Genomic DNA, 142,747 nt, shown 5'->3' with positions numbered 1-142,747 from the left:
TCTATCTGGAAAGTTCCGACAGCTGAAGAATGGGGGGACACTGGCAGCTGTGATTCTACTGTCTTGAAACCTGGGGTCACACTGGTCCTGCTGAGCCACTGTGTCTGTCAGAAACCCTCCAACATAATCAGAGAGCCAACAATGTTTGTTAAATTAACCACAAAAACTAAAGCACTGCTTTACTAAGCAAACATAGGCCCAGATGAAATTCTGGAAGTTGCAGTAGGGGAAAAGTGGGAACTCTGCTTCTATTTGGCAGATTAATCATCTGGGACTTTCAGGCAAATCCTCAGCAGCACCCTTAGAGGAACCAACCGCATTTGGGGTGTCAGGTAATCTCAAGTCCTGAGACCTCTCCTGCCATTCAAAAGTAGGATGTTTCCAACACCTCAAAACATGCTCAGAAAGTTTTATCAGCCAGGAATCATGCCGTATGCCTGTAATCCCAGTACTGAGAGAGGCAGAGGCAGGTGGATCTCTGTGAGTTTGAGGCCAAAAGCGAGTCAGGACAGCCAGGCCTTCACAGAGAAAACCTGTCTGGAAAAAGGAAAGTAAGTTAGCTTTATTAACACCTCCACAAATGAGTAACAGACTCCCAACCTCATGACAGTGCCCCAAGATAATGTTATGGAGGCAGTGCCTTCTCAACTCTAAAGGGAGTGACCCTACCTCACGTGAAGCGGCTCTTGCTTTCCAAGGGTTACAATCTACCTCTGCAGTTGCAAGGGTTTCCCTACTGAGATTTGAGCGTGCGTAGCTCTGTGGAGGTTTGCACAGTAAGTCAGAAAGCAAATAAACCGTCACTCTCTTGACAGCACTGACATTCTGCTTTTGTTTTCCAAGGCCGAGAAAGCCGAGAGCCTGCCAAATGCTGAACCTACTTCAGATGAGGGCAACTCAAGGGACCCCAGCGCTGGTGAGTGGACACTATGCAAGCTGAGACTGGTCCAGGGAGGCAGGGAATCTGCTGTTTGGGCCAGCACCTCTCTTTCATCATGATCAGGAAATCCACATCCCCAGCCTCCCCAGGGAAACACCCCACAAAGTGTTGGTATTTCTTGTCTGTGTTTGATAAACTGTGGGCCAGTGTGCTTACAAGCTGAAAGTCCTGTTGAGACTTTCTTTATCTGCAGTTTATTCTCAAATCTGTCCTTCCCCAACCACAAGCCTCTTTAATTTCAACAAAATTAAATTCTCCTGGCTTAACTTCTGACCTCTTTTGCACATTGTTTTCTATACTGAACATTCTGACTGTCTCAGGCAGGCCAGGAAAAGCTGTCATACTTGTCCAGGCCCAGGCCAGTCTGAGGTAAGAAGACACTTAGCTCCCATGCAGAAGCCTGACGCCAGAAAGCCCCTCTGCAGACCAGCACGCCGGTGAAGGCGGTTTACAGCAGCTGCTTTCATGTTTTCAGAAATCTGATGTTCCTGTCATATTCATTAAAATGAAGCTAACCACCTGGATGACTCCGTGTGTAATGCACAACTTCTCTGTGTCTGTGTTCCCTTTCCAATCTTTCCCCGTTAGATTCTTGCACAAACTTCCAGTGTAAAAGGGGACACACTTGCCAAACAGATCAGCAAGGGAAGCCCCATTGTGTTTGCCAAGAGCCAGAGACTTGTCCCCCAGCAAAAATCCTCGACCAAGTAAGTATTCTACAGAATTGTCCCCAAGTACACCAAAGCCCTCATTTGGTGCGCGGAAACAGCTTGCAATTGGCTCTGTTTTTATAAGTAGGAGCACAGGGTGTCTAATATTCGAAGCAGTGTTGGATGGGAACAGATATCAGAAAAATCAAACTATTTCACTTGTGCCATAAAAAAAAATTAATAGTGGAGCTGAGGAGATGACCCAGTGGGAAAGCCTTCTCTGCAGCTCTAACGGTGGGAGTTTTGGATCCCAGCACCTGCATAGCTGCTGGGTTGCCAGGGTACTTGTAACTGTAGGACACTAAGGAGCAGAAATGGGAGTTGCTAGAGCAAGCTGCCTAGCAGGAACTGGTGTATAGATGAGCTCTGGGCTCAATTGAGAGAGTCTGCCTCAGCAAATAAGGTGAGGAGGAGAGATCACAGGAGACTCTGAGCTCTGGGCTCAATTGAGAGAGTCTGCCTCAGCAAATAAGGTGAGAAGGAGAGATCACAGGAGACTCCCAACACCAGCCTGAGCGCCCCCCCCCCAGCCCCCACGCACCCACGCACGCGCGCGCTCACACACCCACACACACCCATACATGTTTGTGCATCAGCTGTGCACACACATGGAAACAGAGGGTAGTATGTACGCTACACCCATTGCACATTAAGTATTTCCACTTAAAAGTTTAAAGATAGTGCCAACATTTGAGCAGGAGAACTTTTGAATTCATTCCATCCTTGGAATGTTCGCAATTACAGGTCTGTGGCGATCTATCTGGAGCTAAATTGTCATCACTGGTTTAAGTTAGATTTAGGGGGGGTTGTTTGTTTGTTTGTTTGTTTGTTTGGGCCAAATTGGAGAATTGCTATTTTAGTCAACTCTACCAAGGCACATCTTTGGCACAGCGAGTCTACCAGGTGTTCTCTGGGTTCCAGGGATATCTTCTCCACAGAGTATTTGGTTCCATTGCTGCTCTCTGTTTCCCTTGCCTAGGTTTGTGGCACTGACAACCAGACCTACACCAGCTCCTGTCACCTGTTTGCTACCAAGTGCAGGCTGGAAGGGACCAAAAAGGGACACCAACTGCAGTTGGATTATTTTGGAGCTTGCAAATGTAAGACACTGGCCACTGCTGCCAAACATCACTGGCACGTGGATTTGGGGTGACTCTGTGCCTCTCTGAATTCTATGTACACTTAGAACAAAGTTTATATAGTTATGAGATCAGTCTGAAGTTGAAACTGACTCAGGAATTCCCAGGCCTTAATCGTAGGCGATTCTGATTCCATGAGATCATGTTGGGAGCACGGCTTTGTTTCATTATTTGTTTTGTTTGTTTGTTTGTTGGGTTTGGTTTTGGTTTTGTTTTTTTCATGAAACCTAGACAACTGCAATTCTCCCCCACTGAGTTCAGAGGCACCACTGTAATGTGCGCTTAATGTAGGCTTGAAAGACTCTCCTCAGCTCTTCCACACTAGTGGAGCCCTCTCATGTTCTCCTCGGTTTCTGCACACACAGGATTAAACCTGTTGGGCCCCTTCATGATACGTGTTAGCCTCTGACTTGCTCTGTCCATTGATGTGGGCAAAGCCATCCATGTGTGTTCTGGGCAGAAGCCCACAGAGGCTGGGGTGGTACTCTGTGTTCTCTCAGTTTGTCACCACAAACTCTGGAGCCTTGAATCGAGGCAGTAGCAACAGAGTTGAGGCCCGTGACAAAATGAGCCCTCTTGGCAGCCGGTGCAGACTCGGGCTGGGCTGGAAACAGGTGTGGGCCTCTTGCAGTGCAGAGATTGTAGCATTATTTGCTGCCGAACAGGGAGCTCAGCTCGGCTTTTTTCTCTGTGGCTCATCAACAGGCCGAATGCCTGCCATGTCTAAATTCATGGTCCTTGATTTTACGGCACTGGCTCTCGGTCCTTCACTGCGTGCCAAAATTATTTGGGGAATCTCTTAAAACCTCTTGATGCCCAGGCCCCACCACGAAGTCATCAAGGTTTTCTTTGGACAGAAACTGTCCTTTATCAGGCATAGTAATGTCACCCTATCATTTGAGTGCTTGGGGGCTGAGGGAGGGGTATCACAACAACAACAACATCCAGCAGCTTTGAAGCACGTGAGGTGTTTCCTGTGACCTGTAATCTTCAGTATGGTTACATGCTTTCTGCTTACACCAGCTATCCCTGCTTGCACGGACTTCGAAGTGGCTCAGTTTCCCCTGCGGATGAGAGACTGGCTCAAAAACATCCTCATTCAGCTCTATGAATCGAATCCCAAACACGACGGCTATCTGAACGAAAAGCAAAGAAGCAAAGTAAGCTACTCACGGTCCTGCTACCTAAGTGTCCATCTGCAGGACCCGAGAGGGGAGAGGCATGGTAGGACCATCCTGCCTTGCACAGCAAAGGAAGGAAGCCTGCCCTGCTGTTCCACGTGTGATTCGCCTGCACGCACTAACACACTGTAGTGCTCTTCGACATCACAACCTGTGTGACACAGCCAAACCGCCCGTGTTCTACTCAAGGGCCAGTGGTCTGGAAAGTGCCCCCTAAATTGTGTCTACAGAAAGCTACAATGGAGCAAAGTTAACAAATTGAGCATTTATGTGATTAGCTTTCCATGACTGTAACAAACGCTAGAGATAACTTAAGGGAGAAAGGTCTCTTGGCTCACAGTCTTGGATGCTCCATTCCGTGACTGGTGTTGGTTGTGTCGCTTTGGGCCTGTGATGAGGCAGTACAGTGTTGAGGGGAACATGTATTCACTTCACGGTAGACCAGAGAACAAAGAAAAAAAGAGGTGTTGGGCTCCCCACATCTCCTTCAAGAGCATGCCCCCATATAACCAAGAAATGCCCAACTAGGCCCTACCTCTGAAGGGTTCCACCACCTCCCATTAGTGCCATGTCTGAGGACTAAACCTTGGGGGCTTAGTCATGGGCCTTTGAGGGACATTGTTTTCTTATGAAAGTAGTCCCAACATGTTTAAATCTGTCATCATAGACCAGACACAAATTCTGCTATAAGAAAATTTAATCATTCATGATGTCAGCAATATGTTAAGAACATTGATCTCAAAAGTTTCAAGAGAAGATTGATTCATCAGGTAGTTGCTGAATATATCCCAGGTGCCAGAACTGACCTAAGTTTTAGATCTCTAGCAATGGACACATAAAATTTTCTCCTTGAAAAGTTTCTATTCAAGGCAAGGAAACAGACTGTTACACAAAAATAAGTTTGTGTGTGTGCCGTGTCTGGCAATAAACTGGAATTTTATTTTCCTGAGTTGTTCCAAAACAAACTTTTTTTAAAAAAGAAAGGAAGGAAAGAAGGAAGGGAGGGAGGGAAGGAGGAAGGAAGGAAGGAATGGAGGGAGGGAGGAAAAAAGGAAAAAAATAAAGAAAAGAAGGAAAGCTGTATTGATTAGAATCCATTTTACTTGAACCAGGCTTCACGTCCTGGGCAGGTTTCCCTGTCATATTATTTTTGCCTTTCAAGTAAAATTTAACAAGTGACAATTTCAAGACAGTTCCCTGGTCCTCTCCCTTCTTAATCTCAGGTCAAGAAAATTTACCTGGATGAAAAGAGACTCTTGGCTGGAGATCACCCCATTGAGCTGCTCCTGAGGGACTTCAAGAAGAACTACCACATGTACGTGTTCCCTGTGCACTGGCAATTTAACGAACTGGACCAACATCCCGCAGACAGGTAAACGGCCCTCACCACCCACCCTAGAGCACTTCCCACTGAGGTGACATCTCTGTGAAACAGACCTTGAGACACACAGTTGGGAACCTTTCCAGCTTAATTTTCGAATTCTAAATATAAACTATCACAGTTAGGCATCTAATTAAAAATCAGTTAGGAAACAATTGAAGATGGCTACGGCACGGCTCCGAAATTACCACCCTGAGTTTACTTATTAAATCCCTGAGTGTCCAACAGAGAGGCCTTCGGGTCCCATCCCTGAACTACATCCCCAAAGTAATCTATTGGCTCAACGTGGCCCAAGTGCCTCCTCTGCGGCAATCCAGGCTGGCCCGTGAGTGAGAGCCAGCTCACGTAAGCACGACTTCCAGGTGCGCATTCGGAGACCGGGATCGGAGGAGGTGCAACGCCCAGCAAAGAGGCATCATGCCTTGGGCACCAGAACCCGTTCTCCCCGGCAGCATCTTACTGCGTCGGCACGCACAGCGACCTTGTAGAAGGAACTGCCCTTGGTGACCAAGACTCCGGTTAACAGACTGTCGCTGTCCTCTTGCAGGATCCTGACACATTCTGAACTTGCCCCTCTGCGAGCGTCGCTGGTACCCATGGAGCACTGCATAACGCGTTTCTTCGAGGAGTGTGACCCCAACAAAGATAAGCACATCACCTTGAAGGAGTGGGGCCACTGCTTTGGAATTAAAGAAGGTAGATTCATCATCAAAGACCAATGCCGCCGCCTTCCTCCTCCTCCTCCTCCTCCTTCTCCTCCTCCTCCTCTTCCTCTTCCTCCTCCTCTTCAGATACACACTGAGTCCTGTGGCCTAATAGCAAGATCGTGTGTGTGTGTGTGTGTGTGTGTGTGTGTGTGTGTGTGTGTGTGTGTGTTCGTATATGGGGGTGCACATGTGTACACTTGGAGGCAGAAGACAACCTCAGTTATTTTTCCTCAGTCACTGTCTCTCCCTGGCCTGGAGTAGCTGCCCAGTAAGGCCCAGGGATTCCACACTTCCTGCCTAGTGCTGGTGCAAACAGGCGGCACCACGCGGGCTTTTTCCTGTGGGTCCTGGATATCAAAGTCAGACCTTCATGCTGGCAAGGCAAGCACCTTCCCAGCTAAGCTAGGTAACCAGATTCTGCCATAGGTTCTGCTAGAAACCGAGAGGCAGTGTGGTGGCGTCATGGACAAGCGGACACTGCTAGGGCCTTTCTCACTTGCCTTCCATGCACGCAAGAGCGAGATGTGCTGGCAAGTCGGCAGTTAGACCATAGAAAGCACTTGAAGCCGGAGATCTGTGCTGAATCTCAGGACAGACTACGCCTCTCCCTTAACCCGAGGACAGGTCAAACCTTTCAAAGTCACATGAGAACAATGTTGTTCTGCATTTTATCTTTGTCTACTTCTTTTTCTTTTCTTTTTTAAGATTTATTTATCATATATACACAATGTTCTGCAAGCCAGAAGAGGGCACCAGATCTCATTATAGATGGCTGTGAGCCACCATGTGGTTGCTGGGAATTGAACTCAGGACCTCTGGAAGAGCAGTCAGTGCTCTTAACCTCTGAGCCATCTCTCCAGCCCCTACTTCCTTTTCTTAAGTAAGAGTTGGCTTTCCAGAGTGAAAATACTTTTAGGAATCAGTTACGAGATATGCCTCGACTCTAAGCTTTGAAACTTCATAGAAATGTAAAGCAACAGTGACTATCAGAGAGAAAAAGACACAGACAGGCAGGAAGACAGACACAGAAAGAGAAATTATTGGACCAAGAAGATGGTTCATTCCCACACTATCCTGTGAGCATAACAATTTGAGATCAATTTCCAGGACTCTCATTTTAAAAGCCAGGGTCTGCAGCCATAGTGCTGTCGGGCTCTCTGGGGCTCTCTGGATAGCCAGCCAGTCTAGAGTCCCAGGCAAGTCCCAGTCCACTGAGAGGCCGCATCTCAAGATGAGTAAAGGGGCCGAGAAACAGCTCAGCAGTTAGAAGAACTTGCTACTCTGGAAAAGGACTCAGGTTCAACTCCCAGAACTCAAGTAAAGGCTCACATCTGCCTGAAATGGCAGTTCTTAGGGACCTGCACACATTTACACTCAGGAATACACAGACACATACACGTAAAAAATAAAATAATATTTATTCTCTTTGTGTGTGTGTGTGTGTGTGTGTGTGTGTGTGTGTGTGTGTGTGTGTGTGCCTTTGATCTCAGAACTCAGGAGGCAGAGGCAGGGGGATCTCTGTGTGTTCCATGTCAGCCTGGTCCACATAGTGAGTTCCAGGACAGCCAGAGCTACATAGAAAAACCTTGTCTCAAAACAACAACAACAACAACAATAATGTAGGAAAAGCCTGAGTAACAACACTGAGGTTGTCTTCTGGCCTCCATGCACATATATGCATGTGTATCCAAGTACACATGTGTGTACCTGCATGCACATGCACACACACACACGCACATGCACACACGCACATGCACACATGCACACACACACACGCACATGCACACACGCACATGCACACACGCACACACACACACGCACATGCACACACGCACATACACACACACACATGCACACACGCACATGCACACATGCACACACGCACATGCACACATGCACATGCACACATGCACACACACACACACACAGATGCTTTATGGATACATTTAAAAACATGTATGGATGAACATACAGTCAAACAGTAAGATCATCAGAGGTCAGAATTTCCCTCAAGGAGGTCATCTGCATGAGGAATGAATATTTCTAATAGCTTATTAGACCCAGACTGAAACAAATATATATAGGCAGTGTAAGCTGCTCCTGTTAGCATGAGGAACCCAGCTGGGCCAGGGCAATTTTGTCTTCTTACAGGACTGGGGATTTTGAAGACCTGATAAAAAGGCAAATTTGAGTAAAGGCCATTTACTTAGGGGAAAGGAGTTGTGCTTCTCTGTTTCCTTTGCAAAAATGTCTGGCAGTTCCTGCACATGTCAGCCTGCCCAGGCCCTGCTCTGGAAGGTTGTCTGGGAGGACCAAGAAAGGTCAAAGCCCAGTGACTTGCGAAGCTGCTAATTGTCTTGTTTGTCACTGTGGTCTGGCGCTGTGCTATTTCGACCTTGGGAGAGAATTATCCCATACTAAGCCAGTAAGGCTGTCATTAAATGTTCAGTTAGAATAAGTAAACAAGTTGCCTTGCCTTGGGATACCGCGAGGCGAGGCAGAGAAAGAAAGGCATCTCTCTCTGACTGCGCTTTCTTCCTTGAGGAAGCCATTAAGAGCACAGGAGAGGCTAAACGTTCACCAGTGTTTTCCTGAATTTCAGCTGCCTGTGAGCTAAACTAGCTATGTCCAAGCTGACACGGCTCCACCATTAGCCAGCTGTGTGTATCAGGGTATGCTGCTTGCCTTCAGTCAGTCTTGTCTTTAGAGGTAAAAAAATGAAGTTCAGAAAAGCTGTGGGAGGGTCTTCATTTATTCAGCACTGATGACAACATACCATGCGTATCAGTTGGGGTTTCTTTCTTTTCTTTTTTCTTTTTTTTTTTTTTGTTTGTTTGTTTTTGGTTTTTTTTTGTTTTTTCCAGACAGGGTTTCTCTGTGTTAGTCTTGGCTGGCCTAGACTTGGCTGGCCTCGAACTCACAGTGATCAGCCTGCCTCTGCCTCCCAAGTGCTGGGATTAAAGGTGTGCGCTACCACGCCCAGCTCAGTTGGGGTTTCTATTGATGCGATTGACAGCATGACCAGAATAACGTGGGGAGAAAAGTGTTTATTTCTCCTCACAATGCTCAGTCACCCTCTATCACGGACGGAAGTCAGGGCAGGAACTCAAGGCAGAAACCTGGAGGCAGGAGCTGATGCAGAGGCCATGAGGGTGCTGCTTACTGGCTTGCTCCCCACGGCTTGCTCAGTCGCTTTCTTATACAACCCAGGACCATCTGCGTCAGGGGAGCAGGAGTGGGGCACCACCCACTGTGGGCTGAATCCCTTGGCATCACCATCAGTTAAGAAAATGCCCCCACAGGCTTGTCAACAGGCCAATCTGATGGGAACATTTTCTGGACTGACGGGCCCTCTTATGGAGGAGTGCCTTGAGTGGATGTAGCAGTTGTCAATAAAGCTCTGTTTAGCCAATCAGCTGGGCAGAAGGACAGGAAGAGGAAGGTGGGGCTTCGAAGGGAGGTTGGAAGAACTGGGGCAGTTGACAATTGTTGGAGAGAAGCCACCTGAGGAGCATTAGATTGGCAAGTGATTGGGATGTATGTGGGTTATCAGGGCATAGGATTAGAGGAGTTTATTTTAGTTTACTGGTCGATTAGTAGCGATTTAAACTCTGCCCAATGTAGTACTTGCAGCTTTAAAATACACTACAGTCTCATTGTATCAGTTATTGGCTTCCTAAGCCAAACAGATAAGATAATTGCAACACCCTTTTCCCAGGCTACTCCAGCCCGTGTGGCGTTGACAGAAACCCAACTGACCCTCCACCTAGTGACATCTACTCAACACCACTCTTAGAAAACACCTTCCAAGTGAAACTACTAGGGCAGTGAGTCAGAGCACAAGCGTCTCCTAAGCCCCTTGGAGACTTGATTGTATGCACGTTGGGGCATCATCAAACGGGAGGGCCCTGTAGTTACACTGTAGAGAGAGGAAGGAACAGCTAAGTGTGTCATAGTAAATCCAAGAGCGGATAAGAACATGACTCAGAGGTGGTTGTGGGGATGCAAGTAATGCAGTCAAGGCATCTTAAAATAGAAGTCTACTCCACCTTGGGGTATAAGGAAGCTGGTAGGAAGCGGCAAGCAGGAAGCAGACAGCTGAGAGAGTGCAGAGTTCTCTGGACATGTGCGGTGCAGTGGCCCCATTCCTGTTGAGCCTGGCCAGAGAGATGAAGGCACTTTGGGGGCAGTGACAAACTCCATTTGGACATGCTGAAAGTGTATTTACTTACAGGACAAGCACAACCCATAGCTCAATATTGAGTCTGGGTCTCAAGAGAGAGTCTAGACGTTGAAATACCCGTTTGGGGAGTTACGGGTATAACTCAGTGGTGGTATTCTTTCCACTTGGGGTCATCCCCAAGAAGAGAACAAGAGATCTGGGCATACATGGAGGGTCTACACTAAGGAAGGGAATTGTTAGGCCAAAGGACCTTTATTAAGCTATCAGACAAAGGTCTATGACCGAACACCAAGGAACAAAATATAGATAACAGATGCTGGAGAAGGGGTTCGGAAAGGAGAATGAGAGTCACCCTAAAATGACGCAACGCAGGGGAGTTCCATGTCAAAGAAGGTATTGTGAGGGGGAGGAGGAGACTATACTGACTGTAAGGCAAACCAACGGCAGACAATGTTCACAGTCCATTGATGCCCGTGGCCAGCCTTGCCACGACTGCCTGGGCACGCCTGGGACAGAGTACTCTTATGTCCACTGAGGGGAGCGGGAGCTGTGTCTGCCATCCCAGCAGCAACAGGCTTTTCTGCAAATGAGGGCCACTTAGAATTTCACCTTTTCTATGGCACTTCAGCCACTCTTCGTGCTTGGCCCTCCTTGGCCTGATGCTCCCAGCCGCCTGCCCCTCCCTCCTCCAGGGGTTCTCGGTTGTCCATAGAAGTTCAGAAGAACTTCCTGAGTAGCCACGTGACAGCTGTCTGTCTACCCAGGTAGCCACGTGACGGCTGTCTGTCTACCCGGGTAGCCACGTGACGGCTGTCTGTCTACCCGGGTAGCCACGTGACGGCTGTCTGTCTACACGGGTAGCCACATGACGGCTGTCTGTCTTCCCGCAGGGATTCGGGTTCCATAAGCCAGGAGTGAAGGCCAGGAACATTTTCAAAAGTTCGAACTATATTGAGAGTCAGTGCCATACAGCTTTCCTTGATGGCTTTGCTCACCCGCAGCTCCGACCTTCGTTGGTTTTGTAGCTTCTCAGATGACTTTCTCAAACCTTGTCTGTCTGTTTGTTTGTTTTTCCAGAAGACATAGATGAAAACCTCCTGTTTTGAATTAAGATTTGAAAACTCGAAACTTTGCATCGGCCTCTCCTGCCTGCTTTAACCACTTCGGAATATGAGCAGCCGTGACACTGTAGATTCATACTTAGCAAAGCGTGTGTTTGCATGTAAGCGAAGACGATGGTGGTAGTTGCTTCTTGGCGATGTATATATGCACTAGGCATTTTTACATTAACTTAGGAAATAAAGTTTTAACATTAAGTATAGTCGATGGCTGCAGCAGACTGTGCTGTCTGGGGACAGTTTCGCTGATAACAGCATCATTTCTGCGTCTTATAATTGATAATTATGAGCCACAGAAACTGTGTTCGTATTGTCCATAACACCTTATGCATGCTAAGGATGTGGGATATTGCTGCTCTTTTGTGGTTACATGCCTCGTTCTCAGTATCTTAATGTCCTAATAAAGAGTCTGTAAAACCTCAAATGCCGGCTCAAGTTTATTCCCAGTTATTTAAACAATCAAAAGTAAAAGACCAACCCAGGGCTTACATTAGGGAACAAAATGAAATTGTACTTGCTTACTACTCGAAATAAAAAGTGCTTTTAAAGAAAAGATTGAGATGTGTTCTATGGCAAATTGTTACAAACTAATTGTGAATTGCCTTTTTTATTGCATAGGTTTTAATGAGAAGGGAGAGGAGAGTGAGTTGAATTTAATTGCTTTTTAGCCAAGCTCAGTTTAAAATGGGGGTGCTTGATCCAACCAATTAAAACTTATGTGCAGTAGAGAGTACGTGCATCAGAGAGAGGGTAGGGGAGGTCTGAAAGGTCTCTACGTGTTTCATTTCTCAAAATAAAGTGAAATGGACAGACAAAGAGCTGTGGGGTGCCAGTGATGGCCAGGGGTGCCAGTGATGGCCAGGGGTGCCAGTGATGCCCAGGGGTGCCGGTGATGGCCAGGGGTGCCAGTGATGCCCAGGGGTGCCGGTGATGGCCAGGGGTGCCAGTGATGGCCAGGGGTGCCAGTGATGCCCAGGGGTGCCAATGATGGCCAGGGGTGCCAGTGATGCCCAGGGGTGCCGGTGATGGCCAGGGGTGCCAATGATGGCCAGGGGTGCCAGTGATTCCCAGGGGTGCCAATGATGGCCAATGCTGTGAGAGATCAACAGTACTCCTGTGGCCTGATTGTGTCTCAGAGAATTTGTGTTTCTAGTGGGGCTTTTCTGTTATGCTAAAACCTGGGGCATAAAAGTATAGTTATATACTTATAACTTTATACCTATATGGCATTCATTTATGTGTGTGTATTATACACAATACAGTATACACTCACATATATGCAATTATATACTTATAATTATGTATGTTTAATTATTAAAACACCACATAGTTTTCCAATGTCTAAAGTGAGGTGCCGAAAGTTCCTGGCATCCATTTATTCCACTTTTTAATATTTGAAAGAAAGTGGGAGGTTATGTAGTTTTCTATTGAACTAGAAACTATCAATACAATTATCTCCATTTGTTTTTATCTTTTATGAGATCAGTGGGTTACTTGTTCTTTAACCGGAACCACATTAAGCCATATCCTTTCTAGCTAATTAGGTCCACTTTGACCAACCAAAATCTCATTGTTTATTTTTACCAAATAGGAAATTAATTTTAGAAATTATTCTAAACTTCAGAGCATGTTTATGTATATCCAAAAATGTCTTAATTAGAAGCCAATTCTTAGAAGCTAAGTTTTAGAAACCCCATCTTATCAACTAGACCTAAATTTAATTTTATTCTCAGGTAACTTTTTAAAAACACTATAAAAAATAAGAAAAACTGATTTTAATATTAAATATGCATCTAAACATTTACAAAAAAAATATATTTGAAAAATCTTTCACTCTGAAATGAAAAATCTTTCATTCTGAAATGGAAATCTCCAGAGCTTACACCTAGAAGATTACTCACACGCCCTTGGCGGTTGCCTTTTAATGAGCACTTGGCTGTGACAAAGCCTTGCTCTGATCCCGGCCGAGGAGATGGAGCTGTCTTCTGGGCAATCAATCATCTGTAATTGTGATCTTTTAGAAACCGAGTTGCTGGCCTGAAGCCAATTGCTCAGTTGAGCATGGGCTCTGTGAGTCATGGTGCCCATGACCCTGAAGGCATTAGTAATACAGCTTAAATACCAGCCAGGCATAGGGATGTCAGTTCACACGGCTTCTGGAATCTGTCGCTCTGAGGACCATTCGAAGCACAGGTAACTTTTCTTCCCCCTGGTTTTTCAAGACAGGGTTTCTCTGTGTAGCCTTGGCTGTCCTGGACTTGCTTTGTAGACCTCGAACTCACAGATACCTGTCTGCCTCTGCCTTCTGAGTGCTGGGACTAAAGGCGTGTGCCACCGTGCCCACTAGCCCCACTACCCCCCCCCCCCCAGCCCCCAGCCAAAGCACAGGTAGCTAAAGCTATATACTTTATACTGCTCAAAGTATGTGGGATATGCTGGGTTGAGTAGTTCAGTGACGTCTACCATGTCCACGTAGAACTTTCAGAGTTTGAATCCTGCAGATACACAAAGGAAAAACATGAAAAAGGAAGGATGAAGTGAAAGCAATACAAACTCAGCCAGCACTGAATTTTTAGATCGCAGTGGCTGGCAGATGATTCACAGATAGATAGACTGTGCCCTCAAATGCTGGGGACAAGTCTTCGTGAAAAAATGGTGACGTCGTTCTCTCATAACCAAACTCCATAGTATGATGATTTAGTTGAAAATGCAGACAGGAAGTTAATTCTAAATAAATGTGGTTTTACAAACATGAAGGCTTACTTCAGAACCACTGGGCAGACTAGACCTTCTGGGTTGTTTTTACTGAATTTACTCACATTCTTATCAACCCAGGGCACCTTGCAAATTGCCCTCATATAATTCCCTTTCTAAGGAACTGTAGTTGTCAACAGCAGCAGCCAGAGCACATGGACCAGTCAGTCTCACGCAGGCACAAGCTTTATCTGTGCATTCCTGTAAAACTCATCTCTCCTGTTAGCCTGCAATGATCACTTCCTCACTGTGACATTAAAGACAAGGGCAGAACAGCTGGGTGTAGGCAGAATAAGATATAAGGGGGAAGTGGGAGCTGGCAGGTAATGCAACAAACCAGAGAGTGTCTAATCTAAAGGCATTTGAAGCTTTTCCACAGTTTCCCAAGCTTAAGAATAAAACAATGTGAGTCTGGAGGCAGGATTTCGGCTGACTAGTGTCAGTCTACCTGGACCATCTGTTCACTCTGGAAGTCCTCCTTCTTCCGATTCCAGAGTCTCCCCCTTCAGAATGAAGCGCCTCCTCCTGGCCGCCCTGCTGAGTGCTGCTGCCGCTCTGCCAATCCCTGTGAGTACTGAGCTGTTATCTTAACGGCCATCTCGGCCATCTCGAGTCTTCATAATCCTGGGCTAGAAAGGCGCAGAAGAGGAAAGCGGGGGTCCTGGAGTGCAACGGGCCCTCTGATCTCACTGGGTCTGAGGCTCCATGTGGCACTAAGCTCAGCCCTGCAGTTGCTAGATGGGTGGCCTTGGACAGGAACTAACTCTCGCTTCCCCTGCCAAATCAGTGAGAATGACTCCAGAGTGTTATAAATGATTTTTTAAAATGGCTCTAAAACACGCGGGGTCCTACTTGCAACAGAAAGCTCTTGGCAAACTTAGCAAGATAGAACAAGTACTGTGCAGGGACCCAGGTGGAAATTTAGCAGTTTGGCTCAGCTATGTTTATGATACTGCCCTACATCACCTAGGGCTTTCTTAAAAAGCCATCCCTCGAAGATGCTCTAATGCCAAGACCACTGCCCGGTAGCCTTGACTTTACAGAGAGCAGTGTTTAAGACTACCCACACTAGTCCTAAGCTAATATTTTTTTTAAAAAAAACTTATGTCTGAAATATAGAGCCCAGGGCCGTGACAAATCATTAAATTGTTATGCATGGATGGCTTTATGGTACCGTTTGGATAACAATCTTTGCCCATGTGTAACACACCCGGATAACAAACCAGTCTGTTGTATCTGGTCAGAGCCTCTCTCCTTGCAACAACTAACAAGAACTGCTGATGTAATGCAATCTTGGTAGTGCTGGGGCTCGAACCCAGGGTGCTGTACGTAGAAGCAAAGGCTCCTGCATCCAGTTGCATCCCCAGCCTGGACAAGTGCCACTGTCTGACGTTCCGAATGGGACACACCGCTCATTCCTGTAGGGACATTGTGGAAAAAAAAAGAAAGAAAAGAAAAGAAAGAAAAACTGTTTCACCACACGTTTTCACTAATTTTATATGTGCTTTTTTTTTTTTTAATCTGTCAGCATCTCGAAAATGAGCTTGTGTTTCAGCCAGGGTGTGCTAATGCACCGTGTCCGTTAACCTATGAAATGATGATGTATCTTATGCCATCACCTTAGAATACATAAGACACAGTGACAGCACCAGCAGCAGCGGCTTAGCCTTTGCTGTGCACTGACTACAGCCACACTTCCCACATCTGTAATAAGTAAGCTCTGTAGGACGTTTATATTTATTGTAGACGGTGCCCAGCACCAGTTAAGCCTGAAACTCTCTCCTGTGCACGTTTTGCAGCAAGGGGATCATCAAAGGGATGAAAGAGAGATCACTCTGCGGGGAGATTTCAGAATTTAAGTTGACAGCTATGCTCCCTTTACTTTGAAGTTCTACATTCTGAAAACAAACCTAGGGCAGCATTGTTGCCGAATACACCAATATAAGGCACGGAGTGTTTAATCTTAAGAAAGGAAATAAGAACACTTTCTGGATATAACTTTAAAACCAAAAGACGCTTGGTGCTCTCAATCATTGGACAGAATTATCCCTGTTAAATACATAATTTATTTCAGAGGTGGAGACGTATGACTGGCAGGCATAATGCTCATGGCAAGTGTTTTAGCTATTCTCATGCAAAATAAAATGTCCTGGTAGATAAGGTACGGCCATCAACTGCTTCACACATGTGGCTTTTCTTGTTTTCAAGCTGGGACAATCCGGAGGAAGCTCCAGTGAACAGGTATACATATTCCACTTTCACGTGGCCCGCCCACCACTTAAACGCTGTCGAGTTCGTAGTCGGGAATGATTCACACTGTGTTTCTGTTTACAGAGATTTAACTTTTACCCGCCACAAATCCTGCCGTTCTTTCCTCAGTTTCCCTTTCCGCAGGCTCCTCTGGTAAGCACGGTGTGGGAAGTCTCAAGTGTACCCGTCGTCAGGTGGTGGTTATCAAACTTTCCAAATGTTGATCTAGAAAAACGATGTGTGAAAAAGAAAGCTGCCGGCTCTTCCGGGCCCTCTCCCAGCACAGCTGGCCCTAGAGTGACAGCCGCTGTAGACTCGCCTCCAGCGCTGTGACTCCCTTCCCATATCAATACTTTGGTGTCTCCTAATAGTTGGATTTTTATAGCCAGCTGGATGAGGGCTGGAGAAATACTAAGCACACGACAGGGTCCTTTTGATTCCTTTAATACATGCTCCCAGATGCGAAGGCAACATATGGCTAGGCTGCGAGTCAAACGCTTCCCAAAGAACACAGGCAGCAAAAAGAAATGCACAGTGTGCGGTGGACGCTCTTCCCACCAGCAGGGGGCAGCCTTATGCAAAAGCGGAGAGTGGCCTCTGTGGTAGGGAAATTCATGGGTTGGGTTTCCAAGGAGACGTTGAGACACAAGGCAGATCCCTGGGCATTTTGTTTAACTAATTAAGCAAAATAATTATAGCTCCTAAAAGGAAAACAGTATATCAAACCCAGAGCTCCGTAAGGACAGTGGTCTTGTTTGTTGCCACCCCTGTCCTAGAGGCAGAAAAGAATCAAGGATGAACGAAGAACAGGAAACAGGCGTGGCTTGTTTCACCACAACTGATCTTTTTCTCTTTGTAGATACCGATTCCTTTTCCCTTCCCTTTTGGTCCAAACCAGGTAAATATACTTAGACGACTAACAGTGAAAACTTGGACTCACCGTACAGCTCCCACCTGTCTCTGTGAAGACATGGCGGGGGGCGGGTAGGGGGGGGACCCAGCAGAAGCAAGGAGGAAAGCAAACGCTGGGGACGCAGACGCAGCTTTGCAGGGCCACCTCCTTCCCCCCCCCCCTCACATCAGGGCAGTGAGGGCGCTCTAACGCTCGCTTACATTTCTGGGAATACGATTTTAATGAAGTGTAGCTTGTCCTGGACAGTTTGGAGCCCGGTTTAAGGTTATGGTCATGGTTCAAACGGCGTATTTTCCTTGTGTTTCTAACGAGGCTTTCCTGAAGTGTGATAACTGTTATGAGGTGGTAGATTCCGCTGGGAACTAAAACACAAAGCTGTGTGTTTGTTATAGCATTCTAATCCAATCTTAAATACTACTGAAATTGTGAGAGTGACCATTGGCTTTCTGTCAGGATGAGCTTCCCCTAAGTACAATGTAGTGAGTGTGTGAGTGATCTTCTCAAGGTGTCCTTACTGTGCTGAGAGCCCACAAAGCAAGCCGTGGAGCGCACATTTCCAGAGACCGTATTTAAAAAGGGGAGGGGGGACGGGAGCAGTGGGTAAACTATCAGTGATACCAGGGTAACTCAAAGTTGTAACTCAAAGGTGAAATGCTAAATTATAACACTCTGATTATTCTGTCTCTTTTATTCAAGGTTCTGACACCTAATCAACTTTTAGCGGTAAATATATTTTTGCTCTGTCAATATACATGGTCTAAGAGTAGGACACCTAATAGCATTTAAAAAAAAAAAAATGAGCCAGTTCCTTCTGAAAGCCGCTGCACTGATCTGGTGCATTCACAAAACCAGTGCACTCCTTCACTTCACTCAGAAAACTGCTGCACTCCTTCGGTTCATGCCAACACCAAGTAAGGACACCCATCAAACCCAAAGGCCAACTCCAACCCAACACTTGAGCAGAGAGAGCCTTTCCCGTTCCCTCAGTTCACCCAGCTATAAAGTGACAAGACGATGTCGCCTGCTATTGATGAAGTGAGTGACGGACAAAGAGTCAGAAAACCTAGAGGAACAGAACAAAGTGCTTTAGGAAGATAAGACAGGCTTGCTGCCAAGCAACCGCACAAGCATGTAGTGCATGCAGCGTCACCCAGATCTACACCCCAAAGGAGGCTTGCTTGTTGGCTTCTGAAACAGGGTCCATGTAGTCCTTGGTGGCCTAGAACTCGCTCTGTAGACCAGGCTGGCCTCAAATTCTTAGAGACCTGCCTGCCTCCACCTCCACGGAGCTGGTTAATGAGCTGTTTATTGGTTAGTAAACTCCTTAGAGTATCACTTTATGAAAATGTCAGAGGAATACTTTGAATATGATTATAAAAGATAAAACTTGAGATTTCCATTTCTATCTAAAACACACAAACGTTTCTGAAATAGGAACATATTTCACAATGAATAAAATCTATTTTATTCTTCTGAGTGCTATTATTAAAACAAAGCATTGTCATAGTTAATGGTGTCTTAGAAACATGGACGTGCAATATTCTTTTAAAGGTCAGAAAGCTGAGCCATAATTGTTTATGGGCATGAGATAAAATTTTCCAGGATTTTAAAATACAGACTGGTTGAAGTCATCTCGAAGGATATTTAAATGTACCCATAGGCCTATAGTCACTATCAGTTGAAGCCACTGGTGCCCTTCCCACCACCCACCCTGTTTAAGCATTATAGTCCATTTCCAAACCGGATCACGAAACCCCAAGGACGATTACAAAGTCAGTCAGTGAGCCTTTCTGTCCGACTGACCCTGGCTGCAGGAGCATTGAGCCCCTGGGAAACTAGGGCCTGATCTCATCTATAGAGTTGAACCAGCTTTGTGGCTTTGCTGCATCCTCCAGCATGGAAAATGGCGACCTACTAGAGCTCTGAAGATATTCTCTTCAGAGACTCTGGCCCATTCAAGCTACCGGAGGCCTCCTCAGAGAGCCTGGCAATACCTACAGAACTGCCCATCTGGTGGCTGGTGACAGTTCTTGTTACCCTCTCTTCTCCTCCCTCCCTCCCACAATCTCCCTCTACCTCTCTCTCGCCCTCCCCCCAACACTCAATACCCAGAGCACGTTGGCCTTCAGCCAATGCTCACTATCCGTACATGTCCTGGGACAAGCAGCCTCACACACAGAGGGATCCCCACACTTAGGCCAAGCCAATTTCTTGAAGAGGCTGCTGAGCTCTGAAGGAAGCTACAGAGCAACACGTTTCCAGGGAAGCAGCTGTGTAAGCAAATTCACAAGACAAAGTTCGCATTCATAGTTGTGCTGCGATAAATCATTAGGCCAGGCATTGCCATCCACGACCAAAGCTCTTGCTCGCAGGGGCCAGACATTCCTCAACTTTCTAACTTTCAAATACTCTAAGTACAGTTAGAAGGTAGAGAAAAGTATTTCTGTAAATCAAAGAAATTTAAGTTATCTTCATTTTTAAAATCTTATAGAAGTAAAATAGAATTTCAATGACCCATTTATGTACAGAACATTTTAACTGATCTATGCACTAAGGTAAATATAAATGAGCAGACAACCCTATTGAAAATTCTTATTGTTTTCTTCTTTCACAGTTAATCACTTCCATTTTGAACCAGTTGCAGGTAAATTTTTTTTTTTTCCCATAAACTACAGAATCACTGAATGAACTGTGGCTAGTATTTAACTTTTTTTTTTTTCTTGTTCTTAGGGCTTCCTTGGGGTAAGATTTTATTTCTCATTATCTTAATGGAAGTGACGCCCAGTAGACGGTAAGAATAGCTCCCCTAGCCTACAAAACATAAGACAAAAATCAACCCAAGAGATTCCGCCAATTACCACCCGTGGCGCTATGAATTCAGTCCCAGAGTCTAGACCTAAGTTTCCGCATCTGTAGCAGCAAGTGTCCTTTCATCGTTTAACAAAATTTGAGATTGTAGATATGAACACAGTGTTGGGTCATGAACTTTCCCTCGCTTGAGCTTGCTTCTGTCTAAGGGACTGGTCAGTCACAGGAAGATTACCAAATGTAGCCATGTCCTGACCTCAGGGCAACTTCCAATCCCAATTTTGAGGGAAAGAAACTGCTTTTTGACACCTCCCCCCCCCACAGTCATACTTTCACTGCCCTGGAATATTAGCAGTGCTTTTTAGCACCGTGAAGACTCCCCCCGCCCCTCCCCTCAGGCCAACACACACCATCTCATTACAGACAAGATCGTTAAGGAGTCAGTTTTCCAGCGTTTACAGAAAACCAAAGCATATCAATTCTGTGCCAATGCCCCAGTCACCCCAATATTAACACATCAACAACAAAATCACCATCAAGTGGGATAGGCTGGTGGAGGTGGAAGAGGAATTCTAAAATGTCAGGTCTGACTGTAACTCTGCTATTTCCACAGAAATAACAGTGACATCAGAAGGCACACACGGTGAGTGAGGCCTCCAGGACCCTTTCATGAACTAATTTGTCTTTTCAGTCCTAAGAGTTTTCTACCCCAGAAGGTGTCTGTGTTGACGCCATGGTCACTACATAAGGTGTGCTTCTCAAAGGCTGTTTGTATCCTCAGCGTATCTAAGTGGCTGGGGTGGGTGTGGCTCAGCGGGGAGAGCGGTTGCCCAGCATGGGTAAAGGCCCTGGGCTCCGCCAGCAACACCACACTATAATAAAACTTAAGTTTATTTAGTAAAACTCCAGAAACACCTTAGAATATGTATCACAGAAGTTCTGAATATTGAAAACATCATCTTAAGCCATAGTAGCCTCAAAAAAAAAAAAAAAAAAAAAAAAAAAAAGCCAGACAAGTTCCCTCTGTATCTATCACACTTTTAACTTTTAAGATAATTATGACATTAAGTAAAATGAGGAAATAATATTTATGTCTGAAAGGTTTTCAATAGCTCGCGTGCCTGTGTCAGACAGATCCTGACTGTTGCCCTTATCCTTAGATTAAGAAATTATGAAATAAACTGTCTTTGGCTCAAAATTAGGCGTAATTTGAACATCACTAGCCAGTCAGACAGAGTCTTTAAATTCTGGGATGTCACAGACTGGGTTAGTCTAGCTTACATCACAGGATTTACGTCACAACAGCTATAACAGCCTTGTTTGAGAAGCAATTCATGAAACAATGGAGTCAGAACCTCAGTACAGAATACAGCAGACAGAGCACACTCTGACACTAGGAAGCCTGGGACCAAATCCAGCTGTTCCCTGGGGGAGAAGGCCTTGAGCTACCAGTCCGTCCAAACACCAGCTGCTTCACCTGTGGGATATCTGAGGCAGGAGGATAGCCAAGTTAAGTTTACACAGATCTAGTGTTGTCCCTCCTGGTTCTACCGGTGCCTCTCAGAGAAGAAAACATTCCTTACACCGAACATCGGCAGGTGGAGCTTAGTGCACAACAACACACACACACACACACACACACACACTCACTGGACGGGGCGACTACCAGTAACTGGGAGTGGATACTCCTGATAGGATGGCCAAAAGCTAAGGGTTTGAATGTTTTCTATTGCAGGTGGTGCTGGCATTGCCCAGGTTGTCTGCTGTGCCATCTGCAGCTTGGCATGGCCTTACCATCTTGTTTTATGAAATCTATTCTCTACGACCATTTGCTCTAAATAAAATTCTCACTAAAACATCTGTGTGGATTCCAGTTCAAGTGTTTCAGTGGCTGCATGAAGTCTTTGAAGGTAACTTGGCCTCGGTGTGGGAAGTGGCCTTCTCTCCAAGCTGGCTTCACCCAGCCCTCCTCAGCAGCCATCCTCATCAAGTCCAAGTTCCTGTTACATACCTCGGGGCTGTGCATTTCTGCACATTTAAAGCACTTGGGAGGCAGAGGCAAGTGGATCGCTGTGAGTTCGAGGCCAGGTTGGTCTACAAAGTGAGTCCAGGACAGCCAAGGCCACACAGAGAAACCCTGTCTCAAAAAACAAAAAAAAAAAAAAAAAAAAAAGTAAGCTGTCAAGAGAGTTCCCCTTGAAATCAAACATCTCAAAGCTTGTCAGCAGACACCATGGGCACGCTACGAAAGGCTCTTACCAGCACAGCTCAGCTCCAGTTTACCAAAGGGTACACGCACGCACGCACACACGCAGGCACACACTGTCTTACCCTCTAGCTACAGAGTAATTGTTATTCTCTAGTCCCCAGAAAACAAAAATATCATGTCCCTTTTCCCCACCCCACGTCTCCAGAGGTCCCACTGGAATCCAGATGGGATAAGCAAGTGTGAGCCTCTAAGTGAGGCTGACTGGACTGGCCAAGGACAGCCCTGAGCAGCCTGTGACACCTGGGCTCACTGTGTGAGACAGCATTGCTTCCCTTTCTTCTTTCGGGAGGCCCCACCAGCGCATTCTCTCCTTCATCTGAGGTTTATAGTATTAGCCACGCACCAGTCTCTAACACTAGCTAGCTTCCATCAAAAGCACCTGAGATCACCGGCTCCCTGCTGGCCCCCACTAGCCCACTGTGGGCCTACTCTTTGTCAGACATAGGCACAATAAAGTGAAATCTCTGTAAGTTACTAATTTACCTGGCATATTTATAAGTTGTAGATGTTCTAGATACGGAAATATAAGTTTTATTGATTTTTATCTTTTACTACAAGAAAAACTGAGAGACAGTGAGACTCTACCTCAAAATAAATAGACAGACAGACATATATAGATAATGGGATATCGAATTCCATTCTAAAATTGGTAATTTGGGCTGGAGAAATGGCTGAGCAGCTGTTCTTCCAGGACAGGGTTTGATTCCCAGCACCATGTGGAGGGTTAGGGTTGGGGTTGGGGTTAGGGTTAGGGTTGGGGTTATGCTTAGGGTTAGGGTTAGGGTTAGGGTTGGGGTTGGGGTTAGGGTTAGAGTTGGGGTTGAGATTAGGGTTAGGATTAGGGTTGGGTTTGGGGTTAGCGTTAGGGTTGGGGTTAGGGTTGGAGTTAGGGTTGGGGTTAGGGTTAGGGTTAGGGTTGGGGTTAGGATTAGTGTTGGGGTTGGGGTTAGGGTTAGGGTTGGGGTTGGGGTTAGGGTTAGGGTTAGGGTTGGGATTGGGGTTGGGGTTAGGGTTAGGGTTGGGATTGGGGTTGGGGTTAGGGTTGGGGTTGGGGTTAGGGTTGGGATTGGGTTGGGGTTAGGGTTAGGGTTGGGATTGGGGTTGGGGTTGGGGTTGGGTTAGGGTTGGGCATTGGCTGCACATGTGAGGTGACACCCTCCAAAAGATGTCCACATCAGCAGGACACCTCTACTCAGAAGGGCAGTAGGGAAAGCTAACAGGAAGAACCAGAAACACAAGTCCCCACCTATTGGCTTCATTTTTATTGTAACTACAATTCTTCAAAGAACATTAGTATTTAAATTTGTTCAAACATGCTTAAATACATACAAAATCTGACAGTCTCTTATCCCTTTGAGAAGAACGCTGGAAATTCAGTGTTCTTCATAATAGTCAGTCATTTTACACTGTTGCAAATGTTTCTGAGTGGCCTTTGTGAGTTCTGGGACACTGTTTGTCTGCAGGGCAGGCTGCTGGCCTCTGGCCTCAGGGACAGGCTATAGCCCGTGGTTGTCAGCAGCACAGTTCTCACTCCAGTGCGCATCCCGTTTCTCTGCCACGAGCTGGATGAACTGCGCATGGCTGGCGTAGAGCTTGAGCTGGTCGCTTATGTCAACCCACTTGACCTTCCCGGCGTCATCTCCAGCCTCCAGGGTGAGATTGTCCATGGTCTCCCCTGTTTCCAAAGACAAGCACCAAAGAAGGGGGCGTGTTTACTCCAGTCTCTCAATGCAATTCTATATCTTAATAAAGATGAGATTAAAATCATTGTAATGACAATTTTAGAATTTTGGTTTCTTTAAAAACACCGCAACAGTCTAAGAACATGTTTTCATTTTAATCCAGGTATGGGATGTGGGGTATGGGGTGTGAGGTGCGGAGTGGGGGGTGGGGGGTGTGAGGTGTGGGGTGCAGGGTGTGGGATGCGAGGTGTGGGTGTGGGGCTGCTTCCCAGCAGCTGACTATGATTTGCCTCCTGCTCTGGCAGAGGTGTGGTTTTGCCAGCTTCGGATAGTTTCTGTGATTGTGTGATGTTTGAATTCTGGGAACGTTTCCAAGGGTGTATAAGTGCTAGGACACGAGAGGTGTGGGGGATTGGTGGTTGGTTGTTGTTGTCGGTCATGGTTTGTTAAGTAGTCATACGCAAAGGACAAATAAGAAAGTAGCCAATCTGACGGCCAAGGTCGAACTCGCCCCAAGGAATTCGACACAGCTAATCAGCAGGAAGTGGTCTGACAATAATGTCTCCCCTTTTCTTTTCTTTCCTCTCTACTTTTTTTCCTCTCTTATCTGGTGTTAGGGGTTGACAGGGTGGAAGAACAGAAGGATGGAAGAAAGAAGAAGCCACACCGCAGTAAAAGACAAACTACAAATCATCACTGTTATTAGGTGGCCAAAGAATTAAAAACCAGAATATTCCAAAATGCCTAAACTTTAGTTGATTAAATATTAGATGAAATAGTAGATTAAATATCAATAAGAAAGCTTTTCTCAGATGGGTGGTGGCGCACGCCTTTAACTCTAGCACTTGGAAGGCAGAGACAGGTGGATCTCTGAATTCAAGGCCAGTCTCGTCTATAGAGTGAGTTCCAGGACAGTCAAGGCTACACAGAGAAACCCTGTATTGAAAAACAAAAAACAAAAAACAAAAAAAAAGAAAGGAAGGAACAAAGCTTTTCTTTTTAAAGACTATTTTCCTTTAGACAGAGAGACAGAGACAAAGAGAAAAAGAGATATTATGTTATATAAAATCCTTTATAAAACTAAATTCCAGAAGGATTACAGAATTAAATATAAGACACCCAAAAAGCATATTTATAACTCGTTTTATAGTTTTAAGTTATACAATTGGATGCCAAACCAGAAACTATAATACAATATGTCTATAATTAAATTTATACATTTATAAATGTCATTAGGCTATTTCTATAGGACAAATTGACAGTGTTTACCCACTTTTTGGAAAATGAATTCTCTCTGTGAGCATTAATCAATAGCAGTCAGAAAGGCTTATGTACCAGACTGTGTTCCAAGCACTGCAGATTCAAGTAGTTTACAGGGCTGCAGTTCAGCTCGGCAGTCAGTGCCTGCCCAGCAAACTTGAAGCTCTGGGTAAAATCCTAACTGCTAAAAATAAAAGTTACAGTGAACAAGGTGTGATGGCCTACAGCAGCAACCCCAGAGTCCCAGAGGACTGAGGGGGATCTACTGTCCTTAGCTCAGAGCCAGCCTGGGCTACATAAATAAGACTCTGTCTCAAAAAAAAAAAAAAAAAAAAAAATCCAAAGGAAAAAGAGAATAAACTATTTAAGGCAACGTATGTTTTATGTATGTATATAAACATTTAATATTTAAACTATGTTCTTTAACTTTTATTTATTTTTATGTGTATAGGTGTTTTGTCTGCATGTATGTATGTGTACCACGCGTGTGGCGGGTGCAGGAAGGGGTCAGAGGACGGCCCTAGATCCCCCGGAACTGCAGTTATAGACACTGGGTCCCCCGGAACTGCAGTTATAGACACTGGGTCCCCCGGAGCTGCAGTTATAGACACTGGGTTCCCCGGAGCTGCAGTTATAGACACTGGGTCCCCTGGAGCTGCAGTTATAGACACTGGGTCCCCTGGAGCTGCAGTTATAGACACTGGGTCCCCTGGAGCTGCAGTTATAGACACTGGGTTCCCTGGAGCTGCAGTTATAGACACTGGGTCCCCCGGAGCTGCAGTTATAGACACTGGGTCCCCCGGAGCTGCAGTTATAGACACTGGGTTCCCGGAACTGCAGTTATAGACACTGGGTCCCCCGGAGCTGCAGTTATAGACACTGGGTCCCCTGGAGCTGCAGTTATAGACACTGGGTCCCCTGGAGCTGCAGTTATAGACACTGGGTCCCCCGGAGCTGCAGTTATAGACACTGGGTTCCCAGAACTGCAGTTATAGACAACACTCACGAGCCACAGTACGGGTGCTGGGAGCTGAAACTGGGTCCTTAGGACAAGCGGACAGTGCTCTTAACTGCTGCACCACTGCACCTGTATCTCGTCTTAAAAATGGACAGAACCAAACCTTTCCCCTTTATGACACAGGTTAAAGAATGACAGTGTTACACAATAGAGTGACACAGTCATTAAACATGGAGCTGACTGAGCCTGACATGGCCGGCCATAGCTGTAACCTTAGTGTTTGGGAGTCAAAGGCAGGAGTTCATGGACAGCCTGGGCTATACAGTGAGTCAGTACAGCCCGGGCTATACAGTGAGTCAGTACAGCCCGGGCTATACAGTGAGTCAGTACAGCCCGGGCTATACAGTGAGTCAGTACAGCCTGGGCTATACAGTGAGTCAGTACAGCCTGGGCTATGAGGCAAGCTTATCTAAAAACCAACCAAACAAACAATAACCAAAGCTGATGGATGCCACCATCAAACAGTGCCCAGAATATCTTTTTAAGTGAAATACCAAGCAACAGAACAGAGCCTGCAGCTTAAGCATCTCTCATCTGTTTGTGAAGCTCACAGTTTGGAAGAAGCCAAGGCAAGACGTTAATTAAAGGTTGTGGTTTTATATTTCTTTTTTACGTCATCTCCTTTCTCAGTAAGTTTCCATTGCTTTACCTATGTAGAAATCACCACTACAGTAAGCCAACGAAAGTCCTTCTCAGAAGATAATGTTTTGACAACAGGGACTAAGTGCCAGGGGCAGCTAACATGCCTGCTCTACATCCACCACACACTGCACAGCCTGAGAGACACACAGCTGGCAGGACCTAAAGGGTCCGTCCCCTGGTGCCCATGTTTTATATGAATGACATCTAGACTTCCTTTGATCACTTGATATATCACACAAAACAAAACTGTTTAGTATTTAAAAATACAGGGTTCAACAGCCACCTCTCTCACTTTAATATGAAGAAAGCTGAACTGAAAACAAACAGTTCTCAGATCCAGCAAAGAACACGGGGACACACGTGGGCCACCTGTTGGGTAGAAAACCCATTACATCAGGGAACGGGGAACAGCAACTAGTCTGAAACACACCACTTACTACCCTCGCGTACAAGTATGCTATGAAGAAGGGCACACCTTAGGTCTTACCAAAAGTCTCTAAGAGACACACAGAGGTGTGGGGAAGGCAAGTCGGTAAGACCAGGGGAGCAGAGGTCTGACACCCACAGCTACCACAGGGAGTAAATGCAGCCACACCTTCCCAGACAGACATAAAGCCTTTACAGCTCTGCTTGCCTTAGTTTTTTTGTTTGTTTGTTTTGTTTTCAGGGTTTTTGTTGTTGTTGTTGTTGTTAGATAAACCATGGCCAATCTATACAGGCAAAGCAAAACACATTAGGATTTATGAGCAAATAATTTTCTTTTTACAGAGAAAGAAAGATCAACCACCCACTGGGTAGATAATACACCTTTGCTCTTTGGAGAATAGGTCATTTGTTTTTCATCTCACAGTTAGGCTGTAGAAACCCATTCTAAACTCCATTTGCGTTTCTAAGTTCCTGCACTAGGAGATGCACTGAGCGTCTTGTTGGAACTACCCTAACCCTAACCCTAACCCTGAGAGACCCGACACAGACTTGCTGGAGTCCCCCCAGGCCTCAATGGACACAGACTTGCTGGAGTCCCCAAGGCCTCAGAAAGACAGGAAGGGGAAGACCCAAGTCCTGGGAGCTCAGGAAAGGAGCGGCTGGTCCAGGACACCTGATTAGCATAAGAGTAGGCAGCTCAACAAAGAGCCAGAACAGGAAGTTCTCAGAAAGATGGCGTCTGTCCACCACTACAGGTGACTGCCAAACGCTTGAGACCCCACCCAGCTAATAAGAAAGGGCGTTCTGAGGAGAGAGCTGACTGTTCTGAAGACAGCAGGGTCCCTCCTCCTCTGTGGGAAGAGACTGTCTCTAAAACCTCAGGGAAAGACGTGCTCCACCGCACACACTGATTACAGACGTGGCAGGCCCACGGCTGAGCCGAGATGACCATACGTCATACAACAGGATGGCTGTAAACGCCGTTTCCTACCTCACGTGCTTTTGCTCTTGTTCACACAGCTGCTCACAGTTTAGTAACTGTACTAAAGAACACTGGCTTTAAATTGCACTATTTTACCCTATAAATCTAGACCTCATGTACCATCAGCAAAGTAAAGACATTTAGTCACTACTGATAAACGTCACAGGCTTTGTTCTAAATACTCTTGTAATCCTAACACCTTCAGGTGTAGATAAGCACAGCCAGCTGGTCTGCAGCGCTGCACTCCAGAGCTGATGAGACTCAGACAGACACCTGGGCTTCAGCTGGTCCTACGGCTCTAGGCAGCGCGACACGCTAAGTGCAAAGCTACCTGTGTCATCATGGTAGTTGACGGCCTCGGTCTCCATCCACGCGTTGTCAGTGTTCCGAGGGTCATCCACGTAACCCTTATATATCTAATTGCAAAAGAGGAGAGAAAAACACCAGGCTAGGGTGAGACCAGAGCAAGCAGAAGGCGAGCTTCCTTCGCTTCCTTAATTCATGCTAACGCTTCCTGCTACACTTAACACTACTGACCTGGACACTTTAAAAGGTTAAGATTTTGTGGTATTACTTGTGTTTACCCCACCCCAAATGCTTGCAAAGAAATGTAAATAGCATAGACCTTAACCGAGCTTCACAGGCTTGTTTTATATCTCTCAGGCGACAGTATTCTCTTTTGAGGCAGCTTTAACATTCACAAAATCCTGAGTCCCAGGGGGCTGGGAGCATAGGTTACTGAAGGGACACGCTTAGTGTGCTGGTGCCCCAAGCTCAACAGCACCGAGGGGAAACTGAGAAAGTCAGCTGGAGATGTGCTTTTTACAAAGGTTCTATAACACAAACATTTCTTACATTTAGTATGTGCTGTGTTTATAATTTCACATATTGAAGGGCTTATTATTCTAGATAAACCTAAGAAATACATAAGTAAATCTAGTTGAAATGTAAAGCTTACTAACAGCAGAAGGAACCAAGTTCTAGTCACCCAGTACAAACGTGAGACGGTGAGACAGCAGAGATAGCACAAAGGCTCAGCAAGCAATCAGGAGACCCAGCCTGGGGCTGGACAGAGCTCGGTCAGCAAGGAGAATGCTAGGCACACACAGGAGACCCATGGATCCCTGAGGCTTACTGACCTGTCAGCCAACCCTACACATACACACACACACACACACACACACACACACACACACACACACAGAGAGACACAGACACACAGATACACACACACACACAGACACACAGACACACACACCCCTGAGGACAGCCCAGGTTACATAGCAAATATTTAACCAGTCTGTGCTGTGTTACAACCCTTAAGAAAACAAATGTAAAAGATCCCAATTCTGGAGCAAAAAGCACCCAAATGACAGTCAAAGAGAAAGAAAATCTGTCATTTCATTATTGACGCTCTCATGCTTCCTGTGGTCTGTAGACAAGACAGGCACACAGGCATAAACCTTAAGTGGCTAGCAATTAAAAAAAAAAAAAAGACGTAAAAAAATCTAAAGCGTGCAGGGCCTGTCACAGCAAGTTGAATGTATGTCAATAAAGCGATCTCTTTAATGGACTCTCAATATGTAAAAAAGCAGCTTGTTTGTCGTGAGTCCAGACCTCAGCTAAAGAAAACTCACGTGGGAAGTAGTATATGATCCGTGAGCTGAAGCAAGGCTAGAAAACCCTAAGCAATAGTGCTTTGGGGCCAGTCCCAAGTCCCTGCGGACAGGCCAAGCCCCACCAGGACCGAGCCTCCGGGAGCTCCTCACCACCAGATGCTCCTGGCTGAAGAGCGCGTGCAGCTTCTCCTCGATCTCCCTCTTCTCAGCACTGGACTTCTGTAAGGAGTTGAGGGCTTCCTCGCCAAACTCCCTCTTGAGCGTGGCGCTGATCTTCTCCCCGGGGTCCACCATGCCCTAGTCACATTGTTAAGAGTGGTCAGCTTTCGCACACTCCACACACACTGACTGAGTAGCACAAGACACACGGATGACTGGATGTGCCCACAACAGCGATCCCACCCCTGTGAGAAGCCCTTCTTAACCCACTGGTTTCCAGCACAGGCAGCCGAGAAAGACAGCGCGTACAGTAATCAGTACAGGGTTAGGCCATGGCAAACTGGAGCAGGCAAAGCCATTTCTTAATCCTTTCCAAACTCAAACACAAGGCCTGAAGGCCAGGAAACAGCACACAGGTCTCAATGCTCTCCCCGCATCGTTCACTTCATTGCAGCCACGACTTCTTCTGTTTGCAGAATGCACCAGCACAAGCGCGTCCCTCTGAGAGCTGCTGCCCCCGCTGTTCGTTTTGTCCAAAACCCCAGCGTCCATGGGTTTCTCCACAGAAACTACTCACTCAGTTCCTTCACAACGGCATTTAAATGTCACCTTCCCCAAAGGCCCTCTCCAGCTAAGACTGCAACTCTCAGCCACTTTTCACTTTCTGTCTCCCTTTAGGTTTTCATTTATCATCTATTAGCATAAAATGCATTTAACTTGGCCAGCTATTACACTGCCTGCCTTTCCAGGGAGGTAACAGAAGACAGGGCTGTCGGGTCATGCAGCTCGGTCACACCTCAACATCTGCAATGCTAACTGACAAAGGTACATAGTCAACTGAGGAGATCAACAGCTCCAAAAATGTATCCATGACAATAGCTGCGTCATTGGTCAGAACTTTGAGTGACAATAAAACGGCAGGAGGCATTACTGTGTCACTGCACTTGGCATGAGAGAAGCTGGGTGCGCTGTCTCACACTAGCAGCCTAGGCCTGGGCCAGCTACAGCGTTTCCCTCCGTCCTGTCTTACACCACAGCTGTACACTTGTAAAGAGTCATCTTCACATCAAACACCCCACCTCCCAATAGGCAGAAACTGCAAAACCTCATATATCAATGGCACTCTTGCTGGTGGTGACATGGAATTTCAAGGAAAAGTCTGTAGCAAGTGGTATCTTTTTATTACCTTAAAAAACTATACGGATTCAATAAATAATACTACAAACATATCATTGAGTTTAGAGTAGGGTACTGAGATGGGCCTTACATAGCAAGTGCCAACTGTGTGCCAAACATTCTCAGGCTACCTCTCTGAGGTAAATATGGCTGAGGGAAATATTGTTTTCAAGATGAGAGCCTGGACTCCATCAGCCAGCAGCAAGTGCACAGGGCAGAGCATGAGCCTCGACCTTGCCAAAAGCTCTTTTCCAAAGATGTTAGAATTGTACTTGAATTCTGAAAGCCTTACATCAGCCTAAACTTGGTGACAATGAAACTGCATGGTGGGGCATGAAGGAGCAGCCCCGTCACAGGAGCCTCACAGCAAGGGAGTCACTGAGCAGTGACAGCAGTCAGCAGATGGCAGCCATGCTTACCCCTGGGATGGCCCATTCTCCACAGTCTTTCCTTTTTATTGCAACAAACTGTAAGATGTATTTCCCAGAGACAGGATGTATGATTTTATTCCCACTCTCATCTCTTTTCCACCTGGGAGCAGGGACAGAAAACAGCAACGGTTCCAGTTTACACCTGTGACAAAGTCCTCACTTACCTAAAATCATTCAATTTAAAAACAGGGTTTTGTTTTGTTTTTCCCCCATTTATTTATTCAATCACTTTATAGCCTGATCACAGGCCCCACCCTCTCCTCTCCCCAGTCCCACCCACATGCTCTCTGCCCCCACATCTCCCTCCCCTTCTCCTCAGAGAACATTATCCCAGCTGCCTCATGTGTCTTGAAGTCTCTTGCATCAGTAGGCCTGCGTCTTCTCGGCTTGTCTAAGAACACGGTGTGGCAAGCACACAGTGAGGAAATACCTGGTGATGCATTTCCGTGGGCATGACTCCAGTGCTGAGCAAGGCATGACTGCACTTACTTATATTTTGTGGTTTTTATTTCATGTTTCCAACCTTGCTCTTCAATGACCAAAACCTTAATTCTTATACTTTTTTATACCCTCTAAAGTACCTCCTCAGTGCCAGAAAAAAGTTTTCATAAATATCTGCCAGGTGTCTCCAAACTTCTGACACTGCAATGTGACTGTCATTTACAAAGTCTAGCTTGAGAAAAGGGCTCTCCAGTCCCCACCCCTGAAAGTCATCTCATACTTTAAGTCAGGGTGTCATGTGCTGGCCATCCTGCATGCAGCCTGTGGGCAGTAGGTTGGATGCCTGGCAGATATGCTTGGCACACAGCCACAACATAAAACCACAGCTTGGTTAACTGACTGACTGATTTTGAGGTTTTGAGACCAGGCTCAAATTCATAGCAATCCTCCTATCTCAGTCTCCCAAGTATGAGGGCTACAAATATAGGCCACAATGCCTAGCTAAAACCACAGCTTTGTACTTTTATATGCACAAGCATGTGGTTTTATACCTACACACACACACACACACACACACACGCACACGCACACACACACACACACACACACGCACATACACACGCACATACACACACACATGCACATACACATGCACATACACACACACATACACACACATGCACACACACGCGCACACACGCACATACACACACATGCACACACACACATGCAAATACACACACACGCACATACACACACACGCACATACACACACGCACATACACACACACGCACATGCACACACACACATGCGCACACACACACACACACACACACGTGTGCGCACAGCTAACATTTGCATTTTTCTGATCACTTAGCTCTCTGCTACTGAAGCACCTTACTGAGTTTTCACCTGGTGATAATGGGGTCTGCAGCATGGTTTGGGCCCCATCTCCCCAAAAGACCCCGACCAACCAGTCCTGTCCTCCCTGCAGGATTCCTAAGGAACAAAGAAAAAAGATCACCAATTACATACAATCAATTGGATGTGTTCATTTTTTTTTTAATCTAGCTTGATACAACGTGCACGCACACATTGGGATATGTGCAGGCAGGTACACGTGTACATTTGGAGGAACGAGGTGTCTCCATCAGCAGCCTCCAGCTTACTGAGGGAGGCCGACCAGCCAGTCTGAGGTAGCCCAGCTAGCCAGCTTGCCCCTGGGATACCCTAACATCAGGCCAAGGCAGCCACCATGCCTGCCCGGCCCTCGTATGGGCTCTGGAGGTCCAAGCTGCTGTCTTTAAGCCCGTACAAGAGCTTTATCCTCCAAGCCACCTTCCCAGCCCCTAACTGACTTCTTAATATACAACCAGAAAAAACTGTGGGTGGCATGCATCTACACTCATGCCCTATGCCTGCTGCTGCTGTTGAAACTGAGTGACTTCTCATAATATTTGTACTAAATTCACAAGCGTCTTTTTAAAGAGTCACCTGGCCAACTGACAAGGTTTTGTTTTTTTTTTTTTCTCAAATTCACAGAAAGACAGGAATGGGAGATAAACAAAAAGAGCCTTGATATTAACACTGCTGGGTTTGACTTGTCTTTTCAATCACATTTAGTGTGTGTGTGTGTGTGTGTGTGTGTGTGTGTGTGTGTGTGTATGTGTGTACCTGCATGTGTGCATGTGAGAGTGTGGGTGTGTCAGAGAACTACCTACAGGAGTCAATCTCTCCTTCCCCTACGTGAGTCCCAGGGATCCCAGGCAGGTGGGGCTCAGCCTGGGAGCGATCTTACCCAATGAGCAATCTTATTCCCAGCAAAGTTTTATTTTCAGTCTTACATGTCTGACGTGTTTGGATAAATTCTCACTTTAAGCCATTAGCTCATTTGGTAAATAACCATTGAAAACATAAATTTTAACCCTTCTTATAATTGATTCAATTATATCAACCTTCCAGATAAAATTATGAAGCGATACATTTCAGTCCTGTCTCACTTAGCAGTTGTTTCAAATTGCTAACCTTCTTCCTTATTCTCTGTTAAATGAAACATAAAATACGTGTACAGACAAGCATGCACACGCACACACCGGGTTCTGTGACAAGTTAAGAACTTCACATGTGTAAATTCCGCACTACATCGGGCACTCACAATCACACTAAGAGTGCCACACCTGTCCTTCCCTCTGAGCCTTTGTGCTCCTTCTTCCCAGCACCTACCTGGGTCTTCCATTTTCGATCTCGTACAGGCCGTTCTGGCTCTTTCTCTCAACATGCCCATCCTTTTCATTAAATTTGGGAGAAAAGTTTCTTTCACTGCAATTAGAATGACAATGCAAATGAAATAATAATTAAATATCACCTACAGCCGAACAATATAACTCACTGTTATTCAAAATAAACAGTATCTTTGAAACAGTACAAATTTAAGAGTGAGTTCTGGTTTACAAATCCTCTTATTCAATGAAAGCAGGCTCTGGGAGGAAAGAGCAGAACACAGAGACATGGCAGCAGGGAGGAGCCCTCCTGCAAGCGACCACCATCTGCACTGCACCAGCAACCAGAGGTGTCACGGCCACGCCAAGCAGCTGCTGCCTCCCGCAAGATTCCATACCTAAGATTCCTTCTGAACACTGAAATCTCTAGTTTCAAAGGAACTTTAATTTAATGCACATTGGTTAATACTGTCAAATATTCACATTATCAAAGTTCACAAAGGATGAGTTCATCCCATCAACTACACACTAAAACCCAGCGCTGCAGACCCTGACCTGACCTGCACTTCTTTACCGCGCTTCACGGCACAAAATGAGTCTATGCCTCAACAGAACACTTTGTAATAAACAGTATTTTAAAATTTGCAAATAGGCCAGGTGTTGTTATGCACACCTTTAATCCCAGCACTTGTGAGGCAGAGGCAGGAGGATCTCTAAGGTCGAGGCCAGCCTGATATACAAAGTGAGTTCCAGGACAGCCAGGAATATACAGAGAAACCCTGCCTCAAAAAAACAAAACAAAAAAAAAAGAAAGAAAAAGAAAAAAACTTGTAAATAAATTAAAACAAGACCAAAATTAACCAGACCCAGAGGCCACACCATGTGTTGAACTTGGACAGTTTGCACACACATCCAGAACAGAGCCTGTGAGGTTTTACATTATGTTTTACACTTTCTGTATCAAATATATTTTTACACACCTATTCACCACCAAAACCAAAAACCCATGAGAACTAGAACTAGAAAAACAACTAGCAAATACCCTCTGTCCTAGGCCATGGCTATAGCCTACACTCAGTCCCTCAGCCCGAAGTGCTGTCCCCCTTGTTCCCCTCAGGCCACACTGCACAGGTGGCACTTGCTGGTTCTGCTAAGGAGGGAGGCCCGGGCTCTTTTCCTTCTGAGACTGTGTGACAGCACTAAGAGTGAAGAGGGTAGACTCGGGGTCAGGCGAGCTAAGCCTACGTTATACACTGCTTTCTTTTCTGTCTTTTCTCTCCAGCCTGACATGGCAGACTTTCTGTATTTTTGTATACAACTATGTCTGCTTCCTAGTTTATAAGAAAAAAAAAATAATAAAGACGCTTATAAGATGTTAGGTGGCAATGAGCTGGTAGGTGAAACAGGAAAGAAGAACTCATCATGGCACAGTCTCAGTACTGCAGAAGTTAGAAAACGGTGCTCTCATGGAGGCTGAGGGCGGCAGGGCAGTTCCCAGAGTCTGAAAATAGAACAAGGCATGGGGGTGGGGGGGCAGCCTACACAGCGGGCAGTGACGTGACAGGGGGGTGGGGGGATGGGGGCAGCCTATGCAGCGGGCAGTGAGGTGACGGGGGCGGGGGGCAGCCTACACAGGGGGCAGTGAGGTGACGGGGGTGAGGGGCAGCATATGCAGTGGGCAGTGAGGTGACGGGGGGGGGGGGCAGCCTACGCAGCGGGCAGTGAGGTGATGTGGGGGGAGGGACAGCCTACACAGCAGGCAGTGAGGTGATGGGGGGCAGCCTACGCAGTGGGCAGTGAGGTGACGGGGGGGAGGGGGAGGGACAGCCTACACAGCAGGCAGTGAGGTGACAGGGGGCAGCCTACACAGTGGGCAGTGAGGTGACGGGGGGGGGGGCAGCCTACACAGTGGGCAGTGAGGTGATGGGGGCAGCCTACGCAGCAGGCAGTGAGGTGACGGGGGCGGGGGGCAGCCTACGCAGCGGGCAGTGAGGTGATGGGGGGCAGCCTACGTAGTGGGCAGTGAGGTGACGGGGGGCCAGCCTACACAGTGGGCAGTGAGGTGACAGGGGGCAGCCTACACAGTGGGCAGTGAGGTGATGGGGGCAGCCTACGTAGTGGGCAGTGAGGTGATGGGGGGGGCAGCCTACACAGTGGGCAGTGAGGTGACAGGGGGGCAGCCTACACAGTGGGCAGTGAGGTGACAGGGGGGGCAGCCTACACAGTGGGCAGTGAGGTGATGGGGGGCAGCCTACGTAGTGGGCAGTGAGGTGACGGGGGGGCAGCCTACACAGTGGGCAGTGAGGTGACAGGGGGGCAGCCTACACAGTGGGCAGTGAGGTGACGGGGGGGGCAGCCTACACAGTGGGCAGTGAGGTGACAGGGGGGCAGCCTACGCAGTGGGCAGTGAGGTGATGGGGGGCAGCCTACGTAGTGGGCAGTGAGGTGACGGGGGGGCAGCCTACACAGTGGGCAGTGAGGTGACAGGGGGGCAGCCTACACAGTGGGCAGTGAGGTGATGGGGGGCAGCCTACGTAGTGGGCAGTGAGGTGACGGGGGCGGGGGGCAGCCTACGCAGCGGGCAGTGAGGTGATGGGGGGCAGCCTACGTAGTGGGCAGTGAGGTGACGGGGGGGGCAGCCTACACAGTGGGCAGTGAGGTGACAGGGGGGCAGCCTACGCAGTGGGCAGTGAGGTGATGGGGGGCAGCCTACGTAGTGGGCAGTGAGGTGATGGGGGGCAGCCTACGCAGTGGGCAGTGAGGTGATGGGGGGCAGCCTACGCAGCGGGCAGTGAGGTGACGGGGGGGGGGGGGGGCAGCCTACACAGTGGGCAGTGAGGTGACAGGGGGGCAGCCTACACAGTGGGCAGTGAGGCGGACTTACACAGGACTAAGACTCCTGGTGCTACTGCACACTTCAGAGACTTTCTAGGCTATTTCGAAAGGCTGGAAGAAATGATTTGGAATGTTTTCATCTAAAAGAAAGGATGTTTGAGGACACGGCTATGTTTAAGCTCATTCAAATGTATATGTGCATCAAAACCTGAGTATGTGCGGTCTTATGCTTTATACATGAGCTGGAATATAAACGTAGGCTGACAATGTCCCTTAGTGATAGGCCACTTTGACACTTAGCAATGCCCACCACCAAAAAAAAAAAAAAGTAAATAAAATAAATAAATAAAATGGATAAATAACTTTAAAAATAGTTTTTTAGGTCAACTGTATGTGTATTGAGTGCTTTGCCTGCATTTATTGCAGGTGCCATGTGGGTACCTGGTGGCCCGGGGATAAGATCAGTGAGATCCCTGGCACTGCAGGCAGGAATGGCTGAGCACTGCCACGGACCCGGGTTCAGGTCCTCCACTAGCGCAGCAGGTGCCTGAGCTGCTCCAGCTCCTGACCGTCATTAAAGAGAAGACACTCTACTACAGCAAGATCGCTGCCATTAGCAGGACATAAGGCAGGGAAACGGGACAATGTCGCCGCAGAGACACGAGGCTCTCATTACGCAGGATTGATTCTGTAGAGAGACCACGGCTGACAGTGTGCTACATGCCTGAAGCTCGCTCAGCAGACCGCAAATAATCTCTCCACAGGAAAAGCTGTCTAAGATAGTGACAGCATGTAAGGTAGTGACGGCTCTGTGTGTAAGGTGGTGACGGCTCTGTGTGTAAGGTAGTGACGGCTCTGTGTGTAAGGTGGTGACGGCTCTGTGTGTAAGGTGGTGACGGCTCTGTGCGTAAGGTGGTGACAGCTCTGTGTGTAAGGTGGTGACAGCTCTGTGCGTAAGGTGGTGACGGCTCTGTGTGTAAGGTAGTGACGGCTCTGTATGTAAGGTGGTGACGGCTCTGTGCGTAAGGTAGTGACGGCTCTGTATGTAAGGTAGTGACGGCTCTGTATGTAAGGTAGTGACGGCTCTGTGTGTAAGGTAGTGACGGCTCTGTATGTAAGGTAGTGACGGCTCTGTATGTAAGGTGGTGACGGCTCTGTGTGTAAGGTAGTGACGGCTCTGTATGTAAGGTGGTGACGGCTCTGTGTGTAAGGTAGTGACGGCTCTGTGTGTAAGGTGGTGACGGCTCTGTGCGTAAGGTGGTGACAGCTCTGTGTGTAAGGTGGTGACAGCTCTGTGCGTAAGGTGGTGACGGCTCTGTGTGTAAGGTAGTGACGGCTCTGTATGTAAGGTGGTGACGGCTCTGTGCGTAAGGTAGTGACGGCTCTGTATGTAAGGTAGTGACGGCTCTGTATGTAAGGTAGTGACGGCTCTGTGTGTAAGGTAGTGACGGCTCTGTGTGTAAGGTGGTGACGGCTCTGTGCGTAAGGTGGTGGCGGCTCTGTGTGTAAGGTGGTGACGGCTCTGTGTGTAAGGTAGTGACGGCTCTGTGTGTAAGGTGGTGACGGCTCTGTGTGTAAGGTAGTGACGGCTCTGTGTGTAAGGTGGTGACGGCTCTGTGTGTAAGGTGGTGGCGGCTCTGTGTGTAAGGTGGTGACGGCTCTGTGTGTAAGGTAGTGACGGCTCTGTGTGTAAGGTGGTGACGGCTCTGTGTGTAAGGTGGTGGCGGCTCTGTGTGTAAGGTAGTGACGGCTCTGTGCGTAAGGTGGTGACGGCTCTGTGCGTAAGGTGGTGACGGCTCTGTATGTAAGGTGGTGACAGCTCTGTGTGTAAGGTGGTGACGGCTCTGTGTGTAAGGTGGTGACAGCTCTGTGTGTAAGGTAGTGACGGCTCTGTGTGTAAGGTGGTGACGGCTCTGTGTGTAAGGTAGTGACGGCTCTGTGTGTAAGGTGGTGACGGCTCTGTGTGTAAGGTGGTGACGGCTCTGTGTGTAAGGTGGTGACGGCTCTGTGTGTAAGGTAGTGACGGCTCTGTGTGTAAGGTAGTGACGGCTCTGTGTGTAAGGTAGTGACGGCTCTGTGTGTAAGGTAGTGACGGCTCTGTGTGTTAAGGTGGTGACGGCTCTGTGTGTAAGTGGTGACGGCTCTGTGTGTAAGGTAGTGACGGCTCGTGTGTAAGGTGGTGACGGCTCTGTGTGTAAGGTAGTGACGGCTCTGTGTGTAGGTCGGTGACGGCTCTGTGTGTAAGGTGGTGACGGCTCTGTGTGTAAGGTGGTGACGGCTCTGTGTGTAAGGTGGTGACGGCTCTGTGTGTAAGGTGGTGACGGCTCTGTATGTAAGGTGGTGACGGCTCTGTGTGTAAGGTAGTGACGGCTCTGTGTGTAAGGTGGTGACGGCTCTGTGTGTAAGGTGGTGACGGCTCTGTGTGTAAGGTGGTGACGGCTCTGTGTGTAAGGTGGTGACGGCTCTGTGTGTAAGGTGGTGACGGCTCTGTGTGTAAGGTGGTGACGGCTCTGTGTGTAAGGTGGTGACGGCTCTGTGTGTAAGGTGGTGACGGCTCTGTGTGTAAGGTGGTGACGGCTCTGTGTGTAAGGTGGTGACGGCTCTGTGTGTAAGGTGGTGACGGCTCTGTGTGTAAGGTGGTGACGGCTCTGTGTGTAAGGTGGTGACGGCTCTGTATGTAAGGTGGTGACGGCTCTGTATGTAAGGTAGTGATGACTATTTAGCTGTTTTTACTGTGGTGATGACTTCATAGTGCACATGTGAGTCAAACTTCTTAAATACATATAATTTGTGTAGATTATTGCTTGGCAAAGCTAGAAAGAGAATAAAAGGGAATATAATCATAAAATATGAACCAATTCATCACTTCCAGGAACATAATCAAAGCACGTTCCCTTCTTACGCCTCCAACCCCAACTTTCCTCTCTCTCTCTCTCTCTGTCTCTCTCTCTCTCCTTACCGCCCCCCCCGCACCCCCCCTCCCGTGTCTTCACAATCTCACACAGCTGCCCACCTCTGCCGGAAACAGCAGAGGTGCACAATGGGTAACCCAACTAGAACATGCAAAAACAGATGTCACCAGATGCTTATATTTAAAATCAAACAACAGCGATCTCAACCAGAATAGAGCTGCCTCTTCAGGGAGATGCTCACAAATAAACAAGCAAGGACTGTTTCGTTTGGGTAAATTCAAGCAAACATATAAACTGACATGTAACAACACCCAGCATGGAATAAAATGATTTTTCAAGTGTCAATTGGAAATTTAAGAATACTGACCTCTGCAAGCCTTAGACCCAGGTCCCACCGCTTTTCTGCTCACCTGATCTGAGGATCCGCCCACCTGGGGCCTGCCAACACAGAGACTGCTGTATACTCCACGGGGTTGTAGTCCTGCCACTCAACCAGCCAGCCCACCTTCTCATTAGGAACCTGACTTCGCTCAACTTTTGAGCCTGGGTAAGGAGATGTCCGGGCCTTGTTGTGGGAATTCTCTTTGCCACCATTGGAACCAGACATGATGTTGGCGCTCAGGTGAAACCCACAGGATGGAAATGGGTTTCTGAGGAGATAAAAAGAAAAGCATCTCAAAACACTCCAAAAGTATGTGAATCAAAGAGCCTAGCTCAGAGAGCCCAGAACACTTTTCAACCTCAAAACTTTTAAAAATCAGAAAATTAGGGCTGAGGAGATTAATACCGATGGTTACATGTGTGCGATGGTTACAGGTGTGCGGTGGTTACATGTGTGCGATGGTTGTATATGCGCAGTGGTTACATGTGTGTGGTGGTTACATGTGTGCAATGGTTACAGGCGTGCGGTGGTTACAGGTGTGCGGTGGTTACATGTGTGCGATGGTTACATGTGTGAGATGGTTACAGGCGTGCGGTGGTTACATGTGTGAGGTGGTTACATGTGTGCGGTGGTTACATGTGTGAGATGGTTGTATATGCGCAGTGGTTACAGGTGTGTGGTGGTTACATGTGTGCAATGGTTACAGGCGTGCGGTGGTTACAGGTGTGCGGTGGTTACATGTGTGCGATGGTTACATGTGTGAGATGGTTACAGGCGTGCGGTGGTTACATGTGTGAGGTGGTTACATGTGTGCGGTGGTTACATGTGTGAGGTGGTTACATGTGTGCGGTGGTTACATGTGTGAGATGGTTACATGTGTGCGATGGTTACATGTGTGCGGTGGTTACAGGTGTGCGGTGGTTACATGTGTGCGATGGTTACATGTGTGCGATGGTTACATGTGTGCGGTGGTTACATGTGTGCGGTGGTTACATGTGTGCGGTGGTTACATGTGTGCGAGTGGATGGTTACAGGTGTGCGATGGTTACAGGTGTGCCGTGGTTACAGGTGTGCGGTGGTTACAGGTGTGCGGTGGTTACATGTGTGCGGTGGTTACATGTGTGCCGTGGTTACATGTGTGCGGTGGTTACATGTGTGCGGTGGTTACATGTGTGCGATGGTTACAGGTGTGCCGTGGTTACATGTGTGCGGTGGTTACATGTGTGCGGTGGTTACATGTGTGCGGTGGTTACATGTGTGCGATGGTTACAGGTGTGCCGTGGTTACATGTGTGCGATGGTTACATGTGTGCGGTGGTTACATGTGTGCGATGGTTACAGGTGTGCCGTGGTTACATGTGTGCGATGGTTACATGTGTGCGGTGGTTACATGTGTGCGATGGTTACAGGTGTGCGGTGGTTACATGTGTGCGGTGGTTACATGTGTGCGGTGGTTACATGTGTGCGGTGGTTACATGTGTGCGGTGGTTACATGTGTGCGGTGGTTACATGTGTGCGGTGGTTACATGTGTGCGATGGTTACATGTGTGCGGTGGTTACATGTATGAGATGGTTACAGGTGTGCGGTGGTTACAGGTGTGCGGTGGTTACATGTGTGTGGTGGTTACATGTGTGCGATGGTTACATGTGTGCGATGGTTGCATGTGTGCCACGGTTACATGTGTGTGATGGTTACATGTGTGCGATGGTTGCATGTGTGCCACGGTTACATGTGTGTGATGGTTGCATGTGTGCGATGGTTGCATGTGTGCCACGGTTACATGTGTGTGATGGTTGCATGTGTGCGATGGTTGCATGTGTGCCGTGGTTACATGTGTGTGATGGTTGCATGTGTGCGATGGTTGCATGTGTGCCACGGTTACATGTGTGTGATAGTTACATGTGTGCATTGCTCATCCAGAGGACTCAGTTTGATCCCCAACACCTAAGTCAGACAGCTCACAACCATCTACAACTCCAGCTCCAGGGTCTCCAGCCTCGGACCTCCAAGGGCACCCCACCCATATGTACATCCAGGTCCACACGCAAGCATTAAAAATAAAAAACAGTTTTTAATTAAAGATCCAAGTTAAGAACGTGTAACATCCACAAGAGGTTTTTCAAATATGAAGATTTTGAAAAATAGCCAAATCTGGACTGGTGAGATTACTCAGTCAGAAAATGCTTGCCACATAAGTATGGGACCCGAGGTTAGAGCCCCAGCCCCGGCATAAAAGCTGGGCATGCAAGCACATGCCTGTCACCCCACCACTGGAAGTGAAGAAAAGCTCAGTAACCAACCCGCCCAACCCACAGAGGAGCGCTCCAGGTTCAGAAAAAGGCCCCATCTCAAACAATAAAGTGATGCCAAGGAAGACATCCAAGTCAACCTCTGGCTGCTGTATGTGTACACACACACACACACACACACACACACACACACACACACACACACTAGTTAATTTTATTAACTGTTGCCCATGTTTTTGTAAGAAACTCCACGCTGTTTGTGCTGCCTGCCTTCTGTGGGTTCACTCCACGCTGTTTGCGCTGCCTGCCTTCAGGGGGTTCACTCCACGCTGTTTGTGCTGCCTGCCTTCAGGGGGTTCACTCCACGCTGTTTGCGCTGCCTGCCTTCTGTGGGTTCACTCCACGCTGTTGTCTGTCTATAGATGCACGTGGAGCGTAAGATGTTCACTCTCATCTATGTTGCACGCACTCTTCACCCTGAGGGACGTTCACACCCTCTAAGAGGCTGGGTACAAGTGTAAAGTGGGGTATATGACTTGACTAACTATATACAAACTGAAAGGTGCAATTCCTCAACAGTGGGGACAGCCAGGAAGGCCACCAGTCAAAGCCAACCTGACTTGTTTAGCAAGACTGCTTCACAAACAAATAAAAGCAGTAGGTTTTCATTATTTTCCTATCTGATGACAGGCTTACTTCAGCTGCTACAGATCTGGAAATCCAAGTCATAAATTCTCTGAAAAATAAAGATCTTCCTTACTCAATCAAGCTTATATGCAAAAATATGTGTGAAACAGACGTATTTGTCAAAATTTGTAACCAAACTCCAAATGTGTGTTTTTAACAAGCAGAGGTTAGAAGAGCGCTGTTCTCTTCTTTAAAATGAGAGATAAGTTTCATGGACCAGAATAGGACAAGAAAAAATATTTATTATTCTATTCTAAAAATATTTGAGTAATCTGAGGTTCTCGGTTCCCTGATTTAGGAAAGACTAAGGAAGTGGAATTGTACCAAGGTGCTATCCAATCTTATAAGAGGAGACTTACATACCTGACTGCTTATTTTGCTAAATAAATTTAATTTCTTAAGAAAAATACTGGAGCTGGGAGATGACACTTCTGCTAAGAGCAGCCACTCCCGATCACTGAGGACTAGAGTTCAGATCCCAGTACTTAGACAGTAGGCCAGGCAGCCCACCCACCTGTGACCCCAGCTGTGAGGAGGGGGGGCCAGGAGGGTCCTGCCAAAAACAAAAACAACACAAGCCCTGGGTTCAGGGAGAAGCTCAAGGCAAACAGTGAGTGATAAGACATCCAACACAGCCAGGCATGGTAGTGCACACCTGCAATCCCAGCACTTGGGGAGGCAGAGGCAGGCAGATCTCTGTGAGTTCAAGGCTAGCCTGGTCTATATAAGGAGTCTAGGACAGCCAAGGCTACACAGAGAAACCCTGTCAGCATCATCTTCCAGGCTCCACATAAGTACGTACGTACACACACACACACACACACACACACGCGCGCGCGCGCGCGCGTGCGCACGCGCACGCAGACAAAATCCATAAATATTTTAAAAACAAATAGCAAAATAAAATTAGACTATGCATGTTTCCCACAGAGAAGAGCTAATCTCATTACATCTGCTGTCCAATGTGAGGCAGTGCTGGTTCTCAGAACAAGAATACTTATTATGCGCATAGACAGAGCTTAAACCGTCTTTAGTGCTCTACAGAACTCTGCAGGAAATATATTTGGCCTAACAGATGAGAATCAGGAAACTAATAAAATGTATCTTACAGAGGAAAGGCCAGTTCCTAAGACTGGGGAAAAAGAAAAAGAAAGAGAAATCCAATAGCTGCCTGTTCCTTCGAACTGAAGATAACCCTCACTGCTGTAGTTTATGAGAGGTAAACGCGCACTCGCCAGGCATTCTTCTAAGCACTGGAACCCTGCCCACACCTCTGACCCTGACACACCTTGCTCTGGCGTTTGTTACGGAGGCACACACTCACAGCAGATCAGAATCCAGACGCAGATGCTAAGCTCTACGCTGTTGTGCCTCGGCTTCATTTTTAGGTCACACGTGTGACATGTGAGCACAAGAACAAAACATATAATCTTCTCTACAAACTTATGTCACCGGTAAAACCTATTGGGAAATGAGAAGTGGACTTTCCGTAGTTTTTACTGATAAAGATCTTTGAAACTGGGTCAACCAGAAATATAACTACAAAACTATGACTTCCTGGACTTCCCTTAATTGTTAAGAGTCGCAGAATCGTTTTAAATATATTTTTATTCATTTATTCTTAGAGAACTCTAGACATATAGATGTCTCACACTGGAGCCGTGTGTGTGTGTGTGTGTGTGTGTGTGTGTGTGTGTGTGTGTGTGTTAATCATATTTCCCCTCCCATTCCTCCCAGATTCCCACCCCACCAGCTATGTTCTGTATTTTTACATTTTGTTTTTGGTTATGTGTATGTCAGCGCGTGGGAGGGCTCTGCCTGCCAGCGCAGTGAGGGCAATGGGCAGAGCCCTTCAGAGCCCCTGGAGCTGGAGGTTACACCTAACTTGGGTGCTGAGGGCAAAGTCAAGTACAGCAAGCGCTCCTAACTGCTGAGCTGTCCTTCCAGCACCTTCTTAATTTCTCTTTCTAAACAGCCTCAAATCTGATTAGTGCTGCGTACAGGGAGGGCCACGGTGGGGGAAAGGGCCCAACCCATGAGGGGCCACCCCCTAAAGACGACACTTCTCTTGTCTCTGCCAGACACTAAACACAAAGTTGCTGACTTAGCCCTGGGCTTTTCTTCTAGATACACCGCCTTAAGAGCTCCTTTCCCCGTAAAGAACAGCCACGAAGCAACTCTACACTGTTCTGGTAAAAAACCAACAACAACAACAAAAAAAATGTCACTAGTGACTTCCAGAGAGCTGAGTTCCTCCATCCGCTGCCGCACTTAAGGTGTACAAAAGGAAGTTAATTCACAGCAGCCCTCTGATTGAGGGTTTATGAGCATTGTCAGGAATACAGAAAATGGATGGAACCACGGGCGCCTGCAAACCCCAGCAGAAGTAGTTCTATTTTCAAAAAGGTGAAGGAAGGTGTCACTCCCATAAGGGGGAATCCACAGAAATGTCAAACTTGGTCTCACACACGGACCCAGAACCACGAAACTAACCTCTTCCCTCTTTGGCTCTCACCCTTAGTGCCTCCTGGATGAAGTGCTGTCTGTGTTTCAAGGGGAAAGGGGTGGGACACTGTGTCAGAGAACTTAACAGAGCCAGGCTTACAAACTTTCCAAGTCACTAGGAAATAAAGTTGCCGTCACCTTGGCCAGCAGAGAGGGGAAAGAAAGAGCTTCCCAGTCCCGTGGCACCTGCGCACACACTTCAATTTCCAGTCCGTCTAGGCAAGCAGGAGCCAGTCAACGCCTTCCTGCGCACGGAAAGCACTCACAGTCGGCTGCTCGGACCAACAGTATACATGTTTCCATTTTATGTATTCGGTATAACCCTAACTCGGGGCAACACACAATAAACGCTCTTTAAACTATCTGGTGACGTATGAAGTAACATTGGCGGCTTATCCAGGAGGGCAAATGTAAAAGCCCGGGATCTAGAAGGGTCCTTGCTATCGGTTTTCCAAAATCCAGTACGCCGCCAAAGCCTACAGATCCGACGGGAAAGGAAGATGGAGATCGCAGGTCTGCGAGCCGCAGCCCGTCTTAGAAACGGGGTACCTGGGCGCGGAGATGCCGCGGCAGCCTGCGGACCGGACAGTCACAGACGCGAGGGCCACTGAGAGCGACACGGTGGCTACCGCCTGCCCCAGGGAGCGGCCGGCCATGGGCGCCCGGCGCGCAGCCGGCGAGGGGTGTGCGGTGCCGGGCCTCGAGCCCCGCCGCGAGCCCCCGCTCCCGGCACCCGAGCACCCGGGCACTAGGACCCGGCCAGGCTGCCCCGAGCGGGACGCCGGCGTCCAGCCCAGCCGGGAGTCCGCAGCCGGCGGCGCCAGCCGACCCAAGACGTGCCCGGCGCACGACGGCGCTTAACGACGGTGCCGCAAACCAACCTGTCTGCCGCACTCCGCGTCTGCGCAGGCGCACCGGGGGCGCTGAGGCGAGCTGCTGAGCGGGGAGCCCGGGAACACTGAGGCGAAAGCGGAAGGGACCCTGGTGTGATGAGACCTACGGATGCAGCCACGTGTTTCTGGGACAGGAAGGCGGTACGGAGTCACGTGAGCAATGCGAAGCTTTGCGAAGGCATAGAGTGATTCAGTGGTGGTTATTGAAACTGCAGTGGTCTGGTTTCCAGAAGTAAAGTGACTTGCTTTTCGAAACTTGCCCACACAGCGGATTCAGCGGCCCTGCGGGCATCTCGCCAGTCACGTGACACCCCTCCCTCCCAACCCCCCCCCCGAACAAACAAGGAGGCACCCCAACCTGGAGAGCATCCTTCATGCTGCTGTCCGGGGTTGGTAGTACCTCCTATAAGCCTCTTGTCCAAAAGGACAGCCGGCCCCCGTGTCCCGCTTGACCCCCAAAAGCTATGAAATTGGCATGCAGAGTGGATAATTAAGTAACGGGCGAAGGGCAAAAGTGGATAGCCAGGTTGAAAGTGGTAAAATCAGGTGTAAAGCAGTTTGCATTCTGTCCTTCGTTCGTTTACATGTTAATGAGACCAATGTGTAAAATGTGTAAGGTGTTTTGGGGGGGGGTTGTTTGTTTGTTTTGTTTGTTTGTTTGTTTTTTTGGTTTTTGGTTTTTCGAGACAGGGTTTCTCTGTGTAGCCCTGGCTGCCCTGGACTTGCTTTGTAGACCAGGCTGGCCTCGAACTCACAGGGATCCACTTGCCTCTGCCTCCCGAGTGCTGGGATTAAAGGCGTGCGCCACCACCGCCCGGCCAAATGTGTAAATTTTAAGTATATCATTAACTTCGGCCTCTGCGCTGTAGAAACACCGTAAAGCGTTGGCAGTTAGTGTCTGATTAACTGTTGGCGGGTCAGTCAAATACTAAAACAGTCAAATACAAAACCCTGAAAACTGCAGGACTTGGGATAGGAACAGCAATCAGAAGCGACTCTGTTATAACACAGATTACAGCAGTTTCGATTACACCCCTCGTTTGGGAAAACTCAAAAGTATGAGGTTTTCTTTTGCCCCCAGCCCAAACCTGGTCACAGATAGGTAGGACCCTGAAGCAAGGTAAAGATGGTAATGATTAAAAAATAAAATGGCCGGCAACAGATATGGTATAGAGATGTTTATTATAGCGCTAGGGTTACCCCCAGAGAGAAAGAGAGATAGATAAAGACAGCGAGAGAGGTGAAAGGTAGAGAGAGAGAAGAGGTGAAGAGAGGTAAGAGAGGAACACGGGGTAAGAGAGGAAGAGAAGAGCAAGAGAGAGGTAGGTTTGCCCTTTTTATAATCTTGGGGAAGGGCACACCTAGTGGCAGGCAGGTAATGATGTTATAGGTTGCTAGGCAGCTAATGATGTTATAGGTTGCTAGGCAGCTAATGATGTTATAGGTTGCTAGGCAGCTAATGATGTTATAGGTTGCTAGGCAGCTAATGATGTTATAGGTTGCTAGGCAGCTAATGATGTTATAGGTTGCTAGGCAGCTAATGATGTTATAGGTTGCTAGGCAGCTAATGATGTTATAGGTTGCTAGGCAGCTAATGATGTTATAGGTTGCTAGGCAGCTAATGATGTTATAGGTTGCTAGGCAGCTAATGATGTTATAGGTTGCTAGGCAGCTAATGATGTTATAGGTTGCTAGGCAGACTGGGGCAGAATGCTAACATTCCTCCCTCCCCCTTTAATTAAAAAATGAGGATGGTGGATTGTTTTTTGTGTAAGGTAGGTGCAAGTGTGTAAATGTAGGTTCAGAGAGAGAGAGAGAGAGAGAGAGAGAGAGAGAGAGGAAGAAGAAGAAACCAAGAACAACAAAATGTCCAGATTATATGGTGAAGGGACAGGAACAGCTCTGCCCTGGAAAGTTCAGGGTAGAGGGCAGGCTATGTCGGCCATGTCCTGCAGCAGACAGGGACCGAGGAGTGCTGGGAGAACCTGGAGCTGTTTGTCCTGGGTCTGGAGCACACCATCTCTGCCTTTTGTGAATGGATAAGGGGTGAGGACTTTTGACTGCTTCTTGCTATCAGTAGGGCAGCGACAGGGAGTTACAAGGCTGAAGTGTTGGCCAGGTCCTGAAAGGGCAGGCTATTGTATTCACTGTCCAGGGTCTGAGAACATCTGTGGCTAGGAGGGGCAATGCAGGCCCAACAGACAGGATCTGTGAGGTTGGGATGGAGCACCTGTGGGCAGCTGCTTTGACGATGTCCTGGGTGTAGGGAGTCTGGCAGGAGACTGGAACATATATGTGGGCAGAAGACAAAGTTAGTAGGTTGGGGAGAACTTTCCCATTTGGCGGACATTTGAAACTCTTGGGAGAGCAGAGGAGAGAAAAAGGCTTGAAAATCAGGAGCCGCCCTCCATTTTACCCGATTGCTGGTGGTAATTAAAAGTTTTGTTTTGGATCTTTGCATCTGTCTTAAGTTTGGTTGCAGAGGTGTGTAAGTTTAGCATTCCTTAATGTGGGCATAGGGGTTTGAAATTTTCCAGAAGGCATCCCAGAGGAAAGCCTGAAGGGATGGTGAATGGACCATTCCCATGGGGAGAGCAAAAGTCAGTGACCTGTCAGGGTGTCCCAGAGCAGGGTTTAACTTGACAAGATTGGTGCAATCTGCTCCAGCAGCTTGTCAGCGCTGGTCATAGACCAAGGGCGTGGCCCAAGAGCAGACATGGTTACCTAGCACTAGGGTTTCAAACACGAACGAGATGGGGAGGGAGACAGAGCCGCATTAGCAGAGGGACATCTCACCCAAGGGAGAAGGTCCTAGATGAAGAGTTTGGATATAGGTTGGCAAGAATGGCAGGAAGCGTTTTACATCAACTGGAAGGGAAGACTCAGCAGTCAGTCAGTGTTGGGTGCAAGACTGTAGCAACAGGGTGGGTAGTTAGGGAGAGGAGTCCCAAAACCAGAGAAAAGGAGAGAAATCCCACACTCAGAGATAGGCAATAGGTGGGAAACTTAGGCTGTTGATTGGCAGTATTTATCTGGATTTCATTTGACCTGAGAGGTGGGTTTTCTGTAGCTTACAAGAACCCTTTTATGTTTACAAAAACAGGCAAACTTTAGACATGTTAGCATCATCATTGTTTGCCATCTGCAGTGAAACATGCAATGTAGGAAAAGGCAGTAGACATATAGCACAGCAGAGGCTTGGTTAAAAAAAACTTTGTGTTAAAAGCATGACTACTCTGAGGTGATCTTAGGAAAGGTAGAAGCCTTCCGGAACTTTCTGACACCTGTGGAACAGTAACCTGCAGAGGACAGAAACCTCCTCCAGAGCAGAAGGGCAGAGGCTCACTTGATCTTGATTTTCACCATCAGTATACATTATGAAAGAGGGGCTCTGCTCAGAAGACTAGAGGCATATAATTCTAGCACAATGAGAGACATTCTAAGAAAAAAGAGAAACCAAAGGGAATTTAAAGTCTTGAGCGTGGACATATGATAGAGGATAATATAGTGGAATGTTTTCCCATAGATTAATAAATCAGAGCGCCACTGATTAGTGTCAACACTCTGAACAATTAGTATAACAATAGCATAGCAACAGGAAGAAATAAAACATCTTTTTAGATATTTTGACCTTCATAACTTGTATTTATCGACTTAAAACACTTTCTTAGACCTTCTGACATTCTTAACTTGCATGTATCAATCTTAAAACACCTTCTTGGGCCCTCCAGCATTCATAAAAAAACACCTTTTTAGACCTTCTAATAGTCATAAAAACACCTTCTTGGAAGCTTTAAGACATAGATGGAATTGTCATGAGCAGTCACTGTTCTTTAGCTAAAAGAATGGTAAAAGGCTGTCTCTGAGACCTGTCCTTTAAGTCTGGTAACGAGAGAGACTATGTAGACCTGGCAGTAGCTCTAGGAGTGAGGCTTGTAGTCTGGCCTCCTAAAGGGTTGTCTCTGAGACCTGTCCTTTAAGTCTGGTAACGAGGTAAACTGTATCTAGACCTGAAAGTTAAAGTTTGATCTCCTGTGTATGAAGAGGGCTAGGAGGGTGTCTGAAGCCTGTTTATCTTTAACCTGAGGTCTGTGAGTAAGGCAAACCTGGTCGCCCTTTTAAATAAGAGATCTAGTATCTAGTCGTTTTGACCAATGAACTAACGTGGCAGATTGCTTTGGGCTAAGGATCTAATTGTCTGTTTTCTAGCTATCAAGCTAACATCAGCTTAGCTGTCAATGTGATCAGAGACCTGAGGATAAATTGCAGCCATGTATTAATAAAAGTGGCAGAGTTGACTAGTCATATCCCAGTAAATATACAGTTGTCCACTCGTCTCCTCTGGCAGCATGGCACCATGGGCAGACAGTCTTGCTTCAGGCACAGAGGGCAAGAGGCTGTTTCTGTGGAAAGAGAACACGGGAGAGACTCACGTCACCTTGTATTTAGCAACGTGAGACAAGTAACTCTCTAGGTATCCAGTTTGTCCACAGTTCAGGCTGGACCCTAGCAGAGGGCGAGATGTTGGGGGCAGTTTTGCCCAGTGGTCACCATACTGCAAACCAGCATTGATGTCACCTGCTGTTGTGCCCAAATCTTCTGAGACTTTGGGGAACTACTGTTATGATCTGGGGATCCCTGGGGGTTTTTTGTAGTTGTTGTTATTGTTGTTTTGTTTTGTTTAACTATAAACTTACACGTTAAATGTTGTATTCAACAGATCTCTGACAAGCTTGAGGGTTAGCGTATTTGAATTAAGCAATCTTTGTTTGTCTTTAGTTATGTGCTCTAAACTATACTTTGTAAACATAAAATAGAGGGCTGGAGACACAGCTCAGCAGTTAAGAGCACTGTCTGCTCTTCCAGAGGTCCTGAGTTCAAGTCCCAATCACATGGTGGCTCACAACCATGTGATCTGATGCCCTCTTCTGGTGTGCAGGCATACATGCAGGCAGAACACTGTACATATAATAAATAAATAAATATTTTTTAAAAAAATAACACAAAATAGAATGTTACAATTTTATTCTATGTTTGACCTTGAAAATATAATTAATAACATTCATTCTTAACATGAATAAAACCACGTTCTTGAACATGTTAAAGGACTTGATCATTTGTAAGACCAGGAGTTTAGGTTTTATCCCTGTTAAGTTGGAGCCTTAAAAACATAAACATAGTCCATAAAAAGAGAGCACAACAGTTTTCTGTATGATTTAGTTTATAAAAATATAAAGCTATGGGGCTGGAGAGATGGCTCAGTGGTTAAGAGCACTGCCTGCTCTTCCAAAGGATCCGGGTTCATTTCCCAGCACCCACATGGCAGCTCACAACTGTCTATAACTCCAAGATCTGACACCTTCACACCAATGCACATAAATTAAAATTAAAAAAAAAAAAAAAAAAAATATAAAGCTATATTATACATTAGTAAAAACAAGACTAAATATATTTGTAAGGCAGTGATTTTTAAGCTTTGAGAATAAGGGTTACACATAACAATCAAGTCTTAACATTGTAAATAAATGAATGTTCCCAGAATTAGCAATACAGCAGAGCATTGTACCAAATCTATTGATCAGGAAGTCTGCAGGTGCCCCAGTGGGAGGAACTGCATCCATCCTGTTAATTTGAGTAGGCCTTTATAACCTTGAAATAAGAAACATTTTGAACCAGGGTACAGTAAAATGAGACTTGTTGGTTTCTTAGTCTAAAAGGAGGTAAACAAAGAGTTATGTTATATGATCTAAATGAGAGTTTGAATTTAGAATCTAAACATCACACCCAATAAATTATAAATCCTCAGATAAGAGTTTACAGTGTAATCTTAAGATTTTTTTTTTTTTTTTTGAGAGCAGAAAAAGAAATCAGAGACAGTTTTTATCTTTAAGAGTTGGAAAATATAGTCTTAGAGAAATGAGGCCAGTTTTTTTGGCAGAGAGTGTAGCATATCTGACCCTCTCAGCCCAGGATTTGGAGTGCAGCTGCCTGTTGCTGGGTCACCAGTCAGTCATGGAGGAGGAAGAGGAGGAGGGCTTAGACTCCCACCCCTGGCCTTCCCTTGCCCACAGGGGCACTTAGGGAGTAAGGATGGCATGCATGCATCCCACAGACTTGCTGTGGGAAAGGGCGAGGGGCCAGGGAAGTGACTGAAAGTGAGTGGTCAGAAAGCCAGGCCTTGTGGAAGAATTTTTTAAGGAGAAATTTGGGGTCAACTGGCAACAGAGAAACTGGCGGGAACTAACAGGTAGTCCTCAAGCGGGAGCCATGAAGCAGGCAGTGCTGGTTTCAGGTTTGCCCCTTCAAATCACACAGAGGGGTAAAACCCCTGTCCCCACCTGCCTCTAATGAGCCAGCGCGGCATCTTCTCCTCTGGCTCAGCTCCCAGACCACGCAGAAGACGATGCAGGACTCCCAAAGCCTGGGGGCAAACTGAGCAGAGCATCTGTTTACCTCAGTGGAAGTCTTGAGAAGCTGCTTGTTGCAAAGCAGCTGATGGCAGGAAGGCGGCCTCACAGGGGGCTCCAGCCACGTGCAGCAGCCTAGTCTGAGTCCGAGCCTTGGCGGGAAGTGGGAGTGTATCGTACTGCAGACTGTAAAGGGGATGGGATTCCACTGTGAAAACAATAGAGTGCTATTGGGTTTCAGCACCGTTGTAATGATTAAAAAATAAGATGCCATACCACAGATATGGTATGGAGACGTTCTGTATATATCCCAGAGAGGAAGAGAGAGAATCCTAGCACTAGGAGGCAGGAGAATCAGAAATCTAAGACCACCCTTGACCTCATAGCAAGTTTCAGGGGCTGTGCTGCCTCAAGAAAGGAGAAGGGTAGAGAAGGGGGGAAGGAGCCCTGTGGAGGACTCTGTGCTCTCCTGTGGCTTAGGGGCTGACTGAAGCTTCTAAAGCTTCTCTGAGACAGTCACAGTTGAACAGAGATGGAGGCTATGAAGCTGCTAGCCAGGGACAAGCGGGGAGGACAGTCTTAGAGGACTCTGAGGCCATCCGCTCTGGGGTAGGACAGAGCTTGCCTGTAGAAAAGTGGAAAGTCCACACGATGGTGTGTTATAAGCAGGGGTCAGTAATCTGCCAAGAGGCCGAAGCCTGGGTGGTTCCTGTGGAAAATCCCTACTGTAAAATGTAGCCTTCCCTACACTCTGCAGCTAAGAGGCCACATGGCCCTTTGTGGTCAGTGAGATTAAAGTGTAAATTTGCTGTGAGGACTTGCTGTTTCCCTGGGGAAGGATCTGCCTGCTTCATAAGTACTTTACACTCCAGGCTTCTCCATGCTGGGAAGGAGGGCAGCTCACCTAAAGAAGGAGCAGCTGTCTGACTAGCTTGCCCAAAGATGTTCCAAGTAGGGTACAAGAAGAAACGTGAGACTTTAGAGGGCCTGGAGTATAACTTCAAGCCTGCACAGCCTGTCAGAAGAACAGAGGAAAGCAGTGGTTGGGTTTCTTTTATGTAGATATTTCTGACATGGGAGTGAAACATTTGGTGAAGTCTTTCTAGATCCCCATGCTATTAAAAGCCATTAAACCTGCACAGATTTAGAGTCCACAAACTAAAGACATGGCTGGGAGTGGTAGTGCTGTCTGTAAGCCCAGCAGAGGCAGAGGCAGGCAGATCAGCATTCGAGCCCAGACTTTACACAGTCAAGTCTAGACCAGTTAGGGCTACACAGTGAGATGCAGCCACCACCCCTGCCCCCCCCCCCAAAAAAAAAGAGAAGAAAGAAGAAATTACCCAAGTTGAAAATGTCTAAACGGAAGTTATCATGGTGGGGTGAGTACATGGCAATCAGCTTTCCATGGTCTTGATGACATACAGGATTGATGGGAAGGCTCACTTTGGCTCATGGTTTCCCATGGCTGGTTGGCCCTGTTGCCCTTGGGCTTGTAGCACACTGTGCACACACACAATCAAGCTGTTCACTCGATGTGAGAGAAGAAGGGACTTGAAGGGTGGGCACCAGCGGCCAGCTTCCTTCCCACAGGCCCACCTCCCAGAAGCTCCCCCATCACTCCATAGACTGCGGTCGGCACCAGGCTTGGACACGGGCCTCCTGGGGAAGTTCAAGCGTCCAGACTCCAGCAGAGGGAAGAGCCCAGTGACTGGTTTCTTGATTCGTCACTTAACTCTCATTTCCCCTTCCCTGGGTCAGACATAGCTTCCCTCTCCATTCCCTGCAGTGACGACATTGTCCATTCCTCTGGGTGCTTCAGCTTCGCCTCCACAGGTTCTGCTTTTCGATGAGTTAGCGAGCGATGGAAGAACTTTTTAAACTCACTTAACAAAGCTTGGCTTTCAGGGTTAACTCTGTGCTGGAGACTTGGAACTCCCACTGGACAATCATGCCTTTGTTCTAACTCATATCTTCCTGTCCCTCTGAAACACTGAAACTATTGTTTCAATGGATAGAGTGCATCTGGAAAGGAAATATGAGAATATTTTTTTAAAACAACTAGAATTTTTCAAAAATTATTCCTGTGGTGTTTTTCATTTTGACCATGCAATTTGAGCAAACTGTTTAACCTCCCCTCCGTGTCTGCTTCGTCGCCTGTAAGCTGAGGAGCTGTGATAGTCAGCACAATGGAGCGATGAGAATGAGGCATAGCAGTTTATAAAACACCTCACATATGTCATAACAACCATATTTTTCAAGCATTTACGATATCACCTCTACAAATTGCCGTCTGCATGCTACCTCATTCTCTGGGGCATCTGCTGCAGTTTTCCCTGCGGGGGCAGCAAGGGGCCAAGGAAGGATACAGGCTCAGCACTGTCCAGGTTCATACAATGTATCTAATACTCTGTAACGCCTGATGTGTCCATTTTCTTTCATAGCTATAACAAATCAGTAGTTTGAATTCAAAATTTAGTATCTCACAGTTCTAAAACTAAAAGTCAGAAATCAGTTTCACAGTTACAAATTCAAGATGGCATCAGGACCTCACTCTCAGGAGGCTCTCAGGAGAATCTGTTCTTATCTTACCCTTCTCTGCCATCTAGGTCCTTGTGACCACTAGCATCCCATGAAAGCCCTGCCTTCCATATCAGCCAATAGCTAGGGGTTCTGGGGATTTGAGCCTCGTACATTTGGGGACAATGTTCCTGCTTTCTTATAGCGTGATTCACATTTTGATCAGAAGGACTGTAAGCTCCAATTCCTAGCCAAGTATGTGTGTGTGCTCACTATAAAACACTTGATCTCCTTAAGCACTGTAGCAGACACCGTGGGTGTAAAGTGAGTGAAACCAAGCACCCCTAGTTGATCAGGCTGCCTATACAACCCAGTGGGTTAGCTGAGGGGATAGACAGTGATAGAAAGAGAAAATAATAATCACATGAACAGACATCAAGCTGCATGCATGACATATGACTGGAGAATCATGTTGCTCTGCAATGGGATGATGGGAAACCTGTCAGGGCTGGGAGGGTTCCACTTGACATGAGAGCTTATGGAAGAGTAAGGGTCACTGGACATAAAGTGGAGACAAAGAAATGCCTTAACCTACCCCTACTGCAGAATCCAGCACATTAAGTGCTCCCCTTTCCTTCTGTTCCTTAAAGAATCCACTGGGGCATTGCTGGAGGGAAGGTACAGGGCTTAAGACAACTGGTTCCTCTTCTGGGGAACCTGGGCTCAGCTCCCCAGCCCCGCGTGGTAGGAGACAGCTGTCTGTAACTCAGTCTGGAGGGACCGAAGCCCTCCTCTGACCTCCTAGACCGCCAAGCAGGTACATGGTACAGAGACATACAGACAGGCGAAATACCCATACATACAAACAAATGAGAGTGCTTTTAATAAAAAAGAATCTCCGAGGGCAGCTTAAGGGATATTCTAATTTTAATCAGTACATTGCCAATGCAGTGTGGCTGTAGAGTCCCCTTCTACAGTCTTCCTAATCAATGCAGTGTGGCTATAGAGTCCCCTCCCACAGTCTTCCTAATCAATGCAGTGTGGCTGTAGAGCCCCCTCCCACAGTCTTCCTAATCAATGCAGTGTGGCTGTAGAGCCCCCTCCCACAGTCTTTATAATTAATGCAGTGTGGCTGTAGAGTCCCCTCCCACAGTCTTCCTAATCAGTGCAGTGTGGCTATAGAGTCCCCTCCTACAGTCTTCCTAATCAATGCAGTGTGGCTGTAGAGTCCCCTCCCACAGTCTTCCTAATCAGTGCAGTGTGGCTGTAGAGTCCCCTCCCACAGTCTTTCTAATCAGTGCAGTGTGGCTGTAGAGCCCCCTCCCTCAGTCTTCCTAATCAATGCAGTGTGGCTGTAGAGTCCCCTCCTACAGTCTTCCTAATCAATGCAGTGTGGCTGTAGAGTCCCCTCCCACAGTCTTCCTAATCAGTGCAGTGTGGCTATAGAGTCCCCTCCTACAGTCTTCCTAATAAGTGCAGTGTGGCTGTAGAGTCCCCTCCCACAGTCTTCCTAATCAGTGCAGTGTGGCTGTAGAGTCCCCTCCCACAGTCTTCCTAATCAGTGCAGTGTGGCTGTAGAGTCCCCTCCTACAGTCTTCCTAATAAGTGCAGTGTGGCTATAGAGTCCCCTCCCACAGTCTTCCATCAGGTGGCTGTAGAGTCCCTCCACAGTCTTCTAATCAGTGCCACAGTCTTCCTAACTGAGCTGTAGCTTGCTATACAACATTTCTCCAGTAGTCATAATTGGATAGAATAAATGTTAGTAAATCTGTACCATTTGTTGCCCAAGCAACACAGAAACAAAAAACAGATTCTTAGTCTACCATACCAAGAGACAAGCACTTGCTCAGTTACTCGGCATTCTAACATGGGGCAGGATCAAGGATGTTCAAAGGCTCTGCAGTTAAACAAACCAGCAAGCAGTCTTGGTTCTATCTCAGATTAGTTGTTAGGCAAGACAAACACATTCAAAGACAATGTTTCATAAGTGTTGCTATGTGTTGCAAGAAAGAGATTTCAGAAAATGTACTTATGTAACTGAAAGTAAGTACTTTTCAAAGTTTTCATCAACAGAAATAAACTTATTTAAGCAGCTAGTTGTAAACAAATATGCATGAATTTATGTTTTTAATAATTGTGTTTCCTGTAGTGTGTGTTGGATAAGCTAATTCCCATTGATACATTAACATCAACTAAAAACTACATCATGAAGCCAGACACGGGACATGTACCTGAAGCCCCAGCCAGACACGGGCATGTACCTGAAACCCCAGCCAGACATGGGGCGTGTACCTGAAACCCCAGCCAGACACAGGACATGTACCTAAAACTCCAGCCAGACACGGGACATGTACCTAAAACCCCAGCCAGACATGGGGCATGTACCTGAAACCCCAGCCAGACACGGGACATGTACCTAAAACCCCAGCCAGACATGGGGCATGTACCTGAAACCCCAGCCAGACACGGGCATGTACCTGAAACCCCAGCAGTGAGGAGCCTAAAGCAGGAAGAAATCATGATCTGGAGGGCAGCATGATCTGTGCAGGAAGACCTGTCTCAAAAAACAACCAAAACCAAAACACAAGCTGGTATCATGTCAGTTATTTTGAGTATATGCAGTTAAATGGAGCCATAAGCCATGTGTAGCATATAACCTACGTGAATGCCAAAGAATTATCCTGAGTACTTCTGTTTTCTAATTTCTACATGTAAGCAAATCCCTATTGCTCTGGTTCATTTCCGCTCTGTCTACCTCAGTCACCTAATTCAAACTCACCATCAGCTTTTTCTTACACTCTTAGGATCATTTATATTTGTTTTCTGTAGATCCGCTGCCAGAAACTAATTTTATACACTGACCACAGAATTCAGATCACATGACTCCATTATGTAGAATCCTTCAATGGTTCTGTCTCTCCACTCAGTTTTAAAATTTTGTACAGAGCTCTGTGAATTCGAGGCCTGGCTGGTCTACAAAGTGAGTCTAGGGCAGCCAAGGCTACACAGAGAAACCCTGTCTTGAAAAACAAAAAAGTAAGACAAAACAAACTGTTAGGTATGTGATAGGTGTTCTGTTAGGTATATGATAGGTGTTTCGCCTGCATGTATGTAAGTGCACCGGATACATGCAATGCCCATGGCAGCCAGAAGAGGACAGCAAATCCCCTGGAACTAGAGTTTTTGTAAGTCTTAGCAAGGGTTCTGAGAACCAGCTAAGCCATCTTTCCGGATGCACTTAGAATTCAGATAGGGGCCCGTGATGACTTGGTAAGTTAAGTGCGTGCCATACAAGCCTGATAACCTGAGCTCAATCCCCAGACCCTCTGCAAAGATGGAAGGATAGAATCAGCTCCAGAGTTGCCCACCACATGTGCACCATGACCATGGTACACACATGCATGCACGCATGCACATGCGCAAACACACACACACACACACACACACTAACTTCTAAAATTAAACTCAAACTACTATAGCTTGCAAGATCTTGCATCCTTTGGCCTCTGTTAGCTTTAGAACTTTACAGCACTCTCCTCCTTGATCACCAGGTCAGCCATGTTCTCTTATCACATCTTTTTTTTTCCCTGTAATTGCTGCCACAATCAGTGTTGCTCATGTATAAACTTACAGCACCCAAACTAACCTGTACAGCATATGTCTCTACCTGCCATGGGGCTTTTCTAATGCCAAGGTTGTAAGATACACCTGTAAGGACCCAATATGACTGTACGAGAAGCCACCTTCCTAACTGGGAAGTGCAAATTGGCACTCCATGGACAGCCCATTAAACAGTGGAGAGCAAGCGCCCTTTGGGTGGTACAGAAAATTGTACCACATGGCTCATCAGAATCACAAATCTCCACCTCCTACATCACCACACATCAGTGACACACCCCTGCCCTCATCAGTGTCATTCTCCCACTGCTTAGCAGCTCCTGTTTTCATTGCCCTAGAATCACTTTAAAATCTCCGTGTGTGTGTGTGTGTGTGTGTGTGTGTGTGTGTGTGTGTGTGTGTGTCTGCTTTTCTGGCATCTAAGCTGTGACCGTTGATGAGAGAAGTAGCCTGACAGTGAGACGTCCAGGGTCGGACTTTGAGTCAGTATGAGAACGTCACGGCAGATGATTAGATAATAATTGATGGGATGCAGCAGTAAAATGCCTACCAAGACGTGACTTGTGGAGACGTTAGGCAAGCACTGGCTTATGTGCGTGGCACTGGCTCTCCAGTGATAGGGGAAGTCATTAAGGTAAGGAGTGTACAGGTGAGTGGAGTGTGCTGTGCTAGAACTGATTGTGGCAGCGATTACAGGGGGAAAGACGTGATAAGAACATGGCTGGCATGGTGATCAGGGAGGAGGGTGCTGTAAAGTTCTAAAGCTAGCAGAGAACCAAAGGACGTGTGATCTTGGAGCTGTGGTAATGGCTTTAGATGGAAATGGTTCTCGATGTCTTCTAAAAGAAAAATTATAGGAACAAATCAGTCAGTCATCTACCAAATATATGGTGTCGAATTTAGGATTAGAATTTATCACTATTTAAGGAGCACCTTAATATCACTCAAGCATGTAGTACATTGAACTAAGGTGCAGGTCTAAGACTTAGTTATAGAGGTAGTTGAAGTTCGGAGTTTAATGCAGTTTTCCTAAGTGCCTGGGGCCAAAATTTGGGTCCTAGTAGAAAAAGCAAGATCTCAAGGGCTGGGATGGGGCTGTTTAGGAGAAAGAACCCAGAACTTCCAGAGCAGGTCAAGTCCCACAAACTGAGCCACTGATCCTAAGAGGGAACTAATAGCATGCAGAATTGGCTATTGAGAGATGGAGGTCTGTAAGGAAGGAGGCACCGCAGGTATGTGCAGATCTGATATGCCAGGGACAGAGTGCCCAAGTCTAAAGACCCTTTACAGGCGGAGGCCGAGCCCTGATGAGGTTACTGGGTAACAGATAATTCGTCATCGTTAACCACCCACAGAAACACACATTGCCCCCTTTGTCTTGTGGAGACTATACCATCTGGGCTGCCAGAAAAATCTGTTCAGAGGGTGGTTTCTTCCCCAGGATTAACAGTGAATGTAGCTAGTTTCTTCTGCTGGCTGCTGTGCACTGTAGGGAACAGGTGGCCTCATGAACCTACAGAGAGAAGTCAGGGTCAGGAACTCATTTTATTTCCTCTCAAACTTAGCTGTTCTCTCCAGACAAGGCTTAGCTAATTTCAGCTAGCGGAGAAGATGTAAAGGAATCAGATGTATCTGGGGACGGGTAGGGAAGGGCGGCTGGGAAGAAAAGCAGCAACTCAGGAGCCAGCATGAAAGCAATGAAAGGCATCCAGACAGGAGACTCAGGTGGACAGGCGGCTTGCTGCATGGGCCAAGGACGGGAATTCAGGTCCCCAACTCCCACAGAAAACGGGGTAGACAAGCTGGCCCACCTGTAATCACAGTGCTTATGAGGCAAAGACTGGCTATCTCCAGGGTAAGCCAATTAGCTAACTAGCTGAATTGGGGGGCTCAGGTTCTGTGAGAGACCCTACCTCAGTAAATAAAATAGAGAGGGGGTCAGTCAAAGATAGCCAGTTGAAGATAGCCACTGGCACACACGCACGCACGCGCGCGCGCACACACACACACACACACACACACACACACACACCACCCAAACAGGCAAAAGTAAAAGATGCTATTGACTGTGGGCCTCCCCTGTGATCCTAGGCTCTAAGAACTCTTGGAGTTGGTTCCAGTATATTGGTGGAAGGCCTCTGTGAAACGTTACCATGAGAGCCTGCAGAAATATGATTAAAGTGTCAGGATTGTCTTAGCACATGAAAACCTGTCTGAAGGCTCAAGGGACATGGGTGTATTGGAGTGGGTTTACATATGAAATGGAAGAAGCCACTCTCTGTCCTCTGAAAAGGACCAGAATACCTCAGCGTAAGAGGACTAATGTGTGCAGCTTGATGACCACAATCCCAGTGAGGTGCTGCTGTGCTGTTTGGCTTCCTTCTGCCAGAGAAGCAAAAAGGATTTCAAAATGACAGGGACCACAGAGGCAAGATAGGCATGAATGCTACAAAGGGCAGCGAGCCTGAAGGAGAGTCATTGCCAACCTGTGGAGATTCCTGACCATGGCATGCTAAAGGATCCTTAGGAGATATATATATGGGCAAACTTGATTGCAGAGAGAGGGAGGCACGGAGGGAAGGAGAGACTTGGCCATCAGCAGCCACAGTAGATAATCATTGCCTATTGGCCAACGTGAACCTGTTCTTTGATCCAGAGTCAATGACTGAAGTCAATATACTGACACCACAAAATACAGAAAACATCCTGCCAGTCCTTTTCCAAACAGGTTTCTGATTGTTCAACCGAGCGCCTGTATACTAGGCAAAGGTAATACCTAGACTTCATGAGGGCTCTTACAAGCAACATTTGCTGTAACACATCAAGAAAGCTGGAATGCTGTCATGGCCTCTCTGCTATAAACTCACCAGCATTTAGGGCACAGCATCTCTCTTGGTTTTTCGAGACAGGGTTTCTCTGTGTAGCCTTGGCCATCCTGGACTCACTTTGTAGACCAGGCTGGCCTCGAACTCACAGCGATCCGCCTGCCTCTGCCTCCCGAGTGCTGGGATTAAAGGCGTGCGCCACCACGCCCGGCTCACAGCATCTCTTGATCTCTGAGCCCACACTATAGTTATTTCTCTGATCACTGGCAGAAGCTGGGATAGGAGTACTTCCGTGCCTGAGCAGTGGAAGGGGCATTAGAGAAACAAGGGCCAGCGGTGTCAGGGGTAACGTCATACAGCACTGCAGAGATGCACCACCTCGTGAGTCTATCCATAGGGCAGTCGTCTCCATGGGAACCTCATTCTCCTCAGTCCCACTGGCCAAATCAGAGTCACGTGGCAGGTGCTAGTAGATAGACCGTCATCAGACAGGAGCTGTTTCAAAGCCAGCTCCACCAGAAAGAAGAGGGAACATCTGCAGAAGGCTGGAAGGAACGAGGGCTACCTCCTAGGGGTGGTGGTGAAGGCAGATCACCTCAGTGGCAACGATGGAGGAGACCGCTCCTGGAACCAGAGGCTGGGTGATGGGGTGAGGACACATCTTGTGATCAGTTCTATTTTTATCAGAGGCCATGACAGCATCAGGAGGTAGGGAGGGTGGGAGGTGTAGCACAGGCAGCTTGGAGAGTGACAGTGTCCTAGGAGCCGCAGGCTCTCCTCCCTCAGTAGTGATGGAGGGGAGGGGGAAGTGGGGGGTTTGGAGGATGCTCAGCTTGCTGCAGGCACAGCACAGGAGAGAACAGTGGCTCAAAAGCACATTAGAACAACCAGCCAGGGTCCACTCAGGGAAGGAAGGAGTCAGGGGATGGGACATAGAAGTGACTCTTCACTAGAGGAAGCCAGACAAGCAGGCTCATTCAGGCAGGTAAGCTGGAGGGCTTGGGGTGCTGTGGGGGGGGGGGGCTCCAAGCTGAACTGGAGAGAGTACAGTAGTCATGAATAGAAGCATGGATAATACAAAAAATCAGATAAAAGGGGTCCACTCTAATTTTTTCCTTCATTTAGACTCCCCTTCGTAGATTGGCCTCTAATGTACAATATCATGCAGCGTTTTCACCACCGTGCAACAGGGAGAACTCAGACTGGGCGTCACCCTTCCTCATGTGTCAGAGAGCAGTGAACTCCCAGCCGTTATTATAGGTAAACACTGGCAGATAGTTAGCACCAGTCAACTTATTATTAACAGTAGAGATAATTAGGGCCAAGACCAAGGGTTCTGGCAATTCTCTAAAGCCCTCAAGGAAGTCAAGCAGAGAAGTCTTTAGTGACTTGGAAGGCTACAAATAACAAAAGTAATTTTTTTTTTTTAAAGACAGGGTTTCTCTGGATAATAGCCTTGGCTGTCCTAGACTCACTTTGTAGACTAAGCTGGCCTTGAACCCACAGTGACCCACCTTCCTCTGCCTTCCAAATGCTGGGATTAAAGGCCACCACTGCCCAGCAAGGTAATCTTTAAAAAGGAAAAGGACTGCCACATGCGTGTGGTTTCAGTGCTGAGGAGGTAACAGCAGGAGCAGGAAAGAAGAACTGGATTGAGCACATTAACTATCACCTCCTTAGGCAACAGGCCAAGGACATTAACTCATTAACACACCCCCCACCCACCTTTGTTTACTCTCTCACCTCCCCAAGTGGGAATGCTTTCATATGGAGTAAGCTGTAGTGAATATCCATGGTCATCTAGAAGGGAAGACAAAGAAAACAGAAATGAAGACCTCCTCCTCCTTTCCTCTTTCTCCTCTTCCTCTTCTTCCTCCTTTTCCTTCTCTTCCTCTTCTTCCTCTTTCTCCTCCTCCTAATGCAGGGCCTGGGTCAGTAGTCATAGAACTGGATACATTACAGAGCAGTACATGCTGGACAAAGCATCAACACCTATCCTGTCTAGTTTGTGGGGGGTTTGCTTTGGTTTGGTTTTGGCTTTTTTTGTTTGTTTGTTTGTTTGTTTTGTTTTGTTTTGTTTTAGTTAGTTAGAAATGGTTTTGTTTTGGCTGATAGGGAGCTTTGTAGTGCAATGCTTCCCTGCATGCCCAAGTCCATAGATTGACCCCAGCACTGAAAATAATAAAGATAAGACTTAAAGGTATACTTTGGACACCTGGTGTTGTGAAATTCTTAGGGAGGATTTAAATCCACATCACTTGGTCATTGTGTGTCTAGTCCAACTCTGGACTCACCACTTTAGAATCTGTCAGGAACTTAGTTTATTTTTCTCAGTGCGTGTCCTTCTGAAGCATTTGCCTACTTCCGACCTGACCGATCATAGTTTGCTGACATTATTCTGTGGCTGAATTTGTCTTCAGAATGGTTATCATGTATTCTTCTGTGACCACCCTTTCTCTGATTTAGTCTTTAAAGCACGGAGCACTGAGTCAGGGTTAATGCTCTAGGTCAGTGACAGCGTTCTGCATTCTGGAGCACCTGAGGAAGGGCACTCCAGCTGCCCACACGTCATCCACCGCCCCACCATCAAATACAGTCCAGGGCTGTGGAGATAGCTTAGTCTTCAAAGTGCTTGCCACATAAATGTGAGGACCGGAGTTCAAGTTCCAAATTAACATAAAAAAACTGGTGGTGCGAGCTTGAATCTCAGTGCTGGGGAGGCAGGGACAGGAGGACACCCAGGGCCAGCTGAGTCCCAGGTCCCAGAGAAGGGATCTTATGTCAGAGACCAAGATGGACAACTGTCCTGAGGAACATAGGAGGTTGGTTGACCTCTGGCCTACACATGAGTGCACACATGTATCCTTGCACATATGCATGCACCAGTGCACACATGAGCATACGCACACACATCCACACACACTCACGTTAAACATAACTCCTTAGTTATGCTACAGCCTGTAGTGACGCAGCTGAAGATACGTGGAAAGGTGTGGCCTGTGGCATCTTCTCTTACGTTGTCACCACACCTGGAGCTAAGGTGTGGTCAGGTATGAGGACAAATACAGTGAGGGGTTTTCATCAGACTTGCCAGAGAGAGAATGATTCTCAAGAATTTTCCAGAGAGGAGATGCACTGTGTGTGGTGTATGAGCGCGGTTGCTCTTACCACAGTCAGCTGAGAACCTGCAACTCATAGAAAGTTCTCAGTGAAGGTTCAAGAACAGCAGAGGGCAGAACAGGGGTCACTGGGATTACCAGGTGACCCACAGTCTTAACCGGAGGTGTATCACATGTGCATGGACCTAGTTAGCATGGATGCTAACACCCTCAGCATCTTTAAACACCAGCTAGTGAATGAGAATGTGGACACGGCTGCTCCTGGTTATGGCTGTAGCTATGAGGGAAGCACATCTGGAAGAAAGCAGAATGAGCCGGGCTGTGAGAGAAGGGGAGACTGAGAGAGGAAGAGAGGAAAGATGAGGAGACAGGGCAAACAGACAGACAGGCTCAGGAGTGGGGCCAAGAGAGAAGCCCAGAGCACATAGCCAAGATGGTTGGGTCAAAATAACCCGGGGGAAGGGAAGGAAAGCTCGGGGCCAGGAGAGGGGCTAGGGAGCAGGGGATGCCCCCCAGAATGACTCTGTACCAGGTACTTGTGAGTAGGGTCTGAGGGAGCCTAGAAGCTAGCCTAGACCTTGCTATGCTGATACGTACCACAGGCACAGGTTAATGGAAGAACGATCTGACCCTTCTGCCAGGGATGAGAATGACTCACCCCTTTTAGCAAGTAAGAACTATCTTAAATTTCTGAGAGAATGCTGGCCTTTTGTCTAAATGCCAGACTTTAGGAAAAGAAATTTCTTGGAACCTAACAGCTGTTAGTTTTGTTACTCATTCCAAGTACTATCAAAGGCCTTTGCCAGCTGTGGCATGCAGGAGGGCTGGCCAACTCAGCTACCACCAGGCCAAGATCCAGGAATTTGAGTTGGTCCACCCCATCATCTACCCCTATGAGCTGATGGAAGTGTCCTGTCCTGCAGATCCAAAGCCGCAGTATCTCCATGACACAGGGCAACAACAGGATATCTGAAAGGAGTCCTGGTGAGGATCTAGTGTTGACAGTGCAGCAGAAGCCAGAGGCCTCAAACCAGACCAGTGACCCATTGCAATGAACAGTTGCAAGTAAAGCTGCTTGGGCAAAGGGTATACCATGTGACACACCCATGACACACCACAGCTTCCACTGTGAAATTTTTTCTTTTTTCTGTTTTTTTTGGGGGGAGGGGGAGACTTATAAGGGTGGAGGGCAGATATGGAAGGATTGGGAAATGAGTGTTATTGGTATGTATGACTGGGGTGAAATTCACAACGAATAAATTTTTAAATTATGAAAAAAACACAAATATTGTCGAAGGAAAACAAAGTGTAAACAGCACCACCAACAACAACAAAACTTTTTAATCAAAAGAGCTACAATTTTAAAACAAAACGCCTGTAAATAAATCCAGGGTTCCTTGTGTTGGGCCTAAGCAACCCTAGGTGAGACTGAGTTTACATGCTTCCTGTATTTCACATGAGGGAAGGGACTGAGGCAGTGCCCAGGTATCAGCGCTGCAGGAGGTTCGAAGCATAAGCATATTTCTCTGTGTGCCTCCAGAATCAAAAGACCCTACGCTGCAACAGTGACTTCCTCTGCTCTGCCCTGGCCTTCAGTCTCCTAGAAATAGAAACAACTGTTATTACATAATGTAACTATGTTTTTGATAAATTGGCATCTTATTGACTCAGTGGCCTTGCCTTTTATATTCTTTTATGGTTTATATTGTTACCACGTTGCTTTACTCAGTTTATCACAGTTTGTATAGCTTATGCAAAAAGAGGAAGAAAACCAAGCTGCAATGGTTATCACCTTAGTCTTTAACTCAGATCCTTGATGCTTACAACTTTGATCCACAAATAGCAATATTTTGTCTGAGATTAAGAAAAACAAAGATTAAATAGCAGCACGTTTTCATTACACCGTTACATCAAAGGGAAAATAGCAATGGATTTAAATATTGACTTTTATGTGTCATGGAAGTTTGGTTTCTTTGTAAACTCAGTTGTGGTGTGTAAATTTGTTTTTGTTTTAATCTCAAGTATGGGATTTTTGTTTGGACTTCAGTTTTTCCACAGCTGATAATTGTCCCATGCAGGATGTGGTCTTTGCCAGCTGGTAACGCCTCCTGTGGTCCAGAAAAGGGCATGATCTAGGACTCTGAGGAGGAAAAATAGGAGTACCTGGAGAGAGAAAGTGGCCTGGGGTGGAGGCACGTCGCATGTAGCACACAGAGATGGACGGTGTGGAGACGGAGCAAAACCTTTCAAACACAGTGGCTTGGAGGAGACTGCCTGCTGCATTTTCTGTTGATGGAGATTAGTATTTCCCTAACAGATCCCAATTGACCCTAAACAACCAGGAGAAGTAAAGGGGCCTGCACCCCCTCTCCCCACTAACCTTCTTTCTCATACCCAGGATTAAGGGGTTGATTGGAAGGAGTTAAAGGCTTCAGTAACCCAAATAAAATAGTTAAAAAAACAAACATCAACATTTATGTGCAATTCTAGACTTGAGAAACATCTCATTTTATGAATGTGTTTGCGTAAGTTAAGCAAAAGAGGTTGGTTTCATAGACACAAGTATTGACTAATCTGTGGCTGTGTTGCAGAGTTATAGCATATGCAGCACAAACAACTTCCTGGCTTCCTTCCCCACAGTGAAGAGAAGGGATGGGGAATGGCTGAGAAAAACAGAACAGAGGACAAAAAAATTTCAAAGTCACTCTCCTTGTAAAGGTTAAAGCCAAGAGGACTTCCTTACTCGGCCACTGTGCTACCCAACCTAGATCATCAAAAGGAAAACTAGATTAATGTAAAAGTATCCTTTATGTGCCTGATGTAATCTCCAAGGCTTATTGCCTCCATCTGCTAACCTAGGTCTTGTCCTGGAAGCTTCTAACCTTCTTGTAATCTAATCTTGGCCTAGAATGTTTTCGACCTCTGAGACTTGCTATTTAATAAGCTCACCCTTTCTAGTTCTTTCTAAACTCTTGCTCACTGATTCAACTCAGCTGTTCTGGCTCAAACTTCTCTCCAAGCTGACTGATTCAAACTGGCTTCTCTCAGCTTCTGTCTGAATTGCTCTGCTTGGCCTCATACTGACTTTGGAAATAATGTTCTAATCTGGCTCCTTCTCATTCTCTGACTCATTCTGTCTTCACTTGTGTCTAGCTTGTTCTTTGCAAACTGTCTCTGTTCAACAGTCCTGGTAAAACTGATGCTTCCCCCTTCTCCTCCTCCTCTTCCTCTTGCTCCTTCTTCCTCTGTGTGTCTCCCCCCCCCTTACTCTGTGCTGCCCCCTTTTTAAGTCACCTCTCCTTTCTCTGTGAAAGTTGGGTGTATCCTATTCTGTCGAATCTTTTCTCTGAAGTGTCACTTTTTCTGCTCCTCAATTAGACATCCCTCTCAAACATGGCTGCTTCCCTCTACCAACTAACTTTACCTTCTTGTGTGGGATTAAAGGTGTATGCTAAGGGCATGTCTGTATTCCAGCCAGAGTAGCCATGTTGCTTGATTAAAATTCCTCACAAATAAATTAGATTTTATAGAAATTAATAACTTTTAGTGCTTCCAAGGATACTAGACAAAGTGTTGATAACTTACTGAATGGGAGAAAATATTAACAAAGCAAATACCTGATATGGGCACTCAGGATATATAGAATTCTGGCAACTCAGCAACTAAAAGGTCACCCAGTGTTTAAAATAAACAAAAGACTTTTGTCAACACTTGCTAGACAAGATATATGGCCAATAAAGACATGTTTAGAGGAGGGTACAAAGCTGAGAGGACTGGGAAGGTAGGGGTTGAATCTGGGAAGACTTACAGGTAGGAGTTGTGGTGAATATCATCAAAGTATCTATATGAGCCTCTCAAATATTTCATTAAAATATAGTGAAAACATGTTCAGCATCATTTCTATTAACAAAACACACATCAGAACCACAATGGAATATCACATCATATTCACAGTATTAATGTAAAAATAATTTTTAAAACAAAATAATGTGTAAGCCAGCATGTGGAGAAACTAGGGCTTTCATACATTGCTGGTGGAGATAAAAAAAAAAAAATAGTCAAAAATAGAGATACCATATTATACAGAATGCACCCCTGTTCCTCTGTGTGTGTGAGGTACATATCAGAAAACTGAACACACACAAAAACTCGTTCATAGTAGCATTTTAAAACAACCATTTAAAACTGTTTTAGAATTACTGTTGTGAGTGGGTGTGCACACCGTGGCACATGTGCACAGGCCGAGGCAGTTAGTTCTCTTCTTTCACTTTGGATGGAGTTCGGGCCACTGCGCTTGTGCCCCCAGCCTTTGTCTCCTGAGCCACCTTGCTGTCCCTATAGTTGAGCAATAGCTAGACATTGGAATCGTATCAACCCCGCCTTAGTGAGTGGATAGGCAAAATGTCCTATAGCTGTTCAATGGGATAGTGTCTGGGGAAGGGAAGGAAGGAGAGGAGAGAGAGCGGAGGGGAAGGATCTGATACAGCCTTGGACCCTATGGTGAGTGAAAACAACCAGTCACAGAGACAACCTACGTCGTTGTGAGCCTAAGTTCTCTACATAAGGCACGTTTACTTGAGAGCAGTCTGTCTAACCTTGGCTGACAAGAGCAGCGTAGTTGTAGAGAAATGGACTGTTTCAGAACAAGAGCCAGTGTTACACTGGGCTAACGTTAGTACCTTTCAAAGGGCTTTATTATCACTTCTGTGTCTGCCCTAACCCTCTGGATAACACTCCTGACTCATATCGCTAAGTTTCAAAGAGTTTTCACCTCCATCAGCCCTAAAGCCAAGAGTATAATAATATCAGGAAAACATACACAAGGCCTATCTGTCCATCCATAGCTCACCTGACCTGATGGCCACACCAGTGTCTTGGAAATAGGTTGACTTCCAGCCTTGTTCTGTGATTACCCAAATGTATTCAGTTCTTCTAAGTTGGAACATGTTATCAGCGTAGCTAAATTTAATGCACCCAGGTTATAGTGGCCCATATTTGACTCAAAATTAATCCTTACTTCATTATGAGAGTAGTCCTTATATTGACAGATGTGATCAAGCCATATGCAGTATTCAGAGTGAGTAAATGTATTGGGAGAGAAAGTGCCCAGTGGTGGTGGTCCCTGGGTATGAGGGCATGGGCTTGATGGGGCCTGCCTGTCAAGGAGCCTGGGGTTTCTTTGTGAGGTGGTCAGAGTTTAACCGGATGCGCAGTGATGATCGCACAGCTCCTAGGGAATTCTGAAACCTACTGAGCTACACGCTTAACAGGTGAATGTTACGGTACATGAACTGTTACTTAACAAAGCTGCTTTTGGAAATGCTGTGTGATAAATCGCAGCCCTCCTCATGGGAGGCAGTGTCTTCTGGGCAAGTCATTTACTCTCCCAGAGTACTCTCCCAGAGATATGTCTTTGGAAACTGAGTTTTGTTTAACTTCTCTCAGAAACTTTTTCCTGCTAATTTGTTCAACATCTGTTCTTCACACCCTCCTTAAAGTAAAATTGAACAGCTGGGGCTGTGTCACAGATTAGATCTCCAACCTGAAACAGCTGCTGAACAACCAAGTGGCTCTTCTCAAACTCTGAAGCCCTGGGGTTAACTGAGTCAGACCCAGCTAGAAGAATGACTAACAGAATCCCTCACATGAACACAGCCTGTCATGTAGCAAGCCCTACTCTGAACATCTTGCAAATGTCTCATTTATTTGTCACAATAAAGCTAATACTATATCTTCCTTTCACTTACGAGGAAACGAAAACTGAACAGTAATAAAACTTGTCTTGGGCCACAGATAGTAGTGAATTAAATGAAGATTGATCCTCCAGCCATCCAGCCCCAGAGCCTGTTCTCAGCAACACTGTGGCGTCTCTGAAGTGGCCATCACAGTAGGTACACATAGCGCTATCTTATGCCCTGCCTCCCTTTCAAAGCTAAGATAGATGTTGCAGTGGACATTTGCTGTAAGTGTCCCATTGGCATATTTGATTTTTTTTTTTTAAATACTAGCACAATCTAAATTAATTTGGCAATAACATTGATTCTCCAGATTGGAATACTAGTACAGTTTGATTCCAAAGTGGCTGCAGTTCCTTTAGTTAGATTTGTTGTAGTTAAAACAAGTGTGTGTTTAAAGTCTCCGTGGGTGTTTTCCCTGCATGTGTGTCTGCACCACGTGGGCAGCGTGTCCCCTGGAACTGCAGTGCAGATAGCTGGGAGCCACACTGTGGGTACTAGGAATTGAATCCTTGTCACGTGCAAGAACTAGGGCTTTTAACAACTCCTCCATGTCTCCACCCCGAGACAAGCAGTCTTAATAATACTGAATAGATTAAAGCATTTGGTGATCCTCTCCTCATCAGGACTAGCATAGCTCTCTCTTCCCTCCTGCCCTTCTCTTTCCCCTCCGCTCCCCTCCTGTCTTCCTCTCCCCTTTCTCCCTCTCTTTCCTCCAGTTGTTTTACTTCCTGTTCAAATATCCTAGTTTCCTTTTCTCCAGGATGAGTTTCCTGGTTCTTTGACCTTTCTCTCTGCTTTGTACCCCTAGGACTGCCTTACATAAAGAATTTATATTAACCCTTATTCATCTGGGTTAGATAGAATCAACAATTGTCCTCTTTGGGGGGGGGGGTGTAGGAAGAATAAAGACACTAAACATTTGTTTGTTTTCAGAATAAGGAAGAGAAAGAACACACACAGACACATACACACAGACAGACACATATACACATACACACACACACACACACACATATACACATGCGCGCGCATGCTTCCTGCACTACAATAATGACATTTTCTTTGTTTTGTTTCAGGAAAGATTCCTTTCATTTTCAATGGCTACATTTTTAGTTTTTGTATTTCAGTAAAAAATTAATTAAACCAGGAGATTCCATAAAATTGTATTTTTCAGTAAGTGAATTCTGAACTTGAGAAAATCAGTGAAATAACATGTGACTTTCTAGAATGATCTTTCCTATAGAAATGTTTGCATCTTGATGTGCAGAGCACGATGTAGTACGGAGTTCAGCTCCCTCTTCTAAAACCTGGAAATTCAGGAGGTTGCAGGAAACACAGGATTGGTGGAAATCTGCATTTTGACTGAATCTTTTGTTTGAGTCCAGAGGAAGTGGGAACATTTGGACTCAGTCCCTAAAAACCACAGCTACCAACTGGAAAAATTCCAAGAAAAGCAAAGGTCAGTGCCACAGCAGTGTGATCCCTCAGAAGGCTCAGTGGACTTCAGTTTTCCTCCTCAGTGCTGTTCTTAAAGCCGGCCTAAGCCCTGAAGTGGGCGATAAGGCATTCCTGCCCTGCATTCTTCCTCTCTGTTCCTTTGCCCCAAGGTCACTTTTCTGTTTGCTTCAGGTAGGGCAGCTCTCCAAAGCTGAAGCAACCCTGAGCCTAGCGAGCAACCATGACCTCTGAACTCAGTGTGTCAGTGTGCGGGCCACCATAGGTGAATCACTTAAACCTGTTTTTCCTCAAACGCTATCAAACGTCAACGTCCCCTGAGCAGCCCTGGCTGGTGGAGGAGGAGGAAGTAGAAACCTGCACGATTTGGCTGGGTATTCAGAGTTTACTCATCTCTTCAAGGGAGCCCAAGAGTGAGGAGCTGGGCTTGGGTGTGGCTCAGTAGCAGCCCCTGCCAAGCACAAGCATGGACCTTGGTTTGCCCTAGGAATCCCCACAATAAAGCTGTAGGGCTAAAGGTGAACTTTATACAGTTGGGAGCGAGAGTGAGAAAGCAAATGCTCAAGTCCTAACATCAGGAAGCCTCTAAGACAGCGGCGGCGGTCCACTGAGGCCGAGGAGCTGGCTCCGGGCTAGAGCACTTGCTGGTCTTGCAGAAGACCCCGGCTCCATTCCCAGCACCTGTTTGGTGGCTCACAATCATCTGTAACTCTGGTTCCAGGTCATCCAGTACCCTCTTCTGACCTTAGCAGCCTTCAGGCGTGCATGTAGTGCATGTGCATCCATCCAAAACACTTACACACACACACACACACACACACACACACACATACACACACACACACACACACTAAAATGACTTAAAGAAAAAGACAACAACATTCAATGACGGACCCTGTGATGAATGACAGCAAGTGTAATAGTATTTAAAAATGGGAATATTTCTAATATTACCTCATTTACTCCTAAAAGGATTCTTTTTTCTCTCAAAATGTATAAGGCATCTAAAATGTATCAGTCATTGTTCTAAACATTTTATAAATATCTTTCAGTCTTTCTGAAAACCCTATAAGGTAGCTATTAATATCCTAATTTTAAGGGTAAAGAAAAGAGACACAATGCTTTGTTTAATTCAAATTCAGTATCCAACTACAAAGTGACATGGTGCCATTTATTTATTTATTTAGGTATTTTTGGGTTTTGTTGTTGTTGTTGTTTATTTTGTTTTGTTTGAGACAGGGTCTCTATACGTAGACCTGGCTGTCCTAGAACTCACTATGTAGAGCAAGCTGGCTTTGAACACACAGAGATCCTCCTGCCTCTGCCTCCCAAGTGCTGGATTTAAAGAAGTGTGCCATCAGGCCCGGCTAACAGCATCTCATATATAGCTCAGGTTGGCATGGAACTTTGAAACCTGCTGCCTCCACCTCCAGATGTTGGGATTCGCGTGCAAGTACCATCATGTCCTGTTAAACGCCAAACTTCTAACCTGTGATCAGAAGATTGTCTTCAGCAGCAGACTGCTTCAGATCTAAAAGAGGCCAGCAGGGTCTGCATAGTGAGTGCATCTTTCCAGATGGCAGTGCTTTCTTCTGCTCTGTTCTGCTCAACTTTTTAAGCAGAGTCATGCTGAGGGATGCCACTTTTGATTTACAAGAATGTAAACATCACTTGCTGGCTTTCCGTTTTCGGAATCAACTGACAGAGGGAACAAATGTAATGGCTATGACACAGAAAATAAATATGACCAGTCCTGACAGTGGGAAAGTAAGGCTGCTGAAGACAGTCAGAGTTAGAAATGGACTCCAGGGAGGACGGGAGTCTGTCCTTTCTCCTCCAACAGCTGTAGTCTGTGAGTTGCGGGAACAAGGCAGAAAGAATGGTTTGTTGCCTAAAGTTACAAATAAGACCTCACAGGAGTAGCAAAGGGAGAGATTGGGACGATAGAAGAGGAATGATAGGAGGACGATAGAAGGGAGAGAGAAAGCAAAGCCAACTACACCCTCATCTGTCACAAGAGAAAAGTCAGCTGCTGACGTTTATAGTTCATAAACCAAGAGCTAGCTCCTGGGAACCTTCACTAAGATGGAGGGAGCTGTGCTGGCCGTGGTGGTGCGCACCTTTAATCACAGCTCTTGGGAGGCAGAGGCAGGTGGATCTCTGTGAGTTCCAGGCCAGCCTGCTCTACAGAAAGTTCTAAGACAGCCAGGCTGTTACACAGTAAAACCCTGTCTTGGAAAACAAAAAACAAAAAAGAGGGAGTCAACAACAGACAGGCTGTTAGCTCGCTTCTGCTGCTAAATAATGAAGCATTGACCCCAAAAAACTCGGGGAAGAAAGAGATGCAGGCCAACCAGAGTTACATAGAGGCACCCTGTCTCCAAAAGTGGGGGGTGGGGGGATGCTGGAGAGATGGAAATGGCTCCTTAGTTAAGAGCACTGGCTGATCTGTGGGCCAGGATTCAATTCCCAAGGCCCACATGCAGGTTCACAGCTCTCAGTAACTCCAGTTCTAGGAAACCCAGAACCTTCTCCAGCCTCCACCTGCACCATGAGCAAAAGTGGTGTGCATGCACGCAGGCAAGCCACCCACACACACGTAAAAATCATAGTAATAAGTCCAAAGAAAGGCTCACCATCCTTGAATATATGCCTTGCTTCCTGTTTCCAGGTTCTCCGAGGCCAAATGGGAGTCGGTTGCCCAGCTACACTGCTCTTGCCTGGGGAAATGGATTTACTGCAAGCTCTTCCTAATTCTTGATGATGCCTTGGGAGGCTACAGTCTCCTCTGTCCTCCAGAAATCGTGCCTAATTCAAATTAAAGTGCAATGTAAAGTCATTGCTAAATCAGGGGCAAAACTGGCTTGTGCTTTGTTTTGTTTTAGGGTTCTTTTTAATTATTATTAAATTTTGGTTAGCGTGCCAAGAAATGAGTTTGTGACATTTTTATACACTTCTTAGTCTTATTCGCCCCACCCCCACAGGCGGTCTCCTACTCCCCTTTTGCTACCCCTCTTCCTCCACCTCCCCTACCCTCCGCCAAGAGTCTCCTTCTTTGCTTCCTAGTCTTTTAAGGTGTGGTTCCACATTTTTTGCAATCCTTAAGCAAAGGCGTCCGCCCAGCCTGCCAGCTGCAGGCACTGCTCCCTCATCCTTTACTGCGCCGCCGGCATAACGACCTCTCCGAGGTCTGCGACAGACTGGGGATTTTTCCAGTTCAGGAGAGCGCGTTGCGAGGTAACTACCCCTTCTAGGAGGAAGTAGGCGAAAGCTATCAGGGTCGCGCCGCCCCAGGGCCTGCGTCCCTCCCAGATTTCCGAGTCAGCGAGCGGTCGCTCTGACTGCAGCCTGAGCCAATGGTAAAACCCCTCCTGAAGCCCGGCCCCGCGGAAGGAATGGTTTCGGAGGTGTTTGTTTCTCTTTGGTCGGTAACCCTGCGGTGCTCTAGCTTTTACCCTGAGGGTGACCGACCAGGAAACCTCCAGAGGCCGTTTAAGGTCTGGGACGGAACCGGCAGCGGGGAGGATGAGGTACCTCCTTGACTTGATTCTGCTGCTGCCCTTGCTCATCGTCCTCTGCATAGAGTCTCTTGTCAGGCTCTTTATTCCCAAGAAGAAAAAATCAGTCGCCGGAGAGATCGTCCTGATCACTGGAGCTGGTCACGGAATTGGGAGGCTGACTGCCTACGAGTTTGCCAAACTCAACAGCAAACTGGTTCTCTGGGATATCAATAAGGTAAGCGCGCTTCCTCGCTGCCTTTCCTTTATGGCACTTCACTCTGGGCACGATGGGGTCTACAGTTCGCAAACACCACCCTTTACAGTTCTCTGTAAAGAATGTAGAGCATTTAGTTATTATTGGCGTTTTTTTCAGATAGCGGGAGAGGCATGAATTGATATCTGTTAAGACCACAGGATGAAGTCCCTCTCTGGACGATAAGAATCTCGGCAGCCTCCGTTTGCCACATTAACACTGTAAATCGATCCTGAAAATTGCCTGTAATCTCCTACTGACTCTCATTAGCCTTTGGGGAGTGCAGCAGCGGATACTAAAAGAGTCAGAGGTGTGTAGCTGCCAAGATGGGTTCAAAAATGACACCCTACAGAAATCACCATTATGATGTCACAGTTACAGGAGTCATTTAAGTCACCTCGTAAGAAAAAAATAATAATTAAAAGATAAGAGAAAGAACTTCTGCGTGATCTCCTGTACCTGGAGGTGGAGGTGCCAGGGAAGTTAGAAGGCCCTAGCAGTGGAGCTTTAGTTTGGCTTTTGGTAGATGAACAAAGAGGTAGACCTGCTGTCTAATGTGACACTCCTTGCACTGTGTGCATCCAATGTGGTAAACAAGAGGTCAAGGTTCATGAGATTAAGAAGAGCTAACTCAAGAGTGGTCGAGACAGCAGGATCCAGAGTTCTACCCGTATCTACTGCCTAGATGTTACGACCAGGTGGCAAAGCCGGGCGTGGTGGCGCACGCCTTTAATCCCAGCACTCAGGAGGCAGAGGTAGGCGGATCGCTGTGAGTTTGAGGCCAGCCTGGTCTACAAAGTGAGTCTAGGACAGCCAAGGCTACACAGAGAAACCCTGTCTCGAGAAACAAAAAAAAAAAAAAAAAAAAAGACCAGGTAGCAAGCAGGAGATGGGGTCCCTCAGCCTGGTGGGGAAAGCAGATGCTAGGTATTTACACAATGAATGAGAGACGCACACTGGGCCAGCACGGGTCAGCTGGCCAAAGCCCAGCATGGTCATGTGGTCAGACACATAATGGGTTCTTTGCTTCTTAACTGAGAAGCTAGGACAACAGCACTTCCCAGACCTTTAGATTTCTGTACTAATGTATAAACGATTCGTGTCTACCGCAAACGTTCAGGAAGACGCTGAGTCAATAACTTAGCCTGTGTCTAGCAGGTGCCAAGCTAGTCTGCAACTTTATTCTCCAGCAAGGAGTGAGTTGGGTTGATGCTTTCTAATCTCTAGCACTGGTGAGCACAAAATTTTCTCTGACGAGCGCTTATCCAGTGAATGTTTATTGTCACGCACTGTCTTGTGGACAGTGTTACAATACAGAAATGCAGATACGGCAGTGAGGAAAGCAGCCTTCTTGCACTAAAGACAATCAGCAGGGAACTACAGAAAACATTCAGTCAGTGGCATCAAGCATAAAGAAAAAATAGCAAACATGCGAAGAATTTGGGACTGTGGGGTGGGACAGTCAGGTTTCCAGTCACGTGGGTAGCCAGGGAAGGCATCAGCAGATGGGATCGAAGGAGGCTGGGGTTGTAGCTCCGCGTTACAATGCTGCCCAGCATGCACAAGGCCCTGGCTCAGTCCCTAGCACCAACACACACACAAAACCATAGTGACCGCTGAGTTAAAAGGACTCAGCAAACTCGAAGCCTGGAGCAGACTGAGGAGGGGAAAGGTGTAAGATCCGGACCAAGGTGTGAGCTGGGAATGTTGGTAGAAACCAGTCCGCTTTCATGGCTGTTTTGATTCCTAGTCGGAATCAGAAGTGGTCTATGTGGATAACCCACGTGATTTCAAACATTTAGCATGTAAAGAGGAATGTACACTAGAGTGCTGTTCGTTGGGTACCCTGGGTTAAATAAAGGGATGAAGTGAACAGTCTGTGAGTCAAGCGCACAGGGTTGGAGGCACTACCATCAGTTGTTGTTGTTGTTTAGAAATGGCGGTGAGTGAGGGTGCTGCCCAAACTCTGCTGCCTGGTTTTTTTGTTTGTTTGTTTGTTTGTTTGTTTGTTTCTGCTAATTCATTGTTTTGTGGGCTGCACACAATATTTTCACTTAGCCGCTCCATGTTTTATCACATGCTTAAGCCGACTGCAACAATACAAACGTCTATGACATATACAACCAAAACATGGAATCCTGTGGGAGCAGATGCAGAGATAAGGGGCCCCCCATGTTGGGGGTAGGGGAGGGAAGGGGCAGTGCTGGGGGAAGAATGCTGGGGAGGGACCCTGGGGAGACCCCTTGGTTGATAAAGGACCCAAGTTTGGAGCCTCAGTGCCCATTTAAAAATCCAAGTGCAATGGCCAGGGCCTGTGAGGACTGTCACTGAGTGGGAAGCCTGGAAGATCCGTGGACCTTGTTGGCATTAGGTGAGTGAGGGGACCCTGTAGGATCTGAGGAAGGCTGACACTGGGTAGGCATGTGTGGGGACCCTGTAGGATCTGAGGAAGGCTGACACTGGGTAGGCATGTGTGGGGACCCTGTAGGATCTGAGGAAGGCTGACACTGGGTAGGTGAGTGGGGTAACTCTGTAGGAACTGTGAACCTTGCTGGCAAGCCAGCCTAGCTGACTTGGTGAGCTTCAGTCTCAATGAGAAAATCTGCTCCAAAAAAGTAAGATAGAAAGTGATTGAAGAAATTGCCAGCCTCTGGTTTCCATGTACATGCACACCACTCATACAATTGTGCATGCATGAACATGGACATATACATGTACCACATATGTAAATGCGTACACATTCATACAATGCACATTCTCTCTCTGTCTCTGTCACACACACACACACACACACACACACACACACACACACACGAGCTGGTCTTTGTGTGTCGTCTGAGGTGTTTGATGCAGTTGATTGGGAAAAGATGCTTCTAATTCCCTTTACTGTCCGCACCACTGTGACTTGGTTGGTCCAATACTTCCTACTGCAGGTCAGAGTGTGTCCTGTTTTGACTCTTGGCTGTGGTGTGTTTTACAAATATTTAGGGAATTTCTCTTTAATCTGTTCTACTAATCCAAAAAAAATTCTATTAGGGTCAATTTATTTTTTGTAGTATGCTACTAGAAAAATTAGCAAGAGGAGTATGGCTCACTATACGTTTGGAGACCCAAGGTCAGGAGCCCCTGGTCCAGGTACTTGGGTTTTGGCAGCAGTGGAGTGTTTAGAGATCATTTCTACTGAGAGGATGAAGAGGAGGCCTGGAAGCCGGGAGTGAAGGACAGCGGTTACGACACTGACAGCTGTGGTCACTCAGGTCAGAGTGCATGGGAGCTTGACTGACCAGGTGTGGTAACTAACCAAGGTCATGTGCAAATCACTGAAGCGCCTCTTAGGTTAGTGTTTTAACTACGTCTTTCTCCTTCGATCCTCAGCCTTTGTGTGGCTTTACGTGGCTTTACATGTCCCCATCATTTATGGTGTTCTCTGGCTCTCTGTGTGACTTTTTCTAGAATGGCATCGAGGAGACAGCCGAAAAGTGCAGGATGCTGGGCGCTCAGGCCCATCCCTTTGTGGTGGACTGCAGCAAGAGGGAAGAGATTTACAGTGCTGCAAAAAAGGTAAGGCCGTTCACGTCCTCAGAAATGCATCAGGGGGGAGCTAGGGAGTGTACTGGAGATGACTGCACTTGCTCACTACACAAAGCAACTGAAAACATGCTGTGGTTTGTGTTTCCCAACACTGTGTGTCTGGCTAGCGACAGACCTGGAAGCCTACCATGCGATGGAGAGACTCGGGGATTAGAGTGCTCGCCAGCCTTCCAGGGAAGGAGAGATGGTTCAGTGGGCAAGCATGCCTGCTGCGGAGCCTGACAACAGCTGCATGTGCCTAAGGCTTGCTGGCTGGCAGGCTAGCGTGGACCTCAGGGATAGACTCTGTATCGCAGGATTAAAGCAGAGACCGATAGAGCAGGCTAGCCCAGTGTCTTTCTTTGGCCACTGTGTGTATACATAGGCACATGCTCCTATATGTACACTGTGTGCGTGCACACACACACACACACACACACACACACTTAGGGGAGAACAGTGCAGGGCATTACCGTGTGGCAAGCTTTAGCAAGGAGGAACCCTAGGCATCAATCTCAAGAGAAACAGCAAGGTGTGGGTGTGTATAGAAATAGACGTACAAATGAACCTCCCTTCTGGTGATATCCTTTCAGCAGCGAGAGCAGAGTCCACGGATCTGTAGGTTTAGCCCCTGTGCACCCTGACCTCTGTCCCCATGGCCTGGCACTGTGAATGCCCTCGACTAGCACTTGCCAGCACTGACAGCAGTCACATCTGAAGTCCCATCGAAGAGACGGGTGTGAAACCTACTGTGTGTTAGGACTTTGTCTGGGTCATAAGTTGATCTCTTCCTACAGGGCGCTGCTGCCCTCCTCTACCTAAAATTGAAACGTTCTTTGTAGGAAATGTACTCTCATCTGTGCCAGTGGAGGAAGGTCATCAGAGTAACAGGCACATTCTCCAAATTCTGCATTTCTAGCCGTCTCCTCAGCTATCTAGACACAAAGATCCTGATTCAACCAGCCTGGGAGTCTCCTTGTCTAGACTTAGACAGTTAATCTTTTCCTTCTATTTTGTTATTTTGTATTTTTAATTTAAAATGTTTTTGACATTATAATATAATTGCACCTTTCTCCCTCCCCCCTCCCTCCCTCCCTCCCTCCCTCCCTCCCTCCAGAGCCTCCTACACCCCTGGTCTCTTTCAAATTCATGGCCTCCTTTTCCACTAATTGTTGTGTGTGCGTGCGCGTGTGTGTGCGTGTGCGTGTGTGTGTATACATGTATATTCCTAAACAGGCTATAGCCTGTTCAGTCTGAGTATGTAACTTGTATGTGTGCTTTCAGGGATGGCCACTTGCTATTGAGTAACCCGTTGCTGTCTTGCCTGAGGAAGACTACTTCTCCCATTCCCTCAGCGGAAGCTCCCTCCTTTCTGATGACCCTAGCTTGTGACGGGTTGGCATAAAACCAGCCAGTGCAGTTACCACCAGGGTGTGTGTGCCACTACAGCGTCTTAGAGTTACCACCAGGGTGTGTGTGCCACTACAGTGTCTTAGTTACCACCAGGGTGTGTGTGCCACTACAGCGTCTTAGAGTTACCACCAGGGTGTGTGTGCCACTACAGCGTCTTAGTTACCACCAGGGTGTGTGTGCCACTACAGTGTCTTAGTTACCACCAGGGTGTGTGTGCCACTACAGCGTCTTAGAGTTACCACCAGGGTGTGTGTGCCACTACAGCGTCTTAGAGTTACCACCAGGGTGTGTGTGCCACTACAGTGTCTAGAGTACCACCAGGGTGTGTGTGCCACTACAGTGTCTTAGAGTTACCACCAGGGTGTGTGTGCCACTACAGTGTCTTAGAGTTACCACCAGGGTGTGTGTGCCACTACAGCGTCTTAGAGTTACCACCAGGGTTGTGTGCCACTACAGTGTCTTAGTTACCACCAGGGTGTGTGGTGCCACTACAAGCGTCTTAGAGTTACCACCAGGGTGTGTGTGCCACTACAGTGTCTTAGAGTTACCACCAGGGTGTGTGTGCCACTACAGTGTCTTAGAGTTACCACCAGGGTGTGTGTGCCACTACAGTGTCTTAGAGTTACCACCAGGGTGTGTGTGCCACTACAGTGTCTTAGTTACCACCAGGGTGTGTGTGCCACTACAGTGTCTTAGTACCACCAGGGTGTGTGTGCCACTACAGCGTCTTAGAGTTACCACCAGGGTGTGTGTGCCACTACAGCGTCTTAGAGTTACCACCAGGGTGTGTGTGCCACTACAGCGTCTTAGAGTTACCACCAGGGTGTGTGTGCCACTACAGTGTCTTAGTTACCACCAGGGTGTGTGTGCCACTACAGTGTCTTAGTTACCACCAGGGTGTGTGTGCCACTACAGTGTCTTAGAGTTACCACCAGGGTGTGTGTGCCACTACAGCGTCTTAGTTACCACCAGGGTGTGTGTGCCACTACAGCGTCTTAGTTACCACCAGGGTGTGTGTGCCACTACAGTGTCTTAGAGTTACCACCAGGGTGTGTGTGCCACTACAGTGTCTTAGAGTTACCACCAGGGTGGTGTGTGCCACTACAGCGTCTTAGAGTTACCACCAGGGTGTGTGTGCCACTACAGCGTCTTAGAGTTACCACCAGGGTGTGTGTGCCACTACAGTGTCTTAGTTACCACCAGGGTGTGTGTGCCACTACAGTGTCTTAGAGTTACCACCAGGGTGTGTGTGCCACTACAGCGTCTTAGAGTTACCACCAGGGTGTTGTTGCAACTACAGTGGTCTTAGTTACCACCAGGGTGTGTGTGCCACTACAGCGTCTTAGTTACCACCAGGGTGTGTGTGCCACTACAGGTCCTTAGAGTTACACCACCAGGGTGTGTGTGCCACTACAGTGTCTTAGTTACCACCAGGGTGTGTGTGCCACTACAGTGTATTAGTTACCACCAGGGTGTGTGTGCCACTACAGTGTCTTAGAGTTACCACCAGGGTGTGTGTGCCACTACAGTGTCTTAGTTACCACCAGGGTGTGTGTGCCACTACAGTGTCTTAGAGTTACAACCAGGGTGTGTGTGCACTACAGTGTCTTAGAGTTACCACCAGGGTGTGTGTGCCACTACAAGTGTCTTAGTTACCACCAGGGTGGTGTGCCACTACAGGTCTTAGAGTTACCACCAGGGTGTGTGTGCCACTACAGCTGTCTTAGAGTTACCACCAGGGTGTGTGTGCACTACAGTGTTCTTAGTTACCACCAGGGTGTGTGTGCCACTACAGTGTCTTAGTTACCACCAGGGTGTGTGTGCCACTACAGTGTCTTAGTTACCACCCGGGTGTGTGTGCCACTACAGTGTCTTAGAGTTACCACCAGGGTGTGTGTGCCACTACAGTGTCTTAGAGTTACACCAGGGTGTGTGTGCCACTACAGTGTCTTAGAGTTACCACCAGGGTGTGTGTGCCACTACAGTGTCTTAGTTACCACCAGGGTGTGTGTGCCACTACAGTGTCTTAGAGTTACCACCAGGGTGTGTGTGCCACTACAGTGTCTTAGTTACCACCAGGGTGTGTGTGCCACTACAGTGTCTTAGTTACCACCAGGGTGTGTGTGCCACTACAGTGTCTTAGAGTTACCACCAGGGTGTGTGTGCCACTACAGCGTCTTAGAGTTACCACCAGGGTGTGTGTGCCACTACAGTGTCTTAGTTACCACCAGGGTGTGTGTGCCACTACAGCGTCTTAGAGTTACCACCAGGGTGTGTGTGCCACTACAGTGTCTTAGTTACCACCAGGGTGTGTGTGCCACTACAGTGTCTTAGAGTTACCACCAGGGTGTGTGTGCCACTACCACGTCTTAGAGTTACCACCAGGGTGTGTGTGCCACTACAGTGTCTTAGTTACCACCAGGGTGTGTGTGCCACTACAGTGTCTTAGTTACCACCAGGGTGTGTGTGCCACTACAGTGTCTTAGTTACCACCAGGGTGTGTGTGCCACTACAGCGTCTTAGAGTTACCACCAGGGTGTGTGTGCCACTACAGTGTCTTAGTTACCACCAGGGTGTGTGTGCCACTACAGTGTCTTAGAGTTACCACCAGGGTGTGTGTGCCACTACCACGTCTTAGAGTTACCACCAGGGTGTGTGTGCCACTACCACGTCTTAGAGTTACCACCAGGGTGTGTGTGCCACTACAGTGTCTTAGTTACCACCAGGGTGTGTGTGCCACTACAGTGTCTTAGTTACCACCAGGGTGTGTGTGCCACTACAGTGTCTTAGTTACCACCAGGGTGTGTGTGCCACTACAGTGTCTTAGAGTTACCACCAGGGTGTGTGTGCCACTACAGTGTCTTAGTTACCACCAGGGTGTGTGTGCCACTACAGTGTCTTAGAGTTACCACCAGGGTGTGTGTGCCACTACAGTGTCTTAGTTACCACCAGGGTGTGTGTTGCCACTACAGTGTCTTAGATTACCACCAGGGTGTGTGTGCCACTACAGTGTCTTAGTTACCACCAGGGTGTGTGTGCCACTACAGTGTCTTAGTTACCACCAGGGTGTGTGTGCCACTACAGCGTCTTAGAGTTACCACCAGGGTGTGTGTGCCACTACAGTGTCCTTAGTTACCACCAGGGTGTGTGTGCCACTACAGTGTCTTAGAGTTACCACCAGGGTGTGTGTGCCACTACAGCGTCTTAGAGTTACCACCAGGGTGTGTGTGCCACTACCAGCTGTCTTAGAGTTACCACCAGGGTGTGTGTGCCACTACAGTGTCTTAGTTACCACCAGGGTGTGTGTGCCACTTACAGTGTCTTAGTTACCACCAGGGTGTGTGTGCCACTACAGTGTCTTAGTTACCACCAGGGTGTGTGTGCCACTACAGTGTCTTAGAGTTACCACCAGGGTGTGTGTGCCACTACAGTGTCTTAGTTACCACCAGGGTGTGTGTGCCACTACAGCGTCTTAGAGTTACCACCAGGGTGTGTGTGCCACTACAGTGTCTTAGAGTTACCACCAGGGTGTGTGTGCCACTACAGTGTCTTAGAGTTACCACCAGGGTGTGTGTGCCACTACAGTGTCTTAGTTACCACCAGGGTGTGTGTGCACTACAGTGTCTTAGAGTTACCACAGGGTGTGTGTGCCACTACAGCGTCTTAGAGTTACACCAGGGTGTGTGTGCCACTACAGTGTCTTAGTTACCACCAGGGTGTGTGTGCCACTACAGTGTCTTAGAGTTACCACCAGGGTGTGTGTGCCACTACAGTGTCTTAGAGTTACCACCAGGGTGTGTGTGCCACTACCACGTCTTAGAGTTACCACCAGGGTGTGTGTGCCACTACCACGTCTTAGTACAGTTACCACCAGGGTGTGTGTGCCACTACAGCGTCTTAGAGTTACCGTGTCTTGCTGACCATTGTGGTGAATCACAGACATCACAGCTAGGTAGGACTGTTGGTTGCCTATCCCATTTGGAAGCTTGCATGGCAACAGCTGGTACCATGGAAGCGAATCTTCAGGGAAGGGGGCCTCTGGGACCTGTGTCTGAAGTGCGTGGTATCTTCAGCAATAAGAACTTGCCTTCCAAGCCGGGCGTGGTGGCACATGCCTTTAATCCCAGCACTCGGGAGGCAGAGGCAGGTGGATCGCTGTGAGTTTGAGACCAGCCTGGTCTACAAAGTGAGTCCAGGATGGCCAAGTCTACACAGAGAAACCCTGTCTCGAAAAACCAAAAAAAAAAAAAAAAAAAAAAAAAAGAACTTGCCTTCCATCTCTGCAGGGCAACCAACAGGGACAGCAATAGATTGTATGCTTTGGGGAGTCTTTTGGAGGACCCTGCTGACAACTCAAAGAAGGGCTTCTTGTGTCTGGTACTGGGGACTTTGTTAGTCTTCAGCTCATTGTCAGCCCAGATGAGCAAATTTTATTTTAAAAATGTGTGTGTGTGTGTTTATATGCCAACTTATATGTGTAATAAGTTTGTTTGTTTGCTGTGTTGTTCTTGATCTTTTTGTTTGTTTGTTTGGTCAGTTAGTTGGTTGGTTTTAGTTTTTCAAGACAGGGTTTCTCTGTGTAGCCCTGGCTTTCCCGGAAACACTCTGTAGACCAGGCTGGCCTTGAACTCGGAGATTCGCCTACCTCTGCCTCCTGAGTTCTGGGATTAAAGGCGTGTGACACAATGCCTGGCTTTTAAAAAAGTAAATGGTTAAAGGGTGTGATTCCTTGTGACTTTTCCGGATGTTCTCACCATTTCTTTCTTAGGCATTTACCTTCCTTCCTCATTTGAGCCCCTTTCCTGTTTTTCTGATCAGATCGATTACACCCTGCTATTCCCTTCTTGATTGCTCCCCAACACTTCATCCTGGCAATGACCCTTTTTACTTTCCTAGTTTCTGCAGTTACTGCCACATATATACTCAATCTGAAGATTTGGAGCTAGGAGCCCCAATGAGAGAGAAGAATTGACATTTTTATTATTTCTAGGTCCAGGCTACCTCATTCAATATGATCTTTTCTAGTTCCATCCATTTACGTGAAACTTTGATGATTTCATTTTTCTTTACAGTTGAATAGTATGTCAGAAAGTATATTCACCCCATTTTCATTATACTTTGATCAGTTTATATTTCATAGCTATTGGCTGAGCAAGAATCTGTGGAGCGGGATGTCAAGTCCTGTGAGCATATGCCAAGGGGTGGTATAGCTTGGTCATGTGGTAGATTTATTTTCAGCTTTCGTGAATTCTCTACACTACATTGCCATAGCGGCTGCAGCAGTTTGCACTCCCACCAACACTGAATGAGGAATCCCATCTCCCCACGTCCTCGCAGTTTGTACTCCCACCAACACTGAATGAGGAATCCCATCTCCCCACGTCCTTGCCAGCTTTGCTGTCACTTGTTTTGTTTGTCTTTACCATTCTGACTGGAGTAAGATGAAGTCTTAAATAGTTTTGATTGGGTTTCTCCACTTTCTCGGAATAATGAACATTTCTTAAAGGTGTTTCTTAGCCAACTTTTTCTTGATTTGAAATGTCTCTTTTCAGGTCCCAGGCCCATTTTTTTTTCCCATGGGTCGTTTGTGTGGTGGTTTGAATAAGAATGGCCCATATAGGCTCATATATCTGAATGCTTAGTCACAAGCTGTTTGAAAGGATTAGAAGGATTAGGAGGTGTGGCCTTGTTGTAGGAAGTGTGTCGCTTGAGTTGGGGACTTTGATTGGGAATGCACTGACTCTAAATAGCTTTAGCTAGAACAGTCATTTTCCTAATATTAATTCTAACACTCCCTGAGCATGGAATGTCTTTCCATTTTCCAGCGCCTTTCTCTGTCTCTCTCTTCAGAGGCTTCACAGTTCTCATTTTCGAGGTTCTTTACTTCCTTGGTTAAGTTATTCATAGGTATCTTATTTTCTCTGAGGCTATTGGAAACAGGAGTGTGTCCACGGTCCATTTTCTGTAGGTTTGTTGGTGGTCTATAGAAAAGCTATTGATTGATTTATATGTTTTTTTTTTTAATCCTGCTGCATTGTTGAATTTATTATTTTATTTATTCTTGAAGTTTTCCATTAGAATTGTGGGGATCCATAATGTATAGTGTCATGTCACCTGCAGGCGGGCATAGTTTGACTTCTTTTCCTATTTGTACCCCTTAAATTTTCTTCTCTTGCCTTATTGCTCCAGAAAGTACTTCAAGCACAATATTGAAAAGAAGTCAGAAAAGTGGGCATTGCTGTGTCACTCCTGACTTCAGTGGGATTGCTACAAGCTTTCCTCTGTTAGTGATGGTGCTGGCTGTGGGTGTCTCATGTACCTGTATTATGTTGAGGAATGATCCCATTAGCCCTATGTTCTCCAGGACTTTATCACGACGGTATGCTGGATCTTGTCAAAGATGTTTTTCTGCATCTATTGAGATGACCATATGATTTTGTTGTTAAGTCAACGTTACTGAATCATATACCTTTCAGTGATAAGGCCAACTTGGTCATGGTGGGTAATCTTTTTAATGTATGTCTGCATTCCAGTTTGCCAGTATTTTATTGGGTGTTTTTGAGTCTGTGTTCATTAGGGATGCTGGCATGTGGCTTTCTTTTTTTGCTGTGTTTCCTGGTTTGGGGATTCAAGTGAATCTGGATTCACAGAAAGTATGTGGGAGTGCTCCTTAAAGTTTCTGTTCTTTTCAGTAGTTTAAGAAGGATTGGCTGTTGCTCTCTTCTTTGAAAGCTTGGTAGAATTCTGATGTGACCCCATCTGGCCCTGGCATTTCTGGTTTGGTTTGGTTTGGTTTGGTTTTAGCTGACAGGCTTTTCATTATTAGCTCGATCTTGTTTGTTATGGATCTGCTTAGACGGTTGCGCTCTTTTGGTTTAACCTTAATGGTATGGCTGAATCTAGAAGTTCATCTTTTTTTTAATCCACAGATTTTCAAAAAACAGCTTAATGACATACAAGCTTGTAAAAATACTTCCTTATAATATTCTGAATTTCTTTGCTTCTACTAGGCCATTTACCATGTTTCCTTCACTGTGCCAGCATACTAGCTCCAAGTAATGGCAACTTTCTTAGGAGAACCTTAACTTTGATTTTGAGCCCAATACATAGCGAAGTACTGTCTGACTCTAGGGTGTATGCAATCAGTAGGCTTAGCTACTCAAAGGCCAACACAGAAGTTCTTATACAAAGTCCTTACACTGCTAGACCTGAGAGCTCTGGTGCTCCGATCTTATGAAAAGGAGTCTAAGCGTCAGGAGTCTCCTACTGTCTTATTTACAGGTGCTGTTACTGATTACAGTAGAACCCAGAAGCAGCAGCAATCGTCCTAGGTTCTTCCTCCTTAAATACAAGCCGCTTTCACTGCTCAAAGGATGCCTTGTTCAGCCCTTGGCAGCCAGCCCTGCTATCTTGTTTATATTTCCTCAACTGAAACCATTTTACCCATAGCTGCACTAACCTCTGAAGTTTGGCTTTAGTGGCTTATATAACCCTCTGGTATGATCACTTTAGTTTCTCAAATGTTCTTCCTTCCAAACTAATAGCAAAGGGAGAAGTTAATTATCGAGGAGGAACACTCACATGTTAGAAACCACGTGTGCAGTTTTTTGGTTTTGCTTTATTTTGTTTCATTTTGAGACAAGGCCTCACTATGTATCCCTGGCTGGCCTAGGACTCTATGTAGAGCATATTGGCCTCAAACTCACAGCGACCCGCCTGCCTCTGCCTCCCTGAGTCCTGAGACCAAAGGGCGCACCACTGCACTCGCTATCACTCTATTTTAAGCAATGGAAATTTTGAATCAGCTCAAGGCTGATCAAAGACCCCTACTCCATACTCCTAAGCCTCTGCCACCCAATGGAGATTGATTGGCGAGCAGTAGAACAAAGTAGTTGTGAAAATAGGGAAGTAGAGTGACCGCCCTGATAGTGTGGTCAGTTTTACATTTACATACTTGCCCTTAACTGTCCTAAAACCCTCTAATAAATTTAACTCACTTCTGCTTAACCTTTAAAGAAGCATTTCTAAATCAGTGCTATTATCCAGCTATCTCCATAATCAATAGAGTAAGGCCAAGAGGCCAAATTACAAAAGAATTCTAAACAGAGCTGCTTTGGCCATAAGTTCTAAAATAGAGAGGGTCTTTTACCCCATGGTGGCACATAGGTAAAAGCTATTTTTCCTATGCCCACTAGATACAAATGCTCCTTTAACAGTCCTAATGTGCAAAGCTACCGTCCAACACTTAATGGACAGTTTTCCTCTTTGATGTTTCAGGTAAAGGAAGAAGTCGGAGATGTTAGCATCCTGGTAAACAACGCTGGCGTCGTCTACGCTGCAGATTTATTTGCTACACAGGACCCTCAGATCGAGAAGACTTTTGAAGTCAATGTGCTTGCACACTTTTGGGTGAGTGGGGCTTCTTTTACAGGAGTACTTCCTGTTAGAGACTCAACTGTTAGGAGTCCATCTCTAATGATGTGCCTACATTTTACTGACAGTTGCACTTTCCAAAATTAATAATGAAGTCCATCGCTGTAAGCTCCGGGTATTGTCTATGGTCTGCTTCTTCTGGCTTTTTGGCATTAAGGTCTCAGGTATCCCAGGCCTTAAACTTATTATATAGTTGAGGCCAGCTTTGAACTCCTCATCCGCCTGCCTCTCTGCCTCCAAAGTTCTGGGTTTTCAGGCATGTATCTCCGTGCCTTGCTTCCAGAGTTTGAGTCTAAACTAGAATTGCACACCTCTGTGTGATAATGCAGACGTACAGGAAGGAAGCGGAGACCACCAAGTCGCTGACAAGGTTCTGTAGCAGCAGTGAGCGTGGTGTGCCTCCCTGTTCTCGGGAGACTTTACGATAGAGTGAGCTCACCATTCAGTCACCTTAGTGTGTGTGGCTGAAGACGTCAAACAGTCCCCAGAGAGCTAGCTTATAGAATCAAACAGTCCCCAGACAGCTAGCTTATAGAAGAGCCCTGAGTACTTTGTGAGGCGTGAGCTGGGGGTGATTGGTGCTGTGAAAATGCAGTGCGCTGTTTACCCTGCTTTTTCCAAGCCACTGATGTCTCTGTCTTCCTATGTTTGTGTTTGGTAACGGAGTGTGTTATCCCGTTTGAATCTATATATCCCAAGCACACAGTGGGTGCTCAGTAAGTGTTCAGTGTGTGAATCAATTAGTAGCCACCAGAAGATCACTCTTCGTGGCATTTTGAGGTCATGGTCAAGTTATTGCCTAGTAATTTAATATGAATATGTTAGTTCCTCCTGTAGTCTAGTGTATCACTTCTATTCAATCCATGAGATAGTCAGGGACACCAATGGCAACAGGCGGCCGGTTAGGGACAGCAGTAGTCATCAGTGTGAGTGAGATGAGTTCTCAACGCTTTCAGCATCTGTGGTCGTTTTCCCGGTGTGACATCCTGTCCGTTTGTCCTAGGCTGCTTGCTGCTCTCGGCAGTCAGGGCTTTCATTTGTATCAGGAGCAGTGTTTGACAAGTGTGTCTTCGTTTCAAAGTGCTCTCCATGAGCCTGCGAACCGGAAGTCACTCATGGGGTTTCTTTTTAATGAAAATTATTTCTAGACCACGAAGGCGTTTCTCCCGGCGATGATGAGTAACAACCATGGCCATATTGTCACTGTGGCATCGGCAGCTGGGCACACGGTTGTTCCCTTCTTGCTGGCTTACTGGTAGGTGAGCATGTTTCCTTCACCGACTCCTACGCTTAGCCTGTATGTTTTCATGACTGATTAGCTTGGCTAATAATATATTTGTCAACTTTTTATATAAGATGCACACACATCTTACATAAAAATAAATTACCCATCTGCCTGTTTATACTTATGTCTGTGTATCTACAGATGTCTATAGTTCAGATACATTCGTATTATTTTTAGAGTTTATGTAATGAGCTTTCCTTACCCCATCTAATGAGGACCGTCTTCATCATGACACTAGACTCCAAGTTGCCCAAATAGGAAGAGCCACACAAGTCTGGGGATTAACAGCACCAACAACTGTTCACCCCCTTTTCAGTTCACTTCACGGGCTGCCCTAGAGGTCGCTGGAGGAACTGATCCAACCAAAAGACAATCGCTTAAGACATTTCCATGCCTTCTTGCTGCAAGGACACACAAGAGTAATGTTTATTCACCATGAAGATGCCAGTAAAATCGCTTACAAAGAGAAACGGCCTTTCACAATTGACAGAGGGTGTCATCTGAGATAAGTGTAAGCACAGAGCAGTGGGTACGCCTCCGTCTGAGCTACAGCTGTGTGGTGTCTGAGACTTGCAGAAGCCCCACTGCAGTTCTCAGCTGTCAGTGTCTGGAAGCCTGCACCTGGAGCTTATAGACAACTGTGGGCAGCCATGTGGGTGCTGGGAACTGAACCCCAGCCCTCTGTAAGAACAGACAGCCAACTATGCAGCCACTGCTGCCCCCGTTTAGAGTTTGGATCTGCCACCTTATTTTGCACCTTGAACCTTGATTTCTGTTTTGGCAAACCACACCTGACTGGCAAACATCTGATTAACTGGGAGCCGGTCCCATCCTACACTGGTTAATTCTAGATGCCATTACTTTTATTTGTGGCATTTTTCTCCCTGATTATCAAAACCAACAGTATTTCATTTACAGCTTCAATATATTTCTAAGCTTAAAAATATAAAAAAGAAAACTTTCCACAGCTTTCTTTTTTCAAAGCACAACTTAGTTGACAAGAATGTATAGATACTTTATCTAATTTCTAATTCATTGATACTTAGAAGCATAAAACCATCTGGTAATTTATATCACTGAACTGAACTATATACCTGAATGACAGATTCTAAATTACATGTATTTTATGCCAGTTTTTTAAATTAGTAGTGTAAGACACCAACAAATGATTGAATTATGTACCTTTGGCGGGTAACTTGAGTGCTAAAAGGCTTTATATTTTAATAAAGCACTTTTTAAGATTAGCTACCTGGAAAAAAAAAAAGAGTCTGCTTAGAGTAGTTTCACAGTATTTCCAAATGAAGAAGCTTTTGTAAGAATTGCTTTGCGCCGTGATTGGCTTATTTGATAATATTTACTGAGTGCTTGTTAAGAGACAAGCCTTAGGCAAAACCCTGGAGACTCATTTGTGACCAGAATAGTCATGCAGATTATAGTGAATGCTTAAGAGGAAGGAGGTAAGGAGAAGGATTCAGTCAGCAAAGTGCTGGGCTGGCCACACAAGCATAGCCACTGAGTTCAGATTCCACCCCCCCCCCCCCCCCCATTTCCCCACCACCCCTCACCCCTCCCCCCTTCCCCCACCCTCCAATCCCCCAAGCCCAGCGAATTGCACCTACAACCCCAGTACTGCAGAGGCAGGGAGAGAAGACTCCAGGCAAGCTTCACGGTGAGTGAGAGACCCCTGACTCCAAAAATAAGTGCATTAATGAAAAACAGTTTTAAATCCGTCTTTACACAAATACATACACACTATACACACACGCTCACTCACGCGCGTATTACAAATCTGAAACATTCTATTCTAGAAAACTTAAGAGTACTATACAGTGCAGTGGGAGGGGGAGGGGGAAGAAAACGGCTCTGAGGAAATTAAGCTGAGGCTCAGGAGAAGAATGAATGTACACAGAAGCATTTCCATGTTGGAATAAATTATAAACAGATCACAGTGACATTTTATGGAAGCAGCACTAATGGAAGCGAACACAAGTTCCTTGTCATCTCTTTTTTTTTTTTTTTTAATCTTTTTTGGTTTTGTTTTTAAGATTTATTATGTATACAGTGTTCTGCCTGCATGTATACCTGCTGGTCAGAAGAGGGCATTAGATCACATTATAGATGATTGTGAGCCATCATGTGGTTGCTGGGAATTGAACTCAGGTCCTCTGGAAGAGCAGTCAGTACTCTTAAACTCTGAGCCATCTCTCCAGCCCCCCTTTTCATCTCTTTAATGTGCTGAAATCCAGCTGCTTAGGCATGCAGCGTGCTTGAGGCTCCTGTGTGCCCCACAGATCTCTCTGCCAGGCCTGTGATGGGGGGGAGGGCGCCCCTGCCACAGGTCAGAGGCTCTCACCTAACTGCAGCTCCCCCCTGTGTCCTTGAATTCACTTGTGAACTCCTTTCTTTCAGCTCCAGCAAGTTTGCTGCTGTTGGGTTCCACAGAGCCTTGACTGATGAACTGGCTGCTTTGGGACGGACAGGAATAAGGACATCGTGCCTCTGCCCTAACTTCATAAACACTGGCTTCATCAAGAACCCAAGTACCAAGTAAGCTGGGAGCGGAGCGAAGCCTCAGAGTAGGCTGGGAGCGGAGCAAGGCCTTAGAGTAGGCTGGGAGCAGAGCCGGGCCGCGACACAGGTGTTTGCTGTGCATCTCATTCTGTGGCCTTCCTAAATACTTTAATCTCTGAAACACCTGACATCTGATGCTGTCTGTTCACCTTGCTTCCAGTTTTTGTAGACTGTGGGAAAACAGATGGGGAAACAAAGAGGGACAAAGGGGAGAGCCTAGCTATAAATACAGATTAGCAGGTGACCTGGCTAATCCTTCCTTTCTCCCCTCAACCCTGGATCAGACTCAATTACACATTCTTGTCTCCTGGACTGCGTGGGGCACATGCTGGGCTCCTGAATCCCAGAGATGGCTTATATTGGTACTGATGAGGAGAGCATGTGGACCCTGGTCAAAAGCCACGGGGTGACTCTCCTGTGGTCGTGTAGCTGTTCCTCCACAGTGCCCTGGAGCAAGGCACCGGCTTACAGTTTACTCACAGGGCAGGGAGGCCTCAGCTCCTCCCCACTCACTTTTGAGTTGATGTCAACTCCATGCAGGAAGTCTTTATACTCACATTAATAACCGGCTCTCACAACCGCGCTTGCGGCTTGACTGTTTCATGGTGGCTGCTCACTTTTCCAGGGAGCTTCAGAGTTTTAAAGTGAGTTGCCTTCATGGATCTGAGGCTCTTTTACATGTCGTATTGGTTGCAGATATTTTCCCAGGTGCGGCCCCCATGGCCATTAGGTTCTATGAGGTATTTAGAAAGGTCTCTTTTTCACCACCGTGTCACTTCCTAGTAGCTTGGATGGGAATGAAAGTGCCAGGATTGGACCCAGTGCTTCCTGTGAGGCCAGTACTCTGCCAGGGAGCTTCATGTTCTGGTCTTTTATGGCTGCACTTGTTACATTTAAACCTTCACCTGGGTTTACTCAGGCTTACAAAAGAACAGGTCACCACAACACAGCCTGATGGCTTTTCCCAAATAGTTAATGAGTTATTCAGTTCTACTTGTTTAACAACTCATTGTTTCCCTCACTGGCCTCAACTTATATCATAAATTCACATATGTACTTGGCTACGCATTTTCATTCTCTATTTGACTTTATTAATGACATAACTTTTTCTAGCATATTCTGTTCCCTCAAATTTTGTTCTTTCTCTTCTAATTTAGCTGTGGTTTTGTTTTGTGTGTGTGTGTGTGTGTGTGTAATGTATTTGAAATTAATGAGGAATATGAGGGCAATTAATTCACTTGGGAAGGCGGCACACTGTATTTTAAGCGTGGGCTGAGTGGAAGGCCAACACTGGACCAAAGCTGAGATCTGTCTAAAAGTGGCAGGAGCCCAGGAGTCAGCCAAACACAGGCGCCCCAACTTCTGCTAGGATGGAGTCCCAGGAACAGCATCGCATGCCACCTGCCTCCCTCGCCTAACATCCCAGCAACACTAAGGGAATGTCTCCTAGCTCACTGGAAGCGGTGGCTTACTGCTGCCCAGCCAGGAGGAGACCAAAGCTAACACTTGAAATACGCTGTACAGAATATACAGCCGTCATAGAGCAAAAAGACCATCATTGAGCCACGAAACAGCATTACGGTTTTTTTTCTCTTTAGTTTAGTTTGTTTTGTTTTGTTTTGTTTTGTTTCAAGACAGAGTTTCTCTGTGTAGCCTTGGCTGTCCTGGACTCACTTTGTAGACCAGGCTGGCCTCGAACTCACAGCGATCCGCTGGCCTCAAACTCACAGCGATCCACCTGCCTCTGCCTCCCAAGTGCTGGGATTAAAGGCGTGCGCCACCACACCCGGCTTCTCTTTAGTTTTAACATTGGTGCGCATATTCGTTTACATGGTATTGCATTAAATAAGGATTTTTTTTTCTTTTTAATTTTTAACCTGAGAACTTCTGTTTTCTTTAATTAATTTTTTGAAACCACTAAGTTGATTTATTTTATAAAGCGGTGTGCAGGTGATAGCAAGCTAAGTAACAATTTTAGAAGATTTATACAGTTATACAGTTTACACTAATAACAGCTAGATTGCCACATGACTCAGCAGTAATTAGAAAGTTAGAAGTGTGAAATTTATCATGATGATTTACAATGTGGCCACCAGTTAATAGTGAAACCTTGGACCGACCCCCAGTTGATGGAAATTGTTCATCTGGAGTCCAGCAGAGAAAAATCAAAGAACCTTCCTGTCCTCTGGTCATTAAGAGACATGTGTGCTAAGAATCTTCACATATATATTTTGCAGGGAAATGTAAATTTAGTCAGATCAACTAGGTATCCTAAAACCATAGCTCCAACCGATCTCTACCTCACATTTAGTGAATTTGTAATGTTGATAATAAATACAGACACATTTCCACAGGATGTTAACTTAAAAATTAAATAAAAAAATGTATTCATTGTTATTACTTGAATTTGTAATAAACACTTTACACACACACACCCCACCTACAGACATATGCTGCCTCATCCAGCCTTTCACGGTTTTACTGGGTGCTGGGATGGAAGTCACACCCATGCTGGCACAGCAGGCGCCTCACTGCCCAAGCCATCTCTCCAGCTCTCACTTCTTCTTCCATGTCATATGCACATACACAACTTTATGTATCTATGTACAGTCTAGGAATCATAAATGGATGACAGCATAGTTGTCTTTCTCAGTCTGGCATAATTCACTTGATATTATTTATCCCCGGCCAAATCTATTTTTCTCTAAACAACAAGTTTCTTTATGTGTCCACCACATTTTTCTTTACCCATTCCTGTCGTTGGATACCCAAGCTGGTCCCATCACTTAGCGTCTGTGAGTAGGAGCTGCAGGTAACACTGAGGTCTCTGTGACGTGTTGGTTTGCAGTCCCTCAGGGCCATCATGGCACATCACCATACTGATCTCCCTTCTAGGCCACATTCTCGCCTGTGTGAGGAAAGACAGTGCTTGTGTTTGCATTCCTAATGGCCGACACATTGTCACCTGAGCTCTGATTTCCTTTTGAAAACTCTAGGCGGCTAGGTCTGGGAGGTGGAACCTCAGTGTGGTGTGTTTGCATCTCTCTGGTGGCTGCTGAAGCTGAGCACTTTTTCATCTTTGTTGGCCGTTCGTCCTTTATTTTTTGAGAAATATCTGTTCTCTTTTCCAACCCATTTATTGCCCTGGTTTGGTACCTTGATATTTAGTTCCTTTAGTTCTTCCTACAATCTAGACATTACTCTTCTGTTGATGTATAGCAAGCTAAGATTCTGCCCCATCCCATAATTTGTCCATCTGTCTGTCTATCGTCATTTTGTTGTTAACTTTCCTGTGCAGAACTTTTAGTGTCATGAGACTTCACCCAAAAAGAATCTATGTTAAGATACAAGGTCCTTAGAATAAGAAGAAGCCCGTGTGCTCTGGCCTGCAGCTGTGGGTCCACCACCCCGGAGGCTAAATTCCGTTCCAGCCTAGAAACAAACAGCAAGCTGAAAAGCAAGACTATCTAGTTCAGAGAGCCAGTTCTTAACTCCATCTGTAGTAGCTATAAAACCCTAGTTTGACCCTAAGAAAAGGAGCAGGTCAGTCTGGGGTTGGGTAGCAGAGTTAATGAGAAGGAAAGTCTTGTTCATTAAATCAAGGGCTCGCATGCCAAAATAGCACGTGCCACTTCCTCTCTAGCTCGGGACTTAGACACTAAAATAACATATTGGCAACCCGAAAACCAAAACACACAAAGAAAAACGGGCTATCTTCCTATTGTTAAAACCAGATACCACATTTTTAACCGGTCACCGCTTTAATCTTGCCCCAGGGCATAGCTGCACAAGGCAAGAGCGCCCTCTTCTGGCAGGACTGTATTCACAGGAGAAAGAGCACTTTTTGAAAAATGTGACCCAACTGAACACTGAGCGCTGGGGCAGATGCTGTGTAGTTACCTGGGCTTAAGAAAGTCTAGCAGCTCGCCCACAGGCAGCAGAACGGAGCCTCAGACCCAGTGAGACAAAGCCAGAGGCTGGAGCAGCTTCTAGGTGGCTGAATTCGAAGTGATGCACCTCGTATTGATACTAACGGGCACTCTGGTGAGGTTTATCACTTCTCCTGTTTATACATGTAATACAGTGCGAATAAACGGGCTTTCCATAAAGGCTAGAGTTCACCATAGTCTGAGTTCATGGGAATTCCGTATTAGCATGCGTTCCAGTTAAGTTCTTGGGAATTATTAATTACTTGAATTAAATAAACTTGCATAGCAATAGAGTTATTTCAAGACAGTCACCTGCTAAATGCCAGAAGCGGAACAGTGTATTTTAGTGTATTTTATATCTACCTCTATTCTATGCTCTGATCCTACTTGCCAGCTTTGATCCTCTGGCCATAGCTTGATTATTATTCTTCTTCTTCTTCTCTTCTTCTTCTTCTTCTTCTTCTTCTTCTTCTTCTTCTTCTTCTTCTTTTCTCTCTCTCCCTCTCTCCCCCTCCCCTCCCTCCCTTTCTCTCTCTCTCTCCCTCTCTCCCCCTCCCATCCCTCCCTCTCTCTCTCTCTCCCTCCTCCTCCCCCTCCCCTCCCTCCCTCCTCTCCCTCTCCCCCTCCCTCCTCCCTCTCTCTCTCCTCTCCCCCCCTCCCCTCCCTCCCACTCTCTCTCTCCCTCTCTCCCCCTCCCCTCCCTCCCTCTCTCCCCCTCCCCTCCCTCTCTCTCTCCCTCTCTCCCCCTCCCCTCCCTCCCACTCTCTCTCTCCCTCTCTCCCCCTCCCCCCCCCTCCCTCTCTCCCCCCTCCCCTCCCTCTCTCTCCCTCTCGCCCCCTCCCCTCCCTCCCACTCTCTCTCTCCCTCGCTCCCCCTCCCCCCCCCTCTCTCCTCCCCCTCCCCATCTCCCTCTCTCCCTCCCCTCCCCCCCTCTCTCCCTTTCCCCCTCTCCCGCTCTCCCCTCCCCTCCCTCCCACTCCTCTCTCCCTCTCCCTCCCCCTCCCTCCCTCCCTCTCTCCCTCCCTCTCTCCTTCCTCTCTCCCTCTCTCCCCCTCCCCTCCCTCCCACTCTCTCTCTCCCTCTCTCCCCCTCCCCTCCCTCTCTCTGCTCCTCCCTCTCCCTCCCCTCCCTCCCACTCTCTCTCTCCCTCTCTCCCCCTCCCCTCCCTCCCTCTCTCCCCTCCCTCTCTCCTCCCTTCCTCTCTCCCCTCTCCCCCTCCCCTCCCTCCCACTCTCTCTCCCGCTCTCCCCCCCCTCTCCCCTCCCCTCCCTCTCTCTCCCTCTCCCCCCTCCCTCCTCCCACTCTCTCTCTCCCTCGCTCCCCTCCCCCCCTCCCATCCTCTCTCCCCTCCCTCTCTCCCTTCCCTCTCTCCCTCTCCTCCCCCTCCCCTCCCTCCCACTCTCTCTCTCTCCTCTCTCTCTCCCTCTCTCCCCCTCCCCTCCCTCCCTCTCTCCCCTCCCTCTCTCCCTTCCCTCTCTCCCTCTCTCCCCCTCCCCTCCCTCCCACTCTCTCTCTCCCTCTCTCCCCCTCCCCTCCCTCTCTCTCCTCCCCCTCTCTCCCCCCCTCCCTCCCACTCTCTCCCTCCCTCTCTCCCTCCCCTCCCCTCCCTCCTCTCTCTCTCTCCCTCCCTCTCTCCCTCCCTCTCTCCCTCTCTCCCTCCCTCCCTCTCCCCCCTCCCTCCCTCTCCCTCTCTCCCCCCCCCTCCCCCCTCTCTTCCCCTCCCCTCCCTCACCTCTCTCCCTCTCCCCCCTCCCCTCCTCCCTCCTCTCCTCTCCCCCCTCTCTCCCTTCCCTCGCTCCCTCTCCCCCCCCCCCTCCCTCCCTCCTCCCGCTCTCCCCTCCCCCCTCCCTCCCCTCTCCCTCTTCCCCCTCCCCTCCCTCCCTCTCTCCCTCCCTCTCCCTTCCCTCTCTCCCTCTCTCCCCCCCCCCTCCCTCCCTCTCTCCCCTCCCTCTCTCCCCCTCCCCTCCCTCCCTCTCTCCCTCTTACCTTCTCTCACTTCATACAGCCACATGGTCTGGCTTTTAGCATATCAACACAAAAGCAATGATGTCTGCTATGCTGCTAAAAATTGGTTGTTACAGATATAATCCTGGGGTGCCCGGAACACAAAACACACTGTAATGCATTTCCTTCTCCTTCCTTCCTTTTATTGATTTTTAAATAATCACTTTAAAACCTCCATGTGATTATGCTTAACTCATATCTTAACCATTGATTTCCCCCCCTAAATCTGCTACTAGAAAAATAGGAAAGCCAAATGATTACTACTTAAGATACAAAATTACTTTTTAAAAATTACTTGTTACATATCAAGAGATTTACTTTTTTACCACCTGGAGGCAAAAGCCAAAAATGCAATGCCAGTACTCAGGGCCTAAGGAACACGGCTCAGTTTGTAGGGTGCTTTCCTAGCGTGCACAAGCCCCACATTTATTCTCCAGCACCACATGAAGACCAGAGTAGTGAGACATGCCTGCGATCCTAGCACTCGAGGGAGAGAGCCCAAAGAAAAAGATGGATAGCCTATTTCTCCACCCAGAAGGCTGGAGATGGAGGTGACAAATAGACTAATGATCTGTGCTCTCTGTAGGGCCAGAGCCTCCCACGCTCCCTCAGCCAGAACGGGAGGTGTGTGATAGCCCAGGTGACTCCTAAGCACACCAGATCCTTCCCTGGGCCTTAAGCTGCCACAGGGAACCGTCCCTAGAGGCCATCTTCTTGGAAAGAGCAGCACATGCTTTAAACTGAGCTCCGTGTCACTCTGCCTCCTTGTGCACAGGGGATTGTATTACACCAGGAGACTGCTCTCCAGCTTAAATATGCTTACAGTAGACTGCTTCAGGTCAGACACTAAAAGTCAGAACCAACACTGTCTAAGTCATGCCTCACGCTGATCAACACTCTGCTGGCCCTGGTGGTCACAGGGACCCCCATAGAGACCCTGTTGGTTCAAGAACAGGCTGTTTTTAATTAAGTCTTCTTGAAGTAACTTATCTCCTTCTGTCCAATTAATGTGATAAACAATGCAGCATGATCTAAATTATTAGACTAAGTGCAATTGATAATCCTTACTTTTTCATAGCCAACTCTTAAGACATTTCTCTTTTATTCAAATATAGCTGTTTTTCCTCTAGATATTCGTGTGTGTGTGTGTGTGTGTGTCAGAAAGAGTATCTCATCTCAGCTAGTCCATAAGTAGCTGTTAGGTACTTGTATAGCTGTGTAAAGTGCTAACAGCAGATGTGCATTTCGCCATCACATTCTGGGGAGTGTTGATGCTCCCTGGTGCTCATCAGGGGATGCCCTATGGGCAGCTGAAACCTGCCCTGGGAGGGAACATCAGTTCTGTGGAAACCACCAAGCCCTCAAAAACTGAGAGCCTGTCCTTTGGAGAGCCACTTGTTAAACACTGGCCAACTCAGGCTGCCTTGTGCCCATTTTTATATGTTTGGTTGTGAGCCCAGCCTTTAATGGCTGAGCCATCTCTCCAGCCCTTGTGCCCGTTTTTAGATTAAGAAACAACAAACGTTAAAACCCAAGTTTTTGATGTAAGCAGTTGAATTTCTGCTCCCCACCCAGTGGCTCAGATACTTACATGATAAGTCAGTGCTCAGTCTTCCTCCTTGTCCATAATTCCCTCCTGAAAGGTTGGCTCACAATATTGATGGCCACTTTCTAGAAAAGTCATTGTGAGCATTTACTGAGCATGATTGCGTTTCCTATCAACGCAAGGATGTGGGAGAAGTTGAACTTTATCTGAAAAGTCCTTTCCTTCGGCCTCTTTAAACCACAAGACCTGAGAGTTACCCTACTTCATTCTGGAATTGTTTGATCTTAGGCAGTGCAAAGGACATCAAGCAACAATCAGTCACTGTAGCTCTTCCTGATGGCAGCACCAGGCCACAGTGTGCACTTCCTGATGGCAGCACCAGGCCACAGTGTGCACTTCCTGATGGCGGGCACCAGGCCACAGTGTGCACTTCCGGATGGTTGGCACCAGGCCACAGTGTGCACTTCCTGATGGCGGGCACCAGGTCACAGTGTACACTTCCTGATGGCAGCACCAGGCCACAGTGTGCACTTCCTGATGGCAGGCACCAGGCCACAGTGTGCACTTCCTGATGGGCAGGGCATTCCTGAGGCGGGCACCAGGCCACAGTGTGCACTTCCGGATGGTGGGCACCAGGCCACATTGTGCACTTCCTGATGGTTGGCACCAAGCCACAAATGTGCACTTCCTGAATGGCGGGCACCAGGCCCAGTGTGCACTTCCCGATGGCGGGACACCAGGCACAGTGTGCACTTCCCAATGGCAGGCAACCAGGCACAGTGTGCACTTCCTGATGGTTGGCACCAGGCCACAGTGTGCACTTCCTGATGGCGGTCACCAGGCCACAGTGTGCACTTCCTGATGGGCTGGGCACCAGGTCAAAGTGTGCACTTCCTGATGGCGGGCACCAGGTCACAGTTGTGCACTTCCTGATGGCGGGCACCAGGCCACAGTGTGCACTTCCCGATGGCGGGCACCAGGTCACAGTGTGCACTTCCTGATGGCGGGCACCAGGTCACAGTGTGCACTTCCTGATGTCGGGCACCAAGCCACAGTGTGCACTTCCTGATGGCGGGCACCAGGCCACAGTGTGCACTTCCTGATGGTTGGCACCAGGCCACAGTGTGCACTTCCTGATGGCGGGCACCAGGTCACAGTGTGCACTTCCCAATGGCGGGCGCCAGGCCACAGTGTGCACTTCCTGATGGCGGGCACCAGGCCACAGTGTGCACTTCCTGATGGCGGGCACCAGGCCACAGTGTGCACTTCCTGATGGCGGGCACCAGGCCACAGTGTGCACTTCCTCATGGCCGGCACCAGGCCACAGTGTGCACTTCCTGATGGCAGCACCAGGCCACAGTGTGCACTTCCCGATGGCGGGCACCAGGCCACAGTGTGTACTTCCTGATGGCGGGCACCAGGCCACAGTGTGCACTTCCTGATGGCGGGCACCAGGCCACAGTGTGCACTTCCTGATGGCAGGCACCAGGCCACAGTGTGCACTTCCTGATGGCGGGCACCAGGCCACAGTGTGCACTTCCTGATGGCAGGCACCAGGCCACAGTGTGCACTTCCTGATGGCGGGCACCAGGCCACAGTGTGCACTTCCTGATGGCGGGCACCAGGCCACAGTGTGCACTTCCTGATGGTTGGTACCAGGCAACACTGGTCATATTTCCCTTGACATGTGAGACATTGTCCTATAAAGAGTCTTAATATATAATAACATTTCATAATTATACTCATTCCCAAGATGACTGACGTTTTAAACGTGAATTTGTTAGCTCTAGTTTACCTAGTCATTTCTCTAATTGCCATTCTTAAGGACTATATTATCTCTTGCATTGGGCAATTGTAAATCTTCAGAGGGAGCACCTTTGTGGAAAGCTTACTGCAGCATGTGGTGCACGCTGTGCACTAAGTAGGTGGCTGGTGTCCGTAGCGGCATGTGCGGTTTCCGAGAGCCTGTGGTGGAGGTGGCTGCTTTGACCAGTCAGTGCTCAGGCCCACGGTAATTCCCCTTGTTCAGCCTCATCAAGGGGCTCTTGTTTCTGAAGCCTGCTTCTGTTTCAGTTTAGGGCCCACCCTGGAACCTGAGGAGGTGGTAGAGCATCTCATGTATGGCATCCTCACCGAGAAGAAAATGATTTTTGTTCCGGGAGCTATAGCGCTGTTGACAGTATTGGAACGGTAAGTGGCAGCTGTGTTTGCGTGCACTAGACGTCAGCACATTCCTTCGAGACTTAACCTCAGGTGGTCAACTGCAGTGATGTGGGAGTAAGCTGTCAAGAAGCTTAGGCTGAGAGACTCTATCAATTTTTAAAGCTGAGGAGGACTGGAACAGCTACTGAAATATTTTCATGTGTTTTTAAGGCTTGTTAGACTTTCTTTAAAAATAAATTTATGTACCATATCAGTGAACAAGAATGCTTCTAAAGCAGTTTTAATAGTAGAATCATTGGAGAGTAAGATTTGAAAAGGAGGCCACAGTTAGATTTTTTATTACTATTATCTTTCTGTCATCTGTAAAGCAACATGCTTATTATCAATACTTGGTGATTTCAAAGAAATCTGAAAGTCACGGTCTCATAGTCCAGATGAAAACTGGTTGAATTTTAAATTCTGTGGCTGACAGCAGAAAGGGGGTAGTGTGAGAAAGCTATTGTAACTGTGCCCACCTGGAAACAGTAGCTTCCATTGTTTTCTGCCTCCTAAATGAAGGGCAAAACCAAGTCAAGAACCTTCCCATTCGGGGATCCGTCTATTGAGTCCAGAAAAGAAAAAAAAAGAACCCAGCTTCTGTAAGGCAGGAAGAAAAACTAGCAAGGGACTTTGAAACTTCCTGAACAAGGCATTTCACATAGCTGCCACAGCCTTTGCTCAGCTGGTAACAAAGTTCGAATTTAGACACTCACTCACCCAGGGCACCTAGGAAATCTCATGCTGTAGAAAACCGTCCTGGAGCACGGCAGTTGCTGGGTGATTCTAAGTTCAGGGGTCTTGGCCTTGCTTGTGCTGTGGTCCCTGGATTCTGAGTACCTTTGTCCCTGAGAGCGTGTTACCCTCGGACCCTGCAGAGGGTCGTATTACTGTCTCTGCAGCACTTCTCTGGTGCACGCTGGAATTCCAGGGAGCCTGGCACCTGTCCCCCAGCTCTTCCAGCGACTCTGTGCACAGCCGAACTTAGATGCCTCTAAAGCATGAGCCCCCCATTCCCCACCTGAGAAAGCTGGGTAGCCCTGAAGCTGTGCGGACAGTGAGCCTCCAGGAAGCTGAAGAAGCAAGCGCCCCGCCCAAGCTCTGAACCTGGGCGGAGGCTTCTCCCACTCGCTGAGATCGCTAGGCACCTTAATACAGGGCTTTCGGATCTGGACTCAGAAATATGTATTTTCACAAGTAACTGCCACCAGCAGCTGGTCCAAAAAGTCATATTTTTTTAAGAACTAAAAACAAATGATTAAACAAACAAAAAAGCCCTTAAGAGTTTCTATCACCTTCTGCTCAAAACCCAGTGGAACACATCCTCGTCTGTAGGTTAAAAAGCTCAAGGGAAGACCTAGAGAACTGCTCAGCAGCCTTTAGTTCCCAGTGCAGTGACTCACAGAGGTCCTTAACTCCAGTTCCAGGGGATCTGGCTCCCTCTGCTGGACCCAGCGGACACCAGGCACACACACCTAGAGGCAAAGCCCTCATCCACATTAAATTAATCTTTTTTTACAAATACAAAAGCCTAAACCTGGCAGTAGTGGCGCACACCTTTACTCCCAGCACTCACGAGGCAGAGGCAGGCAGATCTCTAAGTTTGAGCCATCCTGGTCTACAGCATGAGTTCCAGGATAGCCAGGGCTACACAGAGAAACCCTGGGGGTGGAGGCGGGGGACGTGGAATCTAAAGTTCACCATGAGCACTCCCTGAGCGCCGTGCGTCACTGCTTGCTGCTGTTACTGTTGTAACTGCCACTGCATTTATTGAGCGAGCAGTTTCCAAATCCGGTTTGAATGCTGTCAAGCAGAGCACTGTATATCAGTGCATTTATTGAGCGAGCAGTTTCCAAACCCGGCTTGCATGCTGTCCAGCAGGGCACTGTATATCAGTGCATTGGCACACATGTACATCCCGCTTATTTTCTCAGACCCGCTGGACTGTGAGAAGCTTCTAAATGTTCTTTTGTTTTGTTTTGGTTTGTTTTTCTAGATAGGTTCTCTCTGTGTTAGACTTGGTTGTCCTGTAGTCACTTTGTAGACTAGGCTGGCCTCAAACTCACAGCGATCCACCTGCCTCTGCCTCTCGAGTGCTGGGATTAAAGGCGTGCAGCACCACCCCTGGCCCATAAATATTCTTTAGTACACGCTGCTGCATGTCAGTCACTGTTCATAGCCTTTTATAGTCACAGGAGTTGTTCATAAGATGAGTTGGGCATACATTTTTCATATACATTTAATGTAAATGCAAAATAATTTCTTCAGCATTATGCTCAAAACCAAGGGCCCTGCCTGCATTTCTGCTTTCCGCTCTTCTCTGGGCTTCTGTGGAGCATTTCAGTAATGTTCTAAACTATAAAGCAAAGTATCAGCTCTGATTTTTACTTTCTTTCCAGCTCCAGGCTGTTTTTTAACACTTTAGTATCTCAACTGTTCAGTTTTGTATACCTCCACTCAGAGATCTTTTTTGGGGGGAGAAGAGTAGAGTATATTTATTTCAAAAATAAGTAAATACATATATGTGTATATTGAAAAGGTGTTTGGGATAGTCCTATTCCAGAGAAAGCTAAACCCCTTGTTCCTCGTTTAAGAAGGAAGTAAATTTAAATGGAAAAAAATCAAGTCCAAATTATGGTTCATAATAATGTCTATCTATGATGACTCTGACACAATACATCATCAATTAAATATTAAGCATTTTAAACAAATGTTTTTACAAATGTACGTAGTGTCCCTTTTCTAATTGTGTTTACATGTCTCTTTTAGGATCTTTCCTGAGAGGTTCCTGGGCATTTTAAAACACAGGATCAATGTTAAGTTTGATGCCGTTGTTGGCTACAAAGATAAATGAAGACGAGTCATGGTCTCCCTGAAAGCCGGTTCACTGGGTCCCCGCTGATTTCACGATAGTAATCAAAATGATAGTGTTTTTAATGTTTGATTTTCTGTTTACCTTGTTTCCTCGCTGTCTCCTTTGGAAGCTGTGACCATTTTCACTGCAGCCAATTTGGCATCATGGAACCAGGCAGCCTTGAGAGAGCTGCTCCCGTGGGAGGGGGGAAGAGAGCCGCTCCCGTGGCGGGGGGGGGGAGAGCCGCTCCCGTGGGGGGGGGAGCCGCTCCCGTGGGGGGGGGAGCCGCTCCCGTGGGAGGGGGGAAGAGAGAGCCACTCCCGTGGTGGGGGGAGAACGCTTGATTTCATGGTAATAATTTCCCTGGATTTTGTAGCTCATCCACCAGGTTTCCAGAACTTGTACTGTCAATTTTATTTACAGTATTTGTAATTGCACTTCAGTTTATATAGTTCACATTTCCTCTCCTATTCCGTATTAATTCAGAAACTTTATCCTCTCAAGATGGAAGGAAGGGCTGCCCGGTGCCATTCCACAGTGGTTTCACGCGCACTGAGACATCCCATCCCATGTGTCAGCGCTGTTTCCTGAGGCACCAGCCCGAGGAGGCTGGAGTGGAGGCTGGAGAGGGATAAGAGCATATGTAGGATTTCAGGCTGCGGTACAGGAAAACACACTTACACATGGCATAATAAACGGACCAAATGTCAATGCTCAGTGTCTCTGTCTGCTGTAAATAGAGTATGGCATGACCTTTAAATTAAAGGAAAATCAACAATGCCACCCCCCCAAGAGCTCCGTGAATGCGAAGTTCAGCGAGGTGGGACTATATGTTGAAAAACGACTGATTGTTAAGTAGCTGGTAAGGGACACACTTTGGGGGTTACCTCCGATTGGGCTGGCATGCAGCTCGGCTGGCGCGGTACTCACCTAACAGGCTCATCACGCTAGGGGCTTGATGTGAAAGCACACGCACACGCACACGCACGCCTATCCCTGGCTCTAGAGCTGGAGGTAGGAAGAAGTTCAAGGTCCCACTTAGCTGTGCAGTGAGGTGGAGCTCAGGATACCTAAGACCATGTTTTGGTTTTGTTTTTTTAAACAATGGCACACGCCTTTAATCCCAGCACTTGGGAGGCAGAGGGAGGAGGATTGCTGTGAGTTTGAGACCAGCCTGGTCTACAAAGTGATTCTAGGACAGCCAAGGCTACACAGAGAGACCCTGTCTCGGGGGAAAAAAACAATGACACTTGAAAGTGAAGAGCCTAAAGGTATATGATGCTGCGATCAGTCACAAGACGGATGGGCAGAAGCAAGCACATGAGCTTCCTGTGGGCAGCCCACTCGTTTGTGCACGGCTGGTGAATGGCTGTGTCCCTGGTTTAGGCAGAGCCCCAGGGATTTTGCCTCACGACTGTGTGTCACTGCTGTGCTGCCTTTCCATGCGTGTCCCTTAGGCCTGGCATGAGCATGGACAGACCCGCAGGTGCCCTGCTCCTCCATAGGCCTGGCATGAGCATGGACAGACCCTCAGTGCCCTGCTCCTCCATAGGCCTGGCATGAGCATGGACAGACCCACAGTGCCCTGCTCCTCCATAGGCCTGGCATGAGCATGGACAGACTCTCAGTGCCCTGCTCCTCCATAGGCGCGACTCCCAAGTGTGGGGTTTCACTTTGAGATTTAGTTTGTAGGGCACGGCTTTTACCAGCTGGTAAGGTCTTCTTCGTGTGCCGTGGAGAGGGGCATGGTCCAGGGCTCTGAGGATATAAATGAGAGCTCAGAGGGACCGTGGCATGGTGTGGCGTGGCGTGTTGGTGTGTGGTGCGTAGCAGTTCGAAGAGACCAGAGTCGGACAGTGTGCTGGTTTGGAGCAGATGGATGGAGACAAACGCCTCGGGGCTCAGCAGCTTGGCAGAGACTGCTGGCTGCTTCTGTTGTTGAGGGAGATGGGTATAGCCCCAAAGACCCTTCGACCCCAAACAGCCAGGAGAAATAAAGGGGCCCCTCTCCCTACTAACCTCCCCTCTCCTTCATAGGGTTAGGAGGTTGGGATGGAGGTTGAGGCCTAAAGACCCCAAATAAAGTAGAGTTTTTAAAAAAAAACAGAGTGCTACACAGAAGTGTCGGTACTTAAGTTGAGGTTTATGACATCTGGTATCTTGGTTTTCCCAGCATTATCATGGAGAGGACTGTTTTCCTATAACTTACTCCTCAACCTCGGTGTTTTAAGCAGAAAGTTACAACTTTAATGCTGAAGTGCTGTGAAAAGGTGAGTCGAATAGCTCAGCTTTGTTGACCCATGTTTTAGGTTCCTCTATTTTATGTCTGGGTATGTGCGTGCATAAGTAAGAGTGTGTATGTGAATATGTGAGTGTGTGTGTGATTGTATGAGTGTGAATGAGTGTGTGTGCGTGAGTGTGTGTGAATGTGAGCATGTGAGAGAATGTGTGCGTGCGTGCGTGCATGCGTGCGTGCGTGCGTATGTGTGTGTGTAGAATTGGCTCTCTTCTTTCACTATGGATCCCGGGGATCAGACTCAGGTGATGGGGCTTACATGGCAAGCACTTTTGACTGCTAAGGCATCTCACCCGTCCCTTAAAGTTTCTTTAAGATAATGTTTCAATCCCCTAACTTTCCCCACCATGAATAAATATGACTGCACACACATGCATGCACATATTCAAACAATAATAGATCATTAGCTGATGCAATACTTCCAGAGTAGCTTTGAGAGGTGACGTTTTCTGTTGAAACATGGTACATGACTGCCCCTCAGATAAGCGGGTCCAAAGGGCACAGCCTGCTGGGTTCTCTGACCTGCCTTGGGCCTATGGTAGAAACTGGCATCATTTCAAAAGCCAAAGGTGTATCTGATTTGTCGGGGGACGCAGTCAAAGCCCGCCTCTCCTCCAGCAGCCCATAATACCTGACAGGGCTGTCTGTAGAGCTCTGTGCAGAAGAGTCTGTTTCGAGGACTGAGCCCAAGCGGGAAGGCAGCGCAGAGCCATGCCCCTCATCCTGGAGTTTCTCCTGCTGGTGGGCATCATCGTGTACTCCTACCTGGAGTCACTCGTAAAGCTCTTCCTTCCCCGGAGAAGGAAATCTGTGGCCGGACAGATTGTTCTCATCACCGGGGCCGGACACGGAATCGGCAGGCTGACTGCTTATGAGTTTGCAAAGCGGAACAGCAGGCTGGTCCTGTGGGACATTAATAAGGTAATGCATATTTCCGCCGACCTCTTAAATTTACAAAGTAGTAGGGCGTATCTTTCTTTAGTTACTTGATTTGGCACCAGCTTTTCTTTTCTTTCTTTCTTTCTTTCTTTCTTTCTTTCTTTCTCTCCCCCCTCCCCCCCCCCCAAGTTTTAATAGATGCGCTGGAGTCCTGCTAGATCCGAGTGATGGATGAGCTAGGTGGAAGGAGCAAGATGAAGAGCGAAGCCATGGTGTTGCATTGTGTTGCTTTGTTCGTTTGTTTTCTACCGCAGTGTACAAGTTGATAACAAGAGATGTAGGAACCAAGAAGCTCCCAAGCTGCTGAAATTAGGCAAGCCACATAACTTGTCTCAACATGATTTAAAAAAAACAAATCTCTACAATTGGGATAAAACTTCACAGGGGCACAAAACTACAGATAATTATTGCTAGTGGACAAGTTTGGCCAGTACACACTCTATTAAGCTAGGAATGACTTTTACATTAAAAATTTTTTTATTTGTTGGGTGATTCACCTGTTCCCTTCTGTGATAGAGCCTGAACCCAGGGCTTAGTGCTTGCCAGGCAAGCACTCTGCTGCTGAACCCCAGTCCAGCTCCAGCTTTTACACAGGGGTTCTCAAAACAAAAACCCACGAAGAACTTATGGCAGAGACCCACAGTGCCCCCACTCACACGTGCACAACCTTAAAATACTCACATCTGACCTTTTGCAGAAAAAAATTACCATGTCCTGAGGAAGAAGAGTAAATAACACTTTAAGTGCTAAACATGGCCTGGTGTGTGGGCAGCATCGGATGCGTTAGAGTCTTCATCAGTGTTGGGCTTCCTCTTGGACATTTGCAGAGTTGCTGACCTCTGGTTTATTTATAAATGCTCTTAACTACCTTTAAATCTGAAGTCTTGTATCACTTTTCCCTAGACACGTACATTCCCACAAGGCCATAAAAATACGAAAAGCTGGACTGGGCATGTGGCCCGGTAGTACAGCAATTATCCAGCACATGCGAGGGTCTGAGCTCCAGCACTACAGGCAAATCAAAGACAACCTTCTTGACTGATGCATGTCTGATACAGTAGCTCAGACTGGAGCCACTCTGTCTATCTGTCTGTTTTGCCTTTGGGTGTTTTGTTTTGTTTTGTTTGAGATACAGAGTTTCCAAAGGTTTTGTTGCGATTTTGCTCAGCTTCAGGTAACCCTCTTTTGTGTTCTTTGTCACCTGCAGTAGCACCGATTTCCCACGCCCTTGAGAACCATTCTTGGATGTTAGGGGCTGAGTCCCCTCTGGTGCCGAGCATCTCTGCTTAGCAGACACAAGCATCTGTGGCCACATTTGTTGAGCGTTTGTTGAGCTAACACATGGTCCGTGGAAATGATCCTGAGATGAGCAAATCCTGCAGCGATCCTAGGGAGCGCTCTTCAAGTTGAGAAAGCGGGGTCCCATAAAAACCAACACTACTTAAAAAAAAAAAAAAACAACAACAACAACAACACTAGTAAAACTATAAACAAGAGTACATCCATCCAGAGGCTTCATGAGTTTTTCAGATTCTCCTCCCCAGTCTGTCTGGTAGGAAGATGCCAACACTTAGTACACTTCTTTTAATTTGAAAATTTTCAGACACAGAAAAAGTAAAACTAGAAAGAGGTCATGTCAAAGATGACTTTTTTTTTTTTTTTTTTTTTTTTTTTTTTTTTTTTTGTGCCTGATCACCGAGTGACTCAACCTTGTAAATTCTCTTTGAATTCTTAAACTTCATGATTAAACATTTAAGATATTAAATTAAACTCTGGTTTCTCCCCACTCCCATTCACCAAGGGGCCAGCTAGCTTTCCACCAAGCTGGCTCCTTTTCCTTAAAAGGTGAGAAGCACAGTACAGTGAGGCCCTGGCTTTAAATACAGTGACACACAGTACAGCGAGGCCCTGGCTTTAAATACAGTGACACACAGTACAGCGAGGCCCTGGCTTTAAATACACACAGACATGAAACACAGCTTCTAGGGAAGGGAGCTCAGCAGTGGGGTGCTGCAGACAGGTGACAGGGGATAAGATAATAACAGCATACACACGTGTGAGATTGTCAGGCTGGGTGACCATGAATAGAGTGGCACATTGGAAAGTGGAACACATGGGACACACACAGGACACTGTTCAGTCTCTTAGAAGAATGAGGTCATTCTAATTGCAGGACAGTGGGTGAAACTGGAGGTCATTATGTTAGGGGAAAGAAGCCAGACTCACAAAGGGAAGCATCAGCCAGGTGCGGTCACTCAGCTGTGGTCCTAGCACTGGAGAGGCCAAGGCGAGTAAGAAGCCAGCCTTGGCTATAGATAGAATTATAGAAAAAGATGGAAGAGGGTAGGAGAGGGCAGTAAGCCCGGGCACTGTCATACCTCACACACATATGTGGGAATGCCACCACGAAACATACTATTTTGTACACTTATAAAAAAGACATGCAGGACACAGGAGTTTTGACACCACAGAAAGTGTTTTCATGTGCAAAAATCACACACACACACACACACACACACACAAAATACACCCCACATTCTGCCATGTTCTAGATCAATTATGAGGCCGAAGGTAAGTTCTTATTAGCACAGCAATGGGCTTTATCCCTACCTATCACCCACATGTATATTTCAACCATATTCACTGCCCACCCTCATTCTCTCATGTCCCCCCAACTCTTGTTGATCCCCTTTCTAACTGTCCCCACCCCTTGTACTTTGGTGTCCTCTGTATGTGTGTGAGCTAATGAGTTTAGTTAGGGTTGCTAACATGAGCTTGGATGCCGGTTTATTCACAGAAGCAGGAACAGCTTGCCTGTGGCTGAGCTGCTGACCTTGGTGACACTAACAAATTGTCACCTCTCCCACCCAATCACCTGCCCGAGGCTCCGCAGATTACTGCCGCTCTACAGGTCTCAGGGCTAGCTGAGATGGGATAGAGTGAGGAGAGCAGCTGGGCAGTCTGTCAGTAAGCAGGCTTCCAGCAAAAACCAGCACTCACCAGCACAGACAGCTGCTCTATGCTGCAGCCCACCCCAAGTCTATGTGAAGGGACAGTTGGCTTTGTAGTGACATCCCCATCCTTAAAGTATGTCCTTTGAGACTTTAATTTCTGCTCTGTGGTTTAGCCAAGACAGGGAGATGCAAAGGGTCTTGCCTGAGCCAGGCAAGCAGCCGAACACACCCATCCACTGAGGGATGGCCCCGTGTGATGGCTGCACCGCTGCCATCCCAGTGTGCACAGGAAAAGGCTTCCTGGGCATCCTCACTCTTCACCACAGAGAAGCAGGACAACCGAGAGAAAAAAGTATGCTTTTTAAAAAAATAATAAATTAAACCTCATAATATTCCCTATGAAATGAGCTTGGAAGGAATTCAAATTTTCCTGAAATGGAGATAATAAACAAACAAACAAACAAACAAACAAATAAATAAATAAAAGAAAGACAGCCAAGAGTGGTGACTCGCACCTGTAGTTGGCATACTCAGGAGCAGGAGGATTGGCCTGAGTTGGAGACCTGCTTGGGGTACAACATAGACTAAAACACCAAGAGAGAGCATATACACACACACACACACACACACACACACACACACACACACTCCATTAGGACAGTTCACCTCAGGCAAGAGGCCTCTGACTTTAGGCTGAAAGTAAGCTGCCTCCGTGCCCTGGACTTGTGTGTGATTCTCCTCTTGACCTTTTTCCCTCCAAAGCTCCAGAACAGTAAGCACGCAGTTAAGACTGCCGGGTGTAGTGACGGCCTCTTTGTGGGAGCCTCTCGCCTCGCACCAGGGATGAGCCCAAGTGTCAGGGCTGGTCAATAGAAGTGTACCATCTAGAGTCCCTGCCACTTAGTCAGCGGCTCAGCACTTCCCTGTCAGCTGCAGGTGATGCTCCACACGTGTGTGCTGTCCTCCGTGCTCAGGCACCTTCGCCGACACTGTCGAGCAGCATTGTCAAGGCTTCCCTTGACGCCGTGACAGTGTCACTCTCCACGAGAATCACCCACGTGTGAACCTCCAGGCCAAGCTGAAAAGCTGCCAAAGCCGTTGTGTGTTTCTCTTTGCTGTGGCGCTGGTATAATTAGTCAGTATAATTAGATTATTAGTTCACATAAGGAGACCTTTGTTATCCTCAGAGCCTGATCTTTTCTTCTCACACACAGCGAGGTGTTGAAGGAACTGCAGCTGAATGCAGGAAGCTGGGGGCCACTGTGCATGCCTTCGTGGTGGACTGCAGCAACCGGGCCGAGATTTACAACGCTGTGGATCAGGTGAGCCGGGTGCAGGAGTCTGCGTTATGTGTCGGCTGACACTGAGCTGGGAAAGGAAGCGAGTTCCTAGGGCTACCTGGCTTCCGGCAGACACCTGCTGCTCGGTGAGGCTGCTGTGTGAGGACAAATATGGAACTTTCTTGGTGTTGCTGTCCACTCAGCTCTGGCCTCTGTCACTGTTTCATATTGTGAGTCAAATCTGCTCTGACCATAAGTTTGGCCCAGAGAAAATGACAGAGGCTCTATCAGCAGAAAAACTGATCCCTTTCTAACTTTTTTAAAATTAAATTTTGTTCTGCTATTTCTTTACTTATCTCCGCTCTGAGATGTTATTGGTTTGTGTGTGTTATCTAGTCTTTTATGGGAAAGGTAGTTAATGACTTTTTAGACCTTTTATTCGTTTTATTTATTTAATGTAGGTGTGTGCATGCATGCTTGTATGTGCATGTGTGTGCGCACAACCCACGATGCCTATGTGGAATTCAGATGACAACTTCTGAAAGCAGGTTCTCTCCTTCCATGCTGTGGGTCCTGCGGCGTCAGGTCTGGCACAAATGCCTTTACCCACTGAGCAATCTCACCATCCCATTGTAACCATTTAGAAAGAAGAAAAGTAAACATCAAGTGCCTAGAGTAAGCCAAACCCTCCGATAAGCTACTGCCTTCTTTAATCTAATTTAAGTTTTTAAATCCCATTAGCCTCACTATAGATGAGCAAATAAAAGCTTGGAAGGTTTGACCCAGACAAAGATTGTGTGGCCAGTGGGTAGTAGAGCCAAGATGAATTACTTAACACTTAAAAAATATTTTGTCAGAACTGAAGTATTAGCCTACCAGCACAAACATTAATTCCTGTTTGTGTGGGTTAATAAGCTTTCACACTTCCTAGTAGACACAGAGCATAAGATTGAAGGTTTTAACAGAAACAGTTTAGCCTGCTTGATGACAGCTTTCCATTTGTGTGTTACTGTTTGGGCCAGCTCTTTCATGTCTGAACTCAGACCTTGTGAGCTGGAATGAAAAGCCTAATGTGTAGATGGCATCACGGTCAAGTTAGCTGTCACCAAAGCCAGTGAGCACAGGCAGAAATCGCATCTTAAATCTGTCCTTATTCTGTGAGGTCAGCAGATTGAAATCCTACCTGCCTGTCTTCCACGCCATCCCAGCCGGCGGATTGCAGGGGCGGCGAGGATGGACAAAGGCAGCACGTCCCTGGAGCTCAGTCTCCCCTCTCAGTCAGCCAGCCAGCCATGGCTTCGTGACTTGTGGTGTCTGGCTGGCTGTCATTATCATCCCTCGCGCCATTCCCTCCTTCTATGTGTTACTGGGCTGAGGCATTTTTTGCAATGTTGAGTCTGCCTAGCTTCTGCTGGTGTCAACCTCAGACTCCTTCGGTAGGAGAATGGTGTGGTTAGCTCAGAACACACAACGTGTAATTGCTAAGCTATAAGTAATATGTGACTTCCAGTTCCTTTTTACAAAGTAGAGTGTACGTTCTTACCATCCATCTGTGCTCTATCGATGTAAGTCCCACAACTTCGTGAGAATTACCCACCCCGTGTGTGCATTCCCTCATTTTAAAAAGGTAAAGAAAGAAGTGGGTGATGTGGAAATCGTGGTAAATAATGCCGGCGCGATATACCCAGCCGACCTTCTCAGTGCCAAGGACGAAGAGATCACCAAAACCTTCGAGGTCAACATCCTAGGACACTTTTGGGTGAGTGAGTCCGAAATGTTTCTGGCTTGTGTTCCTGACCTCGCTCCAGTACCGGAAACTCATTGAGTCCCCAGTATTGGAGGGGGGAGGAATGTAAAGTGTGTGTGTGTGTGTGTGTGTGTGTGTGCGCGCGCACGCGAGTGTGTGTGCGTGTGTGTGTGCATGTATGTGTGTGGGCATGTGTGTGTGTGCGAGTGTGTGTGCACGAGTGTGTGTGCGTGTGTGTGGGCATGTGTGTGTGTGTGCGAGTGTGTGTGCGTGTGTGTGTGTGCAAGTGTGTGTGCACGAGTGTGTGTGTGTGGGCATGTGTGTGTGCGAGTGTGTGTGCATGTGTGTGTGCGAGTGTGTGCGCGAGTGTGTGTGTGCATATGTGTGTGTACGTGTGTGTGTTTTAAGTCAGGCATCTTGTAACGTGTTGAGAAGAGGCACAGAGTCTCTGGCATCAGGATTCAGAGTTCAAGAGGACACAGTACACCTAAGAGAGAGAGAGAGAGAGACATTTGGTTTGGTTTGTCGAACAAAATCTAATGCAGAGGGTTGTCCTGTGCATCTTCCTGGTGTTTCAGAGGAAACACACGCCGTGTGCATGTTTGTGTCCTTTTGTAGGTGTTTACAGCTGGGAGGACAGAGTGGCTGCTCAGGTGTGTGCAGATGGGCAAGGCTCTGAGAGAATTTGACATTTTGACGTAACATTATCATCCACAAAGTTTATGGCTGAGAACTTCACAATCGAGTTACCAAAAATAATTTTTTTAAAAAAGAAAAATCTCAAAATGTTTTGAGTTCACAGTTTTGCGCTGGTCTGTGTTCATAGCTAACCTCAGCCATAAGTAGCTGTGGGCTGAACAAGCCTGTTAGACCCATGGGGTGCTGGAGCATGGGACGATGAGCCAGGCGATTTCTTCCTGTTTGTTGTTTGTGAGAGACTGCGGTGTGGATCTCAACCCTTTGGAGAGAGCGTTGATAGGAACTAATACGTCAGGGCCTTGATATTAGTGTATTGCCTGGAGTCAACCTGGATTTCACAACACCCTTCATCAGCCCCTCGTGTGTGCTAATGTGATTCGGCCACCATGCCACTCACACCACACAGAGACCTTGTATGCTAGTTATCTAATAATCAGTCACACGTTATAGCTAGGTCACAGGACATATAAAAAAAAGGTCAGAGGTTTAGCTCCACGGTGAATTCCATTGTGTCTACACAGATGTGTAGGCAGGAGCTGGTGTGGGGGATTTTCTGGGCAGCCTGCGCTCTAGGAATTTGCATAGAATTTGAGGGATGGGTCTATAAAGTTCTCATAAAGTGCTATTGATATTTCTCACTATACAGTGAGGCTTTTTTAAACATAACATATTGTATAATATATATTGTCTCAAGAAAGAGACATAGGTCTGCTCACAATGCAAGGTGGCTGTGAACCAGGATAGAACTTGGCTGATTCTCTTTAATTGCAGATTCCCGTCCTTTGAACCGAAACTAAGAACTTGTAAGATGCCAAGTTATCCTTCAGTTCTGACATCCGTGCATCTCTCCCTTGACGATATTGCTCAGAGCTCAGCAGCCCTGTGCTTGTCTAGAATGTACAAAGTCCTTGGGTTAACCCCCAGCACTATAAAAATAATAATAACAGTGTTGTTTATATGGTATATCCAAGTCGGAGCTCCTTAGTCCCTCCTGAAGGGAAGGTGGTGCATCCACACAGGTTCTCAGCATGTGATCTAAAGGACACAGCTCTCCGTGCTGATGCAGACCATCGTGATGGCTTCTCCCTTTCTAGCATTTGTGTAGAAGGAAGCATGGAGTCTTGTGATTTCATTTCCAAAAATGCCTCCACCTTAGCAGAAATGAAATGGCCTGACATGGAATCCGCCTAATGTCTGTGCCATTGTTTCTTTTCTATTTTTACATGGACCTTAAGATCATAAAAGCACTTCTTCCATCAATGCTAAGAAGAAACTCTGGCCACATCGTCACTGTGGCTTCAGTGTGTGGCCACGGAGTGATTCCTTATCTCATCCCATACTGGTAGGTACCACTTGCTCTTGGCGCTGTGCGTTTTTTGCACCCCAAAGGGACGGCCAATCTTCAAGCCTCTGTGCCCACAGCTCGGTAACTTGGACGTAGGAAGTTTACACAGTACGTTAGGATAATTTTTAGATGACTTCTAAAACAAGGAAACTGGCTCTAATTTTATTTAAAATATTTTAGGCTTCCGAAAACGCCCCCAGAGAGTATGTTTCCACGGTATCCTAAAATGAGTAGATGTTGAGACAAGAAATGACAGGCTGGGAAGCAAAGCACACAGAAGCGAAAATGAGCACAGAGGCACATCGTGGCATCTCTCACACGCGCGTGCATGTGTGGGAGAAAGAAAGTGAAACAGCTCTGCTTTCCCTATCTTTGTCAGTTAGAAATTAGGAACAGGGCCCTGGGGTGTAGCAACGGTTGAATACATTCTTAGCTTGTGCCAGTCGCTGAGGTCAATCCCCAGCACCCCAAAAGAAAAAAGGGTTCTGGCATGTTCAGAATTCTGCTTAATCACATAAGAAAAAGAAAAAGGAATGGTCAATTGCTCTCTCAGAAAAGATGTGAGTAGCAGACTGGGACAGATGAAGCCGTCTTCTCACAGGCAGCTGAGACTGTCACACCCTCTTTGCTGATGGCTGATTTTTCTCACAGCTCAAGCAAGTTTGCTGCCGTGGGCTTCCACAGAGCGCTGACTGCAGAACTTGACACCTTGGGGAAAACCGGTATCAGAACCTCGTGCCTCTGCCCTGTGTTCGTAAACACCGGCTTCACCAAAAACCCTAGTACAAGGTGAGGTGGCAGCCGGCTGTGCTGGCCTGTGAGCTGGAGCCCCCCCAGACAACGGAATCTTGAATAGGCCATAGGGACTTAGCAAGTATGTCACCTTCATTAGGAAAATCCTGTGCTTTCTTATGTGGGAGTGTGGGTCCCATAACAATCCTGCCAAGAGCTCAGCGTGGAGTCTGACTCGCTTTGTCAGGAGTGACCTGACACTCCAGGGGAAGCAACCATGGCTGCAGACGACACGGCCATACCCAGGGCTGGGAGTGTTCTCACTCAGGCCTGGAACGTTCCCCCAGGGCTGACAATGAGATGTTCATGTCAGATGTGGCTCTATGCAAAGTTAGGAAGGGAGGAGCCAGACTTCGATAATCTAGAAGCATTCATTTGCGTTGCTGGGTGATGTTTGCTAGTCCGCAACACAGACATCCCAATCACAGGAGTCTGCAAAAGCCGCAGACTACCTCAGGGAATTGTTCTAACACTCACCCAGCCAGGCCTGGGCATGCTAACCTTGGGGTGACATTTAAAATCAGTTTTCATGCTTTGGCTTTTCTCTCATCATCTTCATTAATGGGCAGGACCCCATACTGGCCATAGGTTACAAGAGTTTCTCAATGATACATGTGCGTGGGCTTTGGGTCAAGGAATGCACCGGCCGGCTGTAAGAGAACACTGCTTTTACAGGTCTTAAGTACTAACCGCCTCAGAACAAACCCAGCTCTGCAGATACCCACACACTGGGGAGTGTACTCAGCCATAGAATATTCTCCTTATATCCAACAGGAATTGAACCAGAAGGTGTTTCCTTCCTGCCCCACCCCCACCCCCAGGGATGCTGTGCACACCACCCCCACCCCCAGGGATGCTGGGCACACCATCCCCACCCCCAGGGATGCTGGGCACCCCACCCCCACCCCCAGGGATGCTGTGCACACTGTTTTGTTTTCTGCCCCTTCCTGTCTTGTACCTTGGTCTGGTGAGGTCACAGACACACTGCTGGGCCTGAAAGCTCACCAATGGGGAAACAAGGCATCAGTGTGGGATGTAGGAGGAGGGGAGGTAACACTGAGGCAGGGAGTCTAGAACATTTCAAGCCCTAATTATTATTATTATTATTATTATTATTATTTTTTGGTTTATTTATTTGCTGGCCGTAGCTCCCTCTTTCCTCTCCTCCCAGGCCCACTCTCCCTCCCCCCTCCCTCTTCCCCTTCCCCTATTCCTCAGAAAAGACAGCCCCTCCCCCCAATCCCAGCTCATCAAGTCACATCAGGACTGAGCATATCCCTCCCCCTGTACCTGGCAGGGCAGGCCCACCAGGAGCAAGTGATCAAAAAGCAAGCAACAGAGTCTATGTCCTGGACAGCCCCCACCCCTCCACTGCTCCACCCCTCCACTGCTCCACCCCTCCACCGGTCCACCCCTCCACCACTCCACCCCTCCACCCACACCCCGCTGCCCTTACTAGAGGACCCACGTAAAGTCTAGTTCTAAATTTGGCAAAGAGATAGATTAACTTCCTCAGTTCATTAATTTTAAAAAAGTATAAATTGAGGGGCTGGGGTTTCGCCTCAGTGGCAGAGTGTATGCTTAGGATGCGCAAAGCTCCGAGTTCAGCTCGAGTGCCCAAATGAAGATGTAAAATATAATGAAATGGAGGAAACCTCTTGCCCCACTTTCCCCCAGGTTGTGGCCCGTGTTAGAGACCGATGAAGTTGCGAGGAGGCTGATAGACGGAATCCTTACCAACAAGAAAATGATCTTCGTTCCGTCCTATATCAACATTTCTCTAATACTGGAAAAGTAAGTACAGCGCAGAAGCCTGAAATGCTAAGACACAGAAGCGTCGTCGTAGACAGGGTTTCAGATGTGGATGTTGCTATGGAAACACCCCCTGCCTGGGGTGAACATTAAATTTCCCATGTTACCACCTTACTCACTCTGGGGTGAGGGGGATGACGGGCTCCTTGAGCGTCTGGTTCCCTTTTGTGGAGTATGTCAGCCATCTCTGCCCAGGTTCTGCTCAAGGCTATTCAACTGAAGGAGAGACGATGAAGAAATACAGCGTATAGCGGCCCCACAGGGCTCTGCGTGTGCGTGTGCGTGTGTGTGTGCTGACATATGTGTGGGTGCATGTTCATGCCACAGTCACCCTCTCAGGGACCAGCCACCTAGGATGTCTGATTTGGGTGTGTTTGTTTGTTTCTTTCTTTCTTTCTTTCTTTTTTCTTTTCTTTCTTTTCTTTTTTTAGCCAGGGTCTCTCCTTGAGACCTGGACTTACCAATTCGGCTAGGAAAGATGGCCAGCACATGTACTGCATCCTGCACCACATTGCACATCCTGTGCTATCCCAGGCCCTACATCCCCCAACACTGGGGTTACAAATCTCCCCACCACACCCGTGGTCCATTCTGGGGATCGAACTCAGGCCCTCAGGTTTGTGTGGCCGTCTCCCCGGAGCCTTGGGTTCTCAATTTTTGCAGTTCTTTGTGGCAGGATGCATCTTAAATGTCTCACAATCCACTTCCACGTGATTTTGTGTCACCTCGCTTACAATCCAAGAGCCTCACAGTAGAATCATTTCTTCTTTCCATCCGGGCTCTGTCCCGGGCTTGTGAGCCCCAAAGACAGCAAAATCCCATGAAACTAGTTCCCCTCTTCACAGCTCAAAACAGGTCTCATTAAAGTTGAAAGATTCCAAAATCGGACCAGGCACGTATATGACCAAGATGTAAAAATGATTGATTATTCTGCCCGGCTCGAGAGCATGAACCCTGAGCAAGGAGACGTGGAGACTCAAAGCCTCAAAGCCTTTGCCTCACTGTGGCGCTCCAGGCGGTTGGTTACACTGGCAACAGGGGCTTTTTGCTGCTCTTTGCGCTGAGCTCCTTTTGGAGAGAGACAACCGAGTAGTTGAAAGGCCTGAGTAAGCTCTCGTCTTACCCTGTCCTCACAGCCAGACCGTCCCCACTGCTCCATCTCTTCTCCCATCTTCTGCCCTCTCCACAGTCGCTGGCAGGGAAGTAAATCTTGGATGAACAATCCTGATGTGATTTGAAATATGATTTTCTTTGTAGAAAGAGGCTCCCCCTGCCTCCTCCGGGTCACTCTTCATCCATCAACTCAGACCTAACTCTCTGACGTGCTTAAATATTCAGCCTGTGTAATAAACCCTTGCACACTTCGTTACAGACAGCTGATAATTTGCAAGATTCGTTTCCAGTTGCCTGTGTTAGCCGCTTGGCAGAGCAACATTGCTGAAAGGCAGTAGCTTTTTTAAAGGCTCTTTAGTTTTTCTTTTATAAAGTATGTATCCTGAACATAAGATGAGGGGGAAGGGTGTGGTGGATCCTGAACTCTGGGCACCAGAATATATGACATCGTCTCATGTGAGATTTATTTTTGATATAATAACACCAATAATACAATTTTACTGTTATGAAGGCTTGAGGATATATTATAGATCACTGCAGATGGGGACGGAAGGAGGGAGAGACTTAGGAAGAAACAGAGAATAGAGGAAAACTAAATGTGGGCCAAGGAAAGCTTCAGGGAATTTTAAAAATTAACAACAAAAAAGGAGCACTATTATCAAAACTTTAAATTGAAATTTCCCATCTTTTTTTTTTTTTTATGTAGATTTCTTCCTGAACGTGCCTTAAAAGCTATAAGTCGTATACAGAATGTTCAATTTGAAGCAATTGTGGGCCACAAAACCAAAATGAAGTAATGTATGCGAAGATGTGTGTACGCCAACGCCAGGAGCCCAAACACAGGGTCGAAGCTTCACCGCTCTCTTCCACACACGTTAAGTGCTGTTAATGTTTAAAGTGTAGGTTTGGCACCAGCAGCCGCTGGATGAGTAAGACTGATTATCTGCCCTTCTGGCTTCCTCAGCTTATAGCTCTCAGCCAATAGAATTTGGTTATGGCAATGAGAACACGCTAAGATAATGTCTATTAAACAAAGGAATGAAAAGATAATCGGTGTGTGTTTTTATAAAAATAAATAACTAAATAGAAATGTAGTAAATAGAGAATGTAGGCAAAGGGGTAAGATAATAAAAATCTTGGAGCAAATGCTGGAGAGTTGTAGTAGTGGTTTCTGTTGTGATGGGGCCATTGGTAGAATTTTAAGTTTGCTCTCTGTAGACAAAATGGAAACTTGGCCTTATTTCCTTGCCATATGAATTAGAAGACAATATTTTTGTATTGTTTCATAATCCACCCCCCCCCCAGTGGGCAGTTTTTCTTACATCACATGAGTAAATAGTGAAGCCATTTTATTTACCTAACTTGGTAAAGCAAATATTTAGACAGAGTTATAATTGTGAAATCTCAACACCTTGTTCTTTATTTCAGAAAGACCTTGAACATGTTTTTCTTTTTATTCTAGTAGGCAACAACAGAAAAGTATTCAACCATGTGCATATTGACAGCGACACCATCTCCCCAAATAAATCCCACTATGAAGCTCAAAAACCTTCCTGGTTTTTGTTTGTTTGTTTGGCTTTTGTATTTTGCTGCAGGGGACTGAACCCACAGACCCACACAGGGACTGAACACACAGACCCACACAGGGACTGAACACACAGACCCACACAGGGACTGAACACACAGACCCACAGAGGGACTCAACCCACAGACCCACACAGGGACTGAACACACAGACCCACAGAGGGACTCAACCCACAGACCCACACAGGGACTGAACACACAGACTCACACAGGGACTGAACACACAAACCCACACAGGGACTGAACACACAGACTCACACAGGGACTGAACATACAGACCCACACAGGGACTCAACCCACAGACCCACACAGGGACTGAACACACAGACTCACACAGGGACTGAACACACAGACTCACACAGGGACTGAACACACAGACCCACACAGGGACTGAACACACAGACCCACACGGGTAAAGCAGGCTCTCTGCCTTGACCTCCTGTCCATAAACTTCCAGCACCCTTTTTACATTTTGTATTAATACTTTGTAAGTGGAGCTCAGAGGAACCCCTGGGGACATGACAATGATCTCTTTTGCCTACTTCACTTCTGCAGATTTTGGGTGTAGACATCTTCCTTGCGAGTTCCAGGTGCTTTCCTAAGTGTTTCTCTATGATAACCCTCACATTCATAATTCTCACTCCTGCCAGCGTCGCAGCCCCTTAGGCTACACCAGGGCGCACATGTCCCCAAGTGAGGCTTCATCAATATAAGTCAGTTAGTTAGAGATATGTCTCAGAGCTGTTAGGTCTTTCTGCACCCGCATCACAATTTATTGATGAGTATTTGGGGTGGTGTAAATATTTGTTTATTGTCCACTCGATTTATGTAAACACCTTTTTCGGTAACTAGGTAGCATATCCTCTTGTTTGGCCCTGAACCACTGTTTTCTTTTTCTTCTTTTTTTTTTTTTTTTTTTTTTTTTTTGAGATTTATTTTTCTTTATTATTATGTATACAGTGCTCTGCCTGCATGTACACCTGCAGGCCAGAAGAGGGCACCAGATCTCATTATAGATGGTTGTGAGCCACCATGTGGTTGCTGGGAATTGAACTCATGATCTTTGGAAAAGCAGGCAGTGCTCTTAACCTCTGAGCCATCTCTCCAGTCCCACTATTTTCTTTACTATCAAATGAACCATTGTTGGCCAACGTATATTATTTTTAACAGCAATAAAACATTGGTATATAATATCATGCTAACCTATATCACTCTAAATAAACACAAGTGAATTTCACTTCATCTCCTTCTACCCAAAATATATACAATAATTAAGAAATAAAGGCATATTTTATTTTTTTAACATAAAGTATATGAGACAGTTGTATCCCTTCAGATGCAAGTGTTTTCTCTGGCCTGTGTGCTGTCTCAGTGGGCAACAACACTTTCTGTTGAGCCTGACAGCCTGAATTCAACCCCAGAACCCACAGTGGGAGGAGAGATGAGACGCAAGGAAACTGTTGTTCTCTGTCATTTTACCCATGCCTTGGCATGTGAGCATGTGTGTGTGTGTGTGTGTGTGTGTGTGTGTGAGCATATATGTGTGTGCATGTGTGTGTGTGTGGGGGCATATGTGTGTGTGTATGTGTGTGTATGAAAAACTTTTTTTTTGTTTTTTTGAGACAGGGTTTCCCTATGTAGCCTTGGCTGTCTTAGACTCGCTTTGTAGACCAGGCTGGTCTCAAATACACAGCAATCTGCCTGCCTCTGCCTCCCGAGTGCTGGGATTAAAGGCGTGCGCCACCACTGCCTGGCATGTGTGTGTGAAATTTTAAGAAAATGTTGTTTTGCTTCTCTTGAGTCAGAGTCTCATCTACAGCCCTACGCTGGGCACTGACTGGATGGATATGTAATCCAAGTGTGTTTTGAGAGAGAATCCTCCTTTCTCAGCTCTCAACTGCTGGTTACAGGTGTGTGCCACAGCATTTGGCTGAAAATAAATAATTATACATATTTGTATAAATATTTAAGCTGCTGATGGGGAATATTCATACCCACAGATATGTTTCTCCATAAGAAAACATTACTACATGTTGACTGAGTCCCCCAAAAAGCTGAACTCTAAAAGATAAGATTCCCAGCGACCTAAAGCATGTCTTTAGTTTTGGGTCTCACTTGGCTGGGCAGGAAAAGCAGGAGGAGGCGGAGAGAGAAGCCCGGTGGGACACCTCTGGCCCTTTGCTTCTCTGCTGAGACAGTCATAGACCTCAGGCCACACTGAAACAGATGTCTCAGTACTGTTGGCGCTGATGTCGACCCTGTTGAAGGCTTGATTCGGACACTCTTCCTGGGAATAAAACACAACCTAAACCCACTTTGCTTCACATTCGGAATGTAACCTTGGACAGGCACTTGTCATACCGAAATACTCCAAAGCCATTTCCCCACGTTCATGAACTCTGCCTCGTAAGCACATATTTCACTTGTCCTGAAAAGCTGAATCCACTCTGAGGGGAGCATGTCTCTGCCAGGCCAGGCTGTCGAAACACAACATTAACTTTGCTGGCCCAGAGTCAAGGTAAACTGTGATGATCGTGGGCCACTGGCAGAAACAGGCAACACATCGGTATTTTCCCATGAGGTTTAGAATTTATTGAATGTCCATAAATTCAGAAGCCACCTTCACTGGCAGCAATTTGCCAAGAACTTGTCATTTGGCCCAATAGCCAGCCAAACGAAACATAAATTCTTTTATTCTGATCTTAAATACAAATAACTCTCAGATCACACATTGCACCTCACGGTTACCATGTGTGTGGAGAGAGAGGGGGGAGGGGGGAGGGGGAGACAGGGAGGGAGGGGAAGGAGGAGGGGGAGACAGGGAGAGGTATGGCTGGAAAAGGCTAAAGGGGACACAGCAGGGTCCAGTGAGCTCTTAAAGAGAACTAAGAGGAGGGCTGGAGAGATGGCTCAGTGGTTAAGAGTGCCGCCTGCTCTTCCAAAGGTCCTGAGTTCAATTCCCAGCAACCACATGGTGGCTCATAACCATCTGTAATGTGATATGGCACCCTCTTCTGGCTTGCAGGAGTACATGCAAGCAGAGCACTGTATACATGATAATAAATAAATAAATCTTTAAAAAAAAAAAAGAAAAGAGAACTGAGAGGCCGAGCAGGAACCCGGCTGCGCAGGGCCGTCTACGGAAGGAGACCAGACTGCCGGTGGTGGTACTGTCATGGAGTCAAGTACACGCCACAGTTGTACTGAGCTCAGGGTTGGTCTGAGCTGCAGAGGCAAGGTGGCAAACAGTGGGGCCTGTAGAGGCAAAGGACAGAACGTGGGTCAGATAGACAAGTGAGCAGATGACCGGATAGCAAGCCCAGATGGACAGATGGCAGATGGACAACCTGATGCCATAGGCTGTATCTGCAGTGGGGACAAGCTGAGCTGGAGCTCCTGGGAGAGCTGGGAGATCTCTTCCTGTTGTCATACTGTACACACACACACAAATGGGTAGCCAGATGATGGGATGGTGGCACCATGGTTACCGTGACGTTGGGGTCCTCCTGTCTATGGTTTCTAGGTATACCGTCGCACCCGATCTTTGCGCTGCTGTGTTTGATAAGTCCTTAGGTCTGGCTTTCCTGATAGGGATTTTAATATATACACACGTTCGTATAAAATACCAATTTGCTCTGCTAAGTTTTTGTTTTTCCGGCATATGTTTTTGTTTTTCACTTTTAGGAACAAGTCATTATCTCTGCCTCCTGAGCTGTGTCAAACAGACTGAGTCATGCTCCCCCTGGCTCTGTGCACTCAAAAACGGTATCAAGGCCGGGCATAGTGGTGTACACCTTTAATCCCAGCACTCGGGAGGCAGAGGCAGGTGGATCGCTGTGAGTTCAAGGCCAGCCTGGCCTACAAAGCGAGTCCAGGACAGCCAAGGCTACACAGAGAGAGCCTGTCTCGAAAAACAAAACAAAACAAAACAAAACAAATGGTATCAAGTGTTGTAAAATGGAGTCTCTCCAGGCAAGACACAGCCTGGGAAAACCACTGTTTAGACCACAGGGAGCCAGTCATAGCCTGATCTCAACTCTCAACAGCGACACATCACCCAGGGCTTGAAGAGAGGAGACAAGAGGCACCTCCGTGTGTTAAACTCCACTCCTGTTCTGTCTCCAAATCTCCCGTGTGTCATCAAAGTCCCAGTTGCCGGTGCTCTTTGGTTCCTTTTCTTCTGGTGCCTGCAGATCCAGGAAGGGAACCTTGCTCTCTGGGCACTGACCCCATTCCTGTGAGCTGTGTCTCACACCTAAGCACCTCCTGGAGACATCACACTAGGAGATCAGACCTCAGCACATGAACTTAGAGGAACATCAGCACTGAATCCATAGCAAATGCTAACTTGTCCTTTCTTGGCTCAATAGAAACAGGCTTTTCCATTCAAGGACTAACACTGGATACTTTTAGAGATTTGGTACCTGTTGCAACTTTGGGTTTTCAACAGCATCTACATTTACTTTGATACTGCAGATAACTTTCAGCATAGTTGATATGGGGTGAGATTTCTTTAAATCCAAAATTATGTTTTAAATAACATCTGACTACAAAACCATTATAGGTATTTTTAAATAAGTGGAGAAATGGAGATTTTTACTAAGATCCTTAAGGTGCACACAGAGTGACAACTGTGTTCAGTTCCTGGTTTTAAGCACTTGTTTATAGTTTTTCATGTTGCCATTTGAAGACAACAGTTGAAGGACGTGCTTGTGCTATTTTCCCATGTTTTTTAAAATCTGAATACAAAACATAAAAGCTTTTGGTTCTGCCACTGAAATGTATTTCAAGGATCGAAATATTTGAACTGTATTTGAAGGTGCTCAGTAAAGAAACTGCTAACATGACTGCCCCATTAGGGGGAAGGTTTTTACTGTGGGTAAGAGAGAGAGAGAGAAAAATCCAGAGGCATCTAGAAGAGTCCAGAGCAGAAAAAAAAAAGAGAGAGGCAAGAGAGCATGGGTGGACAAATTATGTGGATTATAAGTGGGGAACAAGTGCCTGGGGGATGGGTTCCTTTGGGGGATGGAAACCCACTAGACAAGCTTCCAAGGGGTGCCAGCTCTTGTCTTACCGCCTGACATCCCATAGTCCACCTGGAGCTCATTGCCAGGCCTACGGAGGAACTGAAACCTAACACTCCTCAGCTTCAACTTTGTGATGGTCTCTGTAAGCTACTCAGACTGCTCTTGAATTCGCCCTGCAGCCCAGAGCGCTCTTGGGTCTGCTGTCTTCCTCCCTTGGTCTGCCACCCTCCTCCCTCGGTCTGCCGTCCTCCTCCCTCAGGCTGCCATCCTCCTCCCTTGGTCTGCCGTCCTCCCCCCTCGGTCTGCCATCCTCCTCCCTCAGACTGTCTCCTTATAGCTGAGATCACAGAAATGTGCCAGCAGACTCAGCTTTGAACTCAAAAAACAAAACAATACTAGTGCTAATTCTCTGTGCAGAATTGTAATCTTTTGAAGAATACTCTACCTGTGTGTTTATTTAAAGATGTACTTATTTATCATGTATATAGTGCTCTGCCTGCATGTACACCTGCAGGCCAGAAGAGGGCACCAGATCCCAGTATAGATGGTTGCGAGGCACCATGTGGGTGCTGGGAATTGAACTCAGAACCTTTGGAAGAGCCACCAGTGCTCTTAACCTCTGAGCCATCTCTCCGGACCCCACGTGTGTGTGTGTGTGTGTGTGTGTGTGTGTGTGTGTGTGTGTGTGTGTGTGTGTGTGTGTGTGTGTCCAACAAAATAAAAAGGGTGAAATATAAGAATGGTAAGCTTGGGCTTCCTCCTGCCAGAGCAGCTGAAGTCCACAGCTGAGCCCAGGTCCCGGGTTCAATTCTCACCATATTCTTTAATTTGTTTATTTCCTTTTGTTTGTTTTTTAAATATACAGGGTCCCTCTCTGGCCTGGAACCCATTATATAACTGAGGCTGGCCTCAGTTTTACAGTAACCCTCTTGTTTCTGCCTCCAAGAAATAGAACACTGGCAAAGAAAACAGTTTATTACAATTTGACTAAACTTTTCTGTTCCTGCTCTGTGGCAGTCTTACAATGTGCAGGCAAGATGCAGCAGTGCTCAGGAGATACACAGATGGCTGTGAGGCAGAGCAGCTGCCCTCTCCGGCAAGGAAGGCTCTTTCCCAGCTAAGATCCCAGGCTGCTGCCATTTGCATCATGGAAGGCCTGACTCTGTTAAAATCCTACAGCAGGAGCCAGGAAAACACTAGCATTCCCTGGCCTGGAACCTGGCTACCATAGGTACCAACAGTCATGAGCAGGTGCCCACCAAGCTGTTAATCTACAGTATTTAAATAAGAACAGCCATTTTATTGCAAAAAGCAAAACTAAATATGGAGCTTGGAAACAGGTAAAACAGAGAAAAAAAGTGGCTGAGGGTCAACTTCAATCTATTACGAAGAAAGTCCACAAGTTAACCGAGCTTCCTTTGCTCCTCTGAAAGTTAAATGTGCACAGATTCTCGCGGTTTATTCTCCGAGCGGTCTTCCTGTGTCTGCGTAAGATTACCACTAGACACTCTCCCTGCTCCATACACCAAAGACAATGGAAGAGAGACTGGGCTTTTCCACGTTGGTACTTTTTACGTTGTAACAGCATGGGGTGGGGGTGTGCTGAGCTGCAGGAATTAAGAGCACAGGGCAACACCCAGAGCTCAAGGCACCTACAGCTAACAACCAGGGAGCCGCACTCTGCCTGTCCGGGAGTTCTGTCTAGTAGAGTAAGAACCACAGGAGACATCGGTACCAACCTTCTGTACATGGGGTAATACGGTCTTTCATTTCTTAAAAAAACAAAAAGGGGGGGGGGGCTCAGCTGTCAACTTCACAGTAGCATGGATCTTATGGGTCTTACTTTAAGGATAAAAACACTAAACCCCAAAGCCAGTTTACAGGAAAAAACAGAATTCAACAAATGACCCAAGGCAAAGTAAACTGGTTTTTCTCTTGTAAAGTTTGTTTACACCGCAGCGTTCCGCTCCCTCCCCCAGATAATCCCTAATCTCTCCTCAGAAAGCACCGCTCTCTTGTCTTGTAACTTTGTAAGCAGAAAAAAGTAATGGTTATAAATCCCACCTGGCAACACCAAGTGGGCATGGCGCCCAGGCAAAACCTCCTGCCGGTGTGGAGACCTGACGGTGCGAGTGCAGAGAGTGCGGCTCAGTTTCCATAGCTTCGAAGCACGCAGCCTGAGTTGGGAGTCCCGCCATCTGGGGTTCACACAAAGGAGAAGTAGGGTGCATGGTGCGCTCCTGGAGAGCAAGTTCTGGAATGAACCTCTGGGAAGAGAGGTTTCTTATATTGTTTGATTTCTTGATTTTGTTTTTGGTTTTTTTGATTTTTATTTTTTTTAGGGGACATAGGTTTCTAGAAGCAGAGAGAAGCAGGAGGGAGAAAGAGAGAATGTGAATGAATGAATGAGTGAATGAATGAATGAATGAACAAGTGACTATGACTATGAATACAATTGTTTGAGGTAGGTGAAAGGTGACCGAGGAGTTTTGACCAGTAACTTACAGATGTGTGGGGAGCCTGATGTGCTGTGACGGTAACTCCCAGGTGGCTGATCAATGTCCCAAAGGGTTGCCTCATACCCAGAGGGCAATGCAGGTGTATCTATCAAGCCCCAGCCATGTCAGGGTACAGGCTTACTCTCTCTCATTCTTCAGACCTGTGAACCCTGGGCAAGCAGAGTGGAGGTGCCTCCCCTGTTTCTTAGGAAACACCAGCCCCTCACAAAGGTCCACGCGTGGCTAAGTGCTCTAAATACCCACACTATTTTCTAGCCTTAAAAAATGAAAGAAAGTTCGTCCCGTAGTTGTGTCAGCGCACGCCTTTAAACCCAGAACTCAGGAGGCAGAGGCAGGTGGATCTCTGAATTTGAGGCCAGCCTGGTCTACAGAGAGAGTTCCAGGACAGGCAGGGCTATGCAGAGAAATCTTGCCTCAAAACACAGAAAGGAAGAAAGAAAGAAAGAAAGAAAGAAAGAAAGAAAGAAAGAAAGAAAGAAGGAAGGAAAGAGAAGTTTCAACCTGTGGCAATCTATGAGCCTTGCAGGATTTAAGTGAAAGAAACCAGACACAAAAGACAACTCCTGCATGTATTGTGTGATTTGTCAGAAATACCTGAAATAGTCGAGTTCCTGGAGAGAAGAGGGGGGTTTCCAGCACCCTGGGGAAGCCTTCAGTGAAGTTACTATTTAGTGGATGCTAGGTTCAGCTTGGAATAATGACTCTTCTGGGGACTAGTAATGGTGACAGCCACTCCTCAGCATAACACACCTACAGGTCATGACCTGCTGACCACACAGGAACATAACACACTTACAGCCCATGACCTGAATGTACATTTATAAATAATCAAAGGACAAATACTATCCTTTGTGGTTGTTTACCACGAACTTTTAAAACATAAAAGAAAACTAGTTTTGGACTAGGGTCCCTGTCTACACAGCAGTTCCCAGGTAAGGATGCCGTGAGCCCCTTCAAATAACTTGTCTCATGAGTCAATACTCCTCTCGGGGTTGGCAGTCTCTCCTCACTTCTTTGAAAATGTTCCCTGTGGAGAGAAGCCTTAACTGCACATTTGATTTAGCTGTAATTAATATGTGGATTGTAACACAGTAATGGTTACATCCGATCACTAGTTCATCGGTGTTGCGTTAAGAAAGACGGCAAAGCACTTCTCAGAGCAGTTTAACCACGAACAATCCGGATTTCGATTCCCTGTCTCCTGCTCCCTGCAGCTGACCTCTGTCTGTCGCATGACCCTGAATCTGGGCCTGGCTGAAGGCTGCCTTGTGAATCTGTCGGTCCCCGTACCTGTCTGTTGCGTGAGCTGTGTGTATAACTCTGGCTGTGAGGTCCGGCAGAAGTTCCAGTCTCTCAGGATATGTGAGGGATTTTCAGAATACTGCACAGCCGCAATTTAAAACCTTTCTGAGGAAAATGCTATTATTATCTCTACTTTAAGATAAACTTGGTTTTTCATTACTCTGACAAAATACCTGAGCAGAACACTTTAAGGGGGGAACTATGTATGTTGCCTCACAGTTCCTAAAGTTTCTGTCACGGTGATGTTGAGTAGTAATGTGGCCCAACTCACATCACCAGGAGGCTGCAGGGCGGGGGTCGTGGCGGGGGGTGGGGGGGGGGAGTGCCTACACACACACACACACACACACACACACACACACATCTGCCTTCCATTTCCTGCGGAACCCGGGATCTCTAGGATACACCAGGTTCCCTATGGTGAGTCCACCCTTAATTGATCCTCTTGGGCACTCACACGGGCACCCACAGGTGTGTTTCATTACTCTCCTAAGCATGTATGTTTCTGTATGTAGTGTGCACACGTGTGTGGCTATGCACAGGAACCAGGGGACCATGTTAGATGTTCTGTTCGGTTACTACTCCACCTTACTTTTTTGAGACAGTTTTTAACCAAGCCTGGAGTTTGTCAATTCGGCCAGGCTGGCTGGTGGATTCTGGGGACCCACCACCTATCTGTGTGTCCCCCAGACTCATGCCACCTTGCCCAGCTTTTACATGAGTGCTGGGAATCCAAACCCACGTCCTTCTTTGTGTGTGACAAGCACTTTATCGATTGAGCCATACACCCTGTCCCCTGCGTGCTTTTCAGTCAGCACTATCTGTCACGAGTACCCCTTGTCAGCTTGACACTTACCTCCTCAGCATCCCAACATGGCTTCCCACAAGTCCCTCTCACTAGCCAGTGTCGGTGTGCACGGTCTTGATAGTGCCAACACTGTATAAAAAGCCAGTGTCCAAACTTTACTCTGAGGCTGGAGGCAAAGTCCTAGCTGTAAGATTCTGTGGGATAAAATAGAAACAAGAACTTTCCATATTCCTAACTGGGTAGAGCCCACCTGCAATCCTAGCATTTAGGAGGCAGAGGTCGGTGGGTCTCTGTGAGTTCCGGGTCAAGCTGTCCTACATAGAAAACTCCAAAACCAGCCCTACATCTTTGCCATGTGCTGCCCACACAGGCTCTCCGCCCCATCTTTGCCATGTGCCGCCCACACGGCCTCTCCTTACAGCTTTCCTCAGCAGAGGTTCCGTGTCGCCGGTCTCTAACCTTTGAGTTTCCCTCTGTGCCTTACCTTCCCGGCTCTATGAGTTGCCCTCTCAAGTTTGCCTACATAGACTCTGACCCTACCAAGCATTTCCTGACCTCCAAAGATTTTCTTTGACTATCTGCCTGGAAGTGTACATGACCCTGTAGCGCTTTGCATGTTTCAAACCTACAAAGCCAGCATCATGTGGACAATCCCAAGGTTTGCGGCCAGCACAAGCGATCCCTGGACTCCCTTGGACCATGGCGGAGGGAACTGTATGCATGGATGGCTAAAGAAATAGTCCCCAGACTGCTTTCCACCTGCCCAGAGTCTCAGAGTGCTCCTCTCAAAATCATCTTCTCAGTGAATTTATTCCTTTGCGTCTGTAAGTCTGTGAAAGACGGAGCCCAGCTGACTCCCAAAATGCCTCTGAGGGACTGTTTTCATCGTCTTGGTGAAAAATCATGGCTTCTTTTATACCCAGACCTCCCTTGGTCCCAACTTTACATGACTTTCTTTTTTGGCCAAATTGCAATTAAAAAAACAAAAACAAAAACAAAAAAAAACCCAAAACTTTCTACTCTCATTTTGTTCCCAATTCTTACTGTAACCCTGGCAAAAACTCAGCTAGCAATACCAATGCCACAGTGTGAACGTTGAGCTATAGCCGGTCTTTGCTACTTGTGGGTTCTTTTTCCTGCCCTTTATTCCCGCAGCTTCACCCCTAACACTAGAAAGAAGAGAAATGACAGAGGCGAGTGAGGAATTAGGAAAACCCCTGAATCTTTGATCACAGCTACTAACAAACCACACCCAACCTTCCTCAACAACCAACAGCCACCGGCCCCTCGACTCGGAGACCTCGAATTCATGTACCCTCTAAAAAGCTCCCAGAATTCTAAAGGTCACGCAATTACAGATATCATCCGCAGCTGACAAAACCACACCTCTGCCACAGCACGAGACAATCCTGGTCAGCGGCTACAGACAGTCAGAAGCAGCCCCGTAGCCCCACACCTGGGATTAAAACAAAAGTGCATTCTTGAGCCGGGCGTGGTGGCGCACGCCTTTAATCCCAGCACTCGGGAGGCAGAGCCAGGCGGATCGCTGTGAGTTCGAGGCCAGCCTGGTCTACAAAGCGAGTCCAGGACAGCCAAGACTACACAGAGAAACCCTGTCTCAAAAAACCAAAAAAAAAAAAAAAAAAAAAAAAAAAAAAAAAAAAAAAAGTGCATTCTTAAGGATAGTTCTGTGTGGTTAAAGAAACCAAAATTCCAAAATTATCGCTACACTGGGCTACCCTGAAACTTCTTCTGACGGTTTGTAATCTTTAAACTCAACCATTCCCCCAAAGTCTCGGCCATGGACGAAATACGGGTGAACGCCTCGCACGCAATGCTGCTCTCGCTCCATGCGAAACCTCAGGAACTCAGTATTTTGTCTCCGTGTTCCTAGTGGCATCTGGTCCTTAGGATTCCCACCAGAATTGCCCCTTACCCTGTTAATCGCACCCATTACCCCCTCTACCCTGCGCCTCCAAACTCTTATAAAATCCTCCCGCAAGCCAGCTCTGAAACTTCTGGACCACACCAGCAGGTAATAACAACGTTTTCTCACTTCTCAGAGTTTTTTGTTTTTGTTTTTGTTTGTTTGTTTGTTTGTTTTTTGTTTTCTGTGTTAGGCTTTTTATCTCTGTGACAAAATGCTTTCCATAAATGCTTATTAACTTGCTGTGTTCTGGTTCACGGTTTTTGTTTGTTTGTTTGTTTTGGTTTTTCGAAACAGGGTTTCTCTGTGTAGCCTTGGCTGTCCTGGACTTGCTTTGCAGACCAGGCTGCCCTCGAACTCACAGGGATCCACCTGTCTCTCCCTCCCGAGTGCTGGGTTTAAAGGTGTGGGCCACCACCGCCCAGCTGGTTCACAGTTTTAAACGTTTGCATCCACAATGGATCTCTTCCTCTCTTCTCCCTCCTGCCCACCCCACCCCCCCTTGATTAAAACATATACGGAAGCACCAGATGGCAAGCGAGGTAACACAGGGGGAGGGGCAGCACCCACCCTGTGGTCTTTAGCACCACCTCGCTTCTCATACGCTGACTGTGCGTAGATAACTATGTTAAAGCAAATCGTTAAATGAAAACACTGCCACCTTAGACAGTGGCTGCCTTAAATAATCCAAGGAAAACAATGGTTGTATACATTGGACCAACCGTACTTCCAGAAGACGGTCAGTTTATCTATTCAACTCCTTTCTCTTTATGGAAACAACCTCACTTGCAGACTTCCTTGCAGACAGCGCCTCCCAGAGGGAGCTAAGGAGTCTGTCGCATAAACATCATTTATAAAGCGTTTGTTTCTGTGTTAGCATCTGCAGCCGAATAAATGTAGCAATGTTATTTGTCCCTTTCCATCTCGTCTCAACTACACAAGCCTTCACCTTGCTTTGGAGATTTTTGCAAATGTTTTCAAATGACCTAAATTCTACAAAGTGTCAGTGGAATTGCTTGAGAACCTAAGACATTTGTAACAAACGTTTTGCGTGTTGCAACAGTTTTCTGTGAGGTGTGTTTGATCAGCTAATTGCATCCTCCCATTCCCCTTGCTTGTAATCCTTGAAGAGTCTTTTTCCCATGGTGTGTATACACCTTTCTACAGAAAATATCTGTGGTGGTTTGAATAGGTTTGGCCCCCAAAGGCTCATGGATTTGAATGGCCCATGGGGAGGCATGGCCTTGTAGGAAGTGCGTCACTGTGGGGGCGGGCTTTGTGGTCTCAGAAGCTCCAGTCAGTTCTCTCCCTGCTGCCTGTGGATTAAGATGTAGAACTCTCTGCTCTGTCTCCAGCACCACGCTGACCGGTTTGCCGCCATGCTTCCCGCTGTTTTCATAATGGACTAAACCTCTGCACCAGAAGCCAGCACCAGTAAAATGTTTCCTTTATAAGAGCTGTGGTGGTCATGGTGTCTCCTCACAGCAATGGAAACCCAATCTAAGGCAGTATTTAATCCTAAATTCTTTACCTTGTTCCTTTAAGATACAGTGAGAAATCCTTATGTAATTGACAGACTAAAATGTACACATGCCACAATTCTGCCACAGCTCTCTCCATTCTGTTCTCCACTAAAGTCTTCCAAAGCAGATGTTTGCACAGGATGCAACTTAGCCACGTGAACCGTTACCAGATACCAGGTGGTCAGTCGTGAGATGAGCTGCATATAATACACCAACCCTGAGTGGACGCAGCAGGTTGTACTTGTGTTGTGTGTGTGTGTGTGTGTGTGTGTGTGTGTGTGTGTGTGAGAGAGAGAGAGAGAGAGAGAGAGAGAGAGAGAGAGAGAGAGAGAGAGAGAGAGATAACAATTGAAGAAATTGAGGCCATGGATTTGAGTGGGTATTGGGCATGGGAAGGGTTGGGAAGAGGGAATTTTGAGTTTATATTTTAATTGTCGCCTTTATCCTGTGGGCTCGTGGGGGGTCAAGCTCAGGTCACCAAGCAGGAGCAGAAAGCAGTTTAAAACCGATGAGTTATCATTGCTGCCCCTTTGGGGGGACTTCAGTTGGTTGGTTTGGCTTGCTCATTGTTTTGTTTATTTGGAGTTTGGTTTTGCTTTGTTTTGTTTGAGACAAGGTCTTTCTGTGTAGATCGGGCTAGCCTCGGGCTCGAAGGCCTCCTGTCTTCACCACGCTGGGAGTGGAGTGTTCCAGCCCCTAGTTAGCTACTTGTGTGAATCCTCATAGTTCTAAGCGGCCAACACGGTTTCATGGCGGGGAAGGGGATACACTTGCCCACTTAGTTTTATCTTAGCCACCCCCAAATGGCACCAAAAAGACAAGAACATTTAAAATTTTTAGATTCATACTTATTTCTGAAGAACTTACCTGGTAATGATCTTTTCACATGAACTTTATCTCCTAATTGGTGTTTAGCATAATGTTTAAAGTTTCGCTTTGTTTTGTTTTGTTATTTTAAGTGCATAGGGGTTTGGTTGTACCACATGCATCCCGGGTACCCACGGAGGCCAGAAGAGGCCATCAGAACCCTATCACTGGCCTGTCTCAGCCCGCCAGCCACACAAGTAATGTCTCAGAGACCTTTTATTAATAGGAAAGCTTGGCCTTAGCTTAAGTGTATTCCCAACTAGCTCATATAACTTAAATTAACCCATTTATATTAGTCTACATTCTGCCGTGCGGCTCATTATGTCTCCTCAGTACCGGCACCTGTCGCACCTGACTCTTTCCCAGCATTCCTACCTCTGCCCAGAAGCCCCGCCTATCCTTTCCTGCCCTGGTATAGGCCGGTCAGCTCTTTATTAAACCAATCAGAGGCGATGGAGGAGAGCGTTTGCAACATACTTGGTGATGCTTCATAAAAACAACACCACAAAGTCCAGCCTGTACACAGCTCTCTGCAGGTACAGAAGTCGGCAGCTGAATGATAAATACAAAGACGACCCACTCACAGCGCACAAGAGATCGCCCCACCAGATCCCCGCGAAGAGAGTTACAGACAGTTGTGAGCCACCGAGCAGGTGCTGGGAATCGAACCCGGGTTCGCTGGAGGAGCAGCCAGTGCTCCACACCGCTGAGCCGTCTCTCCAGCCCTGTCGACACATTTGTAAAAGCTTACTTTTAATTTTTAATCATGCTTATTGGTACGTTGGGCAGAGGCGGCATGTGCGCAGGAGTGCAGGCGCCTTTAGAAGGAAGGGAGGGCGGTGGCCGTGCTGGGACTGGAGTTACAGGCAGTTGTGAACATGTGACCTGAGTTCTGAGAACCAAACTTGAGCCCTCCACCAGAGCAGTTCACGCCGCTACCTGCGAAGCCATCTTTGCATCTCCTTCGTTCGAAAAAACGGTAGGAACCTGTTTCCTTCCGGTGGGTGGTTCCACTGTATCGTGAAGAAAGAATTTATATTCTCAATTCTCCTTCATTCTCATTTCTTTTCTCAGCACCCTTCCAGGGCTATGTTTAAGGTTTTTTGTTTGTTTGTTTTTGTTGTTGCTGTTTTTTTTTGTTTTTGTTTTTTTTTGTTTGTTTGTTTAGTTTTTTCGAGACAGGGTCTCTCTGTGTAGCCTTGGCTGTCCTGGACTTGCTTTGTAGACCAGGCTAGTTATTTTTTAATACTAAGAGGTAGATCTTTTAGAGCCGGGTGTAGTGGCGCATGCATTTAACCCCAGCACTCAGGAGGCAGAGGCAGGTGGAAATTGATGGGAGTTCCAGGCCAGCCTGGTCTACAAAGTGAGTCCAGGACATCCAAGGCTACACAGAGAAACCCTGTCTCGAAAAACAAAAAAACAAACAAACAAAGTATCTATTTTAAAGAACTTTTCTAAGTACTGGGCAGAGATAAAAGAACTTCCCATATGACTTTTTTTTTTTTTTTAAGATTTATTTATTGATTATTTATACAGTGGTCTACATGTACACCTGCAGGCCAGAAGAGGGCATCAGGTTACATTATAGATGGTTGTGAGCCACCATGTGGTTGCTGGGAATTGAACTCAGGACCTCTGGAAGAGCAGTCAGTGCTCTTAACCTCTGAGCCATCTCTCCAGCCCCATGACTTTCTTTAAAGCCGTGGTCTTGCTGCCCTGGGAGTAGAAAGCAGTGAGGTTTATACCAGGGCCTGGGGTGTAGCTCGGCTGTAGAGTGGGTGGCTGGCATTTGTGAAGCCCCATGTTCCATCACTAGCACAATAAGATGAAAGAGACAGAAACACACCTGAGTCATGTACCAAACACTCAAGGGAAGCAAAACCCTGAGTCAGCAGCTCTGGCCTCAGGGCTCATTTCTGGAGTGCAGGATGTTTGTCTGTGCCACGAAACAAGAGCGGCAGCCCCGACCAGATCAGCAGTGGACACTAACAGTAGGTTTTGCCCTCATCTCCACAGCCGCCATCTGCCTTCCTACAGCCCTCTCTAAACAGCCAGCCGTATTGAGGGTTACAGCTAATGCCAGATTCAAGTGTTTAATGAGTGGAAAACTTAAACAAAAACAAAGGAGCCGTCCCAGGCTGCAAATTGAGGGAACAGCAACCCCCCTGCCAGTTTAAACGTCCCGGGCCACATTGCCAAGACGCTGATTAATATAATAAAAAGCCCAGAGATCTTGCTGGAAATTAATGGGACAGGCTGCCCACAGCCTGCTGCCCACAGCCTGCTGCCCACTCTCCAAGCCAGCATCTGCTGAGACTGTGACCAATTGTCTCCTTGGGTGGCTACAGGAAGGGAACAAAAGTTCTTTGGAAGAGAGGTCAGCAGTTAACTATGCCCCCTTTGAAAACAGAAACTCTGTTCTGTTTCGAATGCCAAGCACATACCATGTCAAGTGTATCATCCTTAATAGAAAGTACGACAGAACTGGAGCAAATGAGCGAGAGAGTGCCACTGCTGACACGGACAAGGAACAGGGAAGCCAGCACAGGAGCATGTTCTCCGTCCGGCTCTCACTGCCCTCTGTGCCTGCGACAGAGCTGTCTCACACACTTGACCACTATTTAAGGATGCTATAGTCAAAAGCAGCCATCCATGGTCGGGTGCTGCTCAGTGCTGCAAGACTTGCCTTGCATGAATGAGGCGGTGGATCGGAGCCCCAGCACCCCCAAAGCAAAACGCTCTCAGGTGTCTCCTGGGTGCTGTTAATGTTTGTGTTATATGTGTTGGTTTTAAGTCAGGCAGAGCCTCACTGTAACCCAGATTGATGTACACCACCACACCTAGGGGAGAGAGAGAGAGAGAGAGAGAAGGGGGGAGGGAGGGAGGAAGGGGAGAGGGAGGGAGGGAGGGAGGAAGGAGGGAGGGGGAGAGGAAGAAAGGGAAAGAGCCTGAAATGTTGGAGTCTTTGAAATCTGAAAGCCCACCTCCCCTGACATAGTTCCCCCAACAAGGCCGCTCCTCCTAGTCCTCCTCAAACAGCGCCACCAAGTGGGGGCTCAGTGTTCAAACATCTCAGCTGCGGGCGACACTCTCATTGCTTTGTACAACTTCGTGTTCGAGGCAATCTAATTACTTTTAAACATTTATTACCTTTATTTGCATGTTGTGTTTGTGAGTGTGGTATATACACACAGGTATATCATGTGTGTTTTCCTCTGGTTCCAGCATGTCCCCGATGTCCCCTGTGTGAGGTCACTCATTAGCACACAGAAGAATGTTCATCAGTGATTTAAATTACACAAAGGAAGAGAGTGAGGAAAATGCTAAACTTCAGGCAATTTAGGAGTATGTGTGTATGTGTGTGTGTGTGTGTGTGTGCGTAAAACATATGTAACAACAATTTTTTACAAGATTTATTTATTATGTATACAGTGTTTTGCCTGAGTGTACACCTGCAGGCCAGAAGAGGGCACCAGATCTCATTACAGATGGTTGTGAGCCACCCATGTGGCTGCTGGGAATTGAGCTCAGGATCTTTGGAAAAGCAGCCAGTGCTCTTAACCTCTGAGTCATCTCTCTGGCCCCACAATGATTTTTTTAAAAGGCCATGAAAAAGAAAAGGCACAGGACAGTACATGGGGGGCCTGGGGGAAGGAAGGGGAAGAGAGAAATGATTGTGTTAGTTTATAATCCCAGGGGAAGAGAGAAATGATTGTGTTAGTTTATAATCCCAGGGGAAGAGAGAAATGATTGTGTTAGTTTCACTTTAAATCTAATCATCATTGTAACAAATGTAACAATCAGGCTCAGTGCCAAAGGCTCCTTTCCGTTCTACACGCTGATTTTCTCCCATTACCGCTGCCACTTCCCAGGGGCAGTTACACACAGTACTGTATTCTTCAGACCATAAGATGAACCCAGTTTTTGCAGCAGTAAAACAAGAAAAACAGTAAAAATAGCAATCAGACCATAAGACACACCCTAATTTCCCCCCACTTTTAGGGGGGAAAGTGGGTCTCATGGTCTGGAAAATATGGTATTTTGGTGTTGTTGTTGTTGTTGGTGGTGGTGGTTGGTTGGTTGGTTGTTTTTAAGTCTTTCAAGTACAGCAGAGGAATACAGAGACTAGAGTAGTACAGACAGTACACGTGAAATTAAAAAAGGGGAAAAAAGTAATTGTAATTTTTTTTGTTTGTTTTTGGTTTTGGTTTTGGTTTTTGGTTTTTCGAGACAGGGTTTCTCTGTGTAGCCTTGGCCATCCTGGACTCACTTTGTAGACCAGGCTGGCCTCGAACTCACAGCGATCCACCTGCCTCTGCCTCCTGAGTGCTGGGATTAAAGGCGTGCATTCAATCCATACACAGGTAGCTCCGCTGCCTCCTTAGTCTGCAGTCGTTTTCTCTCTTTCAGAAGCCACTCAGGGGACTGGACAGTTAGCCCAGTGGTTAAGAGCACTTTCTAGTTCTTGCAAAGGACCCAATTTCAACTCCCAGCATCCATATGGAGGCTCGCCACTTCCTTGAGCGCCAGGCATGGTTGTGGTGCACAGACATACTTTCAGGCAATGCACTCAAACAAACAAACAAACAAACAAAATAGATCTAAGAAATATATATATATATATATATATATATATATATATATATATATATGCCAGTTAGGGTACACATATCACATTTATTTAAAGGGTTCTTATATCTCCTTAAATCTTTTTTTTTTTTTTTTCCTGTTTCATTCTTTATGACTCACAGTTGAAGAGACTACAAAGACACAGGTGTGCCAGTGGCCAGACGCAGGGGACAGTTGTATGTCCTTGTAAAAGACTCGATTTTTAGGGGTAGAAAGTGAACCGTTATGGTCTCAATATTTCCCCCGGCCTCGCCGTGATTCCTCTGTGTGGCAAGAGTGGAAACTGGCAGCCATTGCTGCGCCCAGCACACTGCGCACCATTGGCCTTAACCTTGCGTTGCTCGGACGGGACTTGACGGAACATTTTCCAGGCTCAAGACGATCCATCACCGCAGTGGAAGCTGTAGTCCAGACAGTGACATGAGGGCGCTTCTGGCAGACCCATCTCCGCGCGGCAGACGAGCCTGCTCTGAAGTGCCTCCCTCTGAGCAGAGACAAAGCAGAGCCTGGCCCGGCTGCCCGCAAACAGCAAGAGCCTGGTTTGAGTTTGGCAGAGTGAAAAGGAACTCAGCCCAGCCAACTTCCCCATCCTGCTTTTTCCATTTCAAAATAAAGTGGAAATCTTTGATTCTATTGAGCACTGAAAATGGGACCCAAAGATTTGATAAAACCCACATTTCCAAATGGAAATAATATGGACGCTCCTGGGTTTCATAAACGTATGCGCCCGCAGGGGACCTTTCTGAGGCAGTGGTCGGTAGTAATGAATTGTTTCGTTCTGTTAAGATGCAGCAGGCCCCGGGTGCTTGGCGCATGCGCCTTTGGGGCACGGTTAAGCGCCACAGTCTCCAAACTGCAGCCGCAGAAGAAGGAACCGCACAAAGAGAGAACCACATCGGATGAGAAAGCTGCATGTTCTTGAAGGCGAGTGTGCATCGCTCTGGAGAACTGCCAGACGCCTCGAGGCCTGGGCTGCGAGGAGTGAACACACCACGGTGAAAATAAACCTGGAGCGGGTGTAGTGGTGCGCGCCATGGGCTGCGCTGCCGAGGAGCCTGAGGCAGGGGGACCGCTTAAGCTCACTAAAGGGAAAGTGACAGATATCACAGAGCACAGTAAGAAAACCTACCGCTGTTTTTTAAACTTTTTCTTCGGAGCCCATTTACTTCACTTCTGCTCCTTTACCAACATATTCCAGCAGAGGGCGTGCCGATCGTTTTACAATCAAGTCCTTCCAAAGTTTTAGCACAGTTCTTGGGCCGGTTAATTGGCTGATCCTGTTTACTCCAGGAGTTCAGTGGGACCTGGTAGGCTCTGTGCAATTTGAGAAGAGGTACTTTAGAGCAGTTCTCCGTGTTTAAGTATTTAAATACACATTATGAAATATTGTCCCTCTTTCTCCTCTCCTTCCTGTCTCCCCTCTCCCCTCCACTTCCTCCCCTCTCCCCTCTCTGTATCCCAGCCATACAAAGCCAT

At 47.0% G+C, this 142,747-nt stretch overlaps 4 protein-coding genes and 1 long non-coding RNA gene across 6 annotated transcripts in view; 4 read left to right on the top strand and 1 right to left on the bottom strand.

The window, feature by feature from the left end:
* Sparcl1 (SPARC like 1) overlaps positions 1 to 5,354 on the top strand; it is a 25,754-nt gene extending 20,400 nt beyond the window's left edge. For both annotated transcript variants that reach the window (XM_051170613.1, XM_051170614.1), the window contains exons 5-9: positions 844 to 916; positions 1,529 to 1,647; positions 2,630 to 2,750; positions 3,813 to 3,949; positions 5,194 to 5,354. In XM_051170613.1, coding sequence (XP_051026570.1) covers positions 844 to 916; positions 1,529 to 1,647; positions 2,630 to 2,750; positions 3,813 to 3,949; positions 5,194 to 5,346 — 603 coding nt within the window. In that variant the 3' untranslated portion in view covers positions 5,347 to 5,354. The remainder of the gene's footprint in view (positions 1 to 843; positions 917 to 1,528; positions 1,648 to 2,629; positions 2,751 to 3,812; positions 3,950 to 5,193) is intronic.
* An 18,459-nt stretch (positions 5,355 to 23,813) lies between these two features.
* Positions 23,814 to 46,688, bottom strand: Nudt9 (nudix hydrolase 9). The gene is made up of 8 exons (XM_051170632.1): positions 46,529 to 46,688; positions 40,567 to 40,806; positions 34,414 to 34,509; positions 33,103 to 33,189; positions 31,737 to 31,848; positions 30,133 to 30,279; positions 28,695 to 28,779; positions 23,814 to 24,028 (listed from the first exon to the last, which is right to left on the bottom strand). The coding sequence occupies exons 1-8, from the start codon at positions 46,633 to 46,635 to the stop codon at positions 23,850 to 23,852; spliced, it is 1,053 nt and encodes a 350-aa protein (XP_051026589.1). The 5' UTR covers positions 46,636 to 46,688; the 3' UTR covers positions 23,814 to 23,849.
* A 214-nt stretch (positions 46,689 to 46,902) lies between these two features.
* On the top strand, positions 46,903 to 72,646 carry LOC127210871 (uncharacterized). The gene is made up of 3 exons (XR_007833339.1): positions 46,903 to 47,013; positions 71,152 to 71,320; positions 72,173 to 72,646. It is a non-coding gene; the product is annotated as an uncharacterized LOC127210871 (long non-coding RNA).
* A 3,386-nt stretch (positions 72,647 to 76,032) lies between these two features.
* Positions 76,033 to 106,150, top strand: LOC127210856 (estradiol 17-beta-dehydrogenase 11). Its single transcript, XM_051170618.1, has 7 exons — positions 76,033 to 76,286; positions 79,758 to 79,865; positions 89,565 to 89,696; positions 90,869 to 90,975; positions 93,415 to 93,552; positions 103,129 to 103,245; positions 106,024 to 106,150. Exons 1-7 carry the CDS (start codon positions 76,077 to 76,079, stop codon positions 106,106 to 106,108), a joined length of 897 nt encoding a protein of 298 aa, XP_051026575.1. The 5' UTR covers positions 76,033 to 76,076; the 3' UTR covers positions 106,109 to 106,150.
* A 2,877-nt stretch (positions 106,151 to 109,027) lies between these two features.
* On the top strand, positions 109,028 to 119,987 carry LOC127210867 (17-beta-hydroxysteroid dehydrogenase 13). The gene is made up of 6 exons (XM_051170634.1): positions 109,028 to 109,325; positions 113,512 to 113,619; positions 115,205 to 115,336; positions 117,259 to 117,365; positions 118,020 to 118,157; positions 119,838 to 119,987. Exons 1-6 carry the CDS (start codon positions 109,116 to 109,118, stop codon positions 119,956 to 119,958), a joined length of 816 nt encoding a protein of 271 aa, XP_051026591.1. The 5' UTR covers positions 109,028 to 109,115; the 3' UTR covers positions 119,959 to 119,987.
* The last annotated feature ends 22,760 nt before the right edge of the window (positions 119,988 to 142,747 follow it).

This window comes from Acomys russatus, chromosome 28 (assembly GCF_903995435.1).
Source record: "Acomys russatus chromosome 28, mAcoRus1.1, whole genome shotgun sequence".
Lineage (NCBI taxonomy): Eukaryota > Metazoa > Chordata > Mammalia > Rodentia > Muridae > Acomys > Acomys russatus.
This window is presented reverse-complemented; position numbering and strand designations above follow the sequence as displayed.

What these genes read in the sequence shown, in the direction of transcription:
- LOC127210856 (XM_051170618.1), top strand. Translation starts at nt 76,077, where the DNA reads ATGAGGTACCTCCTTGACTTGATTCTGCTGCTGCCCTTGCTCATCGTC. An exon ending in TTCTCTGGGATATCAATAAG is followed by an intron (nt 76,287 to 79,757) that starts GTAAGCGCGCTT and finishes GACTTTTTCTAG; the next exon opens with AATGGCATCGAGGAGACAGC. An exon ending in CCCTTCTTGCTGGCTTACTG is followed by an intron (nt 90,976 to 93,414) that starts GTAGGTGAGCAT and finishes CCTTTCTTTCAG; the next exon opens with CTCCAGCAAGTTTGCTGCTG.
- Nudt9 (XM_051170632.1), bottom strand. Translation starts at nt 46,635, where the DNA reads ATGGCCGGCCGCTCCCTGGGGCAGGCGGTAGCCACCGTGTCGCTCTCA. An exon ending in ATCGAAAATGGAAGACCCAG is followed by an intron (nt 33,190 to 34,413) that starts GTAGGTGCTGGG and finishes TTTGTTCCTTAG; the next exon opens with GAATCCTGCAGGGAGGACAG. An exon ending in TCAGCCAGGAGCATCTGGTG is followed by an intron (nt 28,780 to 30,132) that starts GTGAGGAGCTCC and finishes TTTTGCAATTAG; the next exon opens with ATATATAAGGGTTACGTGGA.
- LOC127210867 (XM_051170634.1), top strand. Translation starts at nt 109,116, where the DNA reads ATGCCCCTCATCCTGGAGTTTCTCCTGCTGGTGGGCATCATCGTGTAC. An exon ending in TTTACAACGCTGTGGATCAG is followed by an intron (nt 113,620 to 115,204) that starts GTGAGCCGGGTG and finishes CATTTTAAAAAG; the next exon opens with GTAAAGAAAGAAGTGGGTGA. An exon ending in ACCAAAAACCCTAGTACAAG is followed by an intron (nt 118,158 to 119,837) that starts GTGAGGTGGCAG and finishes ACTTTCCCCCAG; the next exon opens with GTTGTGGCCCGTGTTAGAGA.